Source organism: Pinus tabuliformis, chromosome 1_2 (genome assembly GCF_031772625.1).
Source record: "Pinus tabuliformis cultivar Carrire ecotype Pingquan chromosome 1_2, CPIR1, whole genome shotgun sequence".
Classification (NCBI taxonomy): Eukaryota; Viridiplantae; Streptophyta; class Pinopsida; order Pinales; family Pinaceae; genus Pinus; species Pinus tabuliformis.
This window is the reverse complement of record NC_142298.1, coordinates 990,304,605-990,448,783: the sequence shown is the minus strand read 5'-3', so window position 1 is coordinate 990,448,783 and position 144,179 is coordinate 990,304,605. Positions and strand designations below refer to the sequence as shown.

Below are 144,179 nucleotides of genomic sequence, written 5' to 3'. Positions count from 1 at the left end.
GGATGAGTTGGTTGCGTAGGCGGCGGAGTGGAGCAAGCTGTAGAGGACGCATGCAAGAGCGTTCCAAAGATGGTCATGCTGAAAGAGCTACCAGCAGCAGAGTAGGTCCATAGATTGGCAGCTAGAGTCCGTGAGGCCCAGGAGGAAACGACAAAGGTTCAGTTGGAGCTAAACCTGCAAATCGCCAAACTACGATTGAACGTGCAACCCTCCACACCCCCAAAAGTTAGAGAGCAGCGCACTCACGCTATCCAGATGGGGTTGGAACAAATTGGTTAGGTGACACAGGGGTGCACAAAGATGTTGGAGAAATAACTAACCATACTTACACACCTGCAAGAAGACCCAAACCTAGAGCGCCTAGAGACAGAGGCGATAAAGTTGCAGCAGGAGTACGATAGTGTCCGGGGCACCGTGTAGATGGTTGCACTTACCCAACGACTCGCCAAACTACAGCAAGTAAGGGCACTGAAGGATCAATTAGATGCCACACACCAAAAGGAAGCCCTGCTTAAAGCACACATCTAGTCGTGGATCGACGAAGCGTTTACAATTACAGCTACCATTGAATGGTAGCTGTCACAGATGCAGGAATTGTATGCGGTGGGACAGTAATGTGACCCTGCTCACGAAAATTTAGAGATACGTGTGCAACAAGTACAACAGACAGTGAAATAGTGCATTGCGGACACCGAAGCTGCGCGAGACCTGCTGCATGGACTTTATGCATAGATCGTCACACCAGCAGAGTGACTCGGGATGAGTCACAATGATTGTGTTAGGGACTTGTTGGTCAGCGGATCCTTCCATAGCATGTTTTTGGGGCTTAAAGCCCAAGTTTTGGTCAAATATAATTCAAAGACCCCACGAAATGTGGGCGCGGAGCGCGAGAGTCTAGGATTGTCTGCCCTAAGATAATGTAATTTACTGTAAAGTGTGTCAGCCTACCCATGGTCCGTGGACCATGGAATTGTATAAACAGAGTGTGGCTCTAAGCATAAAGAGAGTCTTAGTTTTGAAAAATAATAGATAGATGCAAAGGCATGGTTAGAAGATAGAAGGGAATCTGAAGTTTATTGGGTCGTAGTGGTAGGTAGAGGCTCTGTAGCTAAGTGTGCAGAGGCCTAGTAGAGTCCGCAGCTGAGTGTGCGGACCCCTGCCGCTGAGTGCACAGGGTGGAGTTGGGTTTGTAACTGAACTTGACTATTAATAAATATAAGATTGATTTAGAATATTGTACGTCTATTTGTAGATCTGTATTTCTATCTTCTGTTTATCTTTATGCATTTATATTGTTTTCAAGTATGCGCGCTAATCTGAAAGTTGAACAAGTAATAAAAATATTGGGCTAGCACAAACTAAGTTAAGCACTAATATAATAGCACTGTAAGGATTCGATCAGAATAATACGGTATTCACAAAGGTGCGCACGGGTTGTGAAGAATAAAAAGCTACAGGAGCAGCACAACGTGTAAATTAGGATCATGAACCTCCAGAACCCTCATCAAGACATGCCTAAGGTGCGGAAACCTGGTTCCAACACCCTCCCATACTCCTTTGGGTGAGACCTCAGCCGTGCTCCGTGGACTGTTGCCAAAAGGGCCAGTAATACCGGGATTTGCTGGGCTAAACTCACTACTGAACCTAGGTTAGGCCCCACATAGCCAACAGTGAGTATCAAGTAGCAATGCTCCTTGACATATAAATATCTGGCCTGTCTTCGTTGGCATTTCCATTGTTCGGGTAGAATTATAATGAAATTTTGTCATAACTCTTCATTTAATTCTTTAAAGTGTGCTAGTTCAATATAAGAGCACCTACCTTACAAGCAGGAGGTTGGTGGTTCAATTCCACTATGCGCTAACATGAAATAATCAACTATTTTTGTAGCTTATTTTTAATTAAATATTTTTTATATTGATTTATTTCAATGGTGAAATATTTTTTGATTCATTGTTTTATATTGTCTCTAGAGAGACAAAAGTGATCTTTAAATAAAAAATTTATGTCTCTAGAGAGAAAATATCTAGAATTAAAGACATATTGTCTCTAATCCGAGTGTTGTCTCTAGAGAGACAAAAATGAAATTGTCTCAAGAGAGAAAAAAATGAAATTTTCTCTTAAGAGACAATAATGCTTGTGTTGTATATTGTCTTTATAGAGACAATTTTGTAAGACAATAATATTTTAGACACCCGCTTAAAGACAATATTTAAGACAATACACAAGTTTTTTTGTCTCAAGTTAAGACAATCTACCCAAAAATTGTTTCAAATATTGTTTTAAAACCCCCCATATGTAGTGTCATGATATTGTTGATGAAAATGGGAACCTCCATTGAAACTAGTAATTCTCATAATTTTATGAATAAGAATATAGTAAAGTCTCTTTGTTGTAATACATAAGAGGATGCGAATAGGTACAAGATGGTAAATTCTAAAGAAAATATTGTATGGGCTATATGTGATACAACCATAGAGATACGAGAGTGTTTTGGGAATGTGAGCCCAAAATTTGTTTCAATTGGTGACCTTATAGTTATAATGATTCGAAATTTTTTTAGGACCAACAAAGTTATACCTTTGATGATAATAGAAAGTTTGTACTTTATGAGACATGATATTATTATTAGCATGCTTATGATGAAGAAGTGTAAGTTGGGGTGCATGTTGCGAATGACTGTGATATGATTACGCGGGAGTGCTGGGAAGGGGAGGAACACAACATATTCACAAGTTGTATTGAGTCAATCCATCTCTACTTCTCACAAGAGCTTTAAGGATGAGTGGAGGATTTCTTAGACTTTTTCTGAGACTATTTTCCACTCGCAACAAGGAGGATAATACACGAAAGATATTTCATTAAAATGTCAGGAAGCCATAAAAAGGAGGATGATTGGAGACTAAGAGAGTTCCTTTTAGAGAGACTTGGGATAGAATGAAGAGATAGGAGAGGACATTTGAGCCCTTATATACGAAGGTTTATGGAGGCTAATGTGTTGCCTTTGGAAATGCATCTAGGATTCCTTAGCGAATGAGGTACAAGTGCCTCTTCTTGGAAATAGGGGATAGTAGTTGAATATAGAGACAATAATGTAGAAGAAAAAGAGTGCCTTTGATGTGATGGTTGATACTCTCATGTGGTGGATGAAATAGTTAGAATAGGTAACCACTTAGCATGGGAAATATACCATGTTGCATCGGGCCATTACACCTTGGGTGCTCACACATCTTGGATGGAACCATCATTGGGTGAGCAAGTGAATCACACATCATCAAAACAACATGGTGAGATAAGATGGATGATACAAGTGATGCCATGGCTGAGTTGTGGTTGGCAGTTTGCACTACTTGGGCATTATGCAAGAGTCTGTAGAGTGAGGAACCCAAAATTTGGGGTTTCCATGTCATGGGATGTGGGAAAAAAATTGCAATGACCAACACAGCCAACTCCATAAAATGATTAGGTTAGTGACAACCAACTCGATAAAATTCACGATTTCCAACAATTATCACTATCCTAAATTTAGCGTTTAGGATACATGTGCGATGGAACCTACAGGTGTAGACGGGTATGGCCCAAGTGGATCGTGCATACGTTGGCAGAGAGACGATTTTGATCCGATTAAAAACTGTTGATGGACCACTGATTACGAGTTTTTATTCGTGGAATGAGTAATACAGCAGATGTGGAATTGCATGTAGCCAATAAGTAAATATATTCATTCATTGGCACGACATGTACAAAGTTCAAACTAGACTTGCAAGCACCAGATCGATATCCACTACTTGCAGTTTTCTTAAGAAAACACAAAGTCGATACCACGTTTTGAAATATAACTTCCAATTAAGCAAATGGATTCATTGATTGCACGACATGCATGTGGATTCCATTCCTCTATGCATCCTATGGAGATATAAGTGGATGAATATATAAAGTTTTGAATGCGTAGACATATACTTCAAGGATAAAGTTCGCCCAGATTGAGAACAGAGAGCGGCAGGAGGGAATGTTGGGCATATTCTGAGGCATTCAGAGGCTGGAGAATGTTAGTGTATTAATGTTGGGCATATTCAGAGGTATTAATACACTAATCTTTTCCACCTTCTGAGCCCATATAGATTTCATTTTCGAGAACCGGAATTGGAGACTTTAGCCTCGAAATTCTCGTCCAGAAGAAAGTTCTGAGGGTTAACAACCAGATGAATAGTACAAAGCCTCGATTCCTGGTTCAGATACCCAGGAATCGTCTTGAAAGTCAAAAGCGTGTATTGAAATTTTGGCCAACCTTCGATCCAGTAGGTGAAATCAGGATTGGAAAGCAGGTCAGGATTGGAAATTAGATTTCTTTTTAGTAAAATTAGGGTTAGAAATTAGATTTCTTTTTAGGGTGAGATAAATATTTTGAAGATATTTTAAGTTTTTGTATTCCATATTGTTCACACTTCTATTTAAAGGATAGAAATGTGATCTTTAAATTGTAATTTTAAATAATGAAATTTTAATAAAATATTATTTTGATTAAAAGTTATTAGTTAGTTTAAGGCTTTTTTATTTTTAATTTAAAGGTTTTTATTTCTATTTCAATGAAAATTTAAGGTGGTGAAAATATGTTGATTTAATTTTTTAATTAACCGCTTAGATTGAGCAATAGAATAAATTCTGAGATTTCTTAGTTTTAGTCTGAGATGGAGAACTATGGCAAGCGAAGCACGGGAAAAAAATTCATTAATTAGGTTGGCGACGCGACTGTCAGCCATCTCCCTGCGAAACGAACCAGGTGACCCACGAAACGAACCAGGAGACCATCCGTTTCTCACCGGCCGCCACATGAATTTCCAATCGGTTTCATATGCAGCACCTGCATTTCGAATCGTTTCTATTTAAAGGGGGCAAACAGTGTGAGGCCTCTGCAAATCAGAGGGGCGATTCCCATCCAACCCTTCTTCGGCGGAGAGAACCGGTCCGCATGCGATGCGAAACGTCCGACCCGGCTCTGCCTCAGAAATGGATCGACGTCTTCTGAAAGCTTTCGCTGGCCGTGGGAGCCAACAGAGACAATCCTGCATGTAACCCTGTTAAGACATCAGCTCTGGACGTCACAGGGAATACAAGCGCCGACCCCTTCGGCTTCAACGTCACGTTGACCACTGCCAAAAACCTGTCCAGATTCAACACCCAGGGAGTGGCTATCACCGACTTCGCCAAGAGAGGGTTGGTTCCTCCCCACATCCATCCCAGAGCCTCCGAGATTGCGTTCGTCATTAAAGGAAAGTTGCTGGTGGGGTTCGTGGACATGTCGAACAAACTCTTCACTCAGACTTTGGGGGTCGGGGATGTGTTTGTGTTCCCCAGGGCTCAACTGCACTTTCTCTTCAATGTGGGAAAATCCACCGCTCTCACCATTTCGGGGCTCAACAGTGAAAGCCCCGGCACTCAGATCATGCCGCTCGCTGCTTTTGGGTCGAAGCCAGAGATCCCACGACTGTTCTGGAGAGGACGTTTCAAATTTGCAGAAGATCCGTAAGAATCTGATTGGAGGGTGAGCCACATTTTTCAGCACCAGCTGCTTCTCCTGATTAATACCCATCTTCACAATCCAAAATACTTGGGCATTCACTGCGATACTCGGAGATTCGCAATTTCGCACCATCTTGGTCAGTCGCTGGTATTCTGGGTAGTCTCTGAGATAAATCCTTCTTCGCTTCTCACATGATGAAGAGTCATCACTATTCCATTATTTCCATCATTCCCTTTTCTGGACGATATTCCAGGAGTTGCAGTGAGAGGGGTGAGGTAGGCCATTTTAAATGCCGAGGACCCTGCATATGGTCGCTGAGCTGCCGTAACTTCGAGATGCAAGGGAAATAGGACGGAACACAAATCAAAAAGTTAAATTCATATAAAATTTACTTATATCGTTTTATTTTTATTTTCTAATATAAATATTGTTAAGGAATTTAGACTTCTGTGATCCATAATATTGTTAGATAATCTTCCGCATAATCACATAACCAATCTTTTGTCGACGCGTTTTGAACCAACTAGTGTGGTTCATCGTCAGGACAAGTTGAAGAACCAATCCGCGTGATTAAATATAAATTAATTAATATATGTTATGAGATAGAATGACCATCTTAATTAAATATAGTTTAATACTTGTATTTTACAATAATTAAACATAGATTAATTAATATATATTATGGGATATAATGACCATCAGAATTAAAATATGTATTCTCTTGATAATTGGATAATAACAATAATATAACTATTTATTTAAATTACCATATGAATTCCTTTATTGACCTTTGTTAGTCTTTTCGTGAATTATTAATTAATTTAGTGGTTTGACCAAGATCATTCGGTCAAAATTAGTAGTTAGCATTATAGCTGTTGGAGTCTCTGCACACGCTATTTAATCACGCTAAGCCGGATTGGTTCTTCAACTTGTCCTGACGATGAACCACACTGGTTGGTTCGAAACGCGTCGACAAAAGATTGGTTATGTGATTATGCCGAAGATTAGAGAATTTATTTATTTTCAAATATTTTGGAATTAAAAGGACAAAAGCCAAGTTTAATTGATTTCGATACTGTATTCTGAATTTTAATTTATATCATTAATTTATTTTTATTTTTTAATATAAATATTGTTGTTATAGAATCTTTTTATTTTCAAATATTTTGGAATTAAAAGGAAAAAAGCCAAGTCGATATTGTTTCTTGAATTTCAAAATGGTCAATTAACTTCGCTCCTTTTCTGAACTTTAAAATATTCCCGCTCCGGGTCTAACGCTGAGTTATTTGACTTTTTTATTTATATTATTGTTTTATTTTTATTTTTAATATAAATATTGTTGTTATAGAATTTTTTTATTTTTTATTTTTTTATTTTCAAATATTTTGGAATTAAAATGACAAAGGCCAAGTTGATATTGTTTCTTGAATTTCAGAAAAGTCAATTAACCTCCCTCTTTTTTTTTTTGAATTTTAAAATGTACCCACTCGCCACTCGGTGTCCAACATCTTGAATTTGACAATATTCCCCCTCTGAATTTTAAAATAAACCAACTCGGCGTCCAACGTCTTGAATTTTACAATAGTCCCACTCCGTGTCCAACGCTAGGGTATTTGACTCTTTTGAGGTAGTCTTTAATTTCTCTTTTTTCACACTTGTTTAATTAGTATAAACAATTAATTCAAAATTAAAATTTATTTTTGAAATGAAAATTTTGTATAACATAATTTTGCATTTTACATTTAAAAATAAAACTTAATGGTAAATATGCTCGATATCATTTATAATTAATAATTAACCATAACTATTTCCGTTACTAAATAATAAATAAATTACAAATTTTTTTTCTTTTAATGAAATGTTTTTTAAAATTGGAAATGTTTTTTAAAATGGGAAAGTTGTTAGTATTATAGAGTTGTTAAATGATTTTTTATAATGTTTTCTTTCTCATTTTAATGTTGATTTTTAGAGTTAGTATCCTTAAAATGGTTATATGTTGATATTTAGAGTTAGAATCCTTAAAATGGTTATGGAGATTTTAACTTATTTGTTATTTTTAATTTTTATAAATTTTCAAATATATAATTTTTAAGTCTTTTATTTATAATTGTCATTTTTATTATTTTAACATTTTATCGTTGTTATGGCTTAGAATTTATGAAGTATTATATTTTTGTTAGGATTTATGAATTATTATGATTATTATTACTTGATTTTTTTGTTATTTTAGATATTATTATTTTAGATTTTAGTTATTTTGTTTAAAACATATTTGTATTAAAATCATAATAATAAAATAATGAAAATTTAATATCAAAATTTAATTAGCTGAAGGTTTTTATATCATGATGATGATGATGATGATGATTAACGTCCACTAAGACAAATGTGGTCTATCGGACCTCAAGAAAATAGAGTCTAACTGTCATTCTTCAAAATCGTGTTTTTGTTATCAAAGAGAAGGGAAATAAGCATTCCAAGATTGCTATAGTTGGGATGGCTTAATAAGTCAAGAAGATTGGAAGTATGACTGATGATAGGGAATTGAGAGAAAATGTGGGCAAAATTCGGGTAGTCTAAAATGAAGCGCTTTTCATCTTCCACCTTCTTGTTATCACGAATCTGACAAATTCTATCATCCCGGGGAGTCTTCGGAGTAGACCACCGCTTGGTCTCACTCTGAAGATCATGAGAGTTAGTTGTAATCCTAGCGATGTTCGTTTTCTTCTTAGTTCTAATCAACATAAAGAGATAATTCTGGTTATCAAGGGTGGGGTTCATCACCTCCTTATAGTACCTTAGCTTCTTTTTACCCCTGACCTCCTTAGCATCCCACATCTTGTCCTTAAAACTGGAGGTAATAGTATCTTTGATACTGTCTTTGCTTCCGATGATGATCTCCTCCTATATCCTCCAAATGCTGAGGCAATGCTAAGAATCTTGATGCCACCCGTGCTTGAGGCGCAACTAGGGGTTTTGACTAAAGTTAGAAGAAATTTCTCGAGGCCTCTTGGATTCCATATTATGAAGCTTCTTCTTATACATTAGATATCGAAATATAGCCATGCTCTCCATGGGGTATAGGCCAACTTCAATCAAGAGGATAGGATAGGGAGTATTTCCCTTAATCTTGATGTTATAGGTTATGAATTACTTCTCAATCATCTCAATCTTTCTCCATGAATCCCTATATATGTTGCACCCCCTAAATTCACATATGTATAGGATAACAGGGGCGAGGAGAGTCTCAAAGAGGAAGCCTTTTTTACTCCAAATGTAAAGGTCAACTAACTTACAGTTGCTTTCAAGCTCATAATAAGCTTTCCAAACTCCAATAATTATTTTCTCGGTGCTATAATTCTACCTGACCTGATGAGGAAAGCCAATACCCAAATTTTTATAAGAAGAAACCTACTCAAGACAATGGTTACCATAGATGAAAATAGAATGGGTGATCTTTTTATATTTAATGATAATGACTTTAGTCATGTCGGTATTAATAGTCATACCCATCTTGGAGCAGTAGACATGAAGAGTCTTAAGTTGCTTTTCTATATCACCATGGCTCCTTGCAAGAAGAACGATATCATCACCATAAAGCTGAAGAGTAATGATAATACCAACGAGCTCGGTGCCTTTGCCGCCCTCAGTTTCCAAACACTCCTCTAGTTTATCGATGTAAATACCAAAAAGGGTAGGTTAAAGGGGACAACCTTCCTTAACCCCGATATTACAATTATATCCTTAGACCACCCTTCATTGGTCTTAAGATTGGTAATGATAGTCTCGTAGAAGTGGATCACAACAATCCCCAGTTCAGGAGGAACCATGATCTCTTCAAGCCTCTCAAGAGCTTATCCCAAGGGAGAGTGTCGAAAGCTTTTCTAAAGTCCACAAAACAACAAAAGAGATCAGATTTACTATTACGACATTCCTCTGTGATGATCCTAAGGGTGACAAGATGGTCAATGGTCAAGTGATGTCTCCTAAAACTAGCTTGCCCTTTAGCTCTTTCACCCTAGTTCTCAAGCCAGAGGCTAAGTTTTTTTCAAGAATAAGCCCATAAAGCTTTGCTAGGATGTGGCTAATCATAATGGTCTTGTAGTTAGAGGGAGCACTTTTGTCCCCATTTTTGAAGATAGAGACAATAAGGCTTTGCATCCAAAGCTTAGGGAAGCCATGCGTTAGCAGCAAATTGAGAAGCTTGTGGAGATAAGGAATGAGGATATATTTTCCCATTTAAAAGGTCTTAACTTGGTAACCTTAAATATTTTTGGGTCTCCTATTAACGAGCTTATTAATTCTAGACTCAGTGTCTTCCAAAGAAAAATATCATCCTTAATAGGAGTGTTTAAAATGGTGCCCATGGTGTCCGGAGAGTCATACAACTTCTTAAGGTAGTTATCCCAATTTTCAAGGGGGATAAAATTATTCTCTTTAGTTTGAAGAACAAGCACATTCTGCCAAAAAAATTTGGGCACAACTTTAGAAAGGTGGAGAAGATGATCTTGTCTCTTATTACTATATGACCTCTTCTTCCTCTTAATGAAAACTTTGTATATACATATATTTTGGAGCTTAATGCTTTCATTGGGGGCATCTATGATTGCTTTCTTGGCAATTTTACAATCTTTGTCATACGAAGGATTGGAAGTTCTATTATTATTCTTATACGAAGTATTATTGGAGAATTTTCTAATGGTGGTGGAAACGGTAGTAGTAAAATTGTAATAGATTTTATAAATGTTGTTATTATAAGTCAGGGAGCCTAAATTCCTTTCCAAATTCCTTAAGAAAATGTCTACCTTAATTCTATCGAAGTGAATGTAACTTTTGCTTTCATTGTTCCCCTGCATGTGGGTGGTATGCATCACAATATTGAGGGATAAAGACAAAGGTTTGTTGTCAGAGTGAGGATCAAATCCATTAAGAAGCTCAAAGTTTGTAATATGGTTGAGGAAAAGGATGTAAAATACCGTATAATCCATGACACTTCTACCTAGCCCAAGGAAACATATCATTCGACCAGAGAGAGACCATTTGTTAATACCATTGTAAATTATTAGGTATTGGGAACTACAAAGTTTGAGGAGCTCAGTGCCAAATAAGTTATTGATTATGTCTGCAGATTTTCTCTTGAAACTATTAGCTAAGTGACCATCTTCATCAAGCCATAAGGGGTCGGGGTTAGATTTGTTACTTAACATAATAGCTTGGTTAGTAGGAGTCTAAGAATTAAAGTCCCCAACTATTTAAAGGGTTGTAGATGTCTCTTTATAAGGTATTAAAAGCATAATTCTTATCGAGTTTGTTTTTCTTATAGGATGTAGAGTTGATAGGGTTGAAATAGCATATTCCAAGGAAGATCCTATTGGTTGTAGAATCATAGATTTCAATCCAAATGTATTGATTGAAGGGGTTAGTTTTATGAAGTTGGATGTGAGAGGAAATTGGGTTCCTAATATAACATGCTATATCACCAAAACCTCTCCTAGAAGATTTCTTATTCTAGGCACACCAAAGAGTGAACCTGTCAAGGTGAGGGACCCTAGATTCATCACGCTCCCAAGTTTCCACTAAAATAATAAGATCAATATCACTCAGGATCCAACTTAAAATAGGACCTTTACACCATGGAAAACCATGAAAGTTCCAGAAGAGGATCCGAAGTGTTGTTATTCTCTATTTATCATTTGTGGTTGGGACTCTGTCTCTAATAATGACTTTTCTATTCCTAATGATTTCTCATTTCCATTCTTTTCTTGCCTCCTTAACCTTTTGTATTTCTTTCCTCAGTTCAGCTTGGTCTTTTGGAATGTGGTCTTCATTTATAAATATTTGCGTTCCTTTTAGGCTTTGGGATTTCCTAAGTATATCTAATTTATGGTGATTACAACTGACATTGATAAGGATTAGTATATGTTTATGCTCAAGTACCTTTCCTACCCATATTGCTTCGGTGAGATAAGTTGTTTGAATTTTAGATTTTGTCTTTAATTGTTCTTTAACTAATTTTAATGTGTCTTCATTGTTTTGTTCTTCTATACCAACAATTATAGGGCGTAAGGCTCTTTTGTGGCGCACATGGTCGAGCACAATAATTTCTTATTTTATGAGTTTAATATCTAATTTATTCTCTGTGTTATTTAGGGTTGAATTATTATGTAGTCGTTATTTTAGATTTTTAATCTTGTTTTTCAAAGTTTCATTTTATTTAACCATTGCTTGTTTGCTATGCTTGATTTATTGAATTCTACCTGTAGGAATTTACAGGGTAAGTTCCTCAGAAAGAACACCAAAAGGACACCGCTCACAACCAGATCACAGATCAATACACCAGTATTTTTGACGTGGTTAAAACCCTCAAAGAGGGAAACATTCCACGGCCTGCACCAACGTGGCTACTACAGGCAATTTATTAATCAAAGAATGAAAATTTACATAAGCTTCTCTCATGCACGGATTACCCGAACAATGACCCTCCATGCGCTTTAAATAGAACTCATGGACCAATCGGGTGTCAAGCCACGGATCAAGTGTCGGTAATACCGAGGAGAGAATGAACCGTCGGATCACTACATATCGTGACCGTCGGATTGTAAGTTACAATATGTACAACGGTAAAGAAACACACTTTACCTAACTCTATACCTAACTCTAAACTAGACCAAGTTGTACTTAACTATTTCCAATGTGTCGGAATATCCTAACATCCCCCCTTAAGAACAACTTGGGATAGGATTGAAGGATTTACAAATATGACACAATAGGAGAAGGAAGGAGGCACTAGAGCCTATCCCCCCTTAGTGACAACTTCCTGAACTCCAAGCATATATCGAAGTTTAGTGAACTTCGCCTCTATGAGAGCCTTTGTGAAGATGTCTGCAACCTGATCATCTGTTGAACAATATTGCACTTCAAGAACACGGTCATGAATAAGCTTTCTGATGAAGTGCATGTGTAGTTCAATGTGTTTGCTGCGCTGATGCTGGACTGGATCTTTGCATAGCTGAATGGCACTTTGATTATCACACCAAAGTGTGGTTGGATGCTGCTGCTCAAAGCCAAACTCTGATAGGATCTGACGAAGCCACAAGGCTTCCTTACTAGCTTCCACGGCACCACGATACTCTTCTTCTGCTGACGAAAGAGAAATGGCAGCCTGTTTCTTACAAGCCCATGTAATAGGTCTTGAACCAAGAGTGAAGACATAACCAGCAGTAGACTTTCGATCATCAAGGTCACCAGCCCAATCAGAATCAGTGAAATCGACTAATAGAGGAGCTGCTTTGGCACTGTAATGAATCCCAAACTGTACTGTACCTCGAACATAACGAAGTATTCTTTTAGCTGCTTTCCAATGACTTTCACGGGGGTTTTGCATAAAACGAGCAACAAGGCCAACAACAAAGGAAAGGTCAGGACGAGTATGGGTTAAATACAAGAGTTTTCCTACAAGTTGATGGTATAAGGTAGCATCAACTTCAGGAGAAGTACAAGAGACTGAAAGTTTGACTCCAGACTGAAAGGGAGAAGGGGCTGGCTTACAGTCTTCCATGTGAAAATGATGAAGAATATCACAAGCATACTTGGACTGGGAAAGGAAAATACCCTCCTTGGATTGCAAGACTTGAAGACCGAGAAAATAGTGTAAGTGTCCTAAGTCTGTCATTTCAAATTTCTTTTTAAGGCTGGACTTCACATGGTTTATAAGGTTGGGATCACTACCAGTAAGAATAAGATCATCAACATAAAGAACAAGGATGATAAGAGAGTTGCCCACTTTCTTGGTGTAGACAGTATTGTCAGAATAACACCTAGAAAAGCCAGATTCTAAAAGAAAGCTATCCATTTTGGCATACCAAGTCCGGGGAGATTGCTTGAGACCATAAAGGGATTTCTTAAGTCGACAAACAAGGCTGGAGTCTGTTTGTATAAAGCCAATGGGCTGTTCCATATAGATTTCTTCCTGCAAGTCCCCATGCAAGAAGGCAGATTTAACATCCATCTGATGGACTTCCCATTTTAAAGAGGCAGCAAGGGAAAGAACAAGGCAGATAGAGTTCATTTTCGCAACAGGGGAGAAGGTTTCAGTGTAGTTAATGCCTTCAACTTGTGAAAAGCCCTTAGCAACAAGACGAGCTTTATGTTTATCAACTTTCCCATCTGGTCCATACTTGGTTCTGTAAACCCATTTACATCTAACAAGTTTGCGTCCCTTTGGTAGAGGAACAAGATCCCATGTATCATTTGCCAACAATGAATGATATTCTTCATTCATAGCTGCTTCCCAATGTGGATGGCCTAAAGCTTCTGCAAAAGTGTCAGGATCATGATTTACTGGAGCTTGAGCCAGTAAAGAAGAGGCTCTTTCAAACTGAGAACGTGTACGTCACTGATCTGTAGGATCACTGGCAAGATCACCTGCTGCATCCCGAGTAGCACGGACCCATCTTGGAAGTTGAGGATCGTGAGAAGGTGGGGGGGGATTATCATCCTCACTTTCATCATCTGAGTAAGAAATGTTTTCAAAAGTAAAAGAGATAGGAAGAGGTGGCACATCCGCCGGACTAGGCTCGCAGGCCGATTTATTTTCATCAAATTTTACATCTCTTCTAATGACAACATTTTTGGACTTAAATGGAATAAGTCTATAACCTTTTACATCTTCAGAATATCCAACAAAAGTACATTTCTCACTCTTAGGTTCTAAAGCTTTATGCTTTTCATCTGGAATATGGGCCCACGCTTCACTTCCAAAAACACGAAAGTGACTTACATCTGGTTTAATGGAACTCCAAGCTTCTTCTGGAGTGATATTCTCTAGAACCTTAGTAGGAGTGCGATTGATTATATAATTTTCACAATTAATTGCTTCGGCCCAAAAACTAAGACTGAGTCCTTTAGATTGCAGCATACAATTAGCCATTTCCTTTAAGGTGCGATTTTTCTTTCAGCTACACCATTTTGTTGTGGAGTGTATGGAACAGTATGTTGCATTTGAATTCCATTTTCGGTGCAAAAGTTGATGAATGTGTTTTTAACATATTCTCCACCATTATCAGTTCTTAGCTTAAGAATTTGATGTCCAGATTGTTTTTCAACAAAGGCTTTGAAGGCCAAAAATGTGTTAAATACTTCGCTCTTGAGTTTTAAGAAGTATACCCAAGTGCGTCTGGAGAAATCATCAATGAAAGTTAAGAAATACTTGCAGCCAGAGAATGAAGCAACGGGAAGAGGACCACATAAATCACTGTGCACAAGTTGTAAAGGGGCTGAGGCATGCCAAGAGGCACGTTTGTCAAAACTGTCCCGATGATGTTTTCCGAGTACACATCTGGAACAAACACCATCTCTGCAAGATACCATAGGAATACCTCTCACCATATTTTCTTTACATAGATGCTGAAGGGAGCGATAGTTTAAGTGACCAAATCGCTCATGCCAAAGTTTGCTCACTTCATCATTATGAGCAACAAATACTGAGGGAAGATTTGATGACCCAAAGTTGTGAAACTTATACAACCTTGTGGAATCATCAACAATACCAGTAGCTAGAATCTGTTTAGGATCTCTTAGATCCTTGATTACAACATCATGAGGTGAAAATTCAACAATTTTACCTTCACCTGAATGAGTTATCTGATATACAGATAGAAGGTTTCAGGATAAGGTTGGAACACATAATACATCATTAAACTGACCATTGTTTAGATGAACAGTTCCAGTCCCGACAACATTAAGAGATCTATCATCACCAACATATATATTTTTGGTGTTACAATCATTTAAAGAAGAAAACATGGCTTGGTTTTTGGCCATGTGATAAGAGGCTCCAGAATCAATGAGCCCTCATGAGAAGGAGAGGAAGAAGATACATTTAATGCATAACCAGACTGAGATGATTGACAACGACATGCAGAAAGTGCCATTCCGGAAGTTGAAGTTGAAGTAGGCTCCACATGGATGTTATGTTTCTTCATTGCGGCTTCCAAGGCTTCCATCTTCTTAAAGCATTTAGATTCTAAGTGGCCATCTCGATTACAAAAGTTACAATGTCTATCAGTCTTCTTCCATTTGTTTTTATTGGTCTTATCATTTTGCTGAAATGATCTTTCATTTTGAGGCTGAGTTGGTTTAGGACCATTCTTTTGAGGATATGACTTCTTAGGATTCTTTGAATTTGGTTGCTGCTGGGCAGCTAACGCTTTCGTGGAAGAGTTTCCAAGATTAAGAAGACCAAGGTGTAAGAGTTTTTCTTGTTCTCTTATTAAGGAATCACAAAAGGAGTCAAAGGAAGGGGCCTTGTAGTCTTTTCCTTGACAAATGAAAGCTTCCCTTGTAGAATGGAAAGTGGAAACAAATACAGAGTAGGTTGGTCCCAACTTAGTAAGGATGGAATAAATAAGGTTACCATCTTCTTTCTTAACCTTAACACCTTCCAAGAGATATCTAAGGGTCTTGAATTTGGATAAGAAATCTTCAATGCAAGAAAAATTATTAGGATCCAAAGTAAGCAACTCATTTTCAAGTTGATGGGCTCTAATTTCATTTTTAATCCCAAAAACTTTAGCGATTTTTTCCAATGCTTCATGAGGAGTCTCAAGTTCTGCAATATGGAATCTAAGATCAGGAGAAATAGACATCCCTATCAAACCACGTGCTTGATCTTGTCTATTTTCCCATTTTGCAGCCTTGTCTTCATCTTTTGGTTTCTTCTCTTGGTCTGTGGCTATTCTGTAGAGACCTTTACTTCTAAGTAAATCTTCCATGTAGGCTATCCATTGGAAGTAGTTAGTGATATCAAGAATGACTTGGCATGGACTTTCCATTTTTTTTTAAAAACGGAAGCTGACGATACTGAAAGTAAGTGTTCCAATGGATAGATCTCGAAAAATTAGGCTGTTTTAAAAAAAACGACTCTGAAAAAGGCTTCTGGATGAAGAAGTTATGGCTTTTTGAAAAACATTTGTTGAAGTTGCCGGCAAAGTGTGCGAATGTGCGGGAATGAAAAAAAAATCCGCCCCCAAAAAATGGAGACTTGAACCCAAGACCTCTACTCTCTTAAAATAGCTTTGAACCAATTGATCTATACAAAAAATTTGAGAGAGAGAGAGAGAGAGAGAGAGGGGGGGGGGGGGGGGGCCTCGGTTTGCGTGCTTGCCTTGAGAAAGCTCTTTTTCCCTACAAAACACAAAACACAAAACCCAACACGAATATGCAAAGAAAAACGAACCTTGCGGCTTGAAGTTAGCTTTAGCCAAAAAACTAGATATTTTTAAAAAAAATCTCAAAGTTAGCTTTAGCCGAAAAACTAAATATTTTTCTCAATGTTTCTGATTTTTCGAGATCACACTAAGGTGCAGGGAAAAGAGCATACGCATGAGAAAAATCCTTCCTTTCTGTTTCTGATTTGCCCAGATCGCACAAAGTCGCAGGGCAAAGAGCATACGCAGAAATGAAAGGTATAGATCCGGTTAAAAAAAGGGTAAATAAACCGAAACCGAAATAAGCAAAGGGAAAATAACAGTAAACTGCAAAAACACTGTATACCTCCCGATCTGAAAAAAGACGCAGCTAGGGCTACCGGAAACCTTTTCGCATGAAACGAAAGGGGTTCCTCACTGGAACAGATGCTCCGAACGCAACAGAGCAGTCCTCTCGGCCCGAAAGCAGTCAGAAACAGCAGATCTAGGAAACGACAGCCGCATGCAGTTCTACCGGCTTCAGATTTGGATCACCAACGGATGCGGCCCTCAAATAGCTCTGATACCATGTAGGAATTTACAGGGTAAGTTCCTCAGAAAGAACACCAAAAGGACACCGCTCACAACCAGATCACAGATCAATACACCAATATTTTTGACGTGGTTAAAACCCTCAAAGAGGGAAATAGTCCACGGCCTGCGCCAACGTGGCTACTAGAGGCAATTTATTAATCAAAGAATGAAAATTTACATAAGCTTCTCTCATGCACGGATTACCCGAACAATGACCCTCCATGCGCTTTAAATAGAACTCATGGACCAATCGGGTGTCAAGCCACGGATCAAGTGTCGGTAATACCGAGGAGAGAATGAACCGTCGGATCACTACATATCGTGACCGTAAGATTGTAAGTTACAATATGTACAATGGTAAAGAAACACACTTTACCTAACTCTATACCTAAATCTAAACTAGACCAAGTTGTACTTAACTATTTCCTATGTGTCAGAATATCCTAACACTACCTATCATTCCTTGGAGTTTAGTTTCGAGTGAGAGTATTTTAATTTCTAACGATTTGTGGTTATTCTCAAGCATTGTAGTTAATTCTAGTTTAAAATGGTTTTATTTTTCTTCTCTTCATCTTTCTAAAGATTTAATGTACTCATAAATACTCTCTAGGGTAATTTTACTTGGTCTCCCTTTGCTAGAGGGGGGTTTAGAAAGATGAGGAGAAGTACTCATAGTGGAAATAAGAAAAACTTAACAAGAGGAGAATAGGTGGGAATGTATGCACCTGTCAGAGTTGTCTGTAGTTGAACTGATTCTTCTAGATTCACTCATAGTTGACTTGTAGTTTGTCTCCCTCCAAGAGTGTGTTCTCTAATAGCTATGGGCATTTTAATGCCAAATGCTCTGCTACAAGAATTCCACCCTTCTTCGATGGCACAAAGTATCAAAACCACAGAGTTGATAGCAGGCCTATGTTAGATCACAAAGAGTCGTAGGGAGATGTCTTATCCAAGGGCCACAAAGTGATGTATCCAAAGGCACAGACCAAAACTCCAGGCTTGTGTTAGATCACAAAGAGTCGTAGGGAGATGTATTATCCAAGGGCCACAAAGTGATGTATCCAAAGGCATAGACCAAAACTGTAGGCCTATGTTAGATCACAAAGAGTCGTAGGGAGATGTATTATCCAAGGGCCACAAAGTGATGTATCCAAAGGCACAGACCAAAACTGCAGGCTTGTGTTAGATCGCAGAGAGCGTAAGATATAACCAAACCGCTTGCTCGATCTGGAGGAGTAATAAGCTATAGTCATGTTATGTCGTATCGACCCAACTTAGGCGCCATCGAAGCACGGCTGTGAAGGGTGACCTTCCTTAGCTTATGGAGCCTTTGCTTGATTTAATGTACCCATAGTATAAGGCCAAGGACTAGAGTTTCAAGAAATACCTTTCAGCAAAGCACCCTCACTCAAGTAAGAACCCCTCACACAAATATTGGGTACGACCTTGTTGGGCCTTTGGGTGACCTCTTGACACCCTTATTACTGAAATTAAATGCTTAGGGAGTGTAAGATCCCTGACTCAATGCCTAGACACTTGAATCTAGTGACAAATGGTGGCTCAGGGTTGTATGGCCGGAAAGGATAATTTTCACTACAGTTTCCTTTCTTTCTTCACGCTTGCGATTAGAGTCACAAACTTGTGTTAGATCGTAGAGTCACAGTGTGATGTATTACTCGAGAGCCATAGAGTCATCTGAGAGCCGAAGAGCTCAAAATTAGCTGAGAGTCGCAAAGCTAAATATAATGGACGAGGGAGTGTTGAATTTTTAACTCAACTGTGAGTATTTAATATACTGGAATATGTTCCAGCTGAAGCATTATCTATAACTAAAATTAAACCAGTGCATAAAAAATGTGCAATGAAATTAATCCAGTAATGAATCATCTTGATCATTTGTCTAAACGGTTGCAGTTGCACTTGGGCTCCCACTTACTAAATAGTGCTCACAAACGACAAGGCTATTTGTTCTTAGTACGTTTGAAATTGTATTTGGGTTATAATCAGTGAACATACATTATATATGAACAGTAAGTGTGGTCGCATGTGCTCTACTCTATGTGTCATAAGATTGACATAACATAGCTATATAATTGAAATAATTTGATGGAAACAAACACCCAACTATTTTTTTGCTATACATATATATATATGAGTGTGTATAGTTAAATTTAACCATTTATTGTCCAAGTGTTTAACATTTTCTCAAGTTAACGTTATATGGCCCCATTTTACATCTAATATTATAAATATTATAACATGTTCATCGTTATCTTAATAGGAATGAGCTTTACCCCCCTTTCCACTATAAATATGAATAAAATTTGACATACAAAGTATTAAATATATATATATATCTATATATCTATATATATATATATATATATATATATATATATATATATATATATATATATATATATATATATATATATATATATAATTGTATTTATTTTGATTTTAGATTTATTAAATATGAAACGAGATTAAATTTTGTTGAGGTGCACATCTTTTTTTATTTTGAATAATATAGTAATAAATGTTTTTATTTTAAGAAATTTTTTATTTTCATTTTTTTTTCATATGATACATTATTGATATTGTAATATTACACTCAATGTGATTATTGAACTATTAAAATATTTCACTTATAACTCATATTGTCGAAATTAAAATGTTTTCTTTTGTTATTAGTATATTTTTAAATTTATGCCTCTATCGTATTAAATATTGATGAAATTACAAATCAATCTCTTTATATATAATTTGATAACTTGTATTTTTTTATTTTTATTTTTACATATATGCTACATATCACCTTCATATTAAGAATTAAAAAAAAATGAACATTTGATTCTAAATTTTCATTACTCATAAATATTTAATACATTTTTTAAATTAGGAAAAAAATGTATAAAATCAATTTAATATTTCTCAATCATTCATAATTTTTTCTTTATTCAAACTATGTGAAATTTTTTTAGTTTTAAACATTCAATGATGCTCGAATGTCATATTGTGACAAAGATTGTCTAGATATTAAAATCAACCATGGTTTAACCATAGTCAACCATGGTCCAATGTTGAATTGTGACAAAGATTGTCCCAATATGAAATTCGACCATGGCCAACCATGTTCCAATGTTGCATTCTGACAAAGATTGTCTCAATATCAAAATCAACCTTGGTCAACCATGATCAATCATTTTCAACTATGGTCAATCATGGTCGACGATGGTCAATAACCATGGTCACATTGTGACAAAGGTTGTCTCTTGGCCCAATGTCACATTGTGGCAACCATAGTCAACCATGTTCCAATGTCACATTCTAAGGAGCATTGCCTCAATATGAAAATCAAACATGGTCCAATGTCAAATTGTGACAAAGATTTTCTCAACATTAAAATCGATCATGGTCTAGCATCGAACAATGTTACATTGTGACAAGGATTTTCTCATTATTAAAATCAACCATGGTCAACCATGTTCCAACATCACATTCTGAGAAAGATTGTCTCAATATGAAAATCAGCCATGGACAACCATGGTTAATCATGGTCAACCATAATTAGTAACCATGGTCACATTGTGACAAAGAATTTGTCAATATGAAAATTGATCATGGCTGACCATGGTCAACCATGTTTATTTTAGGCTTTATACTATATATCTTTGGGTTTATATACCTTGAGTTTAATATTATTCCCTTAGGTTCATAATCCCTTGGGATTTTATTATTAATTGCTCAGTTTTATTATTCCCTTGGATTTATAATATTAATCATTTGGGTTTAACATTATTCCTTTGGGTTTATAATACTTGGGGTTTTAGAATTATTCCCTTGGGTTTATAATATCAATCCCTTCAGTTTATCAATATAAGGCTTCATATTCTTAGGGTATAATATTATTCATATGGTTTATAATATTAACCCTCAGGTTTAATATAAATCCCTTGGATTTATAATCATGGTCAACCATGCACAACCATGGTCCAATGTCACATTCTGACAAAGATTTCCTCAATATTAAAATCAACCATGGGGAGCCATGATCCATTGTTGCATTGTGACAAGGATTGTCCCAATATGAAAATTAAGCATGTTCAAGCATGTTCCAACGTCACATTGTGACAAAGATTGTCTCAATATGAAAATAAACCATGGTCAATCATGGTAAACCATGGTCACATTGTGACAAAGTTTGTCTCTTGGTCCAACGTCACATTGTGACAACCATGGTAATCCATGGTCAACCATGGTCCAACGTCACATTGTGACAAAGATTGTTTCAATATGAAAATAAATTATGGCGAACCATGATCAACAATTTTCTAACATCGCATTGTGACAAAGGTTGTCTGAATATGAAAATCAATCATGATCAACCGTAGTCCAACATCGCAATGTGATAAGGATTGTGTCAATACGAAAATCAACCGTCATTAACCATGGTCAACCATGGTTATTTTAGGGTTTATAATATTTATCTTAGGGTTTATATAGCTCGGGTTTATAATATTTATCCATTGAGTTTATAATATAATCCCTCGGCTTTATAATATAATCCATTCGGTTTTTAGTATTAATCCGTTGGTTTTATTATTCCCTTGTGTTTATAACATTTATCTTAGGGTTTATATACCTTGGGTTTATAATATTAATCTCTTGGATTTATTATTATTCCCTTGGGTTTATAATACCTTGGGGTTTTATAATTAATGCCTTAGGTTTATAATATCAATCTAAGGGTTCATATTTTTATGGTATAATATTATTCATAAGGTTTATAATATTAATCCTAGGGTTTACTATAAATCCCTTGGGTTTATAATCATCGTCAATCATGCACAACCATGGTCCTTTGTGACATTGTGACAAAGGTTCTGTCAAAATGAAAATCAACCATGGTCAAATTTCGCATTGTGACAAAGATTGTCTTAATATGAAAATCAACCATGGTAAACCATGTTTGTTTTAGGGTTTATAGTATTTATCTGAAGTTTTATATACATAGGGTTTATAATATTAATCTCTTGGGTTTAATATTACTCCCTTCGGTTTTCAGTATTAATCCCTTGGGTTTTTAATACTAATCATTGGGTTTAATAATTTAAGGGTTCATTTTCTTAGGGTGTAATATTATTCATAGGGTTTATAATATTAATCCCAGAGTTTAATATAACTCCCTTGGGTTTAGAATCACGGTAAACCATGGTCCAATGTCACATTATGCTAAAGATTGTTTCAATATGAAAATCATCCATGGTCAACCATGGTCGAATGTCACATTGTGACAAAGATTGTCTCTGTGTGAAAATCAATGATGGTAAACCATGGTCAACCACGTTTATTTTAGGGTTTATAATATTTATCTTGGGGTTTTTATATCTTGGTTTTATAGTATTTATCCCTTGTGTTTAATATTATTCTGTCATGTTTATAATCACTTGGGTTCTTAGTATTAATCCCTTGGGTTTATTAATCTAAGGGTTCATATTTCAAGGGTATAATATCATTTATAAGGTTCTTAATATTAATATTTGAGTTTAATATGAATCCATTTGGTTTATAATCATGGTTAACCATGATCTAATGTCACTTTGTAACAAATATTCTCTTAATATGGAAACCAACCAATATGGCATTGTGACAAGTATTGTGTCAATATGAAAATCAACCATGGTCAACCATGTTCCAATGTCGCATTGTGTCAAAGATTGTCTCAATATGTAAATCAACAATGGTTAATCATGGTTAATCATGGTCAACCATGGTCAATAACCATGGTTAACCATGTTCAATCATGGTCAACCATGGTCAATAACCATGGTGACATTGTGAAAAAGAATGCCTCTTGGTCCAACGTCACATTGTGACAACCATGGTCATCCATGATCAACCATGGTCAACCATGGTCCAACATTGCATTGTGACAAAGATTGTCTCAATATGAAAATCAACTATGGTCAACCATGGCCAATCATTGTCTAGCGTTGCATTATGCGAAAGCTTGTCTCAACATGAAAATCAATCATGGAAAACCATAGTCCAACTTCGCGTTGTGACAAAGACTGTGTCAATAGGAAAATCAATCATGGTCAACCCTGGTCAACAATATTTATTTTAGGGTTTCTAATATTTATCTTAAGGTTTATAGACCTTATGTTTATAATATTTATCCCTTGGGTTTAATATTTTTCTCTTGGGTTTTTAGTATTATTCCCTTGCGTTTATAATATTTATCTTATAGTTTATATATCTCGGGTTTATAATATTAATCCCTTAGGTTTATAATACCTTGAATTTTTAGCGTAAATCCCTTGGGTTTATTATTTCCATGGGTTTATGATATCAATCCCTTGGGTTTATTAATCTAAGGGTTCATATTCATAGGGTATAATGTTATTCATAGGATTTTTAAAATTAGTTCTTGGTTTAAATATAAATCCTTGTATTTAATTAATTAGAAATTATTAACATAAATCATTAAAAAGATATTTGTTTTAATAAATATTTATAAATCCAATATTTTTATTAATATTATTTATATACCTAGGGTATAATATTATTCCTACGACCTGCACAAGCAATGGCGATGGTTAGGGTTTGCTCGAGCAGAGCTCTGGTTGCTGCCGCATCGGCTCCCAAGCCAGTCTCAGGGCCTGAAGGCGATCCAGGGTTTGGGTTAACGGTGAAAGCTGCTGGAAGGCTGTATTCTCTGCAAGCGCCTTCAGAGAAATGGTCTGCCTCCCGCAGACAAACGACTCCAATATACCCAGATCAGTGCGGCTGCGCATCTGTGGGGTTTTCTGTCACAAGGAATCTAGTGATCCTGGATTGGGCGCGAAATACAAGCCTTCAACGAGACCGTGAGGCGAGGGCATCAACGAAAGTTTACTTTTCTGCGTGGATACACGAGGAGGGTTTTCTCTTGCGGGAGATCGAGGCCCTAAACCGCGCTCTTGAACAAAGAAGCCTCCGGGTCGTGTGGCGTTTAGAGGCCAGGCCTCGTCAAACCTTGAACGCATGGAGAAACGGCAGGGGGGGACTGCATGATGCAGATCTGCTCCCTCCTTTAACGCATGGACCCAAACTTTGTAGTTCCGGCTTGGATCTATACGATCTAGCCCATATCCGAGTACAACTTGATCCCAGGCAGCAGATCGAAGGCACCAATCATAGATCGTGCAGAGTTTCTGCAGATCTAGACATGCACAAGGAAAAACGAACCAAAACAGAGCCAGATCTGGAACTTTGCTTACAGCCAGAGCAGGTAACAAATACTTGTTTTCAGATTCTGATTAAACCCCCTCAGGGGAAAACTCGTTTAGTGTGGGTTCATGCAGGAAGCACCTCCTTGCAGCTGAAACAACAAATATGGGCAGAAATGGGATACCCAGTTCAGATCCAACATCTGGTCAGTGGTAGGCGGTCTCTCCAGGACTGTAGATCGTTGGAAAGCTATGAGATTGGGCCAGGATCAATCATTAATTTAATCTTCAGATTGAGAGGAGGGGCTCTGCCTCAGGGACAGACAAGCTCCTCAGGGGGAGATAAAGGGAAAAAAAATGCAGCCCAGCACCAACCCAAGGGAGGTTTATCCTACAAAAACATTTTACAGGGCAGCAGAGATTCAGGACCCTCTCCAGATCAAGGCGGTCACATACCCAAGCCATACATCGTAGATCAGTCAGAGCAAACCCCAGCTTTAAACTTAGATTCTACAGGGCTTGATGATTTCGTTAAGTCCTATGAAACGCAAGCTCTAATTTGCCGTTTCAACAGCGTCTGGCCTAAACCTTTGGATCTATTCCATTGGATCTTCACCAGCTGGACCATGGAATGTGATATTCATCTATGTTCAAAGGGGTTCTTCATAGTAAGATTTACATCCAAGGAAGTCAGAGATACAGTCATCAGTGCTGGACCATGGTTTTGGGGAACATCCGGGTTGTTTATGAACCCATGGTTTCCAGATTTTGACCCAAATAAAATGACTGTAACCAAAATGCCAGTCTGTGTTAGACTATACAATCTTCCTCTGCATTTTTGGAACGAACGAATGTTGGAAGGCATTGGGAACATCATAGGGAAATATATCAAAACAGATCTAGAAAGGATCGATGAAAGGATCTACACTTTCGCATGTATCTGTGTGGAAGTAGATTTAAGTAAAGGGCTGCCGGACAATATAAGGTTGATCTACAAACAACAGAACTGGTTACAGGTACTAGATTATGAAAACACCGCTTTCAGATGTAGGCTCTGTAGGCAGACAGGACACTTACAAAGCTCATGTCCAGAAGCCAAGAATAAAAAGAAGCAGCAGAAAGGGAAGCAGAGGAAAGGATGGCAATTTTCACCCCCAGATTCAGAGGACAAAGAATCAGAAGCAGCGGAGGAAGAGATTCCTGCAGAGAAGACCGAGGTATCTCAACAACTGTAGAATCAGAAGGGAACCACATTAGATAACAAGGCAGAGATGACAAGCGTGGATCCTAGCACGGGAGGCATCAAACGGCACCACCACTCAGATACATCAAATTCAGACAAAGAAACTAGCCCACAGAATGCAGAAACACAGTTAGTCATTGTTTCGATCGAACCCACTCAAGGAGAGTGGCGTAAGGTCGAAAAGAAAAAGGGGAGAAAAACTTGAAGCGTGAGTCCTACTCACAGCCGGAATTCAGTTTTTTGCCTCTTTCTTTCTCTCTCCTCTCTTCTCCTTTTCTTATTCTTTGTGCATGTTAGTCCTCTAACATTGCGTGGGGTGCAAAAGCACTCGAGCCCTTGTGGCAGCTTATGGAATGCTTCAATGCATCTGCTAGTGTAACTTTTCATTATCTCTTTAATAAAAAGTTACCGTTTTTTTCCTTGGAAAAAAAAATAATATTATTCCTACGGTATAATAATTTTTTTTGTAAGCTTAGCAGTACTACATCTTCAACATCTCCAATATATCATCCCGATAGGGTAAGGAATTGAACTGGTAGCTTCACATCAAGGAGGGCCTTAACAAAGCACTCGATCAATGTCTGTCCAAGATCCTATAGGCATTCATAGGGTATAATATTATTCATAGGGTTTATCATATTGTTGTAAACCCTATGAATAATATTATTATAAAACCTAGAGTTTATAATATTATTATAAATTATAAATTTATAATTATTATTATTATTATTATAAATATGAATCAATTATGATTAGTTAAATATTAAATAATAATAATAATAATAATTTATTATTTATGAATTAATTAATTAATTATTTTAAATAATAATAATAGTTTTATTGTAATCTTCACTCAATTTGGGGTTATTTTAAGTTATTGTTATTATTAGTTATAAAAAGAAATAATATATGTGCTAAATATATACATTTCAAAGAACATGTAACAATATTCTTAACAATGTAGATTCACCCACACTTCCCCATGTAAATAAATGATACCATGGTTAAATACCATGGCTTATAAATACCACATGCCTAATATGAAATTTATTTTTAATAACTAATTTGACATAAGCTAATTAAATGAACATAATTAATTTGAGATAAATCTTAACCCTTGATTTGTGAATAGTACTATAAATATTTTGGGATATTTTAATGGAAATTAAATTTATACCATCCACCTAATAATCATTGGCATTCTTAATTAAAAATGCCTATCACCATAATAATATAATTTATATTATAAATAAACTATAATAATCCACCTATATAATTATCTAATTATTTAAATATTAAATAGAAAATAGAAAAAAAAAATTAAATATATTATAATTTTTAGTCATAGAGTATCTCATGATATATCCAACATTATTATATTAATTTTTGATAAATATTAACGATACACCCATAAAATTTGACGTGACAAAAGAATTATAAATAAATTTGATTAAGTTTTACATGTTCAAATTTACGATCACTATCCTAAATTTAGCGTTTAGGATACATGTGTGATGGAACGTACGGAGTAGACGGATATGGCCCAAGTGGATCGTGAATATGTTATCCGATTTAAAACTGTGGATGGGCCAGTGATTAACGAGTTTTTATTCGTGGAATATTGAGTAATAGAGCGATATGGAATTGCATGTAGCCAATAAGTAACTTGCAAATAAGTAAACAAATTCATTCGTTGGCATGACCGTTGGTGTACATGCACCTAGATTAGCTCCAGTTAACTTATTGCTTGCATGTGGCACATGTAGACATTAACATAAGATAAAGCACACTTAGCTTTAGTTCGCTTTAGTTATTGCATGTACAACTAAGCTTAACTTAGTTGCTTTTATATTTTTATGCTAAAACTAATATTGTAGAATCAATTTTTTATTCTTTTCTCAATTCTTGCTCGCTTCCTTCCTTCTCTTGCAAGCTTGTTTATTGTTTTGCAGATCTAGATCTGTGTATCTAAAAAATCTTACATGGTATTAGAGCACAGAGATTTGTAATCAGTGCACAAGCAATTTTATTTGCAGGTTCAGAAGATTGAAGCAAAAACAAAGAATGGAGTCTAAATTGGAGTTTCCACAATCGGAAATTCTCACTCCATATAATTATTTCGAATGGAAGCCAAAGATTCAACTTCATCTCAAAAGTAGAGGCTTATTTCGAATAACCATGGAAACAGAAGTTGAACCAACATCGGCAATGGAGAAAACAATATATTTCAATCGCATGGACGAGGCCTTCGGCATCCTATGTTTATCTATTTCTCCGGAACTGCTATTTCATGTTGAATCATGTTCAACTCCAAATGAAGTATGGAGAATTTTGGAAGGATTGTTTGGAAAACAGGATGAAATGCAAGGTCACATTCTCGAAAATGAGTTAAACTCATTAGATCCGAGAAACTTTGAGAACATTCAAGATTTTTTCACAAGGTATAAAGCCTTGTTGGTTCAGCTGAAAGGATACGGGATCGACAAATCCAAGCAAGAAAATCAGTTGATTCTTTCCATTTTATCAAAACTTGGTCCAGAGTATGCAGTATTTGTCTCTACATTCCACATAGTCAGATTTGCAACTGGTGCAGCTTGGAAGATGCCCTCACTGGATTCTTTTATTCAGTCTTTGATGCATGAGCAAGATAAGCTCATCAAAATGGGCACACTTAAAAATTCCAAAGCGCATGCACTTACTGTGCATGCAAAAGGAAAGGCAAATTCCAAAGACCATCAGAAAGGAAAAGGGAAGAAGGATCTTGATCCAGGAAAGGGAGGACATCCCAAACCCCCTGATGGATCATCTGGCTCACAGGAAAGGAAAGGAACGAAAGGGCAATCAATGTGCAATTATTGCAGCCATGGTTTTCATCCTGAATCTGCGTGCATGAAGAAGACTATAGATCTTATGGCATAGACACTCCAACAACACAATCTTGGAGACCACATTCCTGAGAATGCTAAGAAGAAGTCTGGAGAAAAAGCACCAGATCCAAGAGGTAACGGGCATGCTTTGATTGCTCTTCATTCTGCACCACAAGAATGGATCATCGATTCAGGAGCTTCACATCATATGGCTTCTTCAAAGGAATCCTTTTCTTCTCTACATGCATACTCAGGTCCTCCCATTCTCATGGGGGATAATTCTGCAGTTGCAGCAACTAAACAAGGAAGAGTGCAATTCGAAGATGGAAGTTTTGAAAATGTCTTGCATATTCCAAGGCTTTCTGTGAATCTTCTCTCAGTGTATCAGATGACACACACAGGCAGCGGAAGGAAAGTGGAATTTACCCCAGATTCTGTGAGCATTTATGACATGCAAACCAATTTGAAGATTGCATCTAGCAAGGTAAATGATCAATCTCGTTTGTATACATTTTCTGATTTTGTTCCTCAATCAGATTCTATTTTGCTACTTACGCATGCAAATGAAGAAAGTAGGATTTGGCACGAGAGATTTGGGCACTTGAATTTCAGATATATGCAACAGCTTAGTAAGCAAGGGATGGTCAAAGGATTGCCAACCATTGAATTTTCAGATGGTGTTTGTAATGGATGTGCTCTTGGAAAGCATCCACAAGAAAAATTCGAGAAGGGGCATGCATGGAGAGCCTCTTCACCTTTGGAACTTGTACACAGTGATCTCATGGGTCCATTTCTGGTGCTTTCAATGAGCAAAGCAAGATATGTGTTGTCATTTATAGATGATTACACGAGATTCACTTGGGTTTACTTCTTGAAACTCAAGTCTGAAGTTTTTCAACATCTAAAGATTTTCAAAGCGCATGCGGAAAATCAGTCTGGAAAACGCATCAAAATACTCCGCACAGATAATGGGATGGAATATGTCAACAAAGATATCAAGAATCTTTGTGATGAAGCAGGCATACAGTTGCAGCATACAGTTCCTTACACTCCACAGCAAAATGGCGTGGCTGAAAGGAAAAATCAATCTTTGAAAGAGATGGCTAATTGCATGTTGCATGCAAGATCTCTTCCGTCGAAATTGTGGGCCGAAGCTATTAATTGTGCCTCATACATCCAGAACAGATCTCCTCATAAATCTGTTACTGGAAAAACACCTTTTGAGGCTTGGACTGGCATGCAACCTGAAGTTAGTCATTTCCGCATTTTTGGATCTCGAGCATGGGCCCGCATTCCTCCAGAGAAGAGAAAGCCTTTGGAGCCTCAAAGCAAAGCATGCATGTTTGTTGGATATTCTGATGAAGTCAAAGGGTACAGATTGCTTGATATCCACACTGAAGAGCTCTTTATTGAAAGGAGTGTAAAGTTTGACGAAGATATTTCCCATGCACCAGTAGATGAACTTGTTACCAAATTTTCATCACCACTCATTGATGAGTATGCAGATGAAACTTCAGACCAGCATTCTGATGAAGATGAGTCTTTTCCTGTGACCCCTGTTAGACCACCAGTTGCTGAACATCGAGATCATACTTCTGCATGTAGTTCGGAAGATTCTCAACCACCTTCAACACAAAAATGGCGTAGCATGAGTGATATCCTTGATGATCCTGCCTCTATCCCTCTGTTTGAGGAAGATCCGCAAGCACTCTTAGCTATGGAGCCATCCATGCCCATGCATGCTTATATGATGCATGGATCTGATCCACAAACTTATGCAGAAGAAAATGGGCATCCTGAATGGGAAGCCGCCATGGATGAGGAATATAACTCTCTCATTGAGAACCAGACTTGGGATTTGGTTCTGCTACCTTCAAATCGCAAACTTGTGAGATGAAAGTGGGTTTACCGGACCCAGAAAGCATCCAATGGCCAAGTTAGTTGATATAAGGCACGATTGGTAGCAAAAGGTTTTCAGCAAGTACTTGGTGTTGACTATGATGAGACTTTTGATCCAGTGGCAAAAATGGATTCCATTCGGCTAGCTCTCTCCATTGCAGCAGCAAGAGGATGGGAGGTGCATCATATGGATGTGAAGAATGCCTTTCTTCATGGTGATCTCGAGGAGGAAATCTACATGGAGCAGCCACCGGGATACATGAAGAATTCATCTCTGGTATGCAAACTAAAGAAGTCTCTCTATGGCCTCAAGCAGGCACCTAGAGCATGGTATGCAAAGATGGATTCTTATTTGTTATCTCAAAATTTTGTATGCTGCAAATCTGATTCCAATGTTTATTTTCTGAAGAAAATTGACTCCTTGTTGATCGTAGTACTCTACGTAGATGATCTTTTGATAACGGGTAGTTCAGCTTCTGTCATTACTAACATCAAAACTGCATTGCATAAGCGGTTTTCTATGACAGACATGGGCTTGCTAAATTTCTTCCTTGGACTAGAGATCCATCAGCATGATTCTGGCATTACCATTTCTCAACCAAAATATGCCAGAGATTTTTTGGCATGATTTCACATGAGTGACTGCAAGCCAATAGCCACACCTTTTTTTATCAGGGATAAAGCTTGAGAATGGCAAAGACACACCATTGGTTGATTGCACATTGTATCGCCAGCTTGTGGGAAGTCTTCTTGATCTCACTCACTCCCGTCCTGATCTCTCCTATGCTGTCAGAGCAGTTTCCAGATACATGCAGGAGCCACATGAGTTACACTGGAATGCTGCAAAGCGCATCCTTCGATATGTCCAGGGGACAATCACCTATGGGATTCATTATGCAGCCAATTGTTCTTTGAATCTCATCGGGTTCACAGATTCAGACTGGGCTGGCGACACCATTGATCGCAAGTCTACTTCCGGTTATGTACTTAGTTTGGGATCCGACCCAATTTGTTGGTCAAGTAAGAAGCAGGCTGCCATTGCTTTATCATCAGCAGATGCCGAGTATAGAGGAGCAGTCAATGACACTATTCAGGCAATTTGGCTACAACATTTCCTATCTGAGCTTGGGATTAGTGTCCATCATCCAACTGTCATCTGGTGTGATAATCAAAGTACACTAAAGTTTTGCAGAGATCTAGTGCAGTGGCAGCGTACCAAACACATCGAGATCCACATGCACTTCATTAGAGAACTCATTCATGATGGGATCATCGATCTTCAGTACTGTCCTAGTTCCGAGTAGATTGCTGACATCTTCACCAAGACTTTCACTAAGCAGAAGTTTCGATTCCTGCGAGATCGTCTCGGGTGAAGGACACGACTGCCTAGCAGTTGTCTTTTCTCTACTTTTGCATTATATTTTGAGGGGGGGTTTTCTTCCCACTAGGTTTTCCCTCTTTCCTCCTTTTTATGCATTGTATATGGGTACCTAAAATGACCGTGTTGCCGGGACTCATTCATTTTGCATCACACTCACCTAAGTTATGCTTAAGGGGGGGTGTTGGTGTACATGCACTTAGACTAGCTGTGTTGGTGTACATGCACCTAGATTAGCTCCAGTTAACTTATTGCTTGCATGTGGCACATGTACACATTAACATAAGATAAAGCACACTTAGATTTAGTTAGCTTTAGTTATTGCATGTACAACTAAGCTTAACTTAGTTGCTTTTATATTTTTATTCTAAAACTAATATTGTAGAATCAATTTTTTATTCTTTTCTCAATTCTTGCTCGCTTCCTTCCTTCTCTTGCAAGCTTGTTTATTGTTTTGCAGATCTAGATCTGTGTATCTCAAAAATCTTACAACGACATGTTGTCAGGCGGAAAGAGTCGATTGTTCGGACACAACCAACCTCCCTAGGAGCCTAAGACTCTCTAGTGACAAACAAGACAAACAAGAACAATCCTTCTCTAAACATGCATTTACTATATGGGAAATCAAGGGTTTAGATCCTACCTGTAATCCAACGCTGTTGTAGCAGTCCAGCTCCGCTGATCCGGATGAGCTCCTCCTTCACTTTGAAACCTGCATACACTAACAATCAAACGATTAAATAGCACTTGATAATCTCATAGAATAAAACATATTTAACACATAGACCAAGGAGTACATGAAACAACTCATAAATAACAAGTTATTGAGAAGAATGGACTCATTTGCATTAATAGGTAACAAAAGGAACAAATACAACCTGAGCCTTGGTGTTGTGCAAGTCCCTCCTGTGGGGTCGTTAATATGCCATGATTATTGTCACTTGTGAACGTTTATTCCACCCATTTCCACCATTCTTCATCATGACATTTATTATAATTTATCATTTAAATCCATTTTATAAATAATTTATGCTCTCATGGATGAATGTTATTTATTCTCTTTTATTTTTAATAAATTGATTATTATGCATTAATTTATCAATGATAGTTCTAATAAGTTGGTTGTAACATCATTCGCCATTCTTAGCCTCCAAAGTAACTTCCAGATTGAAGACTTGATTTCTAAATCAGCCAACTCAGAAATTCGCTGGTTTAAGGAGTGACAGTTTTGCGGTTAAGATTCTGAGCAAATGAAGACGAATTTGGAAAATCCGGAACATGGGTTTTGTCCAGAACGGGCCCAATTATCTTCATAAAGAACAATTTGCCCAAATTCGGCTTGTACAGGGAGAAACGCAGGGTTCTTTGAACACGATTTTCTAGGATTTGCTGTTGCGGCCGCCCTCCAAATCTTAGTTGCAAACCCAAATCCGCCTTGTTCTTGTTGATCAATTGGTTAGAATCCATCCAATTTTGTAAATCAAATCATGTTGTACTTATCTATGCTCTGATCTTCTCTATTTAAATGAAACCCAAGATCAGAGACGGGGGCAGATTGGAGAGAGACGTGAGGACGAAAGAATGATAGAGAAATGACAGACAACGGTGGTGGATTATTCATGCTGTAGCTTTTGCTGTTGTAATGATTCCAATTGGATGATTAATAAATGAATTGGGAATTGCTGTTCATTCTTCTCATTCTGAAGTGACCCCGCAGCATCCGCTGGCGGCTAAGGGCCCAGCCTATGGCGGAATACGCTGCTGCTACTGTATAGTATATTCTTGTGTTTTATGCGTGGTTTGCTCATCAGCGTGATTCGGTAATCTGATTTGGTTTATTATTTTACAACGCAGCTCTGTTACGTTTGATATGCTAAGTGATATCGTTTCTGAGATAGGAATATCATATTGACTTTGCAGCGCATTGCTGTTTCTTTAATTGCTGGCATAAAATGGTTTTTACCGGATACCATTGTGATTTAATTATGGAGTGCATGTGTTGTAACATTCGACCATTGGTATTATTTTCATCTTAGAAATCATATTTCCTTGCGATTGTGAATCTATGAACGTTGCTGTTCCATTACAAAATACAGTCGTATTCTTTATAACTAAGACTGATAATTGGGTTACCATATCAGATTACTATTAAGGCGTGCCGTGTGTGTTTATATTTGACTTTCCAGCATTGTTTCATATTCCATCATTATTCAATGCTGTTCTATTTCCTTGTGCTGTTCGATTTATTCTTAGGGTAAAGATTGCTATTGATTTGGCTTGGTTGTTGTTCATTTCCATTAGTTAAAGTTTGCTGTTCAGATTCCTTTAATTCCAGTTGCTATTCCATTTACGGCCATTCCATTTTAGACTTGCTATTTCATTTTCTGAATTGCCATTCCATTCTGCTTTCTTGCTGTTCCATTTCCTTTTTCTTGCATTTATTGCTTTGGTGTGAGAGGAGGATCAAGGCTGTCGTGAGACACAGCAGACGCTATTATGCTCCCAGATCCATGATCCATACTCTAATTCCTTTTCCTTCATCAATTTCTAGAGGAATGAGTTATTGCTACTGCATCCTCGATTGGTGGTTATTTGAATGAATGATTTAGTTTAGAACATTTCAGTTTCTTGCTGTTTCAATTAGATTTCTTTTTTTAAGCATTCATCTACTTTTGGGTTTTAAGCACTATACTGCACAACATTGCTCTTAAGTAAATAGCCGCCTCAGACAGAGTACACTCTTGAAATAAAAAGTCGTCCCTGGGTTGATAATTAATGTGAGGTAATTAGGAGTTCACAAGACACCTTTTTATCGCTCCACATTTTGGCGCCGTTGCCGGGGAAGAGTGTAGCCATTTCTAAAGAGTAGTGTGAATCTGAGGAGTGCCTGCTAGGGAAGAGTTGGATCTTAAAAACGGAAGGTAAGAACCTGCGTACGGAGCATGTAAAAGCCCTGCTCCACCGTCCGCTTTCCAGCAGGACTCTTAAAGAACCTAGGGTAGAAATAGATGTTTGAATTTTTGTGAATGATTAGAAAAAAAGATAGGAATTAAAAAAAAAATGAATCACATGATCTCACACAAGTGGTGATGTAAGCACCACCCATTTCACTAACCGATTGACAGGAACATTTGAAGAAGGAGCCTCGAAGAAACACATGAAGAACATCTTAAACTATGGTAAGAAATGGCTCACGTTTCTACTTTTGATTTTCCTATCAAAGATCTAGGAGGAGTGACACAAATGCACATAATTTCCCTATCTTTACCAAATTTTCATGGTTTAGCAAATGAAGATCCACATACATTTTTGTTTGAATTTGAAATACTTTGTAGAGGATATGATTATTGTACTAACGATCAAAGATTGAAAGTGTTTCCTCTTACTCTAAAAGGAGCAGCTCTCCGATGGTTCATGAGCCTAGGTGGGAATTGCATCCAATTATGGGAGGACATGAAGAACATATTCTTGAAGAAGTACCAAGATTATTGCAAAGCCAATGAAGATATTTTCGATATGATACAAGGGGAAGATGAAAGTTTGGAGGATTATGTAGATCGATTTAATTATAACCTTCAAAAATCAAAATATAAGCATTTGGAAAAAGGGATCTTAAAAACACGCCTTCTTAAAGGAATCAAAGATAAATGTTTAGAAACCCTAAATCTGATAGGAAAAGGTGATGTTTTTCAGTTATCATATGATGATGTTTGTGAGTTGTGCATAAGGTATTCAAGAGGAATCTCCAAGGCTGGTAAGAATTTTAGAGATGTTTGTTTTTCCTTTTCCAAATATGCTACAAGAATAGGAGACATAAGAGCTGAAATCAATGCTTTATTTGAAAATTTTAAATTGGATTTTATTAGCTCTTTAAAAGAAAAATTGGATGTTTTGCAGGTTCATAAAAATGAAGAATTTGATGAAGTGTTTTGTTCTCATGACCGAAAGGAGCATCTCATAGATACTCACTCTTCCTTATCTATGACGGAAGTGGCATATCAAAGAGGTAAGGAAGCTGCAACAAGGTCAAAACCACAGAAATCATGGCCTACAAGTATGGTTCAAAACACTTTTTCTCCATCGTCATACTTGCATAATCCATTATGGAATGCTAATGTGTTAGGGCAGCCATGTCAATATAACCACCTATCTTGTTTACAAGTTGGGCATGGTTCATCTTATGATGGCATGACTACTCTCCCTCATCTTGTAGCACAAGCACATTCTCCATATTCTCCACCAGCTCTTTCACAACACCTTGCTTGCCCATTCACACAACCCAATCAGCCACATCATCAAAATGCTCCTGCTCAACTAATTTCACACCCCCACCATAATAAACCAGTACAACATGCTTACAATGTTGAGCTGGAAAATTTACCCACCCTTCCCACCCATTCTATCTCACATGTGTCATTAGAGAAAACCTACAATGAGATTCAGAATGTTTCAAATGCAAAAATTGTAGAAGCTAGGGTTTCTTGTAGGATGCATCAACAAGTTATTTTAAAAGACCAAGGACTTCATGATCTGATGGATATGAGAAATCAACAAAGTAACGCATACATTGAAGATTGGTTTCACTCCATCATTTATTTGCAACATCACTCCATGCTTCAACAATTTTTGATATCATTTTTTCAAGGGAAGCCACCTTCTCATACCCTAATATCCATTAACATGCATTTTTCAAATTTGGGTATGTGCATACGTGAAGCCGTATTTCGAAAATGGCTTCACTGGAAGTATTCATACACGTAGTCATATTCATTTTTCAAATCAAAATAGGTTAGTGTAGAAAATAAAATAAAACAAAATAAAGACATAAATAAGTGCATTTTGCTCTTTTGTAAAACTAGGGTTTTTGTTGCAACATGCTATGCAAATTAACATCGGTGATAATTCTTTTTATAATTTGTGTATGTAGATGAATCATAATGGAAATAATAAGTGCTGCAAATACTCATTTTCATTTTTATCACCAATTTGAAAAAATGCTTGAATTTCATTTTTTTTGGCTTGCGGGCTTGATGAGATTTCTGAAAAAACAGTCGGGACAGTCATGTTTTGAGGGACCAAAAATGAAGATTTTTAAAACCTGTTTCTATCCTAGGTAGCCCTTGATGTCTACTTTCTAACCCAATTTGAATTACCCAATTTGGATTTGAAACGAAAAAGTTAGAAACAAAACATTGACCGGTTATCTAGCGGGCAGCTCAGGAACAGAGTTGGGACAGTCAATTTTTGGAGGCCTAAATGAATGAATTTTTAAAACCTGTTTCTATGGTAGATTCCCCTATGGATCTAGTTTACAATGCAATTGGAATCACTCATTTTCGATATCGTATGGGGAAGTTATGATCAAAATACTGACTGTCTATGGTAAATCAGCACCCTTAAAACTATGTTTTTCCGGCTGTTCCTTACAATATTTGACCTATTAATTCTTCTTGTCTTCAAAACCTGTTTCTATTGGAGATAAATAAATGAATCTACTTTCATTTCCAATTTGAATCATTTGAATCCGACATCAAACGAAAAAGTTACGCTTGAAATATCAACTGTTGGTCTAAGCCGGGTAATCGAAAATGACTCTATTATGCAGGTTGTTCTAAACAAATTTGACATATCATATCATTGAGTTTTTAAAACCTGTTTCTATTGGAGATAAACCTTTGAATTAGCTCTCATTTGGCTTTGGAATCACTCAATTTGGACGAAAAACAAAGAAGTTGTGATTAAAACACTGTTGGTTAGTATGGTCGACCACTGCTCTCCCGCAGGTAACAAATAAATTTTACTTTGTTATTTTCTCTATGGATTTGTTATACAGAGTAACTACTTGTTATTTTTTGAATAATTCTTGGATTAGGGGAGCCCGATCACCTCTCTTTATCCATGATTTAATGTTTTATTGCAGGTAGATACTCGTTTTTTGCAGGTCCTGGGAAAATAAAGAAGGTCAACTTATGGACGAGTGATTTTTCAAACAAATTTTTATAAAACAAAGGAATTTTATCCAAATCATTACCCAACGGATTCATAATAGAACAAATGAAGAATTGATTTCAATTTCAAGATTCATGTCTTGTCACTGCTGCCAAAACATTTTTCAAATAGATCATTTTTTTGACATAACATCATAGTTGTTGCAACTCAATTTATTTATTTACATACTGCTTTTTGTTGTTTCTTTTCTAATTTATCTTATATTTTGTGTTTCAGGTGTTGCTTCATTCAAAGTGCAACTCATCCTCAACATCACTGCAGTGAACAGCTAATTCACTCTTTGCGTGTTTGCATTTTATGGTTGTGTATTTTGCTGTTCCTTTTCTGAAGGGACAGCATTTGTGTGCATTTTTGTCGTTCCTGCTGTTCCTTTTTCAAAGGAACATCATTTTCGTTTTTTATTTTCTAAAGGAATAACATTTTTTTTTATCAGCCATTCATTTTGTTGTTCCTTTTTCACAGTTCATTTTGCTGTTCCTTTTGGAAATGGAACAGCACTTTTTGCACTTTCACATTTTGTTGTTCCTTTTCGAAATGGAACAACACTTTTTGCACTTTTACATTTTGCTGTTCCTTGTCGAAATGGAACAACACTCCTGCACTTTCACGTTGGGTGTGTTTTTGTTGTTCCTTTTTCAAAAGGAACAGCGTTTGGTGTGTTTTTGCTGTTCCTTTTTCAAAAGGAACAGCAGTTTGAGTTTTTGCTGTTCCTTTTTCAAAAGGAACAACAGTGCGTGTTTTTGCTGTTCCTTTTTCAAAAGGAACAACATTTGGTGTGTTTTTGCTGTTCCTTTTGAAGCTGTTCCTTTTTCAAAAGGAACAGCAGTTTGAGTTTTTTTGCTGTTCCTTTTTCAAAAGGAACAACAGTTTGAGTTTTTTGCTGTTCCTTTTTCAAAAGGAACAGCAGTTTGAGTTTTTGCTGTTCCTTTTTCAAAAGGAACAGCAGTTTGAGTTTTTTGCTGTTCCTTTTTCAAAAGGAATAGCAGTTTGAGTTTTTGCTGTTCCTTTTGAAAAAGGAACAGCAGTTTGAGTTTTTGCTGTTCCTTTTTCAAAAGGAACAGCAGTTTGAGTTTTTTTCTGTTCCTTTTGAAAAAGGAACAGCAGTTTGAGTTTTTGCTGTTCGAGTTTTTGCTTGCATGGATTCTTCTCTTTCAAAAGGAACAGCAGTTTGAGTTTTTGCTGTTCGAGTTTTTGCTTGCATGGATTCTTCTCTTTCAAAAGGAACGACATTTGCATTTTCACGTTTTCTGTGTGTATTTTTGTTTTTTGGTGTGCATTTTCTTTGATGTTCCCTACACGGAACACCACTTTTTGAGTGTTTTTACTGTTCATTCAAAAGAGCAACACTTTGGGAATATTTTTGAGGGCAACCCTTTCCTTTCTCTTGTAGGATTATTCATAGTTCAGCTCAACCACATTCTCCTGATTCTCTTTCATGACATGAAATACACTACTTTTATGAGGACAAGAATTATGGATTCTTTTGAAGCAAAGTTAATATTATTCACGTTATGATCTTTAAAAGGACAGCTCCTTGATGATAGATTCTTTTTAAAAAGGGACACAATTATTTATATATTCCTTTACTGCATTGTTCTCTGTTGTACATGATACTGATTGATCATCTTAATACCATGCTGGTTCCACCCTTCCTGGTTATAATCTTCTCTGTCTGTAATAAATGAGATTATGGGTATATTTTTTATATATTGACATGTTCAACTTCTTCCGCCATCCCTGCTCTTAAGGAGTATTGAGCCTCCCTCTTTTTATCATAAAAATGTGTAATAACAACAAAATTTTGTTCATAGATGGAGGATAGGGGGTCTCATTACGAACCAGCCTACCATGTTCATAAGGCTGTAACAAAGTGACATTCCCATTATGGCCACCACACCAGGGTTATGATCCATTGGATAGCCAAATTATCCTTGGAATAGGAGGTCTCATCACGAGCCGGCCTGATCACTTTTGCTACCTCCTAGTGAATGGCAGTGTGGGTGTCTGGTTACCACGCCAGCACACTGATCTCTTCTGTAGAACAACACTAAAACTCTCCATTTATAAATTGAGGATCCTGGCTCATATGGGTTAAAAAGCAACCCTGCCGAGGCTATGGACGCCTGCTGGCAGCAGCGGCTCTGCTTATGGTATTGAAGTTATATCTTTTCGTCAATTATTATTATAATACCCTTTTCTTATTTTTTTTTTATCAGAGAAGTTATTTCCTTAACTTTTTCCCTGTTTGAACCTTTATGTATGAGAAAGTGTTTTATGATCAATCACATCATTTTCAGCTAGAATACCGTCAGCAAAGCATCTTTTTAGCATATTGTTGTCCTTTTTCGTTTTGCATAAACTATCATCACTCCAAAGCGTCCTATCTCTTATTCATAACTATCTTTACACACTTTGCTCTCAAAATAACCATAACTTTCACCGTCCTATCATTGATAAGTGTACTCTGCCTCCCTTACTGATATATTGTTCATTCCATTGCCTTGCCGTCAGCACCACCCCTTTCATATGCTTTATGGTTATATTAGAGGGGGGAATGTATGCATTATGGGGTTGCATGTGATATGATTATTGCACTTTGCCATACCTTGTTGATTTGACAACATATTAGTATTGCAGGTATACATAAGTTTTTCTAATTGAAATTTTGCATGCATTTTATCTGTTGCTATTCAAAGCTAACACTATGGATTCAAGAACATTGTATGCAAAATAGTGCTTTGTTTACAGGAGAACAACCAGTATGGGCAGAATTCTATTCGTAGCATGACCACACTATTGCACTTCACAGTAGAGGCTCATGAACGTGAACAATTCTTCAAACATGATGTGCTTCCCTGGATTCTACCTTTTGCATCACTTTCAGCACCAACTCTGCCTACATCAGCTTCAACAACTGCCAGTATTTATATGTCGTTCCACCTTTTTTTGGAGGTAAAACTTGAGGTAAAATTGCATAGTTTTCTAATTTATTATAAATTTAGGAGAATCTACTGAAAATCCATTTTGAGCATTATTTGTCATCCTTCATTCCACATCTTTACCACTTTCCCTTTTTCAGCAGCATGTCATTTTCGAGTATGGGGGAGTGTTCCTTTCATTCATTTCTTTCTTATGACCACGCCATTCATATTCTTTATCATCCATTTCTATTATTATTCATTCTCAACACCTCCCTTATTTCGTGTTGTTTTACACCAAGCATAGAATTCAACAGCTGGTAGCAACCACCTCTATTTGTTTTCTCGCATCGCATGAGGACATGCTAATTTTTCAGAGAGGGGGAGGAATCGCTACGCATGATGGATGTTTCCTATTTTCTTTCTCATTTAAGGCATGCAATTTCAGTCATACAATTTCAGTGTAGAAATTGATTTCCATAATATTTTTAAAATTATGAACTCAATTCTTGTGATCTCTAGGAAACACAGACATACTATTAAAATATACAAACCTAGATCATTTCAAGTTAAATTGGTTCATACAATTTCGGAAATCATGTACTCTCACCTACAGCCATTTTGTTTATATCTCATGATCCATGCATCAAAACGATCTGATTTTTGGATCATAGAAGCCTTCGTGTATTGAAAATTTACTTGCAACATTTCAACAAAATCTGGTTTGTAGTTTTGAGAAAATGCTTAATGAAGTTTGTTGTTATCTATATCATATTTTGCTACAACTTCATACATAATGTCAATGTAAAAATTGTTATGCCTTCATCGAGATTGCTAAAATTGAATATTTATTAATTAAGGAAGCATTCAGTTATTCTCAAATTTTTATTGCTTGGTTAACCCATGTTTTTTTTCTTTGGGTTGCATGAGAACATGCAATATATTCAGTTTTCGTTGCATGAGGACATGCAACATATTGAGTGTGGGGGTGTGTGGGGTCGTTAATATGCCATGATTATTGTCACTTGTGAACGTTTATTCCACCCATTTCCACCATTCTTCATCATGACATTTATTATAATTTATCATTTAAATCCATTTTATAAATAATTTATGCTCTCATGGATGAATGTTATTTATTCTCTTTTATTTTTAATAAATTGATTATTATGCATTAATTTATCAATAATAGTTCTAATAAGTTGGTTGTAACATCATTCGCCATTCTTAGCCTCCAAAGTAACTTCCAGATTGAAGATTTGATTTCTAAATCAGCCAACTCAGAAATTCGCTGGTTTAAGGAGTGACAGTTTTGCGGTTACGATTCTGAGCAAATGAAGACGAATTTGGAAAATCCGGAACATGGGTTTTGTCCAGAACGGGCCCAATTATCTTCAAGCAGAACAGTTTGCCAAAATTCGGCTTGTACAGGGAGAAACGCAGGGTTCTTTGAACACGATTTTCTGGGATTTGCTGTTGCGGCCGCCCTCCAAATCTTAGTTGCAAACCCAAATCCGCCTTGTTCTTGTTGATCAATTGGTTAGAATCCATCCAATTTTGTAAATCAAATCATGTTGTACTTATCTATGCTCTGATCTTCTCTATTTAAATGAAACCCAAGATCAGAGACGGGGGCAGATTGGAGAGAGACGTGAGGACGGAAGAATGATAGAGAAATGACGGACAACGGTGGTGGATTATTCATGCTGTAGCTTTTGCTATTGTAATGATTCCAATTGGCTGATTAATAAATGAATTGGGAATTGCTGTTCATTCTTCTCATTCTGAAGTGACCCCGCAGCATCCGCTGGCGGCTAAGGGCCCAGCCTATGGCGGAATACGCTGCTGCTACTGTATAGTATATTCTTGTGTTTTATGCGTGGTTTGCTCATCAGCGTGATTCGGTAATCTGATTTGGTTTATTATTTTACAACGCAGCTCTGTTACGTTTGATATGCTAAGTGATATCGTTTCTGAGATAGGAATATCATATTGACTTTGCAGCGCATTGCTGTTTCTTTAATTGCTGGCATAAAATGGTTTTTACCGGATACCATTGTGATTTAATTATGGAGTGCCTGTGTTGTAACATTCGACCATTGGTATTATTTTCATCTTAGAAATCATATTTCCTTGCGATTGTGAATCTATGAACGTTGCTGTTCCATTACAAAATACAGTCGTATTCTTTATAACTAAGACTGATAATTGGGTTACCATATCAGATTACTATTAAGGCGTGCCATGTGTGTTTATATTTGACTTTCCAGCATTGTTTCATATTCCATCATTATTCAATGCTGTTCTATTTCCTTGTGCTGTTCGATTTATTCTTAGGGTAAAGATTGCTATTGATTTGGCTTGGTTGTTGTTCATTTCCATTAGTTAAAGTTTACTGTTCAGATTCCTTTAATTCCAGTTGCTATTCCATTTACGGCCGTTCCATTTTAGACTTGCTATTTCATTTTCTGAATTTCCATTCCATTCTGCTTTCTTGCTGTTCCATTTCCTTTTTCTTGCATTTATTGCTTTGGTGTGAGAGGAGGATCAAGGCTGTCGTGAGACACAGCAGACGCTATTATGCTCCCAGATCCATGATCCATACTCTAATTCCTTTTCCTTCATCAATTTCTAGAGGAATGAGTTATTGCTACTGCATCCTCGATTGGTGGTTATTTGAATGAATGATTTAGTTTAGAACATTTCAGTTTCTTGCTGTTTCAATTAGATTTCTTTTTTTAAGCATTCATCTACTTTTGGGTTTTAAGCACTATACTGCACAACATTGCTCTTAAGTAAATAGCCGCCTCAGACAGAGTACACTCTTGAAATAAAAAGTCGTCCCTGGGTTGATAATTAATGTGAGGTAATTAGGAGTTCACAAGACACCTTTTTATCGCTCCACACCTCCCAGGGTCCATCAAGAGTTCTCCTTTACTTTGACAAAGCTCACCCACTTCCAAATAGAACAAGCAAAGATGGCAATCTCTCCTCACAAGCTTCTAAATGGGAGTCCTAATTCCTGCAGCATTTACCCTTAGAAATGTATAGCTTTCAACCTCTCCTCCTTCTGGCCCAATGCCTGTATTTATAGTGCTCAAGAGGAAGTTAATCAGGTCACCCATCAATGGGATAATCCCCTCTTTGGATGGGATATCTCCCTTATTGATGGGATAAGTTCCTCTTTGGTAGGAGTGCATGAACCATCTGGAGGCGCTCAATACACGTCGAACAACCTTTTAGAATGCTCTAGAAATGACCACAAGTAACTTTTTAAAGATGAAACTTGCGCATTTTAACCTTTACAGGGGGACGCACCTGCCCTTTTACATACAGAGCGTCCAAAGACGCAAATTTTGTGAACATTAAGTGCGTCCCCGCAGGTAAGGTTGAGAGAACCTGCGTCCCCAGAGATAAATACATTTATAAAGACTTTTTCTCTTTTTGGAGTTTGACATGGAGAGTAGAGGCATAAGACTTGCCTAAGAGGATAGCATGACTGTTGATAGAGCCATACTAACTGTAAATAGTCATGGTGACATTTTTTAGTGTAACAGATTGCCCCCTAAAGTGCAAAGCCTGTAATAGATTAGGGTTTTGTATTATCTAGGAAGGGTGAAGTGCTTTATCATTTCAAGGATTATCTCGTGGAGAGCCTGGTCAGAACCTGCAATTTTCAACACAAAATACATGTATAAGATTATATCATCACTAAGGTAGGCATTCCCATACTCAGATTAAAACTTTAACTAACAGACTAACTACTCTGATACATGAATGATCTTGCAGTACATCATAATCATAGACTTTTGTAGACACAATATGGGCGCAGCCATCTGTTTATGATTAGTCTACTTAGATAATGAATACAAAACTCCTCGCAGCCTGGATGGTGGAAACTAGATCCAGGGTCTTCATTTCTACTTCCCGAATTGGTACGATTCTAGCCATGCGAATAAATGAGTTGATGTCGAACATGGTAGAAACCACTTGATTACCAGTCGATGATGTAAACTGTTAACAAGCGTGAGAGAGACCACCAGTGATGTCAATGGTTCTCAAAGTACCCAGTACAATCCATGAGATGTGAATGAATGAGTTGATGTCGAACATTTCACGGAATCCTTCGATCAAAAGTCAATGATGTAAACTGACGTCAAAGGCGAGAAACCTGCCATTGATGCATGCAGACTTCAAGGTACTGACGATTTCTAAGTCATCTCTCTAGATAATGTGCTGATGTCGATAGAAAGCGACCCGTTGCAGGCAAGCCCGCAACACGAAATCATTGTTCAAGTTGAAGAAATGTTGTTGTAAGGACTGACTCAGGGATGGTCAAATGGATGACAAGTATTTTGCAGATGAAAGTTTTGCTTGCAGACCTCTTGAACACATAACGACACAACAGATGGCTTGGTGATGAATAACTCAAAGTTAATCCCCGGAACCCGGCTGAAGACTTTCAAAGTGGTTTGATCAACTGTGAGGTAAAGGATTTCCCAACCCAGGTGAATGAAAAGTGTCGTGTTCAAGAGTGGTAATAAAGTTTCTTCTGAGACAAAAGGTAACAAATAGGCTCATTCTTCTCTCTTTTCCCCCACCATTTCTGGCAAGTACCTCTTTATTTTTAACAAGCTTGAGGAGGATAACATATGCTTGATTATAAGCTCATCCTTCGGATGAGTCCAACCTAGTTTTGATTTGAACCCTAGGAAGGAGTGGTTCGTTCCTGTTTGTAATTGAACAGGTCCTTTACTGTGAAATGTTTAACGAGCCCAGTATAGGAGAAACTCGGCATTTTTCAATTTTAGAGAGTCTGAAAAACTTAAGAAGACTCCAAGTTGAACTTTTTCGTAGATTTGTGTCCCTCAAGCATGAAAAAGTATAAAATAACACCTGGGGGAACCGCTTGATCTTGCGACCAAGGAGTACTTTCATAATTAGTGCCACTGACCTGAAAAGTAAAAAAGCGATCAAGGACACGTCGTTTTATTTCCGTATCGAGTTTGAAACGACAAAAACCCGGCAATCTTTTCCTGATTTTACGGTCAGAAAAGAGCTATAAGGGGACCGTCTTTTAATTCCGTTTTAACGAGTGTAAAAGAAACGCTCGGCAATCTTTTCATTTTTTAGGAGTCAGAAAAGGGCTTAAAAGATGACTCTGATATTTTGGTTCGTGAAAAATGACAATTTTCCTTCTAAATCCCTTTGTCCTGCACAAAAACGACACATTACTCATACCTGTTTAAGATAGGCAAAAATACATCGAAAAACATCCTTCGATGGTGAAAAATGAACAAATTCATCCAAAAAACCTATAAAAAGACTTTTTACCATGTCATTTTTACCATTTTACTGTTGAGGTTGAAAAAAGGGCTTTTGGCAAGAAACTTCCCGTGGTCGCTGCGGAAAATCCGACCGTCAGAATCGAACGCCGTCTCTTCCAGGTATTTTACAACATCCTACTCTTCAATTTCATCTGATTAAAATTGTGTTTTAGGTTTTAGTTTTGATTTTTGGGGGGTTTTGGGTTTCAAAGTGCGCTCTGCGGGGGACGCAGGTGCCCTTCAGGTGACCTGCGTCCCCCGACTTTTTCCTGTACAGGAAAAAGGTCGGGGGACGCAGCCCACCTTCAGGTCAGCTGCGTCCCGACGCCCTGTGTTCTAAACGCGGGGTGCGTCCCCCGCGAAAGGCGGAATTTGAAACCCCAAACTCCACAATCAACCATTTAAATTTCCCCAAATCAATTCTAATCATTGTTTCTTGGTGTGTAAGCTCACCCACTTCCAAATAGAACAAGAAAAGATGGAAATCTCTCCTCACAAGCTTCTAAATGGGAGTCCTAATTCCTGCAGCATCTACCCTTAGAAATGTATAGCTTTCAACCTCTCCTCCTTCTGGCCCAATGCCTGTATTTATAGTGCTCAAGAGGAAGTTAATCAGGTCCACCATCAATGGGATAATCCCCTCTTTGGATGGGATAGCTCCCTTATTGATGGGATAAGTTCCTCTTTGGTAGGAGTGCGTGAACCATCTGGAGGCGCTCAATACACGTCGAACAACCTTCTAGAATGCTCTAGAAATGACCACAAGTAACTTTTTAAAGATGAAACTTGCGCATTTTAACCTTTACAGGGGGACACACCTGCCCTTTTACATACAGAGCATCCAAAGACGCAGATTTTTTGAACATTGGGTGCATCCCCGCAGGTAAGGTTGAGAGAACCTGCGTCCCCAGAGATAAATACATTTATAAAGACTTTTTCTCTTTTTGGAGTTTGACATGGAGAGCAGAGGCATAAGACTTGCCTAAGAGGATAGCATGACTGTTGATAGAGCCATACTAACTGTAAATAGTCATGGTGACATTTTTTAGTGTAACACATGTACAAACTGGACTTGCAAGCACCACATATATATCCACTCATTGCAGTTTTCTTAAGAAAACAAAACGTCGATAACTTTCAGTTTCGATTTTTTTTTTTTTAAATATAACTTCCAATTAAGAAAACGGATTCATTGATTGCACGACATGCATGTGGATGCACATCGTCTATGCATGCTAAGGAAATCTAACTTGATGATTATATAATATCTTGAAGGCGTAGACATACTTAAAAGATAAAGTTGGCCAGCCAGATTGAGAGCAGGGGAGAGGAAGGAGGGAATCTCGGGCATATTCTGAGGGATTCAGAGGGTGGAGACTGTTAATGCATTAATGTTGGGCATATACTGAGGCATTAACGCACTTACATTTTCCAGCTTCTGAGTCCATATGGATTTCATTTTCCAGAACGGAGACTTTCGCCTTCAAATTCTCGTCCAGCAGAACGTTCATAGGTTTAACATCCAGATGAATAATACAAAGCCTCGACTCGTCGTAAGGCATTGAGAGCAATTTAATTTCTAGTTCTCCAACCCAACCACTTGACTAAATCGAAAAGCCATTTATCGGGCTGCATGCTTATATTCTCCAATTCTTTTATATTTTATAGTTTTTTTACATCAATGCTTTTTTATATATATTTTACAGAAATTATATTTCGCGATGAAAAATAATATATAGTTTATATTATTATTTTTTAATGAGCCGGATTGACGAGGTTATTAATCCAATCATTCATAAAATAAATATGACTTTCTTAAGCGAAAATACTCAAAATCAAATCAAACAATCAAGATTCGACTAAACTTTTCAAAGACACCATCGATGCAATTGAACAGTGAATATAAACGGCGGATCATCATTTCAAAGACAAAGACTAGCATTATGTGATGGCGGATCCTCCTCTCCCTTTTATTTTTATATTATGAAGTTCATTAATACACCTAATAATATATCAAGATGTAAACTTCTTTAATTATCAATCTAAAAACTCTGGTTTATATAATTCAACATGCTTTATTTCTATTTAAAGGAAATAGGCTAACTTCTCACAAATAGCTTGTCTCCTGCGAAAGCTTTGGAAGAGATTTGTGGATGACACCAGTGTCATATGGTCTCATGGCCAAGAAGAGTTGGATCTTTTCTTCTAGCATCTCAACAATCAATCCTCTTCCATAAGGTTCACTATGGAGTAGCAGGTTGATGGTTGCCTGTCTTTCCTTGATGTTCTCATTTCGAAGAATGCTGATAGTTCTTCCTGCCACCAAGTGTTTCAAAAGAAAACTCATACTGAGTAGTATCTTCATGCCAGCTCCCATCATTTCCCTACTCAAAAGTTGGGTATTCTCAACACACTAGCTACTCGTGCATTGAGAATCTATGATGAAAAGAACTTGGATAAAGAGAAGGCCCATCTCCTTAACCTTTTTGTTAGTAATGGTTACAGTAGACACTAAGGTCATAATGCCTTCCTTAAAGCCAACAAAGTTCCTTCTGTTAAGAAAGACCCTAAAGATCGAGTCTCATGGGTTCATCTCCCTTTCATTCAGGGGACGACTGATAAGATTGCGAGAATTCTTAGGAAGCATAATGTTCCCTCGACCTTTAGACCCTTAACACCATTTGTAGATCCCTTAGATTGGTAAAGGACCCTGTTGACCCCAAGGACATGAAAGGTGTCTATGTTATTCCTTGTTCCTGTTGGACCCCCTATGTTGGTGACACGGGTCGCTCTATTAACCAAAGGATTCAAGAGCACTCAGCTGACATAAAACATGGGACAACCAGGTCCTCTACCTTGGCAGAACACGCGGAAAAGACTAGACATCACATTTGTGTTGAGGAGACCCGTGTTATTTCCAAGATTGCGCCTTTTCATCACTAGAAGTTTATGGAGGCCTTAGAAATTGAAAAAAGGCCTAGAAATCTCAATAGGGATGACGACCGGAAAATTAGTAGTTGTTGGATCCCTGCCCTTTCCTCCAAACCCCCTTTTTCCCCATAACCCCATCCCTTGTGTCGCTCTTTTTATTGTGGTTTTCTCTTTCCCTTCCCCCTCGTCCTCTAGGGTTGTTTTTTCCATTTTATTCCATTTCTTCTCTTTGATTTTTATTCGTTAATTTATTTATTCATTTTAAAACTTTTAACTTAAATTTAAGAATTAGATGTTTTTAAATTTTCGCCTTAATTATTTAACATAATATATAAATAAATCAAAATCTCTTATACCTAATTATAGTTAAAAATATTCTAATGAGATAAACCAATTAATCCTATTATAACTTGAATAAAACAACTATAAATAAATAAAATTATTAATCGTAAATGAAAATAGCTTTTTTTTCCACAATCCATCATTGACTTTTATTTATATTCTAATATAAATTGTTACATATTTAAATTTATTAAATTAATTACGTCAAAGAACCAACTAGTTAGGTTTTCTAGTTATTAATCTTTTATTATTTCTTCTTTATATAATACTAAGAATATAATTCTTTATCCAGTTTTTGAAGATTTCAATAATAAAAAGCCTTTTAGTTAGTTCTCAGATTACAAAAGAAATAATATAAAACTTATTAATTAACTAATTAACAAATATTGGGTCAATTTCCATTTCTCTTGATCTCGTTCTATTTCCCAATCTATTGTAGTCGTTTTGTGGTTAAATGTAGCCACTCTTCAACTTGTCTTGACGATGAACCACACTTGTTGGTTCGAAACGCGTCAACAAATGAATTGTGATGTGATTTTAGACGAAAACTCATCTCGAAAAACTTGATATGGATTAGAGAAGCCTAAATTCAACAAAATAAGTTGAATATATTAATAAATTGTCTTTGAAATAAATAATAATAACAAATTATTGGTAATTTTAATAAATAAAATATTTCGAATTCAATTTTCCCAACGGCTAGTTTTCAACGAAAATAATATTATTGATAAACAATTATATTGTATAAATAATAATATAATAATATTAAATAATATTTTATTTTCCTTTCTAACTAATTCACCAACGACTAATTCTCAAGGACTAAGCCTAGACAATGATGCATTCGTGTTATTTATTCCTTTAGATTGATTCATTTCTCACCTTATCCTAAGGATGAACTACATTAGTTGGTTTGAAAAGTCGACCAAATCCTAACAATGTGATTAATCTGAAAGACTCTATATTTAAGTCTTTTTATTTATAATTATAATTTTTTATTATTTTTAACACTTTAATATTATTATGGCTTAAAATTTATGAACTATTATATTTTTTTATATTCAAGCTTTTGTGATCCATAATGAATTAAGCAAAATCTTTCGGTAGAAATCTGGTCATGATGATGAACCACACTTGTTGGTATTTTTGTTAACATTAATGAATTATTATAATTATTATTATTTAATTTTTTTGTTATTTTAGTTATTATTAATTTAGATTTTAGTTATTTTATTTAAGCATATTTTCATTAAAATAATAATAAGATAATTCAAATTTAATTTAATTTAATAAAGGTGTTGTGAAATTAATCTAGTAATTTATCTTCCGGATCGTTCGTCATAAACGATTGCAATTGGGCTCCCACTCACTGAAGTCATAAACGATTGCACTTGGGATTTATTCACTAAATGGTGCTCACTAACGACCAGTGGCATTTGTTCATACTATGTTTGAAATTGTATTTGGGTTATAGTCAATGAACATATATTATATAAAACATACATTATATATTAACAACAAGCATGGTCTCATGTGCTCACTCTACATGTCATAAGATATGACATGACATAGCTCTATACTTGATATACTTTGATGGGAATAAACACCCAACTATATATATTATAGAGTGCATAGAGTTAAATTTAAGAATCAATGTCTAAGTGTTTAAATTTTTCTCAAGTTAATGTTATAGGGCCCAATTGTATATCTAATATTATAACATGCTTATCGTTATTAGTTCGTGCCATCTGGCATGGGACTATAGTAATCAGAATGATGTGCTTTGATATTAGTTAGTATTCATTTTTGTGAAGGATTTTTTCGCATATTTGATTTCTTTGAGATTAATACTTTTTTCATTCAATTTGAATGTCCTATTTGGCCTCTTCCAGAGGCAAAAGAGGCTAGACTATATATTATTTTGTAGTTGATCACTTCATTTTTATAAATATTTTGGAGTCTCGAACTAATGTTAGCATTAGTTCGAGGTTATTAAATGCTATGTACGGTGAAGGTGTGAAAATAAAGTTTTTGCTATGGTTGTAGGCTGTTGCAGTGGAATTGCAGTTGCATTACAAGTGGTGGATGCATGCAGAATGTTGCTACAGTGGCGTAAGATCTTCAACTGCTCCAGTATTTTCTTCGAACATTCGCATTTGTGCACCTTGTTGTGCTTACTTTTTTCCTTGGAACAAAGCTCAGGATATCTAATTAGCATCAAAGAGGAGACCAAGTTGTTGAGTAAACCCTTGCTGATGCAACCAGGAGAGAAATGGACAACCTGTATTGGTCGCTTGATTTGTTTCTTAGTTGACTTGGTCTCTGTATCAGTTCACTTGATCTGGTACTAGTAACTAGGACTGCTTCGATGTGTGTTTTCTTCCTCACCTAGGAGATCCTTACCAAAACATTGTTCACAAGAGGGTGCATTAGCTGATGGCTTCCTTAGATGTATTACATGCCCAAACACACACACAATACTTCCTTCCTCTCACACTGGTAAATGTCAATGATGGTTGTTTGAGTGAGTGATATGTGCGCGCAACTAGCTGTTCGAGTGGGTAGCAGAGCGGTCTCTATTTGCATCGGTTGGTTTAGCAGGTTTAAGCCTGCTCCATGGAATAGGGAAGATGGATTTCTCCACTATTTCCTTCGCACATTCGAATGGAAATTTTGGCATTCTCTGTTCAAGCGCTCGAGACAAAAAGAAATGCAGGCAAATATGTGCTGACAAGGCTCTGGTTTGCGGTCTCAATATCGTTGAATGAAATTGGGCCATCTCATTTCTGCACTGACAGGCTTAAGAATCAGTTGGTTCGGTCTTGGAACTCTCTGGTCTCTGACCCACCCACTTTCTTAGATCCCGCTCAGATGGTCTCGGCCATGCCATCCAACTCTAAGCTGATTTCTTTCAATGTGTTCTTACTCAGAGCCTCCCCTTGTCCTTGCCTCAGCGCCAGTTCCCCTTCTACCTGCAACAACCTATTATATAGAAAATTCAACATAACACATTAGATATAGAGTGATCTGAGAATGGCTTCTTCCTGGTTGGGCTTGACTGGTTGAAGGTTGGACGTTCCTGGTTGGGCGTAGGTAGGCACTATTGTTATTTTTGGGTCAGGCTTCACCGAATACAAATAAGGAATGAAGAAGACGAAACCTGCACCACTTTGTGCCTTGCTTTTAGGGAGGACCTCAAAAATCCTACAGGATATTCCACACCCGTATTTCATTAATTAATCTTCCACGTAGTCCTTACTTAAATAATTCTAGCACCTTTATCAAAGATTGATGACATTCGACCACAAACTCCAACACATATCCGTTAACTGCACCTTTATACTAGAATTCAACCACACACATCAACTTATTCTTATAGATTTGGACTTTTAATAGCTTCTCTAATGAGCCAGGAACCCAGAGCACCAGGTGACAGGGAACCCCAGGGATTCTAGATCCAACAGAAGGAGCAAAAACGCACCGGTTACAGGAAAGGGGGGTATCAGAGGGGGCTACCATTAGGACCACACTAACAAAAAACACTATAACACTAATGAAAAATCCATTAAAACAAGCCCTACATATCCCAATTTGAAAAGGCTCATAAAACCCCATTCCACACAGGGGTTGAATAAATTTATGGACCAATTGTAGATCCAATTAAAGAGCTACTACCTCTTAAAGCTCCATATTCAATTGTAGAGGCATATACATATCTTTGTCCAGTTCCAGCTAAGACATATACGAGAAAAGAAGCTTTGGATAAGCAAGATTTTGAAACTCTTTCTTCTGCTATGTTTTACGATATAGAATTTCGTTCTTAAGAAGATTAAGTAACGTTGAAAAAGGATTCAATTTTTATATAACTTCTTCCTGACTTGGACTTAACTAGCTAAAGGTTGGAGGTTGAAGGCTGAAGGTGACTGGTTAGAGGCTTCTGCCTAAGGCATATACCAGCAGGTGTCTTATCATCAAAACTAGATTCAGTGGGGTAATATGTCATTTGTTTCGAAACATATGACATTTATAACATCTATTCTACTAATTGGAAACATATAAAGGCCAGAATGGGGCGCATATGAACAATTGCAACATTGGTTAAGCTCGTTTGATAGAGGTAAATGAAAATGACATCATTTATACATGTTGGTTGCTAATAATATTATTGTGAACACATTTCATTCTGTCCAACATCATGCATGCAAAGTTGTGATATGTGCAAGCCACTCTTGTTATCTAATATAGTTGTTGTCAATAAAGTTCTATCATATGCACTCTATTCTCATGTGAATGAAGTTCTATGTTGTGTCCGTGAATTGTGTCAATTGTCAAAATCAATTAATAGTGACCTGAGCCGTTTCACATTTGCTTCACCCGAACCCATAAATTGACTGATCATTTGATTCAAGCCGAAAAGGAAATTCAATCGGAAAATGAAAACAGTAATTGTATACTTAAGGATGGTGGGAAAAGTCTTATTTGTCACTTCAGCTTGACCATTTTATTTATAGTAGTAGGGAATTTAGAACTTTGTAGTAATCTTGTTGTGTTGTATGCATGATTCTGTACATTTTTATTTATTTTTTAATATATATTCTCCATGTATAACTATGGATACATTATGGTTAATTGCTAGATTCCAGAAAGTTACATAGATTTTGTTCTTTGTTGTTCGTCTAGTTCTATATCAATCTCTAATCACTCGACAGAAGTGCTGGAACATGCCCTGAGGCTGAGTCAATTTTTCCTGCGCTTTCATAGCTATTATTTCTTTGTCCTTTTGGAAGGAAATAATTTAAAAAAGGGTTAGGCATTTGATAAATAAAAACTCATGCTTAGGGGGTGGGCGGGAGATCCAAGTATTTACATTAGCATGGTCTTTACTCACCGACTGCTAGAGGATCTGGAACTAGACACAACTCCAGATGTCGATCTATATAGGAAACTCTATATGATAGGATAACTACAGGCTATTACATATGAGTATAGTTCTACATGTAAGCCCATATTTCTTTCCACTCATGCCTATTCATCCATGCCATCCCAACATTCTCATGCTTTTCTTCTTGATTGTATTTGTTGCTTTTTATTTACTCTTACTTTGTTAATAGTGTAGTTATTTGCTCCAATATGTCTACCATTAGACTTCTTGAATCGTTGTCTACCATTAGACTTCTTACATCGCTATGATTATAAGTGAGCGATTAGGTAGGGGGAAGGGATTACGAAAGGATTAGGTAAGGAATCAAATAATATTCTTAAGAACTACGCTAAGCTGGAACTACTCTAAGCTTTTGGAGTAAATCTAGCCAGTCCTACATGTGCTTATTGTATGATAGTCTTCAGGCTAGTTTGTCCATGTTTTCCATCTCTGACTTTCTTATAAGTTTTTCTTAATTCGCATACATATGGAATTATGTTTGTATATTTGCAGTTTCCATGCTCTTAAAATTTGGGTTCTTTCTAAGCTAGGTTCATCCATCATAGAATGATGAATAATATAGGAATATCATGAATTCAATCAATAATACAAGAATATCTACTTTGGATTTTGTGTAGAGCCTTGCAAGTTATTCCCCAGGTCATGCATAACTAGTCATTTCTTTCCAATCATTCAACACCTCCTGCTTCAGAGCTGCCATTCCTATGTAGTGTTGTCTACATTCCAATTGTTTCAGTCCTTTTCCCCTCATCTACGTCTCTTGATTCAATGTCTATGGCTATATCTTTAGCTTCATAGAAAGTTTTCTTTTCCTCTGGTCTTTTGTAGTGGCAATGATACTCTATACATAGATGAACAACAGAAAGGATTAGCTCTAGATAATATCCCAATATTCAACATTTTCTTGAAGTGGTTACATTCAAAACAAGTTATGGATTTTCTATCCTGAGATGATATGCATAGTAAAATATGACTCTTTTCTCAAACAAATCACACACATGACTGATTTTGTAGTTGCCACAAGGTTCCCAGACGTTACTAGGATGTTGTGAGTTAGCCTTATCGATCCCTCAATTGAAGGCCTATTCTTTCCACCATCAAAATATATCCATCTATTGAGTTTTGAGATTAAATGCCTAACCTAGCCCATTAGCAGTCATGTACCTAGCCGTTGCAAGCTTACTTAATATCAGACTTTTTATATCGAAACCACCACAATTCTCATAAATATCCTAAAGCCACAAATCCTTAACATTATAAAACTTGAGAAAAAGTAGATTATTGAAATATTTTCCATGTATGGAAGCCCAATATAAGGAAGAGATTTCCAAACCTATTTTTATTAGAACATAGACACTTAACATAGGATTGGGACCCTTTGAATCAATGTTGCCAACCTTCGCAATATATTCAACATGCATGCCTCATATGAGTAAGTAGTTATAGTTCCTCAAAGCCTTAGGGTTATAATCCTTAATAGATAGTTGAGTGCATATAATTTCACCTTTTTTAGTGTTGTTACATTATATATATATATATATATTCTAGGCCTTACCCCTCCATTAGATTCTTAACCGTAATTTCACTCTAAAAAATGAATGTGAATGACCTAGTCTACCTTCGCAAATGAAGAAATTATATCATATCAAAGGAGAAAACTTTCTACTTGACCTCATTGGGTCAAGTGTAGTGAGCAATATTGCCTTGATAAGTGAGATCAGGTCGCGGTCACGATCATAACAGTTATTGGCACATTCTATAGCACCTAAAAACAATGTTAACCACCATAATATAGAGTGAAGCACCTTTTTGGAAATTTCCTTTCCTCCATAATGACCTACACTCTAGCCAACATGGTTCTTCCATAATACTACCTATCCTTTTTTATCCAAAACATAGTAGGGGAAAATCCCACATATAACCAACTTATAGAGGTTACCTATGAGCAATTAGTACTTCACAAGTATGACAATTAAATTCCCCTATCGTTTCTGATCATACAACTTTGGTGCAAAACCTAAGTTGAAAAACATAGTCATCTCTATGAAATAGTCTGGAACTTGTTCCACCCAAAAATGAACCCCATCTAGCAATTCATCCAATGTACATGTGATTTCCTCATTCCTAATATTAGACAAGTGATTAGGTCCCACATTTGTTTTTCCCTGATTGACAACCACCTTCATTTTCAATTATTTCAAAACCAACAACCATCACTAGATATAACCATTACGAATTTTGTCACCGTCCATGGCTTCTTGTCAAGTTCACTTTTCTGAAGTATTAATTATTAATTAGTTCTCTGAAGCTGATAGAATTGTTGTTGTCTTCACCATGCATCGCATTACCCATCCATTTATCTTATCTAGTGGATATTTAACAAACAACTATCTGAAGAGGTGATGCATGTCCTTGGGCTTTCCTTGATTGAAAGTTTATCACACATGTGTGGGATCAAAAGGTAGCTTGTAAATGTGACCATTGTGAACTCCTTTTTCTAAAACTCAGCCAGTTTCAGGATTGTGATTTCTAATGATCACCACGATTTTTGTTTGTCCTTATAGACTTTCGATTAATGGATGTTGCCTATATTGTCTACAAACATGATCCACACTTTCCACATCTCTATTTGGGAATAAAAGGAAAAGACATCAAATTTTGAGTTTAGAACACTTCTCTACTTGCTTCTTACTAAGCTTATAGGGTTTAAGGGGTTTTCGTACCACTTAAAATGGTTTAAGTTACATTTTATCTAAGTAAATGAATTTTGTTTTTATTTGTTTCTTTTAGGAAATCTAAAAGGAGTCTAAAATAAGAAACTAGAATCCTTTTAAAGAGAGCCATTCTTTGAACTAAAAGACATTATCAAATTCTTAATTGATTTTCTCTTGTCAGTTGACAGTTACTTCGTGTGTTTCCCCCTCTCTGCAGCTTATCAAAATTTCCTTTTTACATTGTTTAACTTATTGCATGAAACTAAGTTGGGGGATAAGTCACTAGGTTATTCTATTTGATATTTACTGTACTAAACACTTTGCAATCATATACAGTATCGATTGAGCTTATCTGCATCAATAATTTCTTTTTGAACTTCATTTATCTAGTACACTATGTCTATGTACTAATCATCAATTTATGTAATAATTATAAATATCTTTTTCTTGAATGTCTTTTATTCAAACAGCTCACTCGGCACTCACATTTGCAATCTGAATAGCTCAGTACAAATTTCCACTTGCAATCTGAACAACCGAATAGACATTTTCACTCCAAATTTTGCAAGTGCACAACAATTACTTCCTGTTCTACATCGACTTTCATTGTTCAACTTGTTGTTATGATACTATGATTTATAATTGCATTGCATTACTAAACATATAATTGCATTGAACTATTAAGCGTCATCATGTGTGCTTTATCTCAAAAAGGTAAATTGGCATTAGTCTTGGAAAAGCATAACTTATTTCGCATGAACAATTTCTTATATCTGATTGGAGACTGTTTGTTTGATAGTTTAGAACTTTTACTAGATTTTAGATACACATCAGTAGAGTTAAGAAAAGGAACAATAGAGTATTTTAGAAAATGCCTAGAAAAACAAGATAGAGAAGCAATTTTGTCTTATGCACATGAACTCCATGGAGAGTCACTAAAAGAAATGTACAACATTAGCATCTATGAATTGTATTTAGATCAAATGTCTAAATCAACTCAACTGATATACCACTAAAATCTAGAGGCCTATGGGGAGATATTTTTTGTATCCATTGACTATCAAATTGGTTGAAAATTCCAAATAGAGTTTGGTTCAAAATGAACATGAGAATTTATTTAGACTTTAATTCAAGTGTTGTCACAAATACTTGCCAGAATATTATTCCATGATCAGGATCCTCTAAATGGTCACTTTGAACCTTTTCTTTGTAGACGAGACTCTATCATGGATTGTACCTTCCAGCAACAAAGAAATGCCTCATACGAACAAAGGAACCTATCCACTAAATAAGATAACATAGAAACATGTCGTCTTCGAAATAAAAAATATACAAGTCAAAGAAAGCTATGTCACGATGAATATGAAACATCTCATGCAGCAATTGACACAAATACTGAGGACATTGTGATGTTTCATTCAACACATTCTTCAAAAAACAATACTAAAACACAACCTGAAGAAAAAAGTCAACTTGTCAAAAGCCAATTCAAACCATATTGTGACTTAAACAAGCACAAGAGAAGTTTAGATTTGTGTGTGATTAATGACATTATTCGGAAAAAGTTGAGAAGGAAGAAAATAAGGCTTGCATATAACACAATCACAATGAAACGAGAAGTAGTTCTAGAAGATCTAGAACATGTTGGTGACAGGATGAGATTTCAGTCACTTGGACACTTGAAAAAATATATTAGAAACAAATCACAAATATAAATTGTAACTTCTTGTGCCTCAAGAAAATAGAAAATAATATTATATCTGCATTTTCTTAAAGGTGTTATACAGGAAAAATTGAAAACAGAGAGAATAAAACTTGCATACAACAAAAGAAAAATGAAACAAGTAGTCATAGAAAATATAGACCATAGTGCATATGCAACAACATCAAAGGATCTCTCAAGGAAGACAAAGATATCAAGAAAATCTGATCCACTGATTCAATCATGATCAATGAAGAAATCAACAGAACTATCAAAGTTTGAACATAAATATCGAATACAAATAAGTGACACACCTATTTTTGATTGTTCATCATGTTAAATATTTTTTTTCAAATGAGACGTTCGCTTGGTGAAACAAGTAAATCAAACAAGACAAGCAAACAATATTATGGAACTATCAAATAGTTTCACTAAGAATGCCAGACCTAGTAGTGAAAATGCCTACATTTGTAAACATTGCAAAAAATATTTTTAAGATGGTGCAATTCCTAACTATGCAATTCCTGAACAAATAAGAAGAAACAATGCCACTAGGACACTCAAACAACTCATTGAACTAGAGGAAAGACTAGTTGCATTAAGATTTCCCTTCTTGCAAATAAAGGAAATGGGCCATCAACATAAAAAAAGACAACTAGGCTTAATTGGAGGAGTCATTAATGTCACCACTAACATTCTTAGAATTCAATCCGCATTGCCTTGAACTATAAAATACACTGAAATAGTGGCAATCGTTTTCAAAGAGAGTTTAAGATTCAAAAGTGCTTATGCATTTGGCCGAGTTTGAGTTCACAAAGTCATGAAAGCATTAAAACATCTATGAAAAATAATGCCTTACAAGCTATAAAACACTACCATAGATGACAATTGGAAGGAAGTGTTCCAACAAAACCAAGCATATGAAAGTTCAAGCAAGGCTAAAAATAGAGAAGATGATAACCAAGAAATTGATGAATCGACCACAAAAACATTGGTTAATGGAGTCATTGATCGACACACTGTCCATGAACTTGTAAATAAACAAATTAATATTGCACCTACTGCAGGATACATGCCATTATGGGTTTTCAAAGATAAGTACTCAGAAGAGATGAGTTTTCCATCACTTTTCTATGGAAACAAACACGCAAATGATATGTCAGAAAAATTTACATATCAAAAGATCCATCAGTGGGAAGTCCATAAAAACCACGATTTTTCTTATCATACAACTAACCTGTTCTATAAAGAAATCCACATTATCATAAATTAGGTATTGAATACAATGTGGATTAGAATTAGAAAAGGCTAATTAGAGGGAAACAAATGGTTGTGAAAGATGTAATGTTAAAACCAAATTTGGATCACATTCTGAAGTTTGAAATTGGGTACATGGACTTTAAAAAAAATTGCACTTCATCTGACTACCACTAGTAGATGCGCATCAAACCCTATCCAATGATTCGACAACTAGGCCCACCCACTTTCTTTGTGTCCTTTAGTAGTGCAGAGCATATTTGGGATCCTCTAATGAGTGCATTGAGATACATAAAACAAAACACTAGAAGACCAAGCACAAATGAAGTAGACAAAAATGAACCTTGCTCATTAATAAGAAACGACCCTGTTACTTGTGTACATTACTATAGGTCTAGGAGAGATGCACTACATCAATTAATATCTCATGATCACGGATACTATGGGAAGATCAATGACTAATTCTGCGTAACATAATTCCAAAATCAGGAGAGTGAACATGAACATGGCTTGTTATGGATAAATTTTGAACCAATCTATGGTAAAGATACAAACATTGAAATCAAAAATTTCATTGATAAATGCTTTTCAACTAATTCATCGCTCATTGCAAAGGAGTTTAGAGCCCTACAACACCATTCTTACACAAAAAGCTATCAAAAGCATAGAAATTCTAATTACAAATTTAGTTTCCCAATACCACTAATGAAGGCAACAAAAATACTTAAGCCTCTTGAATTTGATAGAAATAAAACAAAAGCACATGTGAAGCTAATATTTGAGGCAATAAACAATATGAGATACAATGAAAATAATACATTTGATATCTTCTTAGATAGCCTTGGGCTAGTACACGATGAATACATACATGCTATCCAATGTACGCTAAATCGAACAACTCTATTATTGCAAAGAAAACTAGTTGACACCTAGACAAATAACTTTTCACAACACATTCCAGGAATTTGGATTGCAAACACCAACTCCCAATTCATTCTTGATTCATATGCAGTTGTAATGTATTGTAGTTCCTAGATGACAAAAGAACATAAAACACTTACAAGAACATTTAGGAACATACACAAAGATCATCTCAGAACAAAATATGACATCATGAATACTATTAGTTCTCTAGGGAAAGCTTTGGTCAACTTGCAACAAATGTCTACACATCAAGCAGTGCATATTGTGTTATCACTTCCACTAAACTCTAGTTCACGGAAGTGTATCTTCATCAGCACATCTCCTGTGGAGGAATGTGCATTTGTTCTTAAAATAAGAAAAAAATACTTACAAAAGGAAGCAGACGACTCAAAAGACATAATGTGCCCATCAATCATCGACTATTGTATTCTACGACCTATAGCTATTGATGTTGTATGTTTAGTAGAATTTCCATCTAGTTATACAAAGAAAGGACAAAAGCGCAAAAATTAAAGTAGACCATATGTTATTCGATGTGTGAGATATAACAAATACAAAGAAACCAAAAAATATTGTAGAGAAAAACTAATGTTATATTATCCATATTGAGTAAGTGAAATTACGATCAAGCAACATCACCCAACTTGGAAATTTGCATATGTTGCATTCGAAAAAACAGTGAAGGAAAATGAACAAAAGTTCAGATTTGTTACAACACCTACATGGGGTGACATAGATGATGCAATAGAAATAGAAACTGAACAAATATTCAACATAGATAGTCTGAAATCAAATGAAACAAATAATACAACATTTGATAAATCCATAGATGACAAATACAAAAACTATGACTTCCAAAATGATTTGGAACATTTCTAGCATACAAAGAACTTTTATCTATGATCTACAAGGCCATACGGAATTTTGAAACAACCACATATAATTGAATACATAAAGTATTATAAGAATATGTGACAATTAAACATAGAACAAGAAAGAATAGTCACTAATGTCATAATAAGAAAATTGTGTAGGCCATATGAATTGATCTATTTGTTATTAACAAGAGGCATAGGAAGAGGAAAGACACACACAACTAAGGCTATTTTCCAGTCCTTAGTACACATACATAATGAGGCATTACCTTATAACCCATCAAAACTAAAAGGAATAATCACTGCATAGACAGGAAAAGCTGCATTCAATGCCGATGGTGTCCCATTGCATTCTGCATTCTATTTTCCATTTAACAAAGCAAATTTCCCTTCACTAAAAAAAAAAAAAACTAGAAACATTATCAAAGAACTTCTAATAATTGTGTGTAGTTCTCATAGATGAGGCATCACTTGTTGGTGCAACAACACTATATCATATTTATAAGTGACTCCAACAAGTCTTACACATGCCAACTTCATATTTTGGTAATGTTGACATGATATTCTCTAGGGATCTCTACCAGGAAAATCCTGTAAGAGGCTCTCTTCTATTTTAAAGCCCAAAAATCAACAAAAACATAATTCCATATGACTTTTGGCAAGAGAAAATAAAATGTTATCAATTACATACAACAATGCGCCAAAAAGACCCACTATTCATCGATGTGCTAAATAGGATGAGATTAAATGTGCAAACTGATACAGATTTTCACAGGAACCAACAAATTACAGATATAACCGTAAATACAAAGATGCAATAGAAATAACACTTCATTTCATTAATATCAAATACTGAAATATGCTTACAAACAAAATGGAAATAAGACAAGCTCGGGAATTGGTAGCTTATCTCTGAGAAGAGATGTGGCGGCTACATGCATCTGAATTGAGTTACAATGAGGCTCAAGGGAATTTTTATTATTGAACAATAAGAGAAAACCCTAAACAACCAAAACCATAACTCGAGGAGATGTAACACCAAGAGGTTATAGGCCCCGTTGGGGTTAGTTGGGCAGTGAACATCTTGGGTTCGTACCTTGGTCATATTATCTTTGTTTGATGCATATGATACCTTTTTATGATTATGGTTTCACTGCTTTTGATAAACATACTACATGAATTGGATCAAAACTGTTGAAGAAGATGGGTTATCATGGAAAGGGCCTCGATATTAACAGCCAAGGAATTTTGAATCCCATCAAGGTGGAGAAATTGCCTTGTTATGCAGGACTTTGGTATGTCATAAAAGAGGTTGGAGAATGCTCCAAGACAACCAATGACCAACCAATGGCAGATGATGGGAGAACCTCATCACATTCCAGTGATAGTGAGGATTCCACTAGCATTTATCAAAGGTGCACCGAGAATAAGTGTTCCAAGACGATCCATAAAGTTTGGAGGAGGAAGAATGAGTGTAGTTACTAGAAAGAGGATGGACACTAGAGAGCCACGTGTCAGATACTCCATGCGCATAAATCACTTATGAAAAAACCAGCAGGTGAAGATGTTCAACAAGTGAATCAACCACGGGGAGATGACCCATTCACTTTGTTAAGTGAGAGATGGTTTTATTATCTTGTCATATTATTGTACAACATATGTTGTGAAATGATTGTAAAGGTGATGATGTGTTTTCCATCACTTATGAAAGAAACATAATGATAACTAGGGTATTAGTTTCTATTATAATGTAAACTTGCCCAAAGAATGTGTCATATAAACTCTTGGCAAGTATGGGGATGCTTGGGTTATGATTGGTCATGTAATTGAACATATAGTTTGGAAATATTATACGATATGTTTGCAAAGGATGGAGTTGTCAGCTCATCACTTATGTCTCAAAAGAACAAAGGTGAACAAGAAGGAAGTGTGTTATGTCAGGGCACTTGTTGTGCAAAAAAGAGAACACAATGGATTGCAGATTATGTTCATGCTTTTGGAGGACCAACATCTTCTCAGTGGGGAGGAATGATTCAGGTGGCTCCTGAAATACCCAGTGATCAAAGAGGACTTAAGAAAGGCTTAAAAAATAAAGTTCATTTATTACCATGAAAATATGTTCACACTAAAGAGCTCATCACAAGCTTTCAAATGGCACAATTGACACCTCAATCCGACATCGTATGCAAAAGTTATGGTCAGTGAAAATTTTGTTCAATCAGGCCCCTTGGCTAATGTTAGCGGAGCGCCAACTAAATTTGGAATTCTGGTTGAATTTGGCGGAGCCACTAAATTTAGCATAAATTAAAAAGGCAACAATTTGACACTTTGCAACGATGGTTTCCGACAACCAAAACTGGAAAAATTGTCGAATAATTAATTTTGTGAGTGACTCCAAAATTTCGGCCAATGAATTTTGTCATTATTTTCTAAAAATAAAAATAAAAATAAAATAAATAAAACCAAAAAAATTAATATTGACCAACGATCCAACAAATTAAAATTGTCAACCATTATGCCAGGCAATTAGGCTTAAAAAGTTAATGCCAAGTTTTTTTATTTAAACTCATATTTTCCACAAGGGAAGGGGACACAAAACCCAATATAGATGTGGAATCATGAGCGCGCACATAAAACAAGGAGCGAAACCCTAACATAGAGGAATATGGAAGGAATCTAAAAGATTCCCCGAGGGCCAATTTTCACAGTTTTAGAATTAGGCCAACTTTTACTCATTTTACTCAGTTTTTTGTAAGGAGCACAGTGGTCAAGTCATATTTTTCATCTAAGAAGAGGATCTTTAGTCAACTTGCAGAGAGGAATCTTTGTGGAATCATGAGGAATCTAAAATATTCCTTAATGGCCAAATTTTGACAGTTTCGGAGCCAGCCGACTTTATATTAATTTTACTCAATTTTTCACAAGGAGCATAGTGGTGAAGTCAGATTTTTCATATAAGCAACAAATCTTTAGTTAAATTGCAGAGAGGAATCTTTTTGGAATCAAGAGGAATATAAAAGATTCCCCACGGTACAAATTTTTACAATTTCAGAACCAAGCCGAATTTATACTCATTTTACCTAGTTTTTCAGAAGAAGCATAGTGGTGAAGTCAAATTTGTCATATGAGTAGTAGAATTGCAATCAATCAACGAGATTGAATCTTTGGGGAATATTAGATATTCCCAAAGGTCCGGATTTTGACCGAAGCGGAAAGGGGTCAAGTTTACAGTCATTTTTCACGATTTTTCACGAAGAATTCAATGGTGCAGTCCACCTCTTTAGCAGAGGTGTGCATTTTTGGGTCATCCCCAGAAGTGGAGGTATAAGGTGTCTTTTTTACATTCATGTAATTTTATTTTTGTTGAAAATTAATGAAAGAGGCCTCCCCACATTAAGAAGAGACCGGAGAAGTAGTCCACACTGGGTGAACTCCATTATCAACCTGTTGTGTCTTTACTTCTCATGGTTGTTGTTTATTTATTCTTCATTTGTGTATATGTATCTTATGGTTACATGCTCATTAAAAATGGAGTGTCAATTCATATCCAAATATTAAACAATAATGTGGCAAACTCTCAAGAAAATATTTCCATTCACCTTGGCGCAAAAGAGACTTTTATTTTTAATGACCAATGTGACAATGTTCAATTTCATGAGATTTTTAGAACTCCAATTGTCATCCTCAAAGGAACCATCAAGAAGTAGCAATAAATATTAAGTATGCATGAGAGGCTCAAGTCACAACATGCACTGTTATGAAACCAGCTCATAAAGAGATAGAAAAGTTAGATGAATGCCTTAGAAATAATAATCTTCAAGGGGGCAACCTCCTTTACATTACAAAAATGAACAATTCTTTGATGATACAAATGAAAAGACCTCCTTTCTATATATAGGAGTCTAAGGGGCTATAATATAAGCAGAGCCGACATAACAATAATAATGTAAGGGCACAATAATAACAATAGTGGGCTTCTATGGGGCACAATAGTAACGATATGGGCACTACATGGGTACATCAATATAATAAGGGGGTTCTACTAATAACAATAAGGGGTTAGACTAGTAGTATAGGGGCCTAACATGCACCCACACCCACTACTCACATGAAAATCCATTGTAGCACCATGGGGAAGAAACACCCAAGTCACATCACATGCATCATTGTTGTGATATATCTCAATGTCATTTCTTAGAAAATGTTGGTTGTAATGGAGGTTGATGGTTCTCCACTTAGGAAATATCTTAAGACGATGAAAGTTCCTCCATCGCTAGTTCCCATATGAATTCATAATTTAATTTTCCTTCTACTACCATCTTTGTCTCAATTGTACTAGTTTGGAGAAGTGAATAGAATATAAGGAACTGTTGAACACACTCAAACATAACTTTGGAAACATGAAGAAGCTCTGCAAGAAAGAAGAAGCAGAATTCTAGGAATTTATGAGAGGTTGGAAGCTCTAGACATGGCAGGTGGACCAAGAAGTATTAGTGGTGAATTTTGGCTATATGCACACCTTCATCTAAAACTATTAGTAGACTTATTCCAAGTAGTTATGCTTAAATTTTTCAATAATGAGAATGTGGCCCTCTTGCATGGTGATAAGCTTGGTGGTTCTCAGAGATCGACTTCATCTCATGATATCTCTTATGGGGTTCCTTCTTTTTCTTACCCTTCAATTTCCTCAGACTCACCTCAGCAACTTGGGGACCTCTCTGTGCCAACCTAGAACTGAACTATTCCTCTTCTCGAAATTGTAATGTCGAAACTTGCTCCATATTAGAAATTTGTATCGTCGACATTTTGAGTCTAAACCAAGACTCATCGTCAAGATAAAGATCGAGGAGAAGTGAATGAAAATTGTATAATATAAATAGAGATATTGAGCAATGAAAATTAGCCGAAAGTATGCGATTAATTAAAATATTTTATCTATAGGTTGAAAATATTTGTAAATATTAATTTAAATATATTGATTTAATTATGAAATAAATATTAGCTTAATATAGTAGAATGAATTAACATAAATATGAATTAAATGTATTGATTTAATATAAGTAGAATGAATTAATATTAATTTACATATGCATTAATTAAAATTAATCTATTTAAATATATTGATATATTTAAATGTTAATTTAAATATATTTAAATAATAAATAAATGTATATTAATTAAAATATAAGATGGATGCAAAAGAAAATGTTTAATTATTATAGGTTACTAAGGACAATATATATATAGTTATAATAGCTATCTTAAAATTTTTAATATTATTAATTTGTTTAAGTAATTAGGTTAGTTTTTATTGAATTAAGTTAAATTAAGTTAATTTATTAATGTAATAGAGCATTATTATAACCTAAATATTGGCTTAATATAGTAGAATGAATCAAGATAAATATAAATTAAATGTGTTGATTTAATATAAGTAGAATGAATTAATATTAATTTACATATGCATTAATTAAAATTAATCTATATTTAAATATATTGATATATTTAAATTAGCATATTTAAATAATAAATAAATGTATATTAATTAAAATATAAGATGGATGTAAAAGAAAATGTTTAATTATTATAAATAACTAAGGATAATATATATAGTTATAATAGCTATTTTAGAATTTTTAATACTATTAATTTGTTTAAGTAATTAGGCTAGTTTTAATTGAATTAAGTTAAATTAAGTTAATTTATTAATGTAATAAAACATCATTATAACTTAATTTATTTTTTTTCCTTAATTAATATCATTAATGGTTAATGATATTAATTAAAGAATAGAATGGGGAAAGGTGGTTAAGGAAGGAGGATTGGAGATTATAGTTTTGCATGAGTAAGGTGACTCAACTCGTGATAACTTCAATCTCATTGTCTTTGTTGAGATTGTAAGGATGCTTCATGATTTCCAGATCCTCACACATCTTTATTTTATAATAATGGTTTTCCTTAGCAATTATTTCCACATCTTCTAGGCATACATGGTGACTAGTCTTAGGAGAATGTTCTCCAAGCGGTAAGGATCTAATTCTCCCATTCTTGATATCTGCAGCATGTTCATTAAGTATGGTTTTCAAGGATCTTCATGTTTCTCCAATGTAACAATTACTGCATGAGCACTTGACTTTATAAACAACTTTTTGTTGTAAGTGATCTAGTCCATATTTTACAAATCTCATCGTACGCTGGAAAGTATCCAAGGGTTTTCATAGGGTAGGTATGCCTTTATTTCTAAGAACTTTGGCTAATTTATCAGTAACACCTTGGATGTAAGGGAGTTACGCATTTCCATTAGGGCATTCACTATTGTTAACTCTTGCATCCATTTATCATTATGACTTAATAGAGCATTTCCCCTATGATGATTGCATTGGTTGTTGACCACTAAAGGGAAAACTTCAAAACTTACATATGTTTGGCACAACATCATGCTTTTCTTTTATTTTAGGCATGTTTCACCTATCTCTCTTAGGCCAACAAATCCTTCATGCATTTATTTTTGATCTATTCTTTAACATTTTCTATCATAAAACCCTCCCTCGTTGTCTTCTTCATTTCAATCCCATGTAGGTCAACCTCCGTTGTCTTGCATCTATGTTTACTTTAGCATGGTCGGGACTGGATATCATTAGACATCCTTTTGTACCTTCCTCATTAATGATCTATATTATGTTCAACTGCCTTGTGGCTTCTCGCTACAAGTATCACACCCTCCCATTTGACCCTCACTCTGCTTTGAATTAAGGTGCACCCAACCACCTCACATGGCTATCATGGGGAACGTAGATGAGGGGACCACTATTAGTTGGGATCTTAGACCAATGTATAGGCCTCTACTATACACTACTAGCAATATATCTTCATAGCTACAAGAGAGAAAATTAATGTATTAGAATACAAAAGAAGAGTGGAAAGATGTTTCCTTTGAGACATGAAAAGTTAAGAAAAACATTACACATTGGATTCGAAGCTTGGGGAACACTCATTCAAGATAGGTACAATATATGTAGACTATTTACCTCTACCAGGAAAATGAATACCATAATGGGAAAGGCCCTGGTAAAACAAAGTGAAGCAAAACATGAGATCCTACTCTTTATAGATGCTTTGTAACTACAGGTGACAATCTTGAACCGCAAGGGGACTACCCTCACGAAGAGGGTAGTAGATTTGAAATGATCAATGAATGATGAAGAGAATGATGAACCTTCAACTAAACAAGTATATTCCCCCTAACATAATAGTTAGACTATTTATTTTTGTTTTTACACTTCAAAGTAGGCTATTTAATCTCCTTATTAGCTTCAATATTAAGCCTATTAATAACCGTTATACACACTCCAATAAGATGAAATTGGATATATTACTACCTACAAGATCATTCTCAATATTGAAATGATCCAACATAATCTCCCTCTTTAATCAATAATTTTTTGATCAATAATTATTGCAAACTTCTGGTTAATGAAAGTGAAGGGAGGGAGCGCGCGCGGAGCTGGAGCGAGGGTTTGGAGAATCGCAGCAGCAGCAGCTTCGCCTTGGCCTGGGCCGCGAGGCCTGTTTTGGGGCCTGGCCTCCGCCATGGCCCATTCTGATCCATCATCTGGGGATGCAGAGAAAGCTTTCTCTGATTTGGTAAAATCTCTGCCCCCTGTCCGTCCGAAGCCAGCAACATCCAAATTTGTAAAGAAACTTGATACACTCCAAGAAGTTCAGTTACCTCCTTCTCTTCCACGAATGGCAGCTTTATCTCTAGCAGAAAAAGGGCTCATTGGGCAGTTCATAGGCTTATGGCCCTCACCAAAGACAGTCCAGAGATGGGTGGAAAGGAACTGGTCTGATAAAACTCAAGGAAAGATTTCGATTCGATTCTGCGGCAAAGGCTATTATACCTTCCATTTTGAAACCAAAGCAGATAAGGATCTGATATTTAGAAACGGGCCCTATTTTATGGACTCTCGAGGGTTATATCTGAACAAATGGACCCCTGATTTCGACCCTGAACTCGATATTCCGAATGCGGTTCCGGTTTGGGTCCGTCTTCCCCATCTCCCCCTGCACTGCTGGGGATATGACTCGGTAAAAGCAATAGGGAATGCAGTCGGCAAGTACATCGACAGAAGCGAGCCTAAAGATAACATGCAAGCTTGTGCAAGGATTTGCGTAGAAGTGGACCTTGGGAAAGGCCTACCAGAAGCCATCAAGCTGAAGGTGGATGACTGGAGCTACATACAGCAGCTGGACTACGAGCAAATTCCATTTAAATGTAAGGTATGCCATGAATACGGCCATTTTGCCAATAGATGCTCTAAAAATACTAATCTTGACTCTGAAGATCAAGGAGATCAGTGGGAAACTGTGAAAAAAAAGAAAGCAGCACCTCAGGCAAAACAAGATCCACCTACTGAACAACCGGGACCCTCCTCTCCTCGCCCCACCTCTCCATCTTTTAACCCTCCTGGACCTTCCCTTGACTCTTCCTTCCCCTCCTCTTCCAACCCTTTCCTTATTTTATCCTCTGATGATCCTCAGACTGATCAGCCATCTTCGAATCTGATTGAGCCCCCCTTGATTTCTTCGACCCCCTCTCAGCCCGTCATTGATCCTCCCCCCTCAGAACCACCAGAAGTTCCTCCAAAGACTTTGGCTCCTCCGGTGATATCCACAAGAAACCTGGACCAGGCAGAAAGTCAGCCAAGCAGCATCGGGAAGAAAGCACGCAAAAGGACATAGCCCTAGGGATCCAAACTCCTATGGAATCTTTCATTACAGGTTCACAAGAGAAAGATACAGCAGGTAAAGAACATGAGAGGCGAGCACCTCCTCGCTTGAACGCCTCATGATGAAGCTTTTATCTTGGAACAGCAGGGGTATGGGGCACCCCTCCAAATCAGCTGCCCTACGAGATCTTCTTCAAACAGAAAGACCTGAAATTGTTCTGATACAGGAAACCAAGCAAAGTCAGAGCGAAATGCAAATAATTATAGAAACCCAAAAAAATTTCTCAGGGGCCAGTAGCAACTCCAGAGGAGCCTCTGGAGGAATCACAACCATGTGGAATAAGCAGTACTGGGACTGCAAATCCTTTGTCCTCAATCAAAACTGGGTTAGGACCAACCTTATCAACAAGGAAGAGAGCTGTGACTTAATCATTTATAATGCCTATATCCCCAACCATTACCGGGAAAAGGAACAATGTTGGAAGGATTTGAAGGAAGAAATAGACAAGGAGCAGAACCCAAATGTTATTCTTGCTGGAGACTTCAATTTAATTCTTCATGCGAATGAGAAAAGGGGGGGCACCTTCACCCCCGACCCCTCCAGAAGACAGCTGGAAATGATAATGGCTGAACATGAACTGATGGATATCATTCCAAAAAATAGGAAATATACTTGGAACAACAGAAGATTGGGGCCAGGCAACATTATGGAAAGGTTGGACAGAATACTGGTCAATGTTTCCCTTCTCTCCTCCTTTGCCGCAGGCCACACCAAAATTCTCAGTGCCACAGCCTCAGATCACTTCCCCATTCTCTTAACGCTGGACTCCCACGCTCATTTGGGACCAATTCCGTTCAGGTACAATCCCTTGTGGAGAGACAGCGCTGAGGCCGAGGCTATCATAGAAGAAACTTGGAAGCAACACGTTGAAGGTTCCCCAAATCATATTTGGGAAACAAAACTTCGAAACATAAGGAAGGCACTCAAGGATTGGGCAAAAGCCAGCTATCAAGAGCGGAAGAGATCAAATGGAGGATCAAGTCAAGAGAATTATGGTTAAAGGAAGGTGATAAAAATACGGCATACTTTCATAAGCAGGCCACAGCAAAAAAAACAAGGAACAATGTTACCACTATTATTGATAGTCAAGGCAGCCAGCATAATGACCAAGAATCTATAAAAAGAGTTGCCTTCCTCCATTACAATTGTCTCCTCACAGAAAATCAAGGAGACGCTGACTATTCGGCCTTCCTTAAGCATCTTCCGGAAAAAATCTCTGTTGAGGAGAATGACAGGTTAAACAGTGAAATTACAGAGGAGGAGATCAGAAAAGCCATCTGGACTTTACAACCAGACAAGTCCCCAGGTCCAGATGGTTTCCCAATAAATTTTTACAGGGACCATTGGCATTTGATAAAAAAAGATCTTGTTAAAATGATGAAAGGAATCCAAAGGAAAAAGAAAATGGGGGGCTTCACAAATTCAACTTTTCTCGCCCTCATTCCTAAGGAAAACCGCCCCACTTCTTTCTCCAGATTTAGACCTATTTCTTTGTGTAACACTTCTTACAAGATCTTTGCAAAAATTATAGCAGCCAGGCTCCAGCCACTTCTCCCTTCCCTTATATCTGAAAATCAAGGAGGCTTCATGTCCAACAGGCAAATTCATGATACCATCACCTTGGTTCAAGAAGCTATCCACTCCAGCACATCTAGGCAGGAGAAAGGCTTCGTTCTTAAGCTAGATTTAGCCAACGCATTCGATCGAGTAAGACACTCCTTCTTGTTCGCTGTCTTGAGGAAAATGGGATTTAATTCTGCCTTCATCAGCACCATTGCCGCTTGTATCTCTGGCCCCTGGATCTCGCCTCTCATAAACGGCCGCCGTTGCGATGCTTTTCAATCCTCAAGAGGGCTAAGGCAAGGTTGCCCTCTTTCCCCCTATCTTTTCATCTTGATGGCTGAATCCTTTAGCAGCACCCTTGAACACAACAGAAGAGTTGGCCTCATCTCTGGTATCAAGTTTGGAAACGGAGTGAAAAATATCAATCACTCACAATTTGCTGACGACACTCTGCTTATTGGTGGGGCATCCACTACTATAGCAAGGCGCTTCAAAATCCTCCTCGATCAATTTATGGCGTGCTCAGGAGGAGAAGTCAACTTCCAAAAAAGTTGCATCTATGGATGGAACATCTCCAATCAAACAGCCCACAGTATTGCTAACATCTTTGGAGTTGCCTTCAAAGCAACCTAGGACCACTTTACCTACCTTGGGATGCCGGTCACCATGGGCTCTCTAAAAGCCACCACCTGGAATGAAATAATAGACAAAGTCAAAAGGAAGGTTCAGCAATGGGGAACTCAATGGCTTAACCCAGCTGGCAGATTAATTTTGCTCAAATCAGGTATCTCCTCCTTACCTTTATACCGATTCACTCTTTATCAAGCTCCTGCCTCTTTTCACTATAAGCTGGAAACCGCCCTCCGCAATATTTTATGGCAAGGAGGGAAAAAAGAAAAAAATAGATTCAATTTGGTCAATTGGAAAAGCGTAATACAATCTCCAGATAGAGGTGGGTTGGGAATCAGAGCTCCTAAAATTCTAAATCTCGCATTTGGGATTAAAATGGCTTGGAGGCTAATTAATGAACCAAAAGCCTGGTGGAAACAGGTCATTGAATGCAAATATCTCTCTGACAATAGACAAAGACTCCTTGAAACTGATATTCCCAATAGAGATTCTACCAAAATCTGGCACCTCTGTAAGAAAGCAATCCCCACTCTCATTCAAAACACCTCAAAGATTCCGGGGGAAGGGAGCAGTATAAATTATGCCACTGATAAAATTATGGGTTTCCAACCTCTAAATACTGTTGAAGAAGCCATTCCCTTCATCCTCTATCTTAACAGCAAAGGCATTCAGAGGCTGGACCAAATTTCAAAATGGGATGCTGATACTGGAGCTTGGACTAGCTGGGACTTTCCAGTTATTCCCCCACACTTGGAATCAAGCTATCAAGCCCTCCATAAAAATCTTCAGAACAGAGCCCCCATTAAAAAAGGAGCAGCAGATGGGTTTAGATGGGACCCCACGGGCTCAAGCTATACCATCAAATCTGGCTATCAATTCATTTGCAACAACACTTACCAGACTCCCACCTAGAATCAATGGAGAACAATATGGAAATCTGAGGCCATCCCCAAGGTCAAATTCTTCATCTGGTTGCTGTTAAAGGGCAGAATCCTCACTTCGGAAAACCTAAGAAAGAGAGGGATACATGGACCTTCAATCTGCCCTAATTGTTGCTCTGAGGAGGAAACCATCCACCATCTATTCCTTGATTGCATCTTCGCGAAGAAATGCTGGACCATCATGTCCAACTTGGGCAATATAACATGGCAACCTCAGCAAAACATTGCAGAGACAATCCAAGATTGGAGAAGGAATTGCCCTTGGAAAGATAAAAGGAGCAAGATAGTCAAAAGAACTTGGGATATCATACCTCACAACCTTCTTTGGAAAATCTGGCTCACAAGAAACAAGAAAATCTTTCAAAACAAAGAGGGCAATGTTTGGAAGACATGCAACAATGCTCACCTCTTGGCGCAGGAGACGATGGCAGCCAAATACTCAGGAACAATTAAAGCAACAGACTATTCAGTTGAGGAGAGGCTCATGATCAAGCATATTCTAGGTCGTTCAGGTCATCAACAGAGTATTCAGAGAACTGACAGACAGCATCAACACCAGACCAGGGATTGGGAAATTAGACTACCAACCCAGGATTACAAGAGGTGGATCCAGAGTAACAACTGCCCAATTTTATACTTTGATGGTGCCTCAAAGTCCAACCCAGGACCAGCAGGCGCAGGAGGTGTTATCATTGATGAATTAGGAGAAGAAATCTGCAACTACGAATGGAGTTTGGGGGAAAAAACAAATAATAATGCAGAGGCTCTAGCACTGTATCAAGGGTTGTTGCAATTAAAAAGCATGGGGATTAGAAAAGCTCTTGTTTTAGGAGACTCCTCCATAGTCATTGGCCTCATGAACCATCACCGGAGATCTCCAAACAGTAATCTTCAGCAACATATCCAACGCATCAATCTCCTCACCAAACACTTTGAAAAAATCAGATTCTGCCATATCCTTCGCACGCTCAATGGGGAAGCGGATAAACATGCGAATAACGCAGTTGGACATCCGGAAGGTGCATTGAGGCACAATCACAAAGATTTTTTCCAGCCTCTGCCATGAAGCAGGCCGACCCTGACATTGCCCAGGCACGCAGATCCAGCAAGCGTGTGACGGGCATGGTTACAACAGTCCCAGGACACTTGACAGAGAGTATGAAGCGCATAAACAGTCTCATTCAGGCCTTGATTCAAAGAATAACTGACATCCCGAGAAAAAACAATCACCTCAGCGAAGGACGGAAGAACGATTGCACTGCTCCAGCAAATCGACTTAGAGATTTAGGAAAATATCTTAATAATACAGAGGATCCGACTTCTGCAATGCATTCAGGCCATGGTTGGTTCCGTTCCATAAATACGGGCAGAGGAAAGCAAAGACTTGTCATACATTGCTATGAGCAAGAGCAGCTTCGCTGGAATGAAGAAGGCGCACTTGTCCAGAGTCGAAGACGAAATCAATCTCTGGTATCGCCATTCCTTGCTTTGATTATCTCTTCTCTAATCTTTATCGTGGTGCTTTTCAGGAATAGTTTCAGTGGGAAGGCGAGAACTACTGCTCCATTCCTTCATCAATCTCTGTTTTATTTACTTCACCTCTGCTGGCCGTCCTCCATCTTTCAAACTTGCCCCTTTAGTACGCCCCTCTCTGGTTCATTCTCTCTAATCTCCAGTATTTCCACTTCAAGTTTGCGCGCTATCATCCAGCCTCTCTTTTATTTCCCTTCTCTCACTCAGAAAGTGAGAGCTGTTAGCACGACCCCCTTTTGTTTATTCTCCCTAACCTTCAGAACTCCTCCTTCAACCCTGCGCATCATCATCCGGCCCTTCTTATTCTTCTCCCGCAGCAAAGAGGAGTTAGCAGCCCACCACAGTGAAATCGGCCCTCAGAGAATCCAAGCCCAAGTAGTGATGGAACGTCCTGAGCAATGCTTTCATTGCCGCGATCTTCAGGCCGAATTTGAAGAGGTCAGAGCTCAACAAAGGATATTGGAAGATCAAGTTCGGAACATGGAAGCCAGGCACGCTGAACAGATCCGGAGCCTGGAAGCCAAATTTGATGAGCAGTTCAGAATTTTACACAGCAAATACCGCACAGAAATGAACCTGTTTCTCCACCGAGTTCATACACTTCATGAGCAGTTCAACGGACTCAGCAATAGATGCATTCACGCTGAGGAATCGCTGGCAATCTTAAGGGAAATCATGGAAGCAAAGCAGAAAGATAAATCAACATCCTCAAGTGCAAAGCCAATGGAAGCAGACCAGAACCCAGAGGATTCCACAGCGAGAAAGATCAGTCGTATTGACATTGATTAACTATGTGCTGCAAATGCAAGTTTTGGTGCCACCAGTATGTCCGAATTTATAGTAGCAATAGATGTTTTTTAGCTAGAAGTTATAGAAATCAATTCAAGGACAGGAACCTCAGGTTTTCTCCTTGGATTTGTAATGCTCTCGAAGCAATCTATGTATGGCTTCATGCCTTATTCCCTTTTTCAATCAATATATAGCAGCCGATCTTGTCAAAAAAAAAAAAAAATTTATTGCAAACTTCTATAAAATTTACAGACTTATATTCATGTTCACCATTTGTTTAATGACCATGTTTACCATTTTTCATATAAAAGAAATAATAATATAAAATTAAACTAATCAATTATTATATTAATAAAAATTTAAATTCCAAAAAATAAATTTTATTCGATATAAATTAAGAAACGTAACAATACATAAACATCATCAAATTTATTCACTACATATGCATTAAAATGAAATCAATACATTAAAAATTACAAGAAATTGATCACAGTTATGGCAACATTGAAATTGATCAATTTTGAGGGTTACTGTATTCAAATTCCAACCATCATATAAGCATGCAAACTTCAATTATTTACTTCCTTACACTGAAATCTAGAAATCTATGAAATCTAACGAATTCTATGTACATAGAGGAGAAAATGAATTCTATGTATACAAAGGAGAAAACCCTTTGTTTTGGATTCTGAACCAACTAGATCCAATCCCCTCGAAGCTGGAGCAGTGAGAATTGTGTGACCATGAACAGTGAGATCAGTCAGACTTGTATTTGGAGAAGATGGAATCATGTAGTCTTCAAAAGCGGATACCCCAGTAGAGAAACCTCTTCGCCAGAAACCTCTGGGACACCTTAACAGTCAAAAAGTTTCAAGGAAATCTATTCGAAAGTTGTACGCATCTATCTCACATTAACAAAGATAAGACAAGATTCCACGTTGTAAAAATTCTTGGATACCTTCACAGGCCACGTTCTCCGGAATCAATAGAGTGATATCACCGGTGGACTTCACATAATCTGCGGAAGGGTCAAAAGCGAATGTGCAGTGTAATGGGGGATCCCTTATCTCCAAGCCCCCCTCTAATATTCGCACTACTGCTCCCATTGAAGGTCTTAAAGCAGAATTTCTTTGAATACACCATAACGCCGTCTTTATAATTACGCCGTAAGGCGTTTCCCTCTGAGATCAACTCCCCTCTCTACCCACCTGTCATCCTTGTAAGCCACACGATTATATGTTAGACGATTGCAACAATTTCAGCCATTGATTCAAAGGGGTTGCCCAAACGGTTTGGGCATTTCATTTGGCATCTGGTCATAAACAATGAATAGTTTCATCCCCGCAGCGGAACCGGGCTCCAGTGCTACATGCGTCCCACTAACCCTGTCATTCCCTCCCTGAACACTTTCGTTATCCATTTCACTGCGATTTCTTGGCCACTGCTAGGGAGAACGCCGATATAAATCTTCCCAAATCCCCCTGGTACAAAACATTTTCGTCCCTGAATCCACTGGTGGCGATGCGGAGTTCCTTGTAAATGAATCTATGGGGCCAAAAATCCTGCTCCCATTCTTCGATCTTTTCTCTAATGCCATATTTCCTTTGCTATGGAGCCAGAATCTCTACAGATTCGCAGTTTGATCATTGCAGAAGATGTAAGGGTTTTTCTTCCTTTATTCTTTCTGAAAAAAGGGTTTTCCTATATAAAAGAGATGTATTACATCTCTTGCAATATGATCATATTTTGTTCAATCATCTCTCTGCAATCAGAATACACGCTTCAGATGTTTATATAATGTAAATCCATCGAACAGAGCCTCAATTGTTTCAATTTTGTATCCATGGAGATTCAAGGGAAATCAGTAACAGATGCATGGTTCGATGTCAGAGTGATATACTTAAGATTGAACTCCTATTTGCTTAAAAGTGCACCAAATTGTTTTACGATTTTGTTTCCCGCTAGAAGCATGTCAACCGTTCTTGAGGTTAATGGCATCAGAATTCCTTCTGCAAAGTAGACCTCTCGCAAGCTGTGAAGAGACAGAGTAGATACAGAATTTGCTGAGGCAACTTATATCAGTACCAATAATCTGCGCACTAATGAGGGCTTTCTGAAGTCTCAGGTGAACAAATTATATGTGCTTTCTGCACTACATTGTTTGAATATCGTTATTCTTTATATTCTTTATTGAGTATTTATATTCAGGGAAATTTCTGGATCATTTGATGCAGCTTTGCATCATTGTTTCTATTATTCTTAATAAACCACTATTCTTGATCAACCACAAGCCAGTAGGCCTACTTCTCCTCCCTGACAATGCCCTTAGAATAGTTTCACCAATTTTTTCCTGCCTTGCTTTAATCCCTCCTATAAAGATATTAAGATGTACTTGCACTCGCACCTTCCGAACCTTTTTCACCTGCAGCAACAATATCCCTCTCTATAGTGCTACTACTGAAATGCTCTTCCTGAGAAAAGCGTAATGGAATCTCTGAAATGCGATTAGCACTGTTTTCATCTGGATCATCCAGCATCGCAGTTTCCTGAAGTTGAAGGGCATATTCTAAGTTCCACAGCACATCACCCATGGTGGGCCTGTCAATACCCTGATCAGCCAAACACTTTCCAGCCGTCTCTCCGAACATTCTCAGGGAGTTAGGGTTGATGCTATCTACAAGATGCCTATCAATAATTTGGTCAAGCATGCCTCTACTTTTCCAATGCATTGCCCACTCCGCTAGATTGATTTTATCTCTGGGAAGAGAAGGATCAATGACCGGCCTTGCACACAGTAACTCCATAAGCACTACTCCAAAGGAATAGACATCGGATTTTTCTGTCAATTGCTGCCTTCTGAAGTACTCAGGGTCAAGATACCCAAAGCTACCTTTGACAGCAGTACTCACATGGGTTTGATCCAGAGCAAGTCCAATCTTTGAAATCCCGAAGTCTGCCACCTTGGCCACAAAATTTTCATCCAACAAAATGTTGGTTGTCTTTACATCACGGTGAATGATTCCCTGCTCTGCTCCTGTGTGAAGGTAATGAAGACCCCTAGTGGCCCCTATGCATATATCAAGTCTCTGTTTCCATGACAAAGGAGGAAGATCTGATCCATACAAGTGTTTCCTAAGAGGTCCATTGGCCATGTACTCATAAACCAAAATCATCTCAGAATGCTCCTCACAATAGCCAATAAGAGAAACTAGATGATGGTGGCGAAACTTAGACAACATTTCAATTTCAGTCTGAAATTCTGCCATGCCTTGTGCAGAGCTTCGATTTCCCTATTTTACAGCCACTATGGTTCCATCTGCAAGCATCCCTGTGAACACTTTACCAAACCCACCTACACCCAGAACCAAACTCTCATCAAAGTTTTTGGTAGCTTCTTCTATCTCTGAAAATGTGAAATGCCGGCCTAGACTTGAAGGTCCAGGAGAAGCAGGACTCCCAGCTGACACTTTGCTTCCCTTGCGTCCTTTAGTTTCAGAATGCCCTCCATGTAGTGGAAGAGGCAACCAGGGTTTAGTAGAGAGTTTTTGAGATCTACGACAACAGAAGAAGTAGATCACCATTAATAGCCCAAGAGCAACAAAAAATCCTACAACGGATCCAACTATTAGACCAACTTTGCTATTCCTGTTTGATCTGATAGAACTGTTCTGTGGGAAAGGTCCATCCAGACTTTTGTTAGAGTTGCTCATCTTCATAATCTCCAGCCCATTTAATATGGTGTTGGGGAGAACACTTGCCATATTTATTGCAGGTCCTACTTTGACAGCAAGATTTTTCGATCCAGTAGATGTATTAAGTACTACAAAATCGCTGTAATAAGCTGCTGCCAAGTTATTTTGTGTTGCAGCTGATATATCAAAATTACCGCCCATCACATTATCATTGTTAATATATACATTGAAGTATAACTCGTTCAATGCTTTGCTCACAATATCGCAGAAATGCATCCGAATGAAGTATTGGTAATCTGGATCCACAGTAAACAACCAAGAAATGTTGAAAGTTGGGTTTGTGACATTGGCTGCAGCCATCTCCTCAACAGTAGCATATACAATATTGGGAGCGGTTTCATTAGTAACTAGTCCTTGGAGGTACACAATATTGTTGGCTAGGATGTTGAAATTTTGGGCAAGCAATTTTGAAGCTAAGAAGCTTGTATCAGGATCCCAAAATCTCCCAAGGGTGTCATTATCAGGGGTAATCAATGGTCCTCCCATATTAAGTCTGTAAATTGTTTCAAAGCATGCTCAGATAGACCACTGTAAGTATTACGCAGGGGCATAGCTTGAGCTATGTCTGAAACAAGAGTGTTCGACACAGAAACAACTTCAATGGCATTGACAAATGCAAAGGAATTATTGGAGGGAATAAATGTCAGGACCAATGTTTGTTCATTTACATTGATGAGATATTCCTTCATCACAATTGAACTATTCTGGATTTGGAAATTGTACAATAGACCAAAGTCTTGGGTGGCTACTGAAAATATGGCACTTGTAAGATTGTACATTTGATAAGAGAATGGAAAGAAATGTAAACGTACCCAGTGTCTGCCCTGGTGCCCAATACTGAAGGTATAGGATGACTTCTGAGTAAATACTCTAGCTGTCAAATAGATACCAGAAGGAACCTGTAGATTGGAATTTGTAGTGTTAGCAAAGATGCCTTCATTGGTGGCAATTGACATATATGAGGAGGGGGTATCCGCAGTGAAGATCCGTCCACCAACTGTGGTGTTACATTTTGATCCACAGTCTATAAGGTAGTTATCCTGTGAAGTTGAAACCCCATTCTGAAAAAATGACAATAAAAACAACACACAAATGCACACAATGACTGCCATTTCCTTCACTTCTTTCTCTGCAGCCCAATTGTGTGGTTCTCTCTTTTCTCTGCACCCAAATTATAGGATTCTCTTTGTGTCGCTTTCTTCCTCTGCACCTCCAGGCAATTCCAAGAGCCTATAACTCTGCCCAGATTTCCACCCTGACCATTGAACTGATGTTGTCACCCCCTGACCGAGTTGGGATAGGACCTCTTTCTTTAGAATATAAAAAGATGGACTTCTGTTCACCCCTATTCTAGAGGATAGTTTGGAGATTTCCATGAAACTATAAGTTGCTATATATGTCAAGAAAAATGTTATTGAAATACAAGACCATTATTGTGAGATTTTCCCATTATAACCAATGCTTATAACCACTAGCTACAATGTAAACATTGCCCTTCTAACAGTCTACAACATCATCAAATGATAATTACATCAGGTCCTGAAATGATGACTTTGCAAATGAAAGCAGAGTAGGACTGCAATTATTTTTTCATGAACTAAAAGCAATGTATGCATACAATAAATATTGATATGTTTAAAAACAGTACGCAAGATCAGAATGAATGTAAGAACCAGCATGAAAAAGGTTTTGCAGCCCTGAATTTATGGAAAAGTTTTTTTGGAAGACTCACGTGGTCTTGAAGCTTTCTAAGTCTACTCAGAATTCTTTTCGGCCCAAAACTTTCAATGTCAAACGACATTAGCAAAAATGAAACCTTATCTCTCAGTTTTTACTGAGTCTTTAATTTCCTTATTAAACCCAGCCTTCAGTGTCCACCTTGAGGGCGACACATTCTGTAATTTGAATATTTAAATGTGTCACTCTTCCTTATAATAGCCCAAGAGCAACAAAAAATCCTACAACGGACCCAACTATTAGGCCAACTTTGCTATTCCTGTTTGATCTGATAGAACTGTTCTGTGGGAAAGGTCCATCCAGACTTTTGTTAGAGTTTCTCATCTTCATAATCTCCAGCCCATTTAATATGGCGTTGGGGAGAACACTTGCCATATTTATTGCAGGTCCTACTTTGACAGCAAGATTTTTCGATCCAGTAGATGTATTAAGTACTACAAAATCATTGTAATAAGCTGCTGCCAAGTTCTTTTGTGTTGTAGCTGATATATCAAAATTACCGCCCATCACATTATCATTGTTAATATATACATTGAAGTATAACTCGTTCAATGCTTTGCTCACAATATCGCAGAAATGCATCCGAATGAAGTATTGGTAATCTGGATCCACAGTAAACAACCAAGAAATGTTGAAAGTTGGGTTTGTGACATTGGCTGCAGCCATCTCCTCAGCAGTAGCATATACAATATTGGGAGCGGTTTCATTAGTAACTAGTCCTTGGCGGTACACAATATTGTTGGCCGGGATGTTGAAATTTTGGGCAAGCGATTTTGAAGCTAAGAAGCTTGTATCAGGATCCCAAAATCTCCCAAGGGTGTCATTGTCAGGGGTAATCAATGGTCCTCCCATATTAAGTCTGTAAATTGTTTCAAAAGCATGCTCAGATAGACCACTGTAAGTATTAGGCAGGGGCACAGCTTGAGCTGTGTCTGAAACAAGAGTGTTCGGCACAGAAACAACTTCAATGGCATTGACAAATGCAAAGGAATTATTGGAGGGAATAAATGTCAGGACCAATGTTTGTTCATTTACATTGATGAGATATTCCTTCATCACAATTGAACTATTCTGGATTTGGAAATTGTACAATAGACCAAAGTCTTGGGTGGCTACTGAAAATATGGCACTTGTAAGATTGTACATTTGATAAGAGAATGGAAAGAAATGTAAACGTACCCAGTGTCTGCCCTGGTGCCCAATACTGAAGGTATAGGATGACTTCTGAGTAAATACTCTTGCAGTCAAATAGATACCAGAAGGAACCTGTAGATTGGAATTTGTAGTGTTAGCAAAGATGCCTTCATTGGTGGCAATTGACATATATGAGGAGGGGGTATCTGCAGTGAAGATCCGTCCACCCACTGTGGTGTTACTTTTTGATCCACAGTCTATAAGGTAGTTATCCTGTGAAGTTGAAACCCCATTCTGAAAAAATGACAATAAAAACAACACACAAATGCACACAATGACTGCCATTTCCTTCACTTCTTTCTCTGCAGCCCAATTGTGTGGTTCTCTCTTTTCTCTGCACCCAAATTATAGGATTCTCTTTGTGTCGCTTTCTTCCTCTGCACCTCCAGGCAATTCCAAGAGCCTATAACTCTGCCCAGATTTCCACCCTGACCATTGAACTGATGCCGTCACCCCCTGACCGAGCTGGGATAGGACCTCCTTCTTTAGAATATAGAAAGATGGACTTCAGTTCACCTCTATTCTAGAGAATAATTTGGAGATTGCCATGAAACTGCAGGTTCCTAAATATGTCAAGAACAGAGTTATAGAAATACAAGACCATTATTGTGAGATTTGTCCATTATAACAAGCGCATATAACCACTAGCTATAGTGTCAACACTGCTCTTCTAACTTTCTACCACATCATCAAATGGCAATTACATCAAGTCCTGGAATGATGGCTTTGCAAATGAAAGCAGAGTAGGACTCCAATTATTTTTTCATGAACTAAAAGCAATGTATGCATACAATAAATATTGATATGTTTAAAAACAGTATGCAAGATCAGAATGAATGTAAGAACCAGCATGAAAAAGGTTTTGCAACCCTGAATTTATGGAAAAGTCTTTTCGGAAGACTCACGTGGTTTTGAAGCTTTCTAAGTCTTCTCAGAATTCTTTTCGGCCCAAAACTTTCAATGTCAAACGACATTAGCAAAAATGAAACCTTATCTCTCAGTTTTTACTGAGTCTTTAATTTCCTTATTAAACCCAGCCTTCATTGTCGACCTTGAGGGTGACACATTCTGTAATTTGAATATTTAAATGTGTCACTCTTCCGTATAATAGCCCAAGAGCAACAAAAAATCCTACAACGGATCCAACTATTAGGCCAACTTTGCTATTCCTGTTTGATTTGATAGAACTGTTCTGTGGGAAAGGTCCATCCAGAATTTTGTTAGAGTTTCTCATCTTCATAATTTCCAGCCCATTTAGTATGCCGTTGGGGAGAAAACTTGCCATATTTATTGCAGGTCCTACTTTGACAGTAAGATTTTTTGATCCAGTAGATGTATTAAGTACTACAAAATCATTGTAATAAGCTGCTGCCAAGTTCTTTTGTGTTGCAGCTGATATATCAAAATTACCGCCCATCACATTATCATTGTTAATATATACATTGAATTATAACTCGTTCAATGCTTTGCTCACAATATCGCAGAAATGCATCCGAATGAAGTATTGGTAATCTGGATCTACAGTAAACAACCAAGAAATGTTGAAAGTTGGGTTTGTGACATTGGCTGCAGCCATCTCCTCAACAATAGCATATACAATATTGGGAGCAGTTTCATTAGTAACTAGTCCTTGGCGGTACACAATATTGTTGGCCGGGATGTTGAAATTTTGGGCAAGCGATTTTGAAGCTAAGAAGCTTGTATCAGGATCCCAAAATCTCCCAAGGGTGTCATTGTCAGGGGTAATCAATGGTCCTCCCATATTAAGTCTGTAAATTGTTTCAAAGCATGCTTAGGTAGACCACTGTAAGTATTAGGTAGGGGCACAGCTTGAGCTGTGTCTGAAACAAGAGTGTTCGACACACAAACAACTTCAATGGCATTGACAAACGGAAAGGAATTATTGGAGGGAATAAATGTCAGGACCAATGTTTTTTCATTTACATTGATGAGATATTCCTTCATCACAATTGAACTATTCTGGATTTGGAAATTGCACAGTAGACCAAAGTCTTGGGTGCTACTGAAAATATGGCACTTGTAAGATTGTACATTTGATAAGAGAATGGAAAGAAATGTAAATGTACCCAGTGTCTGCCCTGGTGCCCAATACTGAAGGTATAGGATGACTTCTGAGTAAATACTCTAGCTGTCAGATAGATACTAGAAAGAACCTGTAGATTGGAATTTGTAGTGTTAGCAAAGATGCCTTCATTGGTGGCGATTGACATATATGAGGAGGGGGTATCTGTAGTGAAGATCCGTCCACCCACTGTGATGTTGCATTTTGATCCACATTCTATAAGGTAGTTATCCTTTGAAGTTGAAATCCCATCATATTTCCACTGAAAAAATGACAATAAAAGCAACACAAATGCACACAATGAGTGTCATTTCCTTCACTTCTTTCTCTAAAATCCAATTGTGCTTCTCTCTTTTCTCTACATCCAAATTATATGATTCTCTGTGTCTCTTTCTTCCTTTACACCTCGAGGCAATGCCAAGAGCCTATAACTCTGCCCAGATTTCCACCCTGACCATTGAACTGATGCCGTCACCCCCTAACTAAGCTGGGATAGGACCTCTTTCTTTAGAATATAGAAAGATGGACTTCAGTTCACCTCTATTCTAGAGAGTAATTTGGAGATTGACATGAAACTGCAGGTTCCTAAATATGTCAAGAACAGAGTTATAGAAATACAAGACCATTATTGTGAGATTTGTCCATTATAACCAGCACATATAACCACTAGCTACAGTGTCAGCACTGCTCTTCTAACTTTCTACCACATCATCTAATGGCCATTACATCAAGTCCTGGAATGATGGCTTTGCAAATGAAAGCAGAGTAGGACTGCAAATATTTTTTCATGAACTAAAAGAAATGTATGCATACAAAAAATATTTATATGTTTAAAAATAGTATGCAAGATCAGAATGAATGTAAGAACTAGCATGAAAAAGGTTTTGCAGCCCTAAATTTATGGAAAAGTCTTTTTGGAAGACTCACACCGTTTTGAAGCTTTCTAAGTCTACTCAGAATTCTTTTCGGCCCAAAACTTTCAATGTCAAACGACATTAGCAAAAATGGAACCTTATCTCTCAGTTTGTACTGAGTCTTTAATTTCCTTATTAAACCTAGCCTTCATTGTCCACCTTGAGGGTGACACATTCTGTAATTTGAATATTTAAATGTGTCACTCTTCCGTATATAAATTTCAGGTAAATTAGGTGACAATACCATCATCCTTATGAAATGGGAAAAAAATTATTGGTTGGTTTTTCATTGATGTAATATATTTACGCCGTAAGGCGTTTCCCTCTGAAATCAACTCCCCTCTCTGCCCACCTGTCATCCTTGTAAGCCACACGATTATATGTTAGACGATTGCAACAATTTCAGCTGTTGATTCAAAGGGGTTACAAATTAGTTGCCCAAACGGTTTGGGCATTTCATTTGGCATCTGGTCGTAAACAATGAATAGTTTCATCCCCGCAGCTGAACCGGGCTCCAGTGCTACATGCGTCCCACGAACCCTGTCATTCCCTCCCTGAACACTTTCGTTATGCATTTCACTGCGATTTCTTGGCCACTGCTAGGGAGAACGCCCATATAAATCTTCCCAAATCCCCCTGGTCCAAAACATATATGCAGTCAGCGGTAGTGCATTTAATGCCGCTACTGGTTGCATATTGTTCCCCAAAATCTAATCCAGTACGTTTCTTTGTCCACTATTTGATATAATACTGTGTATATATAGACTTCTCCATGTGAACAAAGAAAGTGTTTTAACGGGAGATAAAAGAACTTTTGTTTCTACTTCAATTCGGGCATTTTGTGTGTGCGCTTTTTTAATTTCCATAACAAAAAAGTGTTCCTGTCCATTAAATTGGAAACAAACAGAAATGGCAAATGAAAAATTAAATTGGAAACTAAAATTTTGGAACCATTGAAAATTGAAAGCTTTGTATTAAATTTGAAATTAATGAAAATTGAGAACTGAATCATAAAATTTGAAAGTAGATTATTTTGAAATCTCCATGCCTACCCCTGTTATTTTTTGTTTACCTCCACCTCCGATTCCAATGGTACCTACAGGCAGAAACCAAAGATTTACTAATTGTAGGTGTAGTTTGAGTCTTGACATCAGAGACAATGTCCATCAAATTGTTTGCAATTATTGAGTAGGGATGTATTGTCCTTCCCGGGAAGGAACTATGTTTAAGATGTATACTATCTAATTTTTTTTTTTTTTTTGGATAGAAGCCCATTTCCATGATTTGTATACCCAAAAAAATAGCTCATATAATGCTTCCATGTAAGAAGGAAATTGATTCTAGAGATATAAAGGTGGAAGGGGATAATGACCAAGAAAAGGAGCGCATGCAAAAAATTCTATGGGAATCAATGTCTACTGAACAGGAGGTCCCATGGAGACACGTCTTAGCTGCTTCTGAGGGTAGCCAACATTGTAGCTCCGCACATGTAAAGGCCAAACCCTTCTCTTAGTCTTAATGCACATGGTTTCTTTATCCAGGTCCTATGATTCTTTGATTGATTTTCCTGCCGAGATCGAGTTGATTTAGACCATCTTGAAATTAGCTTCCCATACAAATTTCAAATATTTATTTTATGTTGGATTTTACTTGATAACTCTGCTGCTTTGTATTCAGGGTAAGTATCCTCTGGTTTCCCAAAGCGGCATGCATCAACTCCACATCTTCATCTTTATGCTGGCAGTTCTCCATGTGTTATATAGTATCTTAACTGTCGCACTGGCAAGAGCAAAGGTAGGTGGAAGGGGAGATCAATTATTTTGTCCAATAATGTTCAGTTAAATTCTGCCTTGGGTTTTACTGTTTTGACCTCTGCATGCATTTATATCCTCTGTTAATACTGAGATCTACAAGTCCTCTTGATGCCTAGATGAGGCGTTGGAAAGAGTGGGAAAGGGAATCACAAACTCTGGATTATGAGTTTTCAAATGGTGAGTTGATGTTCTTTTATTTCTTCTCCCTTAACTGGGTTGCTATGGAATCTTATTTACTCCATTCTCTGGAGACTCTTTAAGTTGAAAAGTAATAACTGGTTGGCAACCTGCCAATTCTAATTGGGATATACTGTGTTAGTTATAGGCTGATTGGTCAATGGATCTTAGTTCAAGTAGTTTGGTAAACAGTTTGTTTCCCAACTATGTGGGTTCAAGTCTCTAGAGACATGTTGTAAGTTGTAACTGGCCTGTTTATAGTATTTATGAAATAGTTGTAACTGGTTTAATAGTGATAGCTGATCTTTCAAGTTACTGATTCTCCAAAAAAATCTTGTTTCAGTTAAAAAAATATATTATAAGCCGATTGAGTAATGTTTTTAAATATAGAAGATTGAAAGGACACAGAATGAATCTTTTGGGTTGGGTAACTTTTTGAGCGTGTTAAGAAAACTGTATATTGAGGCAATTGCTTGCTTTATTGGTCCAAGCAGATCCTGCAAGATTCAGATTAACCCAAGAAACCTCATTTGTAAAGCGTCATATGCCTTTATCGAGCCGAATACCGATTCTTAAATGGATGGTAAGTATTTCATACTTGCAAATGATCTATGGATATATCTGAGTTTGACCTTTGCATGTTAACTGAGAAATATCCAGTTCTGGTTTAACATTAATTTTCCTTGGATTTGCAGGTATGCTTCTTTCGACAATTCTTTTGGTCAGTAACAAAAGTTGATTACCTGACCTTGCGCCATGGCTTCATTGTTGTAAGTCTTGATAAATTTAAATCATCTTTTCCATTTCATCTTTGTTATATCAGCACCCACATCATTTGTGTAAGGAATCTGATTAGTACTATAATTTTATTTATTTATTGGAACTGTATAGGCTCACTTGACCCCAAATAGCAAGTTTGATTTTCATAAATATATCAAGAGGTCATTGGATGATGACTTCAAGAGGGTGGTTGGAATCAGGTTAGTAAAGATTTCCCTGTTCACAAAAGCTTTGGTCTTCAGAAATAATATTAGGTTTCCTTCTTGGGCCTTGCTATGTCAACTTCTTGGAATGTTTTGAAAATCCCCTTGAATTTTACCTAAACAGAGGCCTTTTGATGCATTATCTGCAGTCCTTCCTTGTGGGCTTTTGCTGTAATTTTTTTGCTTCTTAATGTGTATGGTAAGTCTTCAAGACTCATCTCTCCCGCCAAAGACATAATTTTGCATATTCATAAAGCAGTTTTCGCTTTTGTTCAATTAATATTTTCTTTTGGATTGGATGTGTTTCTCTGAGCAGGATGGTATGCGTACTTTTGGCTCTCTTTTGTTCCCTTAGCTGTAAGTAAACAAAAGTCTTAGACTAATAGGATTGTCTTATTGATGATGTGAGTTAATGGCCTGGAAAGTTTCTTGATTGAATTCTTCGGGCTTATTGCCATTCGATCTTGAAAATGCACAGACGGTTTTGTTGGTCAGCACAAAACTACAAGTTATAATAACAGAGATGGCCTTAGAAATTCAAGAGAGGCATGTTGTAGTTCAAGGAACTCCCATAGTGCAGCCAACAGATGAACTTTTTTGGTTCAGTCGTCCTAAACTTGTTCTTTTCTTGATCCATTTCACTCTGTTCCAGGTATCAAAATGCTTTTCACACCAATGCCTCATTGACAAATTCTATTTCTGAATCCTGTTTACTGAATATTCATGGAAATGACAATGCTTTGATGGTTAGCAAACTTACCTTATGTTCTGCAGAGTGCTTTCCAGCTTGCTTTCTTCTTGTGGATATGGGTAAGCACTATGTTCATTTAGTAAAGAATGAACTTTTGCATGTAGAATCATTGGATTTACTATTATAACAATGGTAACATATTGCAGTGCTAGGTGTTTTAAATCAATTTTAGTTTACACAGCTAAAAAGTTTCAATTCTGATCCCTCTGTGCACCTTATTTAAATTTGACTTCATTCTTGCAGTACGAATTTGGCCTGAGATCTTGTTTTCATGAGAGGTTTACTTTCATCATAGTAAGAATTATCACAGGGTAAGTATGCAACATATAGACTAGTGTGCTAATTTATATTTTTTTGGGTACATGTAAAGGACATTCTAACTTCCAAGCAAACTTCATCATTTTAACTGTTTGTTTTTTATTTATTTAATATCATTATCTCTTCTTTGACTTAGCACTAGTTGATTGTTTTGCAACTTTAATATGTGTAAGGAGAATATTGAGAGTGACCTTATTACGCATCTGATAAGGATTACCTTGGGTTGCTTGTGTTTGTGTCTAGGGTTGCTGTGCAGTTTCTATGTAGTTACATCACACTTCCACTTTATGCCCTTGTGACACAGGTCAGTCTACTCCATGTTCATTGAAAATACAATCAGTTTAGGTGTTTGACAGGATCGATTGAACTTGAGAAAATGCTGGCTTATATAATTACAAAAAAGGAGAGTTACATTGTCCAAGTATTCACTTAGTATATTCACCTGGTTTATTTTGTACAAAAATAGATTAATCAAACCCTACATTGTGATATTAAATATCTTACTTGTACTGATAAAATTAGAGATAAGGTGTCACCTGATAATGCATTAACACAGTTGTTTAATGACACCACTTTTGATTTTTTTTGGTTGATTTTGCCCAAAATATGAGTAGAAATTGTTAAAACCATAGTTTCTGATTAGAAATAGGGGAAATTTTAGCTTTAAGTTGTTGAATTTGCACAATCCAAATGTTTAAGGGATTTTTCAGGACATTGAATCCATTTTTGTACTAAAAAATACAATGAAACATTTTTATCTCACCAAAAATCGTATCATCAGATTTCGGTGAAACGGTTAAAAAATCACCTCATTAAAAAATAGTTAAACTCATAGTAGACAAATTTATCAGGAGATAGAAAACAGTGGAGTTTAATTTTTCTTTTGTACAACAGTTATCTCTCTATTGAGAGCTTCAGGTAAAGCCTCAGAGGATTTTCGAATGAAAAGTATGACCACTCTAAAATATGCTTCCTTTTGTTTGTTAAATTAAATTTTGTTGTAGTCTGGAGCCTTCCAGAAAAGCAGAGAAATAGAAATGATGATTTCTCTTTAAATCATTTTAATTTTATTTCTTGATATAACCCTATTTGTTGATAGATAGAGAACATTCATTTTACCCTGTTTGTTGATAGATAGAGAACATCCATTTTTGGGGCAAATTTTGTTTTTCCAATATGTACAAATGTTTTAGTGAACTTTTGGATCGTTCAAAAACACTCTATTCTGGTTAAATATCATGTATAAAGGAATATCCTGAGAGGTTTACTTTCATCATAGTAAGAATTATCACAGGGTAAGTATGCAACATATAGACTAGTGTGCTAATTTATATTTTTTTGGGTACATGTAAAGGACATTCTAACTTCCAAGCAAACTTCATCATTTTAACTGTTTGTTTTTTATTTATTTAATATCATTATCTCTTCTTTGACTTAGCACTAGTTGATTGTTTTGCAGCTTTAATATGTGTAAGGAGAATATTGAGAGTGACCTTATTACGCATCTGATAAGGATTACCTTGGGTTTCTTGTGTTTGTGTCTAGGGTTGCTGTGCAGTTTCTATGTAGTTACATCACACTTCCACTTTATGCCCTTGTGACAGAAGTCAGTCTACTCCATGTTCATTGAAAATACAATCAGTTTAGGTGTTTGACAGGATCGATTGAACTTGAGAAAATGTTGGCTTATATAATTACAAAAAAGGAGAGTTACATCGTCCAAGTATTCACTTAGTATATTCACCTGGTTTATTTTGTACAGAAATAGATTAATCAAACCCTACATTGTGATATTAAATATCTTACTTGTACTGATAAAATTAGAGATAAGGTGTCACCTGATAATGCGTTAACACAGTTGTTTAATGACACCACTTTTGATTTTTTTTTGGTTGATTTTGCCCAAAATATGAGTAGAAATTGTTAAAACCATAGTTTCTGATTAGAAATAGGGGAAATTTTAGCTTTAAGTTGTTGAATTTGCACAATCCAAATGTTTAAGGGATTTTTCAGGACATTGAATCCATTTTTGTACTAAAAAATACAATGAAACATTGTGATCTCACCAAAAATCGTATCATCAAATTTCGGTGAAACGGTTAAAAAATCACCTCATTAAAAAATAGTTAAACTCATAGTAGACAAATTTATCAGGAGATAGAAAACAGTGGAGTTTAATTTTTCTTTTGTACAACAGTTATCTCTCTATTGAGAGCTTCAGGTAAAGCCTCAGAGGATTTTCGAATGAAAAGTATGACCACTCTAAAATATGCTTCCTTTTGTTTGTTAAATTAAATTTTGTTGCAGTTTGGAGCCTTCCAGAAAAGCAGAGAAATAGAAATGATGATTTCTCTTTAAATCATTTTAATTTTATTTCTTGATATAACCCTGTTTGTTGATATATAGAGAACATTCATTTTACCCTGTTTGTTGATAGATAGAGAACATCCATTTTTGGGGCAAATTTTGTTTTTCCAATATGTACAAATGTTTTAGTGAACTTTTGGATCGTTCAAAAACACTCTGTTCTGGTTAAATATCATGTATAAAGGAATATGCTCTTAAAATATGATGGGATATTTTTATGCAGATGGGATCTCACATGAAGAAGGCAATATTTGAAGAACAGACAACCAATGCTTTGAACAGATGGCAACAAAATGCTAAGAAAAAAACAAAACGAGATAGAAAGTCAAAGCATTCTTCCCTTGGTTTCACACGCAGATCAACTGTGTTTTCGGGATTTCAAAGCGGAGAAACAACTCCAATCCATGGATCTTCTCCATTGCATTTGCTTCGAAGATACAAAACAACAGGAGACATGGAAACTGCAGATGCCTCTGAGAGATATGACCACTCAGAATCCAGCGCATCAGATTCAGAAATTGATGCATCTTCTTCTTATCCTCCCCAGCATAATCAACCTGTTTTGGTTACCGAGGCCCCTGAGGATATAGAGACTACAGAATGTCCCAGTTCAAAAGATGCACACACAAATGATGACAAATTTCCCTTTCCCAGAATATAAATGTTCCATCCACATCATACAAAAGCCTGGTTCAAAGCCAATTTATATCTAAATTTGACTTATCTTCCATGGTAAAGTTTATCTTCATTTAAGCAGCAGAGAGAAGTGGACCCATAACAAACAGGGAACCAAAAAGGCATCTGCACATTCTACCTACATTTTGTTTCATTGAAAAAATAGCTTTCACTAAAATCCACTGTTCAAATATTTTTAAAGGAGGAGCCACTTGCTTCTTCTCCTCTCCATTCTGTCAAATTCAGCTAGCACCAGTGCCATGATGGAAAGCCTTGCCATCACACTATATGGGAAAGTATTGGGAAAGACAACACAGTAGGCCCTGCCACTGATGAAGAAGAATGACATATTCCTTAGACTAGCTCGTACCATCATGGGATCTTAAAAGTCTCTGGAACATGGTAATGGTGGTCGGTAGCCGAATATACCAGGACTCATGAATTATATAGGTTGTGAAAACTAAATCCAGTGTGGATGTTTTTAACAATTAATTTGCATTCTCAATTTTTCTTGATAAGATTTGAACATTATCAAATACTTTGATGGGCACCAAATACCCATCAAATTTATATGATTAATTAATTTATATTTTATAAATTAAATTAATAATTAATTATTTATCAAAAAATACTAGTAGTTTAAGAATATGTATCTTTTAAGAGGTTATATATTTCAATCTAAAATGAAAAACACTTATATTCTTATATTTTTATAAACTTTTGTAACCAAATCTTACACAAAGGAATATATTTATTTCACAAACCAAAAAGTCTATACATATCATAACCATAATTTTAAAATTAAATTATAATTATTATAATTACAAAACATTATAATAATATATATATATATATATATATATATATATATATATATATATATATATATATATATATATATATATATATATATAGATATATATATATATAGATATAGATATATATAAGTTAGGAATTTGATTACTAACTTAATCAAAATTTTAAAATTAAATTATGATTATTATGATTACAAAACATTATAATAATATCTAAATCAAAATATATATATATATATATATCTCAAATGAATGCATTAATTTTTTTTTTCTTTAATTAATTATTTTTTCCAAAAAAAAAACTACCTCGTAAATTTATTCATGGTTACGTGTTATGTTAAAAACATTAGTTAGGCTGAAAATTTAATGTCTCACAACGAATCAGAAAAATGGCTAAGAGGCCAACAAGTGAGCAGAACACGTAGGCCTGCCAAGAAACCCCAAAGGGTGCACCAGCAAAAAAAAATAAAAAACCAAAAACCCCAACAACAAAAACTAATGGGATTTTAAACAAAAAATTGGGCAAGGTCTCTTGGATAACTCCCAAAAAAACCCCACAGATTCATGGCATGCCAATCAGCGTTGAAGACCAAAATATGATGATAGCCTTTAAATTTTCAACTCTAAATTTCCAGAGAAGGTGTAACCTTTTACATAATGATCAAGCAATGAAATACATGGGGCTTTTACATAACCAAATGAAATCATTAAGATCAGGAAATGAAATACATAAGGTTCGACAGCGTGAAGGTCCTAATCTCCTTGGTACTAGTGGTAATGCTTCTGAGGACAAGGGCAGTCCTTTGACAATAGCTCATATACAAAGGTTTCGAAGCTTCTATATTTTAAATGGCTAAACAAGATAGCTTCTATATCTTAAATGGCTAAACAAGATTTGTTAGACCTGTGGATTTTAATATATGAAACCATTTATACTTATGTTACCTGACTAATTGGCTCTCTTATGCACCAATGTTCTTGGATCATATGCCCATTTCGTATGGAATGTCTACTAAGTGGTTCCAGTTAATGGGGCATTGATTTGAGTGTTCAATATATTTTTATTCTTTATCAAAGTATTTTTTTACTCTATTTTCTTTCTTCAATTTATGCCTTACGGCGTTTCCTTTGCAACATCTGGTGCAAATGCTAGTCCTAAACCCCTCCTCTATACCTTCCGGCCCTTTCAATTGCAACCAACTCGCGATGGCGGAGAAGGAGAAACCATTGCAGAATCCATTTCTGACATTCGTCTGGATAAATTAATCGGCCTGCAGGTTTTTACTTTCCAACGGATTTCACTGATAAAGTCATTGGCATTCGCTACTGAACCTAAACGTAAGTCAAAAGAGGATCTTGAAATTTTGGCCAACATCCCTGTCAGGGGTGGAATAGTGCGATTTTCTGGCGATTTAACCTTTTTGGCCATATTTGAAAGAATATTTAGAGGAAAAGGAACTATGACAAAGCTATCTTAGATTTAAAGCTCAAATGTTTCGTTAAATGTTGAGAAGGGTTGTTTTTCTAATTTTTTTATTATTTTAAAATAAATAATAATATGGATACTCTTTATTATATTGTTATTTTTTTATTATTTATTGTTTAAAAAAATAATAATATTATTATTTATTATATTCTAATTTTTTTTTTAAACAACTATATAAATTATAAATAACAAATAGCATTCCATTCCCGAAGAATAACACACAAGCTATTTTCAAAAGGAAAAAAGGAAAAAATGAATGCAGGATAACATGTAAAGTTGTTTTTTGGGTTTATTTATTTATATATTTATTAGAAAAAAAAATGTAGGATCAAGATAAATTGTGTTTTTCTACCTTCTTTACTTTTAAGAAAATGTTATGTGTATTTAATGATGAATGTTCTGACTCCAAATATTTTATATTTTCTATAATTAAGTTGATAGGTTTTTTATGGTGAGTTTCTCCTCGCGACATTGTAACAGATTTGTCGGTCTAATGAATATGTTGTTTTTTTCCAAACACGTGTCAAATATTGTGAGTTTATTGAGCATTGGCTATCCATTTGCCATATTCTCTTCGACGACCAAGCTTGTACTTCGATTGGAGCACATGGATCTGAAAAGGCAGCTCGAAGCAAACCTTGTCATTGAACCACTCATCTGTAGCGCTTCCAGGAACTGGTGAATGAATTAAGAGGCAGTGGAAGTGGTTGCGGTGGAGGATGCGGCGGCGGCGGGTTCAGCGTCCACCACCACCACCACGGCCCTGAGCACGAGGTTCTTAACAAGGCAGAGAAGTCACGAGATCGAGTCCGAGGAAGTGAAAATAGAAGGCAATAGTGAAAGATTAATTACCACGGCCTCCTGCTCGCGGAGCGTCAGGGACTTGGTGTGGTCGATATGTAGGAGCTTGAATTCGAAAGGGTCATTTAGCTGCTTCGTGAAATTGCATAAATTGTCTCTCGTAAGATCGAGCTCCAAGGATGAGGTGGTCATGGAGCTGAGCACGGTGACGCGAACAGGCATAGTGTCACCGAGTTTGACAACGAGTTCTTGAAGAAATGATACCCATTGACACCCAAGACAATTTTTAAATTTATGATATGTATTGCCTCTACACCTTCCAACGCTTCTAGGAACTTCTCAGATTTCCAACAAAAGAAAATGGAGAAGTTGAGTGCAGAATACAGAAGAAAATATGGGCTGCCACAAGTTTCAAACTTTCAGGGGCTGCCACAACAATTATATTTTGGGCATTTCTCCCAAATCATAACACCTCTATATAAAGTGAAGGATTTTTTTGTTCTTTGGTCTATTATTGACAAAAACCTCTTTCACTTTTTTCAAATTTACCTTTATTACTTCAGAAACCAATTTTCAAGTAGAAATGTCTCAAAAAATTTCCAAAAAATCACCAAAACCAAAATTTCTCCAAATTTCTTAAAAATGTGTCCAAAGTTGGTTCATGAAGTTCTAAAGTGGCATGCTATGATATGCGGGAAGCATCAGTAAGAAAATCCAACTTAACATTCTCTTTTTCCTGATTAGGGTTTCCTTGAGTTTTTCCTTCAACTGCTTGATTTTGATCTTGGCAACCTGATTCCTTATGTAATAATGGCCAGTCATGTGTCTTTGCAACCTTTTGTCTCTGTTAGCCCTCTTTAGAAGCTTCTCCAAATGATCATTGAATTTTCCTAGACAATCTTCCTTGTCTTCATTGATTTCTTTGTCAATGAGCTTTGATGTAGGGTTGGTAGAATTGGGCATCCAACCCTTGAGTTTTGAACCATTTCTCACCAATATTCGGTATCCCTGTGGCTGCTGCTATGATTTCAGTTGATATAGTGAATTTCACCCCTGCAATTGTGACTTGATCCTTCTTAAGATGTGTGGCAAACAAACTAGTCAACTTAGCATGACATTTGACTTTTTTCAACTTGCTCACAAAACTCAAGACACCCTACATGCTGAAAACATTGCTTGGAGAGTGGTGAGGACATCAACTCCTATGTATTGAGGAGTTCATACCTTTCCATTTACCCACCCTTGTTGTAAGGCCTCCTTTCCTTCTCCATGGTAAACTTGTGAGTGAAAACCCTAGAGGGAAAAACAGGGAAGGGAATGAGGGAATAGGATGAAGGGGTTAGGGAGTAGGAATGGGTGTAGCAAAAATTTATGAGATGTGGAGGGATGTTAGGGAACTTAGGGAAGTGGAGGGAAGTGAAAAGAGTGAGGAAATTGTTGAAAATGCGGCAAGATGATGGAGCTTACTGGAAAGAAGTCGCCTTCACTAAGTGGGCCTGTAGGCTATTTTTGGCGCAAAGTCTATTTTTAGACTATGTCTATTTTTAGACATATGGATCATGGTCTATGAGTTGCAGTATGTTATTTCTGGATGATTGGTCATACTGGTAAAAATAGATGGACTTCTATTTTTAGACATATGGGCAGGTTTCTATTTTTAGACTGCCAGGCTAAAAATAAAAAAGTCAAATATTATTGTCTCATAATAATATTTAGACTATAAACATTATCTTATCCTCTTGGAGCACTTCAGTTTGAGCTACAGATGTGGCACATGCAGCTGTCAAAAGGAAATACGCTTTTCTTATGAGTCAATTGAGCTATTGCATGATGGACTTCAGTTAGAACTCATGTGGTTGAGTTTGGTGGAGTTGATTGTGGAGTTGATGGAGTTGTGTTTAGTTTGACTTGGTTGAACTAGTTGTATTTTAGTCTAACTAAAGAATACTCTAGTAATGAGTTGTGTGAATTAAATATTAATTAATTCACTAATTATTAACTCATAAAGAAACTGAAGAATACATCAATTAACTCAGTGCATGGACAGTTCAGTGGAGACAGGTGTTAGAGGTTGAGATTGCTATCAGTTGTGACTATAGTTGTGCATGAGATCTTGCAAAATCAATGGGATTGAGTTATGCCAATGAGGACTGCATAGTGTGGGCCAATACCAAGGCAATTGTTGCTTGTGCTCACGTGATTTTCACTTTGGATTGTGCAGTGGAGGTAGGCAAAGTAGCGGTGGAGATTTGAACCTGTGACTTGTTCGGATCTGAGCTAGTTTTGTGTGTAATAGGTAGAGATAGTACTGAGTACTTGTGAGGAGTATTGTACTATGTATTGTTACATGTTCTCAATCATTATAATATACAAATAGTGTGGGGTTTTCAGCTGTATTTTTTCCCCTGGTTACATATTGTGTTAATGTGTACATGCGATTGATGTTTCATTGTTTTTGATGCTACTAAATTGAAGATCAATGTAGAGGAGGTTATGTATTGTGCATGTATTCCGCAATAGCGTATAATCGGGATAATCTCTGTGAATAAGTACTTAATTATTGAAAATTTCTACAAAAATAGAGATAGGGAATTTATACACTATCCCAACTATGAAGGCTTCCAAAAATGCAGGGTAGGGCTAGGTTTTAGGTATAGAAGGTTTTAGAATTGAGAGTGAGGGGGTGTGAGGGTTTTATGGGTGTTTTTGTGTGTGAGGAAGGATAAAGTGTATAGGAATAGGGTTTGTAGGCTTGCAAACATGAAAAGGAGGGCTTCCCACTTTTTGGAATGTCCTTGGCCATAAAGATGTTGAGGAAGTGATTGATGATGAATGAGATCCCTTTAGCAATGAAATGAGTGAGGAAATGAGTTATGATGGATGAGAGTTGCCTTGACAATGTGATGAATCAAAGGAATGAGAGAAAAATGGTCTTTATAGGCCATAGAACTCAACTTTGCAATGGTAGGGTGGCCCACCATAGTTTTCATTTTTCATTTTGATATAAACTATGTAGCTTGGAACTTTTTCATGAAGCTTTGGAACATAACTTATTACATCATTTTGAAGTGAATTACACTTAGAAACATAAATTTTTTATCAAACCCTACCACTACTCCATTTCCTAGTTTATTGAATGAAATGACAACCTTGATGTCTCTAACCCTAATGACCTAGTGGAGACACTGAGTTGAATGAAGGCCATGGTGACATGACTAAAATGATGATGATGATTTGTTCAATGATGGCACATCCAAATCAGTGATGCCAATGACCGTACATGGAAATCTTGGAGGAGAAGCAACAGACCTAGACACACTAGCTAGTGGCCAAATTTTGTTCAGAAAACCTAGTGACATGATAAAATTTGACTTGAGAATCCTTAAAAAACTTGGTAAAAGAATATTTGATCACTGGTGACAAGCAGAACTGACTCACACTAACACAACCTATGAGATATGTTGAGATCTGTGGGTGGATCGAGTGAATGAGAGTGTGGAGGTCTGTTGTAGATGAGGTTGAGGAGAATCGATCTGGAGGTTAAGGAGAAGGTTGAGGTTAAAGTCTTGTTGTTGATTTTTTTTGCAAGAGGCTTGTTTTTCCAAAGTTGTTGCATGAACGAAGACACGGATATTTGGAGCGCAGATCTCTGGAAGAAAAGACTCAAATATTTGTCAATTTTTGTTACCCATTTGAGGGTTCTAGAGACTGTGAGGAGCTTAGATGGCCTGGATTCAATGTCATCTCCTAGAGTGAGCATCCAATCTAGCACCCCTCTGTGTTTAGCAACCTGGGTTTTGCATTAAATTTTTGTAGAGATTCTGTATGAGGAAGGAGCCAACTAAAGTCATGGTATCTTCCTATGTTCACGAGGCGTCCCTACAATTTTTTGAGCACTGAAGACTCGTGTGGTGAGGAGAGATGATTCTGAAGTTTATTCTCATCTTGAAGAGTCATTTTTCTTGTGCGTGCTGAGATATATCTATTTTTGTATGAAGATTAGTATATATATTTTAAAATCATTTGCACATCTGTCTCTGAAGCTAATCTTCCATCTCCTCATTTGTGGAAAGTGCTAGGAACAATTCCAATAAATGAAAAGCTGAGGCTTCAAAATGAATGCCCTAAGGGTATTCGGATTTTCTACAACAAATTTGTAAGATTTGGTAATCCTCTAGGAGAGGTGTGTTTGGTGTTTCTCTCGCACGCTATAGTGATCACATATTATAAGCACGAGTAGTTGTTTCAGTTGGCTGGAAAAGAGCTAGTTTGAGAGAGCCAATTGGGATGAGTTTTTTATTTTGCTACCGACAACAGTCCTCAAGGAGCGTTTGTGTGTTGAAGTGAATGCAGTGATGGGTCAACAAAGTAGACTAAAACAATATCAAAGAAAACTAAGGAGAAATTATTAAGGGATAGATGCACTATATTGTTTTGTTGAATTTGGTGAAGAGTTTCCTGACGATGTTGATGGACTTATAGTTGATCAAGTCAAGGGTCATGATGCAGATCTAGAATTTGATGAAATTGTTAAGAGGTTAATGTTGGATCTACCCTCTTTTCAGGTACGAATTATGAAAGTTGGGCAACTGAAATGAAAATAATATTATGGAAGGTAAATTTATTGAATTATGTTGAAGGTGCTATCAATTTAAACTATGATAGTGGAGATGCATCAACATTATATCTTATAACATCTGCATTAGATGAAAACATCATGTTCATCATACGACATGAATATGGTAATATTCAAAATGCAAAAGTTTTGTGGGATATTTTAGAAATGAAGTACATTTGGAATGAGGGCAAAGATGATGAAGGTATTGCTCTTGAAAATGATGATTGTATTTTCAATCCCATAATTGGTTGTGAAACTGAACATGTCAACATTGAAGATGCAATGATGGGTGATGAATGTGTGCTTGTAATTGACATTAAAACATGTGATAATGAAGATACAACCATTATTGTAGAATCTATTTTTTTTTATGAAGAAAGCTTCCCTGATGTAGAGACCTACGAAGTCAAATTTGATGAGATCTATGTATCTCATGATGAGTGGATCAATATGACACATGAAAAGAATTTTATTGATGACTTGTTTTTTAGTGAGAAGAAATTCATGTTTGCAACAACAGAATTGAGTAAAAAGGTTGAATGCATGAATCAACAAACTATGTCAGCAGAGAGAGATGGAGAGATGAAAGCTCTCTTGAAGGTGCAAGAAGAAAAGATCCAATATGAATCTAACATGATTTTTAAGTGTTCATATATTGGCATTCAAGAAGAAACAATTGAAAAGTCCCAAGAACCTGTAACATTGAATGTTAGCCTACAATCGAGATCAAGAAAGAGGTGGATAAGAGTTCAAGTGTTCTACCTTTGGGGTAGAAAACGTGAAAAGGAGGAGAAGCTCCATCACTAATGGCAAGAAAAGTGAAGATGGAACTTCACGGACGAATGAAAAAGAATGGACTCTCAAGCAAGAAGAAAAAAAGGAAAGCTCAGTTACCAGTTTTTTTACGTACTATTGTAAGCCTAGCCAAGACTAGACTAGCAGGTGTATGCTATTTTTCCAAGCACCCTTTCTCCATTAAGGGGGAGTGTTAGAATTAATGGAGAAAGTTAGTCTTTTCCTAGATTTGGTTGTTTGTTGTTGTAGGATAGGATTGAGACCCTCTGATTAGGTCTAAGATCCTATTATTTAGGGAGTGGTTCAAACCACCCTATTTATGTGCTAGTTTATATCTAACAAGCTTTTTTGTGAATGAATGTAGAGCGTTCTGCCAGAGGCAGTCTCCAAGTGCAGTCTCTTACCTGAGAGCTGGCCAGTTTGATTAATAAAGTTGGTTCTTCAAGTTTTACCACAAGCTTGGAATTTGATTTTTCTACATAAGATTTTGATACATCCAAAGTGACATGGAAAAAAACGAAACTACAAATTAGATATTTTGCCTATCATAAATTTTAATAATAATTGCCAATAGAGTGTGAGTGAGATAATATGTCTTCCTTAGTTGCAGCATCCAATTTTTGACATTATTTCTGGGTTGATCAACATGACATTATTTCTTAGTCCTATAATTTAAATGAAAAGAAAAAAAAATATAGAAAAAGATTGTAATACTATTTTCTATATATATATATATATATAAATTTTTCAACCGTTATAAAGTGTTGAAAATGTTTCCTATTTATCTTTGTCAAAAATAAAAATTTATTACATATGTATATACATATTTGACAATGGCAATTGAACCCTTTCCATTCATCACCTCCTCCTTAAATGAAAGATGGCACTTGAACCCCTTTCATTCATCATCTCCTCCTTAAGTGAAGTTAGTGGTCTAAGAGGTCAAAAAAATTCAAATAAGATTTTATTACTATAAATTAGATAAGGGGAGATGCGTGTTTCCCTAAAAAGAAATATTATTTTAAAAAACTATTTAATTTTAAAACAACTATTAAATTTGTATGGGAATATTGTTTAACATGTGATGTAAATAATTTATGAGAAATTTGAAACGTATTTTTAAAGTCCATTATCAAGTAGTTATTATTTTCTATTTATCTAATTATGTGAATGGATGAATTTTAACCTAAATGTTAGTAATTCTATTTTTATGTATATGATTGAAAGAGGTATACTTGATAATAGATTGTATTTTTAATAGTTTAGAAAAAATAGTTTCTAGTTTTATATTAATATCTGTATATGTGAAATAAACCATTATAAATAGCTAAACTATATATTAGATTTAATACAATACAAAGATGCAAAGAAATAATTTTTTTAATGACATACTTTTTTACCATATTGAGTGCTTTTACAAATAGACATTTTTAATTATACATTATATTTAATAGATATGCAATATTATAAATTTTATAGTATTTGAATGCATATGAAGTTTTGAAATAAGATAGAATTTTATTTTTCATATATTTAATTTTACATGTTTTTTTTAATTAAAATAGTTTTTTTAGGGTAATTGTCAGGAAATTGAGCTTTTCAATTTTTTTTTGAATTTTATTAAGTAGGGAGGTTTATTTTACAACCTAGTATAATAAGGATGTGTAAGTTTTCCTGTAATTGAAATTTTCAAAAATCTCTTGAACTTTATTTAGTCTCAACACTCATTCTACAACCCAATATGACTGGAATGTGTAAGTAGGAAATTGAGCTTTTCAAAAATCTCTTGAACTTTATTCAACTAGGAGGCTCATTCTACAACCTAGTATGACTGGGATGTGTAATTAGTAAATTGAGATTTTCAAAAATCTCTTGAACTTTACTCAGCTAGGATGCTCATTCTACAACCTAGTATGATTGGGATGTGTAAGTAGGAAATTGAGTTTTTCAAAAATCTCTCGAACTTTATTCGGTTCGGAGGCTCATTCTATAACCCAGTATGACGGGGATGTGTATGTTAAAATCCTTTGAACTTTATTAAACTGGGAGGCTCATTTTACAACCTAGTATGAGCGAGATGTGTAATTTTTTATGTACCGTGAGTTGACACAAACTCCTTTAAAATAAAAATAAGTAAATTATGCTTTAAATAGAAAAATAATGTCATCTATAATAATAATAATAAAAAAAAGAATATGTTGTAAAGTAAAATTGTGAGTAAAATGTTTAAATTTTATATTTTTCAAAAATATTTCAATAGGAGATTTAAACAAACTATTTAAAAATCTATGTTAACTAACTTATGTGGATATCAACTTCATATATATCTATATATCGAAAATAATTTGTTGAAATAATATATTTTAATGTTGTATATAAAAAATATTTAATGTGGGTTATCAATAAAATATTTTAATAAAAATTAATAGTGACCTATACTTAAAAATGTATTAATAATAAAAAACCATTTTAATTTCTGCTATAAAATGACTTAATGTACATGTTATTTAAAATATAATAACAAAATTTAGGAAATTTTGAATTGCGCGACTAGGGTTTTTGTGAGCTTTGCGACCTCCCCTCAGTGCCTCTAGTTCTAGCCTTTGGGGCCCTGCCAACCATGACGGATCCTCTACAGCATCCTGGAGCCTGCTCCTTCAAGGATATGGTCTCTGGTCGGCTACCAGATCAGACTTCATTCTTCACAAAGTTTGCCTCCAGTTCTACCTTCTACATGCCACTAGGAGGAAGCTCTAACAAAGAAGAAATTAGTCATGCACAGTAAAATGAGTTTCCAAAAAGGAATGAAGACACAATGAAAATGTCAACCAAGGATTCTTGGGTAGACAAGAGTAATGTCGTAGACTCACCCTTCCTTGCTAATGTCAATCCTTCAAAATCTCAAGAGCAGCCATAGGATCAGTCAAAAAAGACTAAGACTAACTGTAACGCCAAATCCAAGAAAATCCCAGAACTGGAAATCGTGGACCTTGGGGTAGTTGAATATAGAGAATACATGTAGGAACACATAGTTATATGCAAGTTCATGGGATTATGGCCAATTGAAAGAACCCTGAACTCGTGGATTTAGAGAAAATGGACACCTAAAGGGGAGATAAGACTTCAGTTGGCCTCCAAAGGATTTTTCACAGTCACATTTTACCTCTTAGAATATAGAGAAAAAATCATTGAAGGAGGACCCTATTTCTACAACTGAGTCAGTTTATAGATGAGATTCTAGAGGGAGAAATTCAAACTAGAAAAAGAGGATTTCACTAGGTTTCCAGTCTAGGTACACCTCTACTCCTTACCAACTGATTATTGGGTTCCTTCAGTGTTAAAAGGAAAAGGAGACCAACTAGGGGAGTACATTAAAATGCCTGAAGGCACTAGAATGGGGCACTATGTTTCCTACACCCGAATCTGTGTATCCATAGACATCTCTGGTGCTCTGCCATAAGAAATCAAATTAATATTCTAGGATGAAGTCTCACTACAAAGTATAGACTATAAAAATATACCCTTCCGATGCAGAAAGTGTCATGAGCATGGGCATACTTTCCGAGATTGTCCCAGGAATAAACCCCCCCAAACAACAGAGAAAGCAAATAAAGGAAAATAAAGTGAAGGTTTACCAAAGTCATCTCCAGGAACAAGAATAACAGGAAAAAAGCTATCCCCAAGAAAAACCTATCTAAGGAAGCAAGCCAGAATCAGTTCAATGTACTAAATAGTACCCAAGAGAAAATGGATCCTAACGAAATGATAGGAGATGAAGCAGGAGAGGAAGAAATGAACCCAATATATGGCGAACATGATGAGAGGGGCACAGGTAATACCAATAGAAGAAATGAGTAGGAGCAAGAGGATACGTAAAAGAAGCAAGTAGAAACAGAGGAAACTCCAAAGGAAACATAATAGAGGACGCTCTGTAGTGGGTAGACCTTGCAACAATTCACCAACATTTGCAGAGGAATGGAAACAAAAATGAATAAATGGCATATCAGAACAACATCTACAAAAAATCAAAGGAGCTTATCTCCTCCACGAAGAATTAACACTCAAAACACATTATCCAGCACAAGAAACCACAGCTTCAAAAGGCATATTAGCCAATATACTAGTCAAGGAACTCAACCTCAAAGGCTCAAGCATAAAGTGAGGACAAAAGACCACCAGTCAGCCCCTTCAAAAACTAGGTGCCAAGATAATCAATGAAGGAAAGGTAAAGGCTCTTGCTCTATACCCATCTCCATGTCAATGAATTGCATCTCTTTGAATATTAGGGGACTTAACAGTCCTAGGAAGAAACACATCTTAAAAACCAGAATCATGTCTGATCACCCCGACATCCTTCTTATTCAAGAAACTAAACTTGACTCATCTCACCCTCCTCTCCTTCTCAATTCATGCTTCAAGCCTTACAGCTCCTTGGCTAATACGGCTTCAAGTATGGCGGGGGCTTAATGACTCTTTGGAAAATCTCTAAATTCGACCTTATTTCCTCTCTAGACACTCACCATCCCATAACTGTAATCTTGAGAATCATAGGCACCAATGAGACCATTTTCATAACCAATATTTATGCCCTGCACAAGGTGACAAACCATGTATCAAAATTCTCCAAACCTTATCCAATCTCCTTGACCCTCTGCATTGTCCCCTCAAAATCATAGCTATTGATTTTAATATGATAACTAACTTCTCTGAAAAGAGAGGAGGAATCAAGAAGTTAGATAAACCACCACTAAAAAGCTCAACCTCATTGACATTCCCACTAGCAATGGCTTATTCACATGGCTTAGACTGCTTCCTTCTATCCGAGGCCACTTATCTCACCTCCTGGGAAACGAAGGCGAGAATCTTTCCACAAGCAGACTCTGATCACTGGCCTATCTTTCTCAAGTTTAAAATTTCTAGTGGTCAAAAAAATAAGCCTTTTAAATTCGAGGACTTCAAGTTGGATCCCTAGGATTTCATGGGAAAAAAATGAAACAATGGTGGACTTACTCTCCGATCTGAACTGGAAAAAATATGTATACCTTCCAACAAAAGTTAAAACACATCAAAGAGGAAATAAAAAAATGGAACATAAATACATTTGGCAACATCATCATAGATAAAAAAAACTTGGAACACCAATTGGAATTTATCGAACCAAAAATAATTGAAGAAGGGCTAACCAAGACCAGTAAGAAAGAGGAATAGTGACTACAACAATGTTGGGACGAAAGAGCCATTCAGGAAGAAAAGCCATGGCATAAAAAAATATAGAATAAATTGGCTGAAGTGTGGGCAAAGGAAGACAACATTTTTCCAAAAAAATGATACAACATTGGAGATACAATAGAATTATGGCTCTGAAGAATCAAGAGGGTCATCTCATCCACTCTCAAGAGGAGTCAGAAACATCGCTCATCCACTATTTCAGCTCTCTTCTCAAAGAGCCTAGGAATGATCAGGATCAGGACATCAAAAAGATCATCAAGAATATCCCCAAAATCCTCACATAGGAACATAACAAAATGCTCCTAAGGAAAGTCTCTCTCTAGGAAGTGGAAGATGTGGTCATGGGAATGCAATGGAAAATTTCCAAGTCTGGATGGGTTCACCATTGATTTCTACAAAGCTTGTTGGCCTATCATAAAATTGGATGTTCATTCCGTGGCTGAGGAATCTCGTATTCATAAATATGTCCTTAAAGCCCTTAACTCTACTTTCCGGACTCTGATACCCAAATTTAGGCCCATAACCCTTTGCAATGTTATTTACAAAATCATCTCCAAAGTTCTGGCCAATCGAATTAAAATTATCCTCCCTCTCTACATCTCCCACCAACATTCTGGCTATGTGGAAGGAAGACAAGTCATGGATAGCATTATTCTCTCTCATGAGCTTATTCATTCTCTCAAATCACAAAAAAAACCAAGTATGATGATTCAACTAAACATGTACAAAGCCTTTGACAAAATTAGTTGGAACTATATGAGACAGGTCTTGGATGCCGTTGGGTTTCACAAAGAAAGCATCAAGTGGATCATGGCTATGGTGTCAAGAGCTTTATTCTCCATCCTCTTGAATGTATCATCTTCACAACCCTTCAATCCTTCAAGGGGATCCAATCTCTCCCTTCCTATTTGTTATACTGGTGGAAGGGATAGGACACTTTATCTATGTTGCCTTTCATGAAAATAAGCTCCTTGGTCTCCAGCCCCATGCTTTGTCCCCCCTACAACTCACCAACAATTTGTAGATGATATCCTTCACATGGACCTCCCAACTATCAAAGAGGCTTCCTCTTTCATGTCCATTAACGGGCATCTCTGCTACTTCTAGTACCTCCATTAACCCCCTGAAATCCAAGTTTTTCTTCTTTAACACTCCACTACCCATATGTAGGAACATCGTTAGACTCCTAGCTATTCCCATTAGTACTCTACCCTCCACTTACCTTGGGGTTCCCCTCACAGATAGGCCTCTCTCCCGGGCCACTTGGGAGAACCTGATTAACAAAAGGGAGAAAGGAATTGCCAACTGGACCTTCAGATCTCTCAATTTGGTTGGTCGTCTCATCCTGGTTAAATCCATTCTTTAGGCCATCCTGCTTTACTTGTACTTGGCTCTAGAAACCCCAAAAGTGATTTCCAACAAAATCAGAAACCTTCAAAGGAACTTCTTATGGAGAGGTGCAGAGGTCAAACAGAAATGGGCTCTGGTAGCATGGGAAAAAATCTACAAGCCCAAAAAAGATGGTGGCCTCGGTCTTAGAGACATAGACCTCATGGGAAAGGCCCTGGGAGCCAAAAACTTATGGAGATGATTTGCAAAGCCCAATTCCCCTTGGGAAATCCATTGGAAAGAAAATTACACCCCCTCCTTAATGCAAGAGCAAATCATCAAGCTCAACGGAAGCACTAAAGGTTTTATCATCTGGAATCAAGCTTGGGAGAATAGGGACATCATTCAAAGACATAGCTTCTGGGAAATAGGTAGCGGGAATAAGGCTCTTTTCTAGGAGGATGCCTGGAAACAAAGGCCTGAACTTGATCAACACCACTATCACCAAATCAAGGTTGTAATGCAAAATAGAGGGAAGATCAAAGTCAACCAATATTGGGGAAAAAGTGAAGAAACTAACAGATGGAGAAATTGGATGAAACAAGAGGAATGGACTCCCCATATGAAACCCCAAACTTGGTCGAACCTTTCTTCGGAATTACAAAAAAAACAAATTCTCGACTTTTTTGAGGGTAAGCTCAGATGGTGAAAAAACTCAGCAAGACACTTTATATTAAGAGAAGCCTACAGATACATTGTAAAGCATGATCAACTCCAACCAGATCTGAAGTGGAATGCAATCTGGGACAGGAAGCACTGGCTGAAAATTTATATCTTTTATCTGTTAGTCATGCATATAAAAGCTTTAATGTGGGACAATCTAAGAAGGAAAGGCTTTATTGGCACTTCGAGATGCCCCCTCTGCTAAAAAGAAGAAGAAACCCCCAATCATTTGTTAAATGTCCGCCCTTTCACTTTTGATTTATGGAATTGGATTTCTTTGGTCTTCAAAAGATCTGATTGGGACCCCTCATCTATTCAAAATACCATCACGAACTGGAGAACGATCTTTTTGCCACATCCTCTGGTTAAATGTGCAAGGAATCTAATTCCTTGCCTGATCTGCTAGGCTTTGTGGAAGGAACACAATGCAAGAATCTTTCGTGGCTTCTCCACCTAAGAGGAATTCATTATCTCGAAGATAAAAAGCGCGCTCTTGGAAACTATGACCTCTCTACCCACTCAGACTGTCAAAGCCTCTCCCACCTTCCTCGAAGTGATCATTCCCTCAATGTTGGATCTCCTTCAAAACAATGTCGTGATGGCACTCCCCTCCCGAGGCATGAAAGTAAAAATAACACTTGGCGGTCGCCAGAGCAGGGGATATTCAAGCTCAATTACGATGGCGCAGCCAAAGGGAATCCCTGCCCGACCGGTTTTGGTGGAGTCTTAACAGATTCTAAAGGAGAGATACTCTGGATTTATGAGGGCAATATACGTTTAGCCACAAACAATGCCACAAAACTTCATGTTGTGGAACATGGCATCACCACTATGCGCGACCTAAACCTCAGCCCTCTGATATTTGAAGGAGACTCCACGCTAGCCACCCAAATTGGCAAAAAACTTCAGTAGGGCATTGGCGTGGACAAAATCTAGAAAAATTGGTGCCTAAAAAAATAATACATCTGATCAAGCAGGGAATTGACAGCATGGTGGGCCTCCACTTTCAAGCAACCAGAAGGAAGGGAAATAAACTCGTGGACAAACTGATGAATGAGGGTACAGCTAGTACCCTATGTCTGAAGTCCCGAGCATGGCAAGAATTGGAGGTGGATCTCTGTCAGCAATGCACAATATTGAACGACGAAGACAACAACTCTAACGAACAATAACTGTTTTCTTACCTTTCATCATTACAAGGTCGATTCTCTCCTCAGTTGGAAGGATAGGTGGATGGCGTTGGAGTGCGGTCTCATCCTTGGCTCACCTGATTCTAGAGCCTGTGATGCCACCTGCCCTCTCCCTTGTGTGACTACCGCCTCTTAGTCACATCCTCTCAACTCTGTCATTCCTCCACCGCCCCTCATCAGATCTTTGCATGCTTCCCCTTCCCGCCCCCTCTCCTCCATTCTGGTCTCCCTCCTTCTCCCGGCTTCTATAAATTCACTCCTCTCCCTTCTCCCCGTCATTCAACTCTTTGCCTTTTCCCCTCTTAGTTGGTCCCTTGCTCTTTGGTTCCCCCTGCTATCCAGTTTTTCTGCTTCTATCATGGCCTTGAGGAATTGCTTCACCCCTAGTCCTAGTCAGGGAGGGGCATGCAATTGCATAGCCTCCAACTTGCAGTCCCTACACCTGCCCCCTACCACTCGCATGGAGACATCTTCTAGGTGCGTAGCTCTTTGCTACATAGTGACTATTAATCCGAAAACTCAGCAGCAAATTTTAGACTTAGATGCCCAAGCAAATGTTCTCCGTAGAGAGGTCAATACTAAAAAGGTCGACGCCAAATTTTCTTGGATTTCAGACCCTGCTTTCATCCGGGTGCGTGACAACCTCTACGCGCGTTCTATTGAAACATGGTGGCAAATGAAGACCATAATGGGGCTTGTTATGTAGGAACAAGAGGAGAGCACCAAGGTTATCGAAACAAAGATTGACTGGTTCATGGAGAAGTTTGTAATTTATGTTGAAGCTATCCACCATTGCAGATTCATCACTCGAGATGCTCTGATTTATACTGTCATTAAGAAAAAGTTTTCAGTGAAGGTCCATTCAACTGCTGAAGGATCCTCGAGCATCAAGAAAGACGACAATGGGGCCTCCACAAGTCGTCGGATCACCACCACGCAGTAGGAGGGAAGCTCTCAGGAGACTCCTAGTTGTCTGGATGAGGATCGGGTCACCACCAACCAAGAGTGATGTCGTCAGTTTCCTTCCCTATTTTTCTTCCTTGGTGCATGTTTATCCCCCTTCGCGAAAGGCTTTCTGTCGCAGAGGAAAACCAAATCTGTGTGGTCGGCCACTATAAACCTTCCTTCTCCTTTCTCGGCTTATATACTGTCAATTTTGAGAATGTGTTAAAGGGGGCTCCGCGGTTCCCACTTTTGTACTCAAAACCCGCTTTTGCTATGACCAACACAAGTATTTCGGTTGGGTCTTGTGCTGGGTTCTCTTTCCCACTCAACCCAAATTTTGTAATCTATCAAATTACCAAGTAATATATTTTAATCTTATATATATATATATATATATATATATATATATATCATTTTAAAAAAATTATGTATATATTATGATTTTTTTTTAATGGTTAAAGTTACAATTAAATTTTTATGGATAAATTTAAAAATATAATAAACAATGAAAAAATACACATTGTATTTTGCACACTAAAAGAATTTGCACTTCAAGAAATTTGATCTCTCTCAACTTAGGTTAGATCCATACTTAAAATAAATTTATGCTTATGTACTTTTTAGTGATATAAACAATTTTAACATATGCTATATATGCCACCACTTTAACATATAATGTCAATATTACACTATAATGAAAATTACCATTTTTTCATCAAATTCTTTTTGGTGATATAAAACTAACTAATCAACTATTATATTTTCTTTTCCAGAAATGAAAATTTAAATTCCAAGCAATAAAATTTATTAAATAAGAAACATAAAAATACGTAAACATCATCAAATTTCTATAAGTAAAATAAAGTTGAAATTCTAAAACTGTCGCTGATCGTGTTTTTCGACGAAACTTTGAAAAGTCACGGCATCAATAGTGAATCACTCGTGGAATTTAAGATGGTCAATACTTGCCCCTTACGTAAAGTCCCATGCCCCACCTCTCTCTCTATGGCCTACATCGGCCTTATCTTTTTAATTCATCTCATGGCTGCACCTACTTCAATTCAGTAAGGACCACATTCTTCAATTATTTACTTCCTTACATTGAAATCTAGAAATCTATGAAATCTAACGAATTCTATGTACATAGAGGAGAAAATGAATTCTATGTATATAGAGGACAAAACCTTTTGTTTTGGATTCTGAACCAACTAGATCCAATCCCCTTGAAGCTGGAACAGTGAGACTTGTGTGACCATGAACAGTGAGATCAGTCAGACTTGTATTTGGAGAAGATGGAATCATGTAGCCTTCAAAAGCGGATACCCCAGTAGAGAAACCTCTTCGCCAGAAACCCCTGGGACACCTTAACAGTCGAAAAGTTTCAAGCAAATCTATTCGGAAGTTGTGAATCCTGTGATACCGTTGTAAAGTAGTATGCAGCTATCTCACAATAACAAAGATAAGACCAGATTCCACGTTGAAAAGCAGGTTATGGAATTTCATTCCCAAGTTGAGAAACCTCTTGGATACCTTCACAGGCCATGTCTGTGTCCATCTCCTCTGGAAACGATAGAGTGATATCGCCGGTGGACCTCACATAATATGCTGAAGGGGCAAAAGTGAATGGGCAGTCTAAGGGAGGATCATTTATCTCCAAGTCCCCCTCTAATATGCGCACCACTGCTCCCATTGAAGGTCTTAAAGCAGAATTGCTTTGAATACACCATAACGTCGTCTTTATAATCCTATATGCCTCCTCTATAACTTCCGGCCCTTTCAGTTGCAGCCCACTGGCAATCAGCTCTTCCATTTTTCCTTGCCTCACTTTGCTAAAAGCAATAGAGGGGAAATACCAATTGTCTGAATCATGGGAGTTATCCACGTTCTTGCGCCCGCTGATGATTTCCAGAAGCATCATCCCGTAACTGAAGACGTCAGTCTTGGATGTGATTCCCTGCCCAAAAATCCACTCGGGTGACATGTATCCTACTGTTCCTCTCACCTGCGTCACCACACGGCTTTCTCGATCTCTATCAAGACACCTTGCCATACCGAAATCGGAAACTTTCGCCTTGAAATTCTCGTCTAGCAGAATATTTTGAGGTTTGATGTCCAGATGCAAAATACAGACCCTCGTTTCGTCATGCAGGTAGGCAAGTCCCCGGGCAGTGTCCAGAGCAATTAAATATCTGGTCTTCCAATCAAGCCACTGGTCTGAGGCGAACAACCATCTATCAAGAGATCCGTTGGGCATGTGTGATGACCCCAGAAAAATGCAAATGTGGGAATTTTACTGTGGTAAGAAATAGAGTTGAAAGTTTGTTGTTCTTTTATTTACAAAAAAAAAAAACAAAAACTCTAATGATATTATCCTATTGGTGAATTCAAAACATATTGGAAATATATATTTCTTGAAATGCTGGCAGCCTCTGGAAGGAGGATTTGAAAAGAGAAAATCAGTTATGAAAACTGATTGAAACTACCCTCCCACATGGGGAAAAGTCCTGGGTAGAGGGAGGAGGATCTTTGTGCTGTAGTGACAGACAGGAGGATTCCAAAAAAAAAAGATAACAAGAAACTGGTTAAGTCTGGTAAGGACCAGATGACCAGGCACAAGGTGCATGTATCTTGTTGAGGGCTGTAGGCCTGCAAGATAGCTCGGGGGGAGAATCCAGTCTTAGCGATGGATCTCAAGGTTGGGTGGTTAAGAGCGAGTATGGAATGCAGGTGAATTTTTTGGAGTACTTATTCACAACTCTGGCGAACCAGGTACGAGTTAACAATGAAGAGAAATTAGTTAGTAATGAAGGTTGACTACACTACAGATAAAATTTACAGTAGTCGGCGAATTAGACCTTTATAATTTATATCTTTCTTTGATATCATAATGCTTAGTATATTCGTATCAGGTGAACATTTATATTAAAATGTCAGAATATTTAGATGCTAGACAAATACAAAGAGACAACCAGTGCGCTACGGGTAGTTCAAATAAAGAAAACTTATAAGAATTTCACACGGACCAGAATACCGTGGTGGATATTCAAGCGGTCAAGCACACCAAGGAAAACGACTAGAAAACCTTAAAGATTCCTGTGCAAAGAATAAACCAAGACCATAAATTTCTTTTCATTAAAGCACAGACAGAGGCACACTAACTAGACACCATTAAGCAAAACATATATCTAACAAACCTCAGAGTCGAGAGATTATAGCGAAACTGAGACTGCAAGAGGAAACGCATACCCACAGAGCAAAACTACCACCGGCAAGAGTAAACGCTATAAAGCTGTTGTATATCAGCAAAATCATTCGCAGTTAACCAAAAACGATACTAAGAAGTAAACATTCCAAGAATGGATGCGTTCAACCGTTTGAACACGACCGCGTAGATAACTGCAGGTGTATTCATACATCAACAGACAATAAGCATATGCATTCGCTGTAACGATACCATAAAACTTGTTATAACCTAAACTATGCAGCGATTGAAAATGAAACATACTACCACTGCACGAATAGGATTTAACCGACGAATAGTAAGAAAGGAACCGATAAACATTATTGAAATGATCTTGCTATATATATATATAAGTGGAAGGAAACTTCCATACTATTCAAGGAAAAGAACATAACATTTAATTGTATCAGAATAACAATGACATTATCAAATGGGTATACAGCGACCAATCCGGAAGGACCGGGAATGAATTAGTAACATAGACGCCATGATAAATAAGAACGATGGTCTGAAATGCAAACTTTGAAATATATATATAAACATTCAAAAATCAAAATATGCGTTCATTTGTCCAGATGAAATATCCTTGACCAGCAAGGCCGACACAGCGGCCGGAATACACAACTGTCTCCACATATATATATACAACAGAGGCATAAAATGCCTAAAAACATCGAAAGACAAGATTGCCCTCAAATCGAACAACTGCTACACGAGGTCCAGGCGTAAGAGAATTCTGCCTGTAGCTCATAGCTCGGCAGGGTAGGTCGAAGACGTAACCCTGAGAATAGGAAAACGCATGCAAGCCATGAGGATCTCCTCTGGCAAATCCTCGTCTAGTATATAACAGAAAGAAAACGACATAAGTAGAACATGCGGCACACCACGGACAGAGTAATCCTCAGACTTCGCACCCAGTTAAAGTGTCGTCGGCTTACCTGGAATGAACGAAGGGCGCTGGCTCTGTCATTCCATAGGCGGTAGGGAAAGGTTGTAACGAGCCTCACCTGCACACAACCATAACAAAAGTCACCAGTCAGTATGAGCTTCCAAAATGGCAACAAACACATTCTAAATGCATGCAAGACCAGAGCCGAGTAGAAGGTGTATAGCCTGTAGTAAACGACTGTGTCGAAGACAGAAAACCATAAAAAATAAACGGTGCGGGTTACCTGTACAAGCCCGTGAAGGGAAACCTTAAGACCTCTGTGCTGTAGACGGAGTTCAGGAGCGGCGATGAACGAAATCGAACGCGGGGCTTGAATAACCAGAGGAGTGCCGAGAGACCCCCTCGTTTCCAAATGAACCACAGGCGCGTTCCAAGGGGTTTATGAATGACCCCCAAACCCTTAAACATATTCCAGCCCTCTGATCTGAGCAACAGATCTCCGCCGTTGAGGTAGCGCGGGAATCCAAAGCGGGAAGGCCGAGAACGCAGAAACCAATGAGTCACATGGCCAAGCGGGTGAGCCATGCCACCTATCGAAACGCTGACAAGAGAATTAATTGCTGCCAACAACTCAGCGCCGGAAAGGGCTACGGGTATAACACTTTTCTGATCGCCGTCCAACACACATGTCACCCATGCAATCAAGCTGGCCTTGGGTCAATGAATTGTATAAACGTTAGACATTATCAAAGGTCCAAAATATATTGTCGTATCGTAGCTGTGTAAGGATTAAATCGCACAGTAATATTTATGGTAGAAGTGAAGTTATATAGTAAAGAATCATTAGTTTTATTAAGTTTTTATTTTATATTTTCAGGGGTGTGACAATTTGGTATCAGAGCCAAGTTTCAATACTGTGGCCTCTGGAACAACATGTTTCAGCTGTGCGGATAACTATCCCATACATATGTAAGGGAGAGAGTTAATCAAACTAACTACTTTTCCTGTCCTATTTTTAGGGGTGAAACACAGGAACAATAACAGCTAATAGTCAACAAAAGAAAACAGTGAAAATGCAGAGAGCCGGCAATGCTCCTCGGGAAAACCCAGAGTTGTGGGTACAGCTTGGCGAAGAGACACGTAGTACAAACCTTGCAATACTGGAAACTGTTCAAGAGCTGAAGAATGAGATGGCACGTTTACGAGAAGATAATGCGCGACTGACGGTGGAACAAGAAAGAATTTTGAAGAGTTTGTCGGACAGACAGAACCCACCATTAGCTAATCCTAGTGCGGAACAACAGAGGATGACAGAAGAACGAAATTATCAAACTGGACCTGAAAACTCAGAGGAAAAGGAGGACCATTCCGATAATGTACTTGAACAGCAGACTTCAAAACGACAGAAGATGGAGCTGCAGGGAGAATTTCGAAAAATTAAACCCCCACATTTTGATGGGGAACAGGAAGAAGCGGTTGAAGCATGGTTAATTAACATGAACAAATATTTCCAGTTGTATGAGTATGACCATAATTTGAAGGCACGACTGGCCATCTTCCAGCTACAGGGTAAAGCAACCCTGTCGCGGGAAGAAATTAAGATCGTCAAAGGGGTAAGTGAGCAGATCATAACATGGGAAAAGTTTCAGAAATACTTCAAAGAGAGATATCTGACCGAGCGTTTTTACGATGAAAAAGCAAGAGAATTCCATGATTTACGGTTGGGACAGCAGTCTATGGACGAGTTTATCAACCGTTTTACTTCCCTGCTTCGTTACGTGCCATATATTAAGGAGGAGAAAGCCAAGGTGCAGAGATTTGTGAGCATCTTACCTCTATATATAAGAGAAAGGATCGAGTTTGACAATCCTAGGACAATGGATGAAGCTATCCGCAAAGCTAGAATCTGTTATCAGCAGAATAAACAGAAGGGAGATACTTCAAATAAAAGATGGAGTGAAAGAAGGGGTAACAGAACTGTTGGGAATAGCAAAGGAAGTCGCAGTAACGGTAGTAAGGGAGCTGGCAAAGGACATAACAGCAGAACTGTAGCAAGAAGTTCACTCCGGGCTAAGCCAACCAGTGAGACCAGAGTAAGTGAACAGCCTGCTAGGCAGGACAGTGAAGGAATGGCCAGACCTCCAGTTCAATGCTGGGGCTGTGGAGGACCACACTATGTCAAAAACTGCCCGCAGCGGAAGGGTATGGACCAGATATCCCAGATTCACGAAGCATCGACCGTTGGGGATGTGGCACGTAGCGTACCAAGGATTAACGCAACCCTGGATGATCGTCAAGCGGAATACCAACCGACTATGGTGGAATTTGAAGGTAAAATTTCAAATCTTTCTATAGCTGTTCTCATTGATCCAGGAGCTACTTTAAGTTATATTAGCCCAAAGATAGTAGAACAGTGTAAGCTACAATCTGAAAAATTCAGAAATCCATGGCTGGTACAGTTAGCTACGGGAGCCAAGAGACGGGTCTTGGCAAAAATTAATAATTGCTCTTTAACCGTAGCAGGACAGCCAATAGTAGTAGATCTGAATGTACTTCCGTTGGGTTCATATGACATCCTGATTGGGATGGATTGGCTAGAAAAACACTGGTCATTAGTAAACTGCAAGACGAAAACCATCTACTATAAAGATGACCTTGGGGAGCAGCAGGAATTGCAAGGGATCAAGCACCCCGTGCAGATCCGACCCATCACAGCATCCCAGCTAGCTAAATGCCTCAAAAAGAAATGTCAAATTTATGCCATTCAGGTAGGCTATGCAAATCAGAAGGATAAAACAGCTACGCTGGGCAATATTCCAGTAATACAAGAATTCGCGGATGTTTTTCCAGAAGAGATACCGGGGCTGCCACCTAAAAGAGATATAGACTTTACCATAGAATTGACACCGGGGGCAGCACCAGTGTCACGGGCACCTTACCGAATGAGCGTACCAGAATTAACAGAATTAAAAATGCAACTGCAAGAGCTGCTAGACAAGAATTACATTCGCCCCAGTGTATCACCATGGGGAGCCCCAGTGTTATTTGTCAAGAAGAAAGATGGAAATCTTCGGATGTGCATAGATTATCGTCAACTGAACAAGCTCACAATCAAAAATAAATATCCTTTGCCTCGGATTGATGAACTTTTCGATCAAGTGAAGGGGGCGAAAGTGTTCTCTAAGATCGATTTGCGATCCGGTTATCACCAGATTAGGATCAAAGAGGAAGACATCGATAAGACAGCTTTCAGAACACGGTATGGGCACTACGAGTTTGTGGTGCTAGCTTTTGGCTTGACCAATGCACCTGCCACCTTTATCTGTTTGATGAACAGTGTGTTTCACAAGTTCTTGGATAAATTTGTGTTGATATTTATCGATGATATTCTGGTATATTCTCGTTCTAGGGAGGAGCACGAGGAACACCTTAGAGTAGTGCTGCAAACTCTCCGGGAACATCAGCTATACGCTAAGTTTAGCAAGTGTGATTTCTTCAAGGAAGAAATACAATACTTAGGCCATATAATCACCAAAGAGGGGATTGCAGTAGACCTTGAGAAGATAAAGACTATAATGGAATGGCCCGTACCAAAGGATGTGGCAGATATCAGGTCCTTTATGGGGCTAGCTGGCTATTATAGAAGATTCGTGGAGGGTTTTTCAAGGGTAGCATACCCTATCACCTCCCTACCAAAAAAGGGGAGGGTATTCAGATGGACCTCAGAGTGTCAGCGGATCTTTGAGCAACTTAAACATTTACTCACCACCGCACCCATTTTGAGTATAGCTGATCCTAATAAGGATTACGTGGTATGTACTGACGCAAGTAAGGAGGGTGTGGGAGGAGTATTGATGCAGGAAGGGAGAGTAATCGCGTACGAATCAAGAAAACTAAAGGATCATGAGCAGAAATACTCTGCTTACGACTTACAGCTGGCAGTCGTTATACACGCATTGAAGATGTGGCGACATTATCTCTTGGGGAGAAAATTTCTGTTGTTAACGGATCATCACAGCTTGACAAATTATTTCAGCCAACCTACCTTAAATACGAGGCAAGCCCGTTGGGCGGATTTTCTAAGTGGATTCGATTTTGAAATTAAGCACTTAAAAGGGAAGGAGAACCGTGTGGCCGACGCATTGAGTCGAAAGGTGCAGTGCTTGTGTGAACTTTCGATCAGCAAATGGCAGAATTCCTTGTTTGAGCAAATAAAAACAACAGCAGATCAAGATGCTGAATACCAGCAAATAAAACAGCAGGTACAACAACTTTCTAGCGGAAAAACACAGCAGGGATATGAATTAGATGATGCCGGAATGTTGTATTTTAATAAGAGGTTGTATGTACCTAACAAAAATGGTCTTAGGAATCTGATTTTGGATGAATTTCACATCAGCCACTATACTGGGCACCCAGGTTACCAAAAAATGGTCACCGCACTTAGAAAAGAATATTATTGGCCAGGAATGAAGAAGAATGTAGCTGAGTATTTGGCGCGGTGTTTGGAGTGTCAACAGATTAAAGCAGAGCATTTGCATCCAGCAGGGCTGCTACAACCCTTACCTATTCTAGAGTGGAAATGGGAGACTATTTCCATGGATTTTATAACCGGGTTGCCTCGGACAAAGAAAAACAATGATTCCATTATGGTAGTGGTAGATAAGTTGAGTAAGGCAGCACACTTTATACCTGTGCAGTCCACTTATAAGGCTGTGAAAATTGCTCACCTTTTTATGCAGAATGTGTTTAAACTGCATGGACTTCCGAAAATAATAATATCTGATCGTGATGTAAAGTTCACGTCAACTTTTTGGAGAACATTGTTTGCTGAACTGGGAACACAGCTGAACTTCAGCACGACCTATCATCCCCAGACCGATGGTCAAACCGAACGAGTGAACCAGGTAGTGGAGGACATGTTGAGAGCATGTGTAATGCTGAAACCAAACCAATGGGAGGAATATCTACACCTGGTTGAATTCGCATATAATAATGGATATCACACGTCCACACAGTTAAGTCCCTTTGAGGTCTTGTATGGGCGGAAATGCCGCACACCCTCAAGCTGGGGTGGACCTGAGGATAAATTAGGATTGGGTCCAGAAATGTTCAAGGAAATGGAAGACATGGTGAAAAGAGTGCGTACCAATTTAAAGGCTGCTCAGGAAAGACAAAAAAGTTTTGCAGACTGGAGAAGAAGATTCAAAGAAGATCAGGTTGGTGACCATGTGTTTGTGAGGATCCAAGCCAGAAGGAGCACACTGCAATGGAGTGGGTGTGCCAAACTTGTTCCTCGTTATTTTGGACCTTTTCAGATCTTGGCAAGAGTGGGGCCGGTGGCTTACCAACTCGCCCTGCCAAGTCATATTAGGATCCACAATGTTTTCCACGTTTCTATACTAAAAAAATATGTTTACGACCCTAAACATGTGATCAAATGGCAGGATGTTCGGGTAAGAATTAATCTGGTTGTTCTAGTTAAGCTTTTATTCCAGACAGAAAGTGACTGAAATTGTTGTTGATTGCAGGTCGAGCCGGAAGGCGAGGTTCTGGTCGAACCACTGAGCATCCTCGACCGGAGAGAAGTGCGGCTGCGGAAGCGAGTTATTACCCAAGTTAAAGTGTTGTGGCAGCACTATGGGCCTGATGAGGCTACTTGGGAGGACGAAGAACTCATTAAAAAATCCTATCTGGACTTGTTTAGGTGAAACAGACATCGGGACGATGTCCAATCTCAGGAGGGGGAGATGTGATGACCCCGGAAAAATGTAAATGTGGGAATTTTACTGTGGTAAGAAATAGAGTTGAAAGTTTGTTGTTCTTTTATTTACAAAAAAAAAAACAAAAACTCTAATGATATTATCCTATTGGTGAATTTAAAATATATTGGAAATATATATTTCTTGAAATGCTGGCAGCCTCTGGAAGGAGGATTTGAAAAGAGAAAGTCAGTTATGAAAACTGACTGAAACTACCCTCCCATACGAGGAAAAGTCTTGGGTAGAGGGAGGAGGATCTCTGCGCTGTAGTGACAGACAGGAGGATTCCAAAAAACAAAGATAACAAGAAACTCGTTAAGTCTGGTAAGGACCAGATGACCAGGCACAAGGTGCATGTATCTTGTTGAGGGCTATAGGCCTGCAAGATAGCTCGGGGGGAGAATCCAATCTTAGCGATGGATCTCAAGGTTGGGTGGTTAAGAGCAAGTATGGAATGCAGGTGAATCTTATGGAGTACTTATTCACAACTCTGGCGAACCAGGTACGAGTTAGCAACAAAAGAAATTAGTTTAGTAATGAACGTTGACTACACTACAGATAAAATTTACAGTAGTCGGCAAATTAGACCTTTATAATTTATATCTTTCTTTGATATCATAATGCTTAGTATATTCGTATCAGGTGAACATTTATATTAAAATGTCAGAATATTTAGATGCTAGACAAATACAAAGAGACAACCAGTGCACTACGGGTAGTTCAAATAAAGAAAACTTATAAGAATTTCACACGGACAAGAATACCGTGGTGGATATTCAAGCGGTCAAGCACACCAAGGAAAACGACTAGAAAACCTTAAAGATTCCTGTGCAAAGAGTAAACCAAGACCATAAATTTCTTTTCATTAAAGCACGGACAGAGGCACACTAACTGGACACCATTAAGCAAAACATATATCTAACAAACGTCAGAGTCGAGAGTTATAGCGAAACTGAGACTGCAAGAGGAAACGCATACCCACAGAGCAAAACTACCACCGGCAGGAGTAAATGCTATAAAGCTGTTGTATATCAGCAAAATCATTCGCAGTTAACCAAAAACGATACTAAGAAGTAAACATTCCAAGAATGGATGTGTTCAACCGTTTGAACACGGCCGCGTAGATAATTGCAGGTGTATTCATACATCAACAGACAATAAGCATATGCATTCGCTGTAATGATACCATAAAACTTGTTATAACCTAAACTCTGCAGCGACTGAAAATGAAACATACTACCACTGCACGAATAGGATTTAACCGACGAATAGTAAGAAAGGAACCGATAAACATTATTGAAATGATCTTACTATATATATATATAAGTGGAACGAAACTTCCATACCGTTCAAGGAAAAGAACATAACATTAACTGTATCAGAATAACAATGACATTATCAAATGGGTATACAGCGACCAATCCGGAAGGACCGGGAATGAATTAGTAACATAGACCCCATGATAAATAAGAGCGATGGTCTGAAATGTAAACTTTGAAATATATATATAAACATTCAAAAATCAAAATATGCGTTCATTTGTCCAGATGAAATATCCTTGACCAGCAAGGCCGACACAGCGGCCGAAATCTACAACTGTCTCCACATATATATACAACAGAGGCATAAAATGCCTAAAAACACAGAAAGACAAGATTGCCCTCAAATCGAACAACTGCTGCACGAGGTCCAGGCGTAAGAGAAGTCTGCCTGTAGCTCATAGCTCAGCAGGGTAGGTCGAAGACGTAACCCTGAGAATAGGAAAACGCATGCAAGCCATGAGGATCTCCTTTAGCAAATCCTCATCTAGTATATAACAGAAAGAAAACGGCATAAGTAGAACATGCGGCACACCAGGGACAGAGTAATCCTCAGACTTCGCACCCAGTTAAAGGGTCGTCGGCTTACCTGGAAGGAACGAAGGGCGCTGGCTCTGTCATCCCACAGGCGGTAGGGAAAGGTTGTAACGAGCCTCGCCTGCACACAACCATAACAAAAGTCACCAGTCAGTATGAGCTTCCAAAACGGCAACAAACACATTCTAAATGCATGCAAGACTAGAGCCGAGTAGAAGGTGTATAGCCTGTAGTGAACGACTGTGTCGAAGACAGAAAACCATAAAAAATAAACGGTGCGGGTTACCTGTACAAGCCCGTGAAGGGAAACCTTAAGACCTCTGCGCTGTAGATGGAGTTCAGGAGCGGCGATGACGAAATCGAACGCGGGGCTTGAATAGCTAGAGGAGTGCCGAGAGACCCCTTCGTTTCTAAATGAACCACAGTCGTGTTCCAAGGGGTTTATGAACAACCCCCAAACCCTTAAACATATTCCAGCCCTCCGATCTGAGCAACAGATCTCCGCCGTTGAGGTAGCGCGGGAATCCAAAGCACGAAGGCCGAGAACGCATAAACCAATGAGTCACATGGCCAAGCGGGTGAGCCATGCCACCTATCGAAACGCTAACAAGAGAATTAATTGCTGCCAACAACTCAGCGCCGGAAAGGGCTACGGGTATAACACTTTTCCGACCGCCGTCCAACATACATGTCACCCATGCAATCAAGCTGGCCTTGGGTCAATGAATTGTATAAACGTTAGACATTATCAAAGGTCCAAAATATATTGCCATATCGTAGTTGTGTAAGGATTAAATCGCACAGTAATATTTATGGTAGAAGTGAAGTTATATAGTAAAGAATCATTAGTTTTATTCAATTTTTATTTTATATTTTCAGGGGTGTGACAGCATGAATTCGTAGACCAGAATCCGATAAGCACCTTCTACACAAATACCATGCAATCTCACAAGATTCGAATGACTGATTGATGATATGGTGGCGATTTCTGCACAAAACTCTGGTACTCCCTGCCTGGACTGGTTCACCAGACATTTCACGGCCACCGGTATACCATCCTTCAAAATCCCTTCATAAACTGTCCTGAATCCTCCCTTTCCAATTTCTTTGGTGAATCCACCTGTGGCTATCTCCATGGCCTGGTAAGTGAATATTGCAGGAAGGCCAGTCAGATTCTTCAGATATTCTCCGTCGAATTCATTGTTTTTAACCTTTGAACAATGGGAGCGTGTTTAATTTTTTTTAATTTAATTATTTAATAATATATATTTTAAATATGTTAAAATTTATGATGAAAAATAGAAACCATTATAATTTTTTAACTTAAATGCTTATTTTATTTCAGGTTTTTAATCTATTTATTATAAATTATAATTCTTTTTATTTAAAATAGAAAAAAATTAATTAATAATAATAATAGTAATAATTCAACTTGAAAATTATAATTAAATTATAAAATTAATCTAAATTTTTTTAGAAAAATCCTTGGCTTTTAACATTTCATTTTTGCTATTTTACTTTTATATAAATATAAATCCCTCCAAAAATTGAATTATATGGGAAAACTCTTTTGCTTCTAACAATTTTTTTTTGCTATTTTTACTTTTATACAGATATAAAACCCACCTGAAATTGAACTATATGCAAAGAAATCTTTTGTTTTTCTTTTTTTTTTTTCATTTTTACACGGATATAAAACCTTTCTGAGATATTGAATCATATCTTTTAAAGAAAAAAACCATATTTTCATAATCATTAAATTTATTTCTAAAATTCAAATGAATTATGTTTAAAAAATATAAAAACAAGTCACATACCAACTCTAACCTCTAAAATTTTAGTATTTAAAATCAATTTGCAATAATCTCGACACTGTTATTGGTGAACGGTAACTGTCCACGTACCATATTTTGCATTTATCGGCGGTCAATCAGAGCCGCACGAGATGGGACGAACGAGCCCCTTTCCATGTGGATGGCTCCTCATGTCGAAACTTGGAAAGTCATTGGCGTTCGCTGCTGAACCTAAACGTAAGTCAAAAGAGGATCTTGAAATTTTGGCAAACATCCTGTCATGGGTGGAATAGTGCGGTTTTCTGGGGATTTAAGCTTTTTGGCCATATTTGAAGAATATGTGGAGGAAAAACAACTATGACCAAGCTATCTTAAATTTAAAGTTCAAATGTTTCGTTAAATGTTGAGAAGGTTGTTTATTTAATTTTTTTAATATTTTAAAATAAATAATAATATTAATTTATTTTTTTATTATTTATTCTTTAAAAAATATTGATATTATTTATTATATTCTATTTTTTTTAAACAACTATATAGATTATAAATTACAAGTAGCATTCCATTCCTCATGAATAACACATAAGCTATTTTCCAAAGGAAAAAATCAATGGAGGATAGCATATAAAGTTGTTTTTTTTGTTTATTTATTTATATATTTATTAGAATAAAAAATGTAGGATCAAGATAAATTGCGTTTTTCTACACTCTTCACTTTTAAGGAAAGGTTATGTGTATTTAATGATAAAAGTATTGACTCTAAACACTTTATATTTTATATAATTAAGTCGATAAGTTTTTTATGGTGAGTTTTTCCTCGCGACATTTTAATAGATTCGTCAGCTTGATGACTATGTTGTTTTTGTTCCAGATACGTGTCAAATATTGTGAGTTTATTGAGGACTGGCTATCCATTTGTCGTATTATCTTCGATGACCAAGCGTGTTTTTCAATTGAAACACACGGCTCTGAAAAGCCAACTCGAATCGAACCTCGTCGTCGAACCACTGATCTGTAGCGCTTCCAGGAAATGGTGAACAAAAGAGGCAGCAGAAGTGGTTATAGTGGAGGATGCGGTGGCGGCGGTTTTAGCGTCCACCACCACCATGGCCCTAGGTGCAAGGTCCTTGACGAGGCAAAGAAGTCACGAGATCGAGTCCAAGGAAGTGAAAATAGAAGGCAATAGTGAAAGATTAACTGCCATAACCTCCTGCTCACGGAGCGTCAGGGACTTGATGTGGTCGATATGTAGGAGCTCAAATTCGAAAGGGTCATTTAGCTGCTTCGCGAAATTGCATAGATTGTCTCTGGTAAGATCGAGCTCCAAGGACGAGGTGGTCATGGAGCCAAGCACGATGATGCGAATAGGCGGAGTGTCACCGAGTTTGACAACGAGTTCTTGAAGAAACGATGCCCATTGACACCCAAGCCGATTTCGAAATTTATGATATGTATTGCCTCTGCACCTTCTAATGCTTCTAGGAACTTCTCAGATTTCCAACAAAAGCAAATGGAGAAATTTAGAGCAGAATACAGAAGAAAAGATGGGCTTCCATAGGTTTCAAACTTTCAGGGGCTACCACAGCAATTATATTTTGGCCATTTCTCTCAAATCATAACACCTATGTATAAACTGAAGGATTTTTTGGTTCTTTGGTCAATTATTGACAAAAACCTCTTTCATGTTTGTCAAATTTACCTTGATTACTTCGGAAACCAATTTTGAAGTAGAAGTGTCTCAAAATTTTCCAAAAATTCACCAAAATCAAAATTTCTCCAAATTTCTTCAAAATGGGTCCAAATTTGGTTCATGAAGTTCTAAAGTGGCATGCTATGATATGAGGGAAGCATCAGCAAGAAAATCCAACTTAACATTCTCTTTTTTCCTGATTGGGGTTTCCTTGAGTTTTTCCTTCAACTACTTGATTTTGATCTTGGCAGCCTGATTCCTTGTGTAATAATGGGTAACCATGTGTCTTTGCTGCCTGTTGTCTCGGTTAGCCCTCTTTAGAAGTTTCTCCAAATGATCATTAACTTTTCCTAGCCAATATTCCTTTTCTTCATCTTTCTTTGTCAATGAGTTTTGATGTAGGGTTGGTAGAATTGAGCATTCAACTCTTGAGTTTTGAACCATTTCTCACCAATATTTGGTATCCCTATGGCTGTTTTTATTATTTAAGTTGATATAGTGAATGTCGCCCCTACAATTGTGACTTAATCGTTCTTAAGATGTGTGGCAAACAAACTAGTCAACTTAGCATGATATTTGACTTTTTTCAACTTGCTCACAAACCTCAAGACACCCTACAAGCTAAAAACATTTCTTGGAGAGTGGTGAGGACATCAACTCTTATGTATTGAGGATTTCATACCTTTCCATTTGTCCAACCTTATTGTAAGACCTCCTTTCCTTCTCCATAGTAAACTTGTGAGTGAAAACCCTAGAGGGAAAAATAGGGGAAGGGAATGAGGGAATAGGATGAAGGGGTTAGGGAGTAGGAATGGGTGTAGGAAAAATTTATGAGACGGGGAGGGATGTTAGGGAACTTAGGGAATTGGAGGGAAGTGAAAAGAGTGAGGAAATAGAGCTAGGGAGTTTATACACTATCCCAGCTATGAAGGCTTCCAAAAACGCAACCTAGGGCTAGGTTTTAGGTATAGAAGGTTTTAGGATTGACAGTGAGGGGGTATGAGGGTTTTATGGGTGTGTTTGAGTGTGAGGGAGGATAAAATGCATAGGAATAGGGTTTGTAGGCATGCAAACATGAAAAGGAGGGCTTCCCATAGAAAACACAACAAGGTAGCTTGAGGCCAATTTTTTGGAATGTCTTTGGCCATAAAGATGTTGAGGAAGTGGTTGATGATGAATGAGTGACGAAATGAGTTATGATGGATGAGAGCTACCTTGACAATGTGATGAATCAGAGGAATGAGAGAAATATGGTCTTTATAGGCCATAGAACTCAACTTTGTAATGGTAGAGTGGCCCACAATAATTTTCATTTTTCGTTTTGATATAAACTAGGTAGCTTGGAAATTTTTCATGCAACTTTGGAACATAACTTATTACATCATTATGAAGTGAATTACACTTAGAAACATAGATTTTTTATCAAACCCTACCACTACTCCTTCATTTCCCGATTTATTGAATGAAATGACAACCTTGATGACTCTAACCCTAATGACCTAGTGGAGACACTGAGTTGAATGAAGACCATGGTGACATGACTGAAATGATGATGATGATTTGTTCAATGATGGCACATCCAACTGAGTCATGGCAATGACTGGACTTGGAAATCTTGGAGGAGTAGCAGTAGACCTAAACACACTAGCCATTGACCAAATTTTATTTTGAAAACTTAGTGACATGATAAAATTTGACTTGAGAATCCTAAAAAAAATTACTAAAAGAATATTTGATCACTGGTGACAGGAAAAACTGACTGACACTAACACAACTGGTGAGGTCTGTTGAGATTTGTTAGTGGATCGAATGAGTGAGAGTGTGGAGGCCTATTGTAGATGAGGTCGAGGAGAATTAATCTGGAGGTTAAGGACGCGTTAAGGAGAAGGTCGAGGTTAAAGTTTTTTTGTTGATTTTTTTGTAAGAGGCTTATTTTTCCAAAGTTGTTGCATGAACGAAGATACAAATATTTGGAGTGTATATCTCTAGAATAAAAGATTCAAAGATTTGTCAACTTTTGTTACCCATTTGAGTGGTCTAGAGACCATGAGGAGCTTGAACAGCCTGGAGTCAATGTCATCTCCTAAAGTGAGCATCCGATCCGGCACCCCTCCGTGTTTGGCAACCTGGGTTCTGCATTGAATTTCTGTAGAGATTCTATATGAGGAAGGAGCCAACTGAAGTCAGGGTATCTTCCTAAGTTCACGAGGCATCCCTGCAATATTTTTGGAGGTTTTAACCCCATACATAAATTACCTACATACGAATTCTAAAACACAAAAAATAAATAATGTGAGAGCATAACACATAAAACACATATACACAGATATTTTCCCCTGGATCCCAAAACCGGGACTACCATCTTGATTTTTCATTTTGTTGCTTTCAATGTTACAATACATATTTATACATGTCGAAGCATCCAATACCATGGACCAAGAACCATCGCATCCGAAACCATGTGCGAAAATCATGCACAAAACCATAGGTAGGTCCACCCAACCTAATATAGGGCCCAAAAAAAAAATTCTTTGGGCGCTACCATAGACCCCGTAGAGGGGGGCTACCCGCCCCCTTCAAACCCCCTTGTAACCCCCCTGCTGTGCAATCGGTGCAACGAAAGGGGGGCTCCCCCCCCCCAGCCCCCTATTTCACTACGTGGGCTAGTCGTGGAAAGAATAACACAACTCGACATTCTCCCACTTGTTGTTTTCTTTCCACAAGGGGCCATAAGAGAGCTTAGTCATTTATCCAACCCTTCAATGCCCATTGTTTCTCTACACCAAGAGAACTTCTCACAGCTCACAAATTTTGTCAATACAACTACAATATTCTTCAAAGTGTCCACCTTTACCAACAACACCTTTTTGTCTTCTATCATATCCCTCACAAAGTGATATTGAACATCAATGTGCTTTGTCTTTGACCGTTAAGCAGGGTTCTTTGCTAAGAAAATTGCACTTTAGCTGTCACAGTATATCCTTATAGCTCCCTGTACTAACCCGATACTTGAACACAATCTCTGCAACCAAACTGCTTCCTTTCTTGCATGAGTGGCTGCCATGTATTCTACCTTTGTAGTTGATAGTGCCACTACAAATTGTTTCATACTCATCCAACTGATTGCACCTCCAAATAGGTTAGACACAAACCCACTTGTAGATCTCCTCTGATCCAGATCTCCAGCTCAGTCTGCGTCAACAAATCCACAGATATCCAAAACTATGTCTAGTCTTGGTCTTCCTTGGTAGCACAAACCATAATCACTAGTGCCACACAAATACATGAAAACGTGCTTCACTGTTGTCCAATGCTCTTTCCTTGGTTTTGACATAAACCTGCACAATAATCCCACTGCATGTGTAATGTCTGGTCTAGTACAGACCATCACATACATCAGGCTATCGACTACACTTGCATATGGAATATGGGACATATCCTCTTCCTCTTCTTGTGTCTTGGGACACTATTCAGTAGATAAATTTACACATACAGGAATAGGAACCTTCACTGGTTTACTATCCTGCATATTAAACTTCTGCAATATTGTCTCAACATACTTCCTCTGGTTTAACCAGAGCTTCCTCTTTGCCCAATCTCTTTTAATTTCCATGCCCAAAATATAGTTTGTAGCACCAAGACCTTTCATGTCGAATTTGGAGGACAATTGGGTGTTCGAATCCTGGATAATTTCTTTGTCATTTCCAACCAGCAACATATCATCCACATATAAGACCAGATAAATAACATAGTCACCAATTAATTTAAAATACACACAGTGATCTTCTTTGCTTCTAGTGAAGCCAAGTCCCCGTATAAATGTATCAAATTTCTGATACCACATCCTTGGTGACCGTTTTAACCCATACAGAGGCATCTTTAACATGCATACTAGTTCTTTCTTAACCTTCACCGCAAATGCCAAATGAGACACAAGTATCAACGGTACTTACTTCATTATCATGAGGCTCCTCCTCATCCAACTATGTCTGCAGACTGCACGATCCTGGTCCAACTTGATCATCCCCAAGTTCATCCTCCATCGTTGTCACATTTGCAACATCCTCAATCATCACAGCTTCCTCTTCCTTGATAGCACAATCTGCAACTTCACCTTGCTCCATTCTCCAACAAAGTTGAAGAAGTTCGTCTTCAACATTCTTTTCCAAGACTGCAAGCTTCTCTCAAATCGGGGATTCTCTTCTTTCAACCACTTCAACCTGTATAAGGTAAGCAAGAGCTTCCCTTCACATTCTTCCAAACCTGCCATGCCTTGTCGTTCAGCTTGGCCCAAGCACTAAGCTTCACCTGCTTCCGCTGTCACGAGCAACCCTGCTCAATAGCTCCAAACCGCAGCTTTGATAAGCTCTTCGCCGAGCTCTGATACCAACTGTCATGCCCCTACACCTGCCGTAGTCTTCCAACCGCTTATAGCGAGGTGCGGCACCACCAAACACTTTATTTTCACCAATACTTATGTTCATGGACTACGCCTACTTTCACTTTAACATTACTTAGCTTGTGTTTTGCAACCAAGTAAACATAAATTTATCCTTTATACCAATGAAGCCCATACTCATTCATTATCCATAACAATTATAACAAGAACAACAACAATTGAAACAGTATAAAGGGGAGGGGAAACTCCCCGTAATGTGAGTCTGCCCGAATCAATATATTATATAATCATCATTTTTACAATGTACAGACTAAGTCCTTGGGAAACCCCAAATTTATACTTAGCCAAATTTTCACAACTTCGGCAAACTCGGTTGCCCAGCTCGTCAGCACCTCCGCACGGTCACCGCACGACTCTCCAACCCGTCGTTCACCTCGTTGCACGTCTTCGCCAGTTCGCTCTTCATTTGGTCGCAGACACCCAAACCGTGTATCCCTGCCCACACACAGCCCCGCTTGCCAACTCTTGACAAACGCCCAAATCAGTGCACAACACGTAGTACCGCGTGCCCAACTCTACGACCTCTGGTTCCAACCTCCGTTCCACCTTTGTGCACACTTGCACGGTGGGCGAGCGCTCACCCGAGTCGCCAAGACACCCATGCCAAGTCGCCGCACAAACGCCTCCGCACAATCACCTCGGGCACGCCTTGCCCAGCACATCCACCTCTCACCAAGAGCGCCTTTCACCAAGTGCGAACCCACTAGAGGAGCGCATGAGCTATGCGCTCATCCTCCTCAAAACTGTGCATTAAGGACTCTCTTCCAAGAGCGTAGATGAAGTGCGAAGTTGGATTGTTGAAATGAACTCCATCGCACGCACATATATAGACTCCATCGCATGTGGGTGGGCTGCCCAGCCGACCGCCCACCATCGCACATACACACCCTTGAATGTTTGTTTTTAAGTCGGCCTTACCCACCATGGTATGTCGGCCAACCCTTCATCGCAAACCTCCAACCGTGTGTATAAACCATTGTTCATCCATCGCATTGTTTTCCAAGTGTCGCAGGTTTCGTCGCAAGCGGCTCGCAGAAAGATTGCACCGTCGTGCAAAGCACGCCCGCCTGTGCGCCCATGCGCCAGCGCCCGCCCACATACCCGCGCCCGTCCACGAGCCCACGTCCGCCCGTGCGCCTGCGCCTGAGGTCCTTACACTCCTCCTCCTCCCGTCGCCCGAGGGCCTCACTGTCCGTGGCCTCCCAGAAACCCCTCCTCCTCCACCGGTCTGCCACCCTCCCTTGACCAGCAACCCGATGACCTGGCTACATTAAATTCCATATTTTGGACAACCAAAATGAATTTTTCACGTGCCCCTTTCCCTGAGCTACCTCTGGCCCATTTGACCATTCCATATTCAACAGGCTCTCGAACGGAAAGCTCTTCAACTGAAAGACTGGTCCCGACAGCTCCCCTGCTCTCTGCAATTGGTATGCTTCCTACTGCCCTTAGTGTGTTTTTTTCAAACGCCCAACTAGAGTTGCTAACTAACCGGCCTTAGGACAATTTACAACAAACTAAATTTGTGGTGCAAGAAATTTACAGCAGTTTACAGTTGGGACAGTTTACAGCGGAGTTGCTGACTTGCTAATTTTCCGCCATGATTTAAAAATCACAAAGATGAAAGATAACAGTAATTTCATTATTAATGCATTTAAATAAAATAAAGAAAAGGTCTGCAATATAGAGAGCTAAACAAAAAGGGATGATGGATTAAGTAAAGGAAACCGTAAAACAAAAGAGGGGGCATCTTCCTCGCTGCAAACAACAACATTTGAGGCTTAAGAACAAGAAAATGTCAGCCTTAAAAATGCTTAAATACACAAAATGAAGTTTACCTTACCTGTATGGCCAACTAAATTTTTGGTGCAAGAAATGCTCTTTAATTTTTCTGACTTTCAGTTGAATTTCTGGTGCAATAAATATTATTAAACTTTTTTGGCCTTCTGCTGAGCTTATGCGACAATGGTGTAAGAAGACTTATGAAGCTTCAATGGCCTTCGACTGAATTTCTGGTGCAAGGAACATTATTAAGTTTTTTGGAATTTGGCCCAGCTTGTTAGTCATTTGTTTCTTGACCTATATAGCAACTTTAAAAAATTATAATTCCATTTTGCATTTAGTGTGCGTAGAAGGAATATAGTGTTGAACTGATGATATTATGATCCCATCAAGGAGACTTGGATTGAGTCAACGGGACTGAAATTATCAAGGAGACTTTTTGGATTGAGTTGATGGGAGTGCCACTATACTCATAAGCCCAATATAATCACCTAAAGTCATGCTTAACAGGTAAACATGAGGCATATACATCAAAGCTTTGCAAATTCTAAAGTAATCATCTCATTGAACATTTCATACATTACATTTCAGGTTAGCCATACATCCATTTGATTTGTAATTTTACAACTTTAACTTCTAAAAAATTTTGCAAGGATCCTTCAGAGAAAACATGGAAAATGATTTTTTTGGTGTTGGAAAATCATTTTCGATTCCCTGCAGGAGTGTTGAAAATCATTTTCCAACGCCTACAATAGTGCTATAAAATGGTGATGTCTTTTGAAGTCTAATGTTTCAAGTGAGTTGCATCACTCCTCACCAACACTAAGAGAAATTCATAGATATGAAGAACTTATATAGATATATTGATTAACTTAGAGTAGAGGGCTAATAAAGATTGATCATTTATTGTATCTACAGGAAAAGTGAATGAGAATGAATGAGATAAGAAGAGGAAAATTGACATTGCAATATAAGAGAGACAATGGAAGGATTAGTCATAGTCCAAAACTCTAGTTTGGATTGGCCACCTTTTTTTCAATCTTCGTGAGAACTCCAACTCAAAGCACTATCAATTTGATCATGACTACTTTAGATTGTTACTAGTTCACAACTAGAAACCTAGGCTTAAGGAAGGGATTCATGCCCAACGACATCTCCTATTTATTAGAAAGCAACTAAATGCATATTGATAACATAATATGTCATCTATGAGTAATGCATTATGTGGTCATTTTTATGCCAATGTGGTGGTGTGTCAAGGAGAGGCACACCCTTAGAAATGGAATTCCTCGTCTGCTTTGGCTCCACACATGGGAGTTTTCAATGTTAATTAATTTCTAAAATTATAGATATAGGGGGTTATTGAATACATTATTCATTACAAAACCCATGGTCTTATATACATATCTAATGGTTTGTAGCCTTTCAATCTAGTTCTTCATGATTGACTTATGAAAATATGGTCCATGAATTTTAGCCTTCTTTTAAGTTTTAAAGGTTTGTTTCATTATGAATTTTTAGGGCCCCGTATCATATGTCCTTACAAGAGGGACCCTGCTTTATGGGAAAAGTACGTGTTTTCATCGCACCTAGGTTCACATAACCTAATCCAACAACCATGGCTATAACTATCTGTTGGAAATAATACTAAGAGGGGGTTGAATTAGTATTATTAAATCAATTATTTTTCATTTCACAATCAGATTTGTATACGCTACTTCAGTTATGGGAAACTGTGTATATATGCTATTGTGTCTTAAGGCAACCAACGCATATCAGTAAACTTATTCATTAAATGTTGATCTTTAAACAATGCATCAGTACTTCATTAACCATAAGAACAGTAAACAGGTGCAGTAAAACAAAACAGATCATCACACATATGGACACAAGATATAAGGTGGAAACCCAATGTGGGTGAAAACCACCTGTTGCAATTCATCTCTATCTTCTTTTAATAAGAAAATTCTTTTACAATATTTATGTACTGGTGCAGTCTTATACTAGTACGCAGGCTTCAACCTGCAAAAGGCTACAACCTTCTCTTTTCTTCTAGGGACCACGTTTCATAAATTTTCAGACTGGATCCATCAATAACAATAATCAAACATCAAATACATCTGCATCAACCAATCTCCTTTGCTGAATCAAACAATTACTTCTTTGAATGTTGTAACTAGAATACATTAACAGTAACTACAAACCAATCCTAAACCAAAAACACTGCGGCAATAAACAGAAGTAGCTAAAACATATTTCATGAGACGTACGCTACTTAAATATGTAGAACCTATGTGCATAAGCTTCTGTGTTAAGGTCGACCAGCATATACACAGTTTTAACTTACTGAACCAACATGTATACACGCCTCTAATGTGTCGAACCTTCTTACAGATCCATAAAAGATAATTTACCCTTTTTACTTATTCAGACATCAGTTATACCCAGATTATCAGATTTATAGATCTAGTCATGTGCCAAATATAACATATCAAAATCACACAAAGATACTACTATTCAAGCCCTAAGATCTTCAACCAACAATAGAACTTATCCTTCTTCTAGTGCTCAGGTTCCTCCTTGGTTCATATCCAACTATGCACCATAACCCAATTCTTGATCTTGCTCTTCATGAGATGCTCAATACTTGAGTGAATGCCTTTTCTTAATGATCTCTTCCCCCTTTTATAATCTTAGTTCTTACTCATTACCATGGTCCAAAACCATAGAGTCAAATACGAAGGACTAAATACCAAGGACCAAAAATAAGTTTTCCCATATGTACGCACTTTTCCTTGCATGAAAGTGCATGCATACGTATACACGCCTTTTGATCGTCTAATCCGCATGTATACGCGACTTGGTTAAGAGGAACCTGCGTATATCTCTTTTTCTTTCATTCTGAGAACCTAAACTATGATATGTCATTTGAGTGAGCTTCCATCAAGGACAACACCTGTGTCATAGCTCCAAACCTATGTCATAATGCCAACAATCCCCCCTTTGGACTTGATGGCAACCCCAAGTCACTCAAAGTCATTCTCCCCATTTGTCATCAAGTGAAAAGGTTTATGCTCCCCTTGAGTACATGCTGAAATCTCAGCTCTGTTATGTTGTCCATGCTCCCCCTTACTGTAGGCAAGGTCTACAAGAAGATGTTCTACAAGAAGAAACATGACTTTAAACATCATAAATGGCCTTCCCATCACCAAAGACTCATACATACATCCATCTCCCAACCATGTGGGGATATACCAATATTGACTCATCCACCCAACCAAGTGGGGATACACCAAAAGTTTAGACATGATAAAACAAGAACATTACATCATCCAATCTAGGCATAGTGAGGAAACCAAAGTAGGCCACTACATGACCTTGATAAGAAAAGAAATACATGACATAGAGACGAAATATCTACAACAAGACTATGATAGTCATCAACAACTATCATCAGCAACATTTGTCAATCATCATTCAGACCAGCAACCATGTTCTCCCTCAACACCTGTTCCACCTGAAACCAAAAACAACTGTGAACTTGAACCAAGATCTTCTAAGATAATGCCAACAATGCATTATTAGAAGTATATATGCTCCCCCTAAACCTGTGCCAGATGGTCTCTGTCAAACCCATATCAGACTCTTTTCATCCTAAGCCTGGCCCATTGTTTGTCTTCAAACCAACATATACGCGACTGTATCCACAGAAATCAGTGTATGTACACGGATGCCCCTCATGAAACTCACGTACAACCACTTTTCTCTGAAATAGATAAGTTTTAACAGTAAGATGATGCATCAACTACTCCCAATTTTTGCCTGAGGTGTTCAAATGTCTCCTTGGGCAGTGGTTTGGTGAATATATCAGCAACCTATTCCTTGGAGGGAACATACTCCAATTTGACCTTTTGTACAAGCACATGTTCCCGGAGAAAATGATATTTGATAGGTATGTTCTTGGTCTTCAAATGCATGATTGGATTCTTTGAAATACTGATTACACTTGTATTATCACAAAAAATGGAGATAGGTGGAGTACAAGTGATTTGAATATCTTGCAATGTTTGCATCATCAAAAGGATTTGTGTGCAGTAGGATGCAACAACCACATATTCTGCTTCAACTGTAGATAATGAAATTGAGCTCTGTTTCTTATTGAACCAAGATACTAATCTAGAACCCATAAAGAATGCACCACCACTAGTGCTTTTTCTGTTATCCACGCTTACTACCCAATTTGGATCTGTATATGCATGAAGTGTGAGATCTGTATCTCTAGGATACCATAAGCCATAATTTTGCATCCCTTGAAGATATTTGAAAATCCTCTTAATTCCCTGAAGGTGTTCTTCCTTTGTATTTCCCTGGAATCTTCCAACTATTCCCACTGCATGCATGATGTCTGCTTAGGTATCTGTCAGATAGAGCAGACTACCAATCATGGATCTATAGGTTGGTTGATGCACTACTGCTAATTCATCATTTGCACTGAGGCTACATCTTGTTACCATAGGGGTACATACTGGTTTTGAATTCTCCATCCCATATTTCTTCAAGAACTACTTGAGATACTTGGTTTGTGATAGAAAAATACCATCTTTGTTTTGATGGACTTGTAAACCAAGAAAATATGTGAGCTCACCAAGCAAGGACATTTCAAATTCTTTCTGCATCACCAAAGCAAAGTTTTGACTCATGGTTTCTTCATTGCTACCAAAGATGATATTGTCAACATACACAACAAGTATTAGCAATTTATCATTATCAATTTTTATATATAGATTGCTATCTGTTCATCCTTTTGAAAAACCTTGTTGATGGAGATATTTGTCCAACCAAAAATACCAAGCCCTTGGAGCCTATTTAACACCATAGAGAGCCTTTTTGAGTCTGCATACAAATTTTGGATCATTCCCAAGGATGAATCCATCTGGTTGCTCAATGTACACTTCTTCTTCTAAGTCTCCATTTAGAAAAGCAAATTTCACATCCATTTGATATACTTTGAACTCCTGAAAGCTAGAAAGAGCAAGGAACATTCTTATAGCATCAATTCTAGCAACTAGTGGAAAAGTTTCTTCAAAGTCTATGCCTTCTTGTTGAGCATACCCTTTACAAACAAGTCTGGCCTTGTTTCTAATAAAATCTCCATTTTCATTCAACTTATTTTTGAATATACATTTTGTCCCTATGACAGTCTTATCATTTGGTCTTGGAACCAACTCCCAAGTGTTATTCTTTCAATTTGCTCAAGTTCTTCATTCATTGCCTTGACCCAACATTCATCTTTGCATGCTTCACTTACATTTCGTGGTTCAGTGGAGGAGAGAAATGCTAGATAGCTTGAAGCTTCTGAAACAGTTCTTCTTGTTTGTACACCTGCCTCTTTCTGCCCCAAAATTTGAGTCTCTAGATGATTATTCTGGACATACCTCGATGGAGTCTTTTCTTCTACCCTTATCTGTTCTTCTGGTGCCTCATATGTTTCCATCATAAGTTTGATTTGATGTTGAGGGATAGTCCTCATCAGCGTCGAAATCTTTAGATTTTACCTGCCTAGGATTGTTTCCTTCTTCATCAACCACTACATCAATACTTTCAACAATTTTTCCAAGTCTTTTATTGTAACACTTATATCCTTTGCTGTGGGGAGAGTAACTAAGGAGAATGCCTTCATCTGCTCTAGGTTCAAAATTGCCAAGGATTTCATCAGTCCTTTTGATGTAACTTTTGCTTCTAAAAATTTTGAAGTATTTTACCGTAGGAGTCTTACCATACTAAAGTTCATGAGGAGTCTGAGTTTTGTTCACCCGGACGTTTGTCTTGTTGAGAATAGTAACGGCAGCAAATGCAACTTCACCCCAGAAGGTTGTAGGTGTTCCAGACTCATCAAGCATAGCACAAGCCATTTGTTGAACCATTCTATTCATCCTTTCTACTACTCCATTTTGCTGAGGAGTCCTTGTAGTAGAGAATTCCCTTCTTATTCCATGTTGTTCACAAAAATCGAAAAATTCATCTAAGGTAAATTCCCCTCCTCAATCAAACCTGAGGCATTTGATTCTGCGATCTGATTCGTTTTCAACCAAGGCTTTGAATGTTTTGAATTTTTCGAAAGATTCATATTTATGCTTCAGAAGTCCTATCCAACACATCCTAGAAAAGTCATCAATGAACAATATGAAGTATTCTTCTCCTCGAGGTGACCTTTTCCTGGATGGACCACATACATCAGTATGGACAAGTTCAAGTGGCTTTCTAGCTGATCCTTCCTTCTCAGGGAAATTAGTTCTGGTTTGCTTTCCAAACTGACATGATTTTCATATTGTATTTTCTGGAATTCTAATGTCAGGGAGATCATGAATCGCCTGATATTTGCATGCTTTCCTTATCTGAGAGAATCTTAGATGCCCCAATCTTATGTGCCATAGCCAGTGTTTATCATTCTTGCTTAGATAGCATTGTTGTTGTTCTCCCTTGAGTATGTATAAATTATTTGGAGTTCTTATGCCTTTGATCACTGTTTCTCCTATATCAAGCTCACGAAAAATACATCCATTTGATCGAAATATTACCTCATTTCCTTGATCACACATTTGACTGACACTCAATAGATTATGCTTTAAGCCATCAACATACATAACATTTCTAGCTTTGACCTTTTCTTTTAGAAGAATAGAACCTTTACCTTTTATGAGTGCAGGGGTGCCATTTCCAAATGAGATCTTCCTTTCCTTTTCTAAGGTACTATATGACTGAAGTTTTTCTTTATCACTTGTCATATGTTTCGAGCATCCACTATCGATGTACCAATGATTTTCCTTTCCTTCCGCATATAAGGCTATACCACATCTTTCTGGTTGCGGTTCTTTCTTTCTCCATGTTTTGGGACTCAATGAAGCTTGCTCCTTCTGAGTTGTTTTCCAAAACCTACTCTCGCATTCAGAATCTTCATGACCGAAGTTGTTACAAATAGAACATTCTATTTCATTTTCAAGAGTAGAAAAGTTATTGTAGGTCCTTTTCATGATCCCAGTCACACTCTTTTGATTTCGTGCTTCTCTAGTCATGATGGTCTTGTAGGCAACATATTGAGCGGTTTTGTTTCCAAAGTTATGACAAGAGAAACATTGGCCATTGAAGAAATTCCTGTGATTATCAAACCTACTGTCTAGGTGATTGTAGTTTCCATAGGCAAATTGAGAATGATTTACCTGCGGTTGGTTGTAACTTTTGTTCATCCTTGAAGTAGATTTCCTTGGATTTACTTGGTGATCTCTGTTCATCCTTGAAGTAGATTGACCCTGATTTACCTGGTGATCTGCTTTATGCCTTTGCTGTCGATTGTCAACCTGTTCACTTCTCCTTGCTGCATCTAGATAACTTTTGGAGGTGGATGGCTTTTGTGCTTGAGATGCTTCTTCAGAATATCCAAGACCTGTCTTGATTAGAGGAGAACGTTGCACTTTGATAATCTCATCTAAAGTTTCAGATCCTTTAGCAAATCTAAGATTAAGAGCTTTTGTTTTCTCAATATCTTTTCTAAGTCCCACAATTTCAGATTCTAACTTTTCATTGTGTTTCCCTTTCAGCAAGTTGGAATTTCAGAGTATATATGATCGTACTCTTTTCTTCTAAACATATTTTATGTTTAGAAATTTATTCATAGAGAACATATTCATCTATAGCATCCAAGAAATCATCATCATCAAAAGCCATCAAAAGTATATAATCATTACATTGTTCATCTTCATCACTAATTGAAAATCCATCACTGTCTTCATGTGTATAATAGCTTTTCTTACTTACATTCTGTTTTCTGTTCCATCCAACTGGTTCCTTACCTTTGTCAAGCTTATCAAGACACTTGGCTGCATAGTGATCGACTCTTCCACAAGCAAAACATTTGAAAGGTAGCTTATCTCTGAATCTTCTAGAACCCCATTGAAAGTTCTTGACAAAGTTTGATTCTTCCTCTCCTTCTGACATATGTATTAACTCATTGTAATCTCCTTTTCTTGAAGCTTTGAATGCGGCTTCTCTCCTATCTGATGGTCCCCCTTTTCTCATTTTGAAAGTAGATAGGATTCCGTGCAGTTGTGACATGGTAATGCTCTGTAGATTCTGATTTTCCTCTATGGTAGAAACTTTTGCTTCAAAATTAGAAGATAAATATCTTAGAGACTTTTCGACCAAAGTAACTTCTTTTATCTCTTCACCCAATTTTTTCATATGATTAACAATCTCATCTATACGTAAGAAATAATTAGCCACACTTTCATCATTGTGCATTATGAGATTTTCATATTGAATTCTGGGATATTGTAGTTTTGCACATTTTACTTGATTGTCTCCTTCATAGCTTAGAACGATCTTGTCCCATATTTCTTTTGCGGTTTTGAGTTGCATAACGTTGACGGATTCTGATTGAGATAAAATCCCTAATAGAGTATTGACAAAATTTGCATTTGTTTCATACAGCTTCTTACCAGTTGTATCTATAGGAGTTGCTAATGGAAATGTGTATCCTGCTTCCACGATGTCCCAAACTTCTGTACCAAGAGATTGAAGATTGGTGGCCTAATAGATGCCTCTTTTTCGTAGTTTCTCATGATGATAGATCTTCCTTCAAGCAATCAAGCTTGTTCTGAAGGACTTGCTCTGATACCAATTGTTGGAAATAACACTCAGAGGGGGGTGAATCAGTATTATTAAATCAATTATTTTTCATTTCACAATCAGATTTGTGTACGCCACTTTAGTTATGCGAAATTGCATATATACGCTATTGTGTCTTAAGGCAACCAACGTATATCAGTAAACTTATGATTCATTAAATGTTGATCTTTAATCAGTGCATCAGTACTTCATCAACCATAAGAACAGTGAACAGGTGCTGTAAAACATAATAGATCATCACACATATGGACACAAGGTATAAGGTGGAAACCCAATGTGGGTGAAAACTACCTGCTGCAATTCGTCTCTATCTTCTTTTAATAAGAAACTTCTTTTTACAATATTTCTGTGTTGGTGTAGTCTTATACCAATATGCAGGCTTCTACCTGCAGAAGGCTACAACCTTCTCTTGTTCTCCAGCTTCTCCTAGAAGAGAGCTACAACCCCCTTAGCTCTTGTACTAGCTGATGTACTAGTACATAGGTGCTGACCTAAAGAAGGCTACAAGCTTCTCTTTTCTTCCAAGGACCATGTTTCATAAATTTTCAGACTGGATCCATCAATAACAATAACCAAACATCAAATACATCTACATCAACCAATCTCCTTTGTTGAATCAAACAATTACTTCTCTGAATGGTGTAACCAAAATACATTAACAGTAACCAAAAACCAATCCTGAACCCAAAACACTGCGGCAATAAACAGAAGTAGCTGAAACATATTTCATGAGATGTACGCTACTTAAATATGTAGAACCTATGTGCATACGCTTCTGTATTAAGGTCAACCAGCGTATACACAGTTTTGACTTACTGAACCAGCGTGTATACGCGCCTTTGTTGTGTCGAACCTGTGTACAGATCTATAAAATATAATTTACCCTTTTTACTTATTCAGACATCAATTATACCCAGATTATCAGATTTATAGATCCAGTCATGTGCCAAATATAACAGATCAAAATCACACAAAGATACTACTATTCAAGCCCTAAAATCTTGACCCAACAATAGAACTTATCCTTCTTCTAGCACTTAGGTTCCTCCTTTGTTTAGATCCAGCTATGCACCATAACCCAATTCTAGATCTTGCTCTTCATAAGATAGTCAATAATTGAGTGAATGCCTTTGCCTAATGATCTCTTCCCCCTTTTATAGTCTTAGGCCTTACTCAATACAATGGTCCAAAACCATAGAGTGAAATATGAAGGACTAAATACCATGGACCAAAAATAAGTTTTCCCATATGTACGCACTTTTCCTTGCATGAAAGTGCATGCATACGTATATGCGCCTTTTGATCGTCTAGCCCGCGTGTATGTGTGACTTGGCTAAGAGGAACCTGCGTATATCTCCTTTTCTTTCATTATTTGAGCCTGAACTGTGATCTGTCATTTGAGTGAGTTGCCATCAAGGATAACACCTGTGTCATAGCGCCAAACCTGTGTCATAATGCCAACACTATCATTATTGTATGGGTGCATTTAATTGATTTAGCCCTTTATTTGTGGTGTCGACATGTGCTTGGGCATTGAGTTTTCATTTGTGAGTTTTATAAGTTATTTAAAGGATGCACGTCCAAAGATACCCATCTTTTGAGATAAAAAATGGAAATTTAGTATATCCAAGGCTGGAATAAAAGAAAAATAACCCAGCTAAAACCATAAGGGAGTAGGAAGAGATTGGAGTCTCCACCATGTTCTTGAATGAACCCATAAACCAACAGGGGGAATAGTGAGGAAAGAGGTACTTATTGATTTTAGCCTATATCGTAATGCTCCTTTAACATAGATTGGAGAAGATTTGAAGAGAAAAAAAGTTGCAATGTGAGTTTTTAGCACTATTGTATGCGCTAGTAAATTAGATGTTTCGTAAAGTAGGCCTACTACATAGTGTGGAAACCAAGTGCATGAAAAAAAAGTGTTTATCAAATCTAAGCCAGTGGAAACCAAATCCATGAAAAACAAGGGTTTATCAAATATGAGGTGATGGTAGCCATTTTCGATGCATTGGTAACCATTTTGAAGGTGGTAGAGCATGCAAGGGGAAAAAATTCAATTGGTAAATTCTTCGAACCTGCTAGCTAGACAAAGGGGTAAAAGTGGCCACCTCAAATGATATGAATCAGATGGAGCAACACTCTTACATGTATATGGGGCTGACACATTTGCAATTTCTAGAGAAGGTGGCTGGGAGCCAACTTTTCAACTCTTCATCAAGTATGATGTTGAGCTCACTAGTGAGCTTACTGCATTGTTTTTCAGTAACCAGGGAGATGGTGATAGGCGAGGCTACCTCCGGTATCCTGTACAAATTATTTCCTAATGTAACAATAACGGCGGGAGGCCTTGACTAATACACAACATGTCGTTTCTATAAGTATGGTTGGCCTAATAATACATCACAAACATCAAGGGGAGTAACGTCACATAATACCTCATCTGTGAAGGGCTTGATGTTGGATGGAAGGCGACATTGTTGGCTCATGCATAGATCCCATCCTTGGTGAAGCCACCCAATGATGTATGGTTGTGGGCGTGTTGTGGTCAGTAAGCCCATCTGCTTCATGACCTCTATTGCAATGAGGTTCTTTTGGCTCCCGCTATCGACAATGAACTACAGTGGAGAACTCTTCACCCACATCTGGGAATGGAAGATATGCTCCTCCTCCTCTGGATCTTTGGTTTCTCCATTCTGGATATTTGTCATGGCGAAAGTGGCGTTGGGCTCCGCATCAATAATATGCTTCCTCTTATCATTCCTTTTGTCAGGTTTTGACTGAGAGTCGGAACATGCATCTGATTCTGAAGCCTTCAGCTCTGCCACTAGTGATTGCCTGGCCCAACACTCACTTGTGTTGTGGGTGGAGCTCTTATGGAACTCACAACACTTTCCCTTGTCCTTCTTCGGCCTTGTAGTGTTGTCCTTTTCTTGTGGCCTTGTCGGGTTGTCCTGGGTCGTCCTGCCTTGGCTTTGTCTTTTGTTTTGTGGTTTGGGGCACATTTCCCTTGCTTCAGATTCACAGATCCAAAGTCTCGCTTCTTCTGTTTAAACTTCTACTCGATCTTGACAGTGTATCGATACGTTGTGTCAAGTGAGGAGATGTCCAAGAACTCCATCTCGTCCTAGATGTATCTATACAGGCAGTCACACTACTTGAGTACCAAATGTTTCTCACAATCCTTAATGCCCAACTTCATCCTCAATGTATGAAAACATTGGTAAACTATGTTACATCTTG

The 144,179-nt window shown here is 37.4% G+C and overlaps 3 protein-coding genes and 2 pseudogenes across 3 annotated transcripts; 3 read left to right on the top strand and 2 right to left on the bottom strand.

Annotated features, from left to right (window-relative positions):
• Positions 1-5,546, top strand: part of LOC149209382 (germin-like protein subfamily 1 member 1) — a 5,833-nt pseudogene extending 287 nt beyond the window's left edge.
• Positions 5,547-70,724: 65,178 nt separating this feature from the next.
• LOC149209381 (uncharacterized) lies at positions 70,725-71,633 on the top strand. The gene has a single exon (XM_089398608.1). The coding sequence runs from the start codon at positions 70,725-70,727 to the stop codon at positions 71,631-71,633; it is 909 nt and encodes a 302-aa protein (XP_089254734.1).
• Positions 71,634-78,470: 6,837 nt separating this feature from the next.
• Positions 78,471-83,359, bottom strand: LOC149209380 (receptor-like protein kinase THESEUS 1 pseudogene; annotated as a pseudogene).
• Positions 83,360-87,081: 3,722 nt separating this feature from the next.
• Positions 87,082-92,950, top strand: LOC149209379 (MLO-like protein 6). Its single transcript, XM_089398607.1, has 13 exons — positions 87,082-87,258; positions 87,447-87,563; positions 87,700-87,760; positions 88,255-88,343; positions 88,456-88,530; positions 88,652-88,740; positions 88,893-88,942; positions 89,060-89,100; positions 89,222-89,395; positions 89,518-89,553; positions 89,738-89,805; positions 90,056-90,116; positions 92,403-92,950. The coding sequence occupies exons 1-13, from the start codon at positions 87,082-87,084 to the stop codon at positions 92,838-92,840; spliced, it is 1,476 nt and encodes a 491-aa protein (XP_089254733.1). The 3' UTR covers positions 92,841-92,950.
• An 18,919-nt stretch (positions 92,951-111,869) lies between these two features.
• On the bottom strand, positions 111,870-131,134 carry LOC149209378 (G-type lectin S-receptor-like serine/threonine-protein kinase SD2-5). Its single transcript, XM_089398606.1, has 4 exons — positions 131,008-131,134; positions 130,846-130,907; positions 123,427-123,744; positions 111,870-113,039 (listed from the first exon to the last, which is right to left on the bottom strand). The coding sequence occupies exons 1-4, from the start codon at positions 131,132-131,134 to the stop codon at positions 112,275-112,277; spliced, it is 1,272 nt and encodes a 423-aa protein (XP_089254732.1). The 3' UTR covers positions 111,870-112,274.
• Between the last annotated feature and the right edge of the window lie 13,045 nt (positions 131,135-144,179).

Coding starts and splice junctions, on each gene's coding strand:
- LOC149209379 (XM_089398607.1), top strand. CDS start 87,082: ATGCTTCCATGTAAGAAGGAAATTGATTCTAGAGATATAAAGGTGGAA. Junction 87,761..88,254: donor GGATTATGAGTTTTCAAATG/GTGAGTTGATGT, acceptor TGGTCCAAGCAG/ATCCTGCAAGATTCAGATTA. Junction 89,806..90,055: donor ATAGTAAGAATTATCACAGG/GTAAGTATGCAA, acceptor GTTTGTGTCTAG/GGTTGCTGTGCAGTTTCTAT.
- LOC149209378 (XM_089398606.1), bottom strand. CDS start 131,134: ATGTGCTGGGCAAGGCGTGCCCGAGGTGATTGTGCGGAGGCGTTTGTG. Junction 123,745..130,845: donor TGGCGAAGACGTGCAACGAG/GTGAACGACGGG, acceptor CATTGTTCAAAG/GTTAAAAACAATGAATTCGA. Junction 113,040..123,426: donor GGATTCTGGTCTACGAATTC/ATGCTGTCACAC, acceptor GGGTCATCACAC/ATGCCCAACGGATCTCTTGA.
- LOC149209381 (XM_089398608.1), top strand. CDS start 70,725: ATGGGGCACCCCTCCAAATCAGCTGCCCTACGAGATCTTCTTCAAACA.